Below are 144179 nucleotides of genomic sequence, written 5' to 3' on the forward strand. Positions count from 1 at the left end.
CCGAGAAATAATCCGCAAAGGAAAAAGTTGAATTGTAAGGCTACAAATCAATATCTTGACTGCTAAACACCTGTCAAGCCTTACTTAGCCCTGGAGATTCTGCCTGGCTGTAGGCTAAGCAGCATCCCCTCCTGTTTCTGATATGGTAGCTGAGCACATGAGACTTCTGGGTCAGAGATGAAGACTTGATTACTCTGAACAACAAAAACATATTGTTGACGCCAGTTCCTGCTGTCTTAATTCAGTTCATTGATGTAGAAGACCCCGGCCTCTGTGAATGATCCTATTCCCTAGACGTAGGGCCTTGAACTGTGTAAGAGTGGAGCAACTGAGCTGAACACAGACATGAGCAGGCAAGCGAGCATGCGTGCACTCACTTCTCTCGGCTCTTGTTTGTGGTGTGCTCCGACTAGCTAGCTGCCTCAACGTCCAATGATTTGGCTTCGCTGTAATACTGGACTGTCACCAGGAATTGTGAGCTCAACTAACCCCCTTCTCCTCTAAGTTACTCTTTGTCAGGATCTTTTAATCATAGCAACAGAAATGAAACAAGACTACAAATTGGAGTGTGTCCTGTGGTATGTGTGTGACAGGAACATCCCACAGTGGCCACACAGGCAGTAAACTGTGTCTCAGGAGAGAAGTGTGAGCCTGACATTTCCCACCTCGGTGGTAGGTGGGAGCCTTTTGGTCTGTGGGAGAAGCCACCTCCTTCCTTCAAGGCAGGGTCCTCTCAGCTCCTTCACATGTGAGCCATCCTCACCTGAGAATGTTTGCTCCATCCCAGGCATATCGGAACGGAGAATAGGCATACAAGTCAGTCATATGCTGTTAGTAAATCATAAAGAGATTACTTTAAAATGATTCCTTCCTATACATAGAATTTTGCTACTCATTAAAGACAGCAGCAAATCTGCATACTCACGAGGTAGGTGAGCTTGTTTTCTTTTATGAAGAAGACATTCTCAGCTGGACATTTGATCCTGCGGGATGTAGAGCATCTTCAGTGCTCCTCAGAGTTGATCAACATTTTATCTGATAATTGTCGGTGTTGAGAACACTGCTTCACATAAATACGTAGCTCAAAATGGTGAAAGTATGTTTAGGGCTATTTCAGAAATTGTTGGAAACTGTATTTCCAATTGTAAACCAAAATTTCTTACACTTAAAAATGCATCTTAGATCTTTGTTTTCTGTAATTAAAACACTCTGTCTCTTTAAAAATTTTACATTTATATATGTATATACATACATACATATGTGTGTGTGTCTGTGAGTGTATGTGTTTTGTGTGTGTGTGTGTGTGTGTGTGTGTGTGATGGCACACAGGTGGAGGTCAGAGACAACTTTTGGGAGTCTCTCCTTCCACCATGTGGGCTCTGGGACTGGATTTAATCATATGGGGTGCAGGGGGCAAGGTCACTATTCAGTCACAGCAAGCTGACAAATCTCTATTTTCCCATCTGCAAATGGTAACTGTGTCTTAAAAGGCTGCTAGTTGTGATAGCTTATACGGATTGACACTTTGACAGGACCTAGAGCCACCTAGGAATGGAACCTCTGGGTATGCCCATGACTTTACAGATAAATTAAACCACTGTGGATATGGACTGTACCATTTGATTGACTGGGATCCTGTACTGAATCAAAGAGAGAGCTGAGCACAGCATCCATCCGCCTCTGACTGGCTGCGTCATTCTTCTGCCACATGCCTAAGGTGCTATGATGGACCGCACCCTCACTGTAAGTCAGTATAAACCTTCCCTTCCTTCAGCTGCTGCCTTTAGCAAGTATTTGTTACAGTAAGAACAACAAGCGGCTAGGACTTTGGTAGGCAACTAATACACTGGTAAAGTCAACTAAAAAGCATGTGAAAGTATTTTGTCGTTACAAATATCTGACAGATAAAAATCTATATAAATCATGATCATCCTGAAGGTCAGAAAAGAATTGATTATGAAGTCTGGGCATGGAGTAAGAGCAGAAATTGTCCTCACTTACTGAAGCATGACACCGCCTGCTGCTGGCTTTATCTAACTTTGTTTTCATAACAATCTTACATGAAATATGATAATCTCCACTCAAACTACATATTAATTAATTTAATTAATTAATTAATTTTAGTTGTTTGAGACAGGGTTTCTCTGTGTAGCTTCAGAACCTGTCCTGGCACTTGCTCTATAGACCAGGCTGGCCTTCACCTTATAGAGATCCACCTGCTTCTGCCTGCCAGGTGCTGGAATTAAAAGCGTGTGCCACCAATGCAAGGCTTATTTAAACTATTTTAAGAGGTGTGTGTGTGTGTGTGTGTGTGCGCGCGCGCGCGTGTGCGTGTACACCTGTGTGCAGGTAGCTGCAGAGGCCGGTAGAGGATAATGGGTCAAGCGGAGCTGGAGTTCCCAATGGTTGTAAGCTGCCTTACCTGACTGACGGGACCTGAACTCAGACCCTGCACAAGAACAGCAAGTGCTCTTAGCCATTGAGTTGTCTCTGCAGCTCCAATTATCTCCAGTTTTTAAGATAAGAAGGCTGTCTCAGAGTGCCTAAATTTCTCATAGTCTTTCAAGTGATAAATGGTATGACATTAAAAAAAAAAACTACAAAAAGAATATATAGCAACATGAAAAACATTAATGGAAATGAGCAAAATAAAAAATTGATTTGGGGCATGAAAAATGTATGCGGAGAGAGGAGCAAAGACTGAGAATGAGCCGGGCGGTGGTGGCGCACGCCTTTAATCCCAGCACTTGGGAGGCAGAGGCAGGCGGATCTCTGTGAGTTCGAGACCAGCCTGGTCTACAAGAGCTAGTTCCAGGACAGGCTCCATAACTACAGAGAAACCCTGTCTCGAAAAATCCAAAAAAAAAAAAAAAAAAAGACTGAGAATGAAAGCATGCCATGAATTTGGTGTCAGGTGAATCTACCTTTTTAACACCCTCGTCCCCTGTCCAGCAAGCTGGGGGAATATCATTGCAATAACACTTCTCTGAAAGGATTCTCATTCCACCAGTTTCCTCAGAATCACCCAATGTCCACCCTGCAGCCACAGGCTGTTTGGGGCCCAGGATAACTGTTATGTGCCCTGACACAAAATCTTTGGATCATGTACCTGCAGGACAAGATTGCCCCGTGGCCAGGATGACGTTAGCTGGCAGAATTAGAGAAGAAAGTCCATTTTTTACTGGGGCTGGGGAGATGCCTCAGCAATTAAAGCATTTGCCACACATGTGTGAGGATTGCATTTGGGTTCCCCAGAGCTCATATAAAGGCAGGTTGGGTGTGGTGACCTATAATCCAGACTTAAAAGGCAGAGCAGAACTGTGATTCCCAGGGAAAGCTGGCAACAGTGAGTAGCCATATTATAAGAGATCTGCCTCAGTGAATAAGGTGGAAGAGTGAGTGGAGACCTTGCTGACATTAGCCTGGGACCATCAGCACACACACACACACACACACACACACACACACACAGAGAGACAGACAGACAGACAGAGACAGAGAGAGAGCTGCCTTAACTCATATTACAAAAAGTAGCTGGAGGAAGACCCATTTACCTGTTTTAGCCTTGGGAGGCCTTTCTGGGAGTTCATCTTCTCGGGAGGCCATTAACAACTTGCAAAGCCCACTGACTTCCCAACATCCAGCTTGGCCGCCTCTGTCCCTAACAGCTCAGTAACACACTATTAATTTATTTGGAGGCAGTGTTTTTTTTGTAATTCTGGCTGTCCTGGAGCTGGGTGTGTAGACCTGACTGGCCTCAAACTCATAGAGATCCATCTGCTTGCCTCTGCCGTCCAAGTGCTGGGATAAAAGGCCTGAACCACCAACACCCTTGATGCACTTTTTAAAATTTGAGTTTGGATCTGGAAAGGCAACTCATTGGGTAAAAGCTCTTGGCACCAAGTCTGAATGTCTGAATTCCACAGATATGAGTTCCATCCCTGGGATTCACATGGTGGAAAGAGATAACTGACTTCCTTTACTTGTTCTCTGATCTAATTTCCCTCTCTCTCTCTCTCTCTCTCTCTCTCTCTCTCTCTCTCTCTCTCTCTCTCCTCTCTCTCTCTTTCTCTCTCTCTCTCTCACACACACACCTCACACACAAATTTTAAAATGTAAAAATAATTTAAAGTATGAGAATGGGAAGTGGATGTTGGTGGAGAGTGAAGCGAATATCACCTATGTGGTTTTTGTTTGTTTGTTTGCTTGTCTGGTTTTTGTTTTTCTTTCCCCCAGGAGTAGAGTAGCTGCTGGGTGCTTGCTTGTCGTGAGCAATCCCCCGAGTTCATTCCCAGCACCACAAGACAAAATTAGAGTTTCAGCAACAAAACCTTTGCCTTGAACTTGGAAGAGGGTAGTAGAACTATTAGAAACCGAACGCAGTGAAGCACCGGAAGTTAGGGGTTTGGCAAGCAGGTTGGAAACTGTCCCTCTTCCAGATCTCTGCCAAAAAGCTTCAGTCTGGCGCTTTCTGCTCATAGCGTGGGGAGGGGGGGAGGCGGAGAACGGGCGGGCGATGAACTCCAGTGCTCAAGTATGAACGAGGCGCCAAGCAATGGCCTGGATGGAGTTGAGCTCAGGACTTTCACACACTCCAATATTTGGGACCTTTGCTCCGCACACGGGTAGAATCGAGGCTCCAGAAAAACCACAATGCCTTTGGCTGGGACTTCAATGTCTTAGTATCTAACCGAGCGAACAAGCCCGCAGGAGGGCTGTGCGGAAGAGGTGGTTACAAAATCACGGCAGGATTGTCAGAAACCTTCCCTGAGGCGAGGGGGACCTAGGATTCTCTCCACACAGCAGGAGACAGCTGGGACAGCGTATTGCAGCTACAGCTCCTATTGGTGGCGGCTCCAAACCTCTCCGCCCACTTCAGCGCACACCAGGGGCCCCTGGGTTCCAACCCTTAGTCAGGCGAGGTTTCTCTGAGCTATCCCTGCGCTCAGACTTCGTCTCCAGCCCTCAGCAGCCAGTTACCCTGAAGATCACAAAGGGACCCGGAGAGACTGATACGCTTGGCAAAGCAAACCTAAAGGATCCGACTCATTTTTTTTTTTTTTCTCAACTGGAAAAGAGGGTCCACCGGAAGCCACCAAAAGAAGCGCCAAAGGGAGGGTGCAGTTTGGAAAAAGGACTAGGGTGGCGCGATTTAGACTTCTCTGCACTGCAAAGCACGAAGTGCCCCTCCCATCTCACTACCTACCCACAGTCCATGCAATCACGCGCACATCTGCCCAAGAGCCCAAGTCCCTGAACAATGGAAGTCTCGAACCTCTCAGGCGCCACCCCTGGCATCGCCTTTACCCAGGGACTGGAGAGCTGCAGTGAGAGCCCAAATTCCGGCAGGGACGTGGGGTACACCCCCGGTGGACTCATCTTGCCAGGCCGTGAGCCACCCTTTTCCATCTTCACCGTGCTCGTGGTGACTCTATTGGTGTTGCTGATCGCTGCCACTTTCTTATGGAATCTGCTAGTTCTGGTGACCATCCTGCGCGTCCGCACCTTCCACCGCGTGCCACATAACTTGGTGGCCTCGACAGCGGTCTCGGACGTGCTTGTGGCAGCCCTGGTGATGCCACTGAGCCTGGTAAGCGAGTTGTCAGCTGGGCGACGCTGGCAGCTGGGCAGGAGTCTGTGCCACGTGTGGATCTCCTTCGACGTGTTATGCTGCACGGCCAGCATCTGGAACGTGGCAGCCATCGCCCTGGACCGCTACTGGACCATCACGCGTCACCTACAGTACACGCTGCGCACCCGGCGCCGCGCTTCAGCGCTCATGATCGGGATCACCTGGGCACTGTCTGCGCTCATCGCGCTCGCACCGCTGCTCTTTGGCTGGGGAGAAGCCTATGATGCTCGCCTACAGCGTTGCCAGGTGAGCCAGGAGCCCTCCTATGCTGTCTTCTCCACCTGTGGAGCCTTCTACCTGCCTCTGGCGGTGGTGCTCTTCGTCTACTGGAAGATTTACAAAGCCGCCAAGTTTCGCTTTGGCCGTAGACGGAGGGCTGTGGTGCCATTGCCTGCCACCAAGCAGGTGAGAGGGGCTGACTGTGGATTTGGGGGTAGGGAACCCTGGGAAGAATGGAATTTAGAGAAAGGGAAGAGTGGGATAGAGCTTGGATATTGAAGAATAAAAGGAAAAACTGTTGCATCTGGAACATGGGAGGAGATGGCCATCTGCTCTTTCCAATAGAACATGGGGTGACTTATCGCTTCCGCTTCTAGCGAACCACCTGCGGCATATGCACCTGTGAAAATGGTTTCTTTGCACATTAGGAGTAGTGCTGGAACCTCTAAACCTTAGAAGTTGTGTGTGTGTGTGTGTGTGTGTGTGTGTGTTTAAAAGAAAAGATCCATTGCCACTCTCCCTTGTTATACCAACCCCAGTGTATCCCCTGGAGATCTGGAGATTTGGGAGAGAGAAACTGGGTTGCAGTTCCAGTGCCAGACATCCATTGCTTAATACCCTTGTGCCTCCCTTTTTTCATCTTTAAATAAGTTAGTTATTACTTTTAATTTAGTTTAATTTTTGAAGGCAGGGCTCAGGTATTGCAAGGTGATCTGGAACTTTCTGAGTAGCTGAGGCTCACCTTGAACTTCTGATCTTTCTCCCCTCACTTTCCAAAAGCCGGAATTAGAGGCAAGCACCACCATGCTTGGTTTATATAGTTATCGGAATGAAGCCCACAGCTTTGTTTGTTTGGGGCAAGCATTCTACCTACTGAGCCACATCCCCAGCCTTAGGTCCTACTGTATAAAGCCCCTAGTGAGGACCCCATGAACTGAAGAATGAAAGAAATCTACATAGCCCTGACTCGTGGAAGGTGGCGGAACTGGCAGAGGAAAGGGCGTGTCCACCGTCTGACAGTTTAACTGCAACAGTGGAGCTGCAGATTCAAAGAGAGACCCTGTCTCAAAAAAATATTATGGAGAAAAATTGAGAAAAACGCCTAATGTCACAGAACTCTGGACTACACCCCAACACACCCCCACACCCCCATACATACACACCCACACACACACACACCCCCACACATATATACCCATATATACATACACACAAATACAATGTGTGAACCAGAAAAGGGATCAAAATTAAAGAGAGCCCAAGATAGGAAAGGCAGTTGTAGTTGGTTTTACTTTTAAAAAGTCAGCCCAGGTACTAAGCTACCAGACAAGTGCATGCATTTTTAAAAGCAGATTCTTTTTTTTTGTTTTAATTAAATGGCAGAGAATTTTTTTTTAACACAAAACAGGAAGGTCAAGTCTATAATTGGAAAATGTTGGGAGAGCTTTATTCAGAATTAATGATGTTCTTTGAAAGGTACCTCGGAAACGCCTGGGGTGATTATAGTTTCTCCATCTGATTGCAGGGCGAGGGCTGACTTTTAATAGCTACAGCAATCTAGTTATGCACCTGGGAAAATCACAGTGGACTGGATGCCTGAAAAGCCTTCCAAGCCTGATTTTGCTCTTCGTTTTGGCAGAAGAAACAGTTTTTATTTGCTTGATTAATTTGGGTTTGGTTTGGTTGCATTGTCGGCGATCAAACACAGGTGCTTATACAAGACAGGCAAGGACACTACCACTTGGCGCCGTCCCCAGCCCTTGCTGTCCACCCAGATGCATCCCGTTTAGGAAGGTGATGTGAAGAGGTGACAGGACAGCTGACTGGTCAATAATCTCTCCTCTGATGGGGAGAAAGAGCTCCAGGGGGCAGGGCCAGAATTGTGCTGAGTGACTCTGTAGTGGGAGGGCCCGGGGAAAGCGCCCTCAGCTCTGGGTCTTGACTGCTACAATACACAGCACATGTCTGTCATGGTGAGAATGTGAAGTATCCCCCATAGGCTCATGTGTTTGCGTGCCTGCTTTCAGCTGGGGATGCTGCTTGGGAAGGGTGTGAGATCTTTCAGAGGCACAGCCTTCCTAGAAGAAATGGCTCACCTAGAATGAACCCTGATAGCCCAGCCCTACTTCCCTCCTATGTTCTGCTTCCTGATTGAGAATGCAGTGTGACCAGATACCTCCTACTCTTAATACCATGGCTTACCCACCATGACAGACAGTGTCTGAGAACAGTACGCAAAAATAAAACCTTCCCCCCTTAAGTTGCTTCTTGTGAGATATCTGGTCAGAAAAACTAGAAAAATATTTAATGCCGCAAAATGATTAATTTGTCCTTCCTACTTTCCTCCCTCCAACCCCCTTCCTTTCTTTTTCATTCATTTTGAGACAGGTTCTCTCTATCCAGCATGACTGTCCTGGAACTCTCTCTGTAGACCAGGATGGCCTTGAACTCACAGAGAGCTGCCTGACTCTGCCTCCCAAGAGCTGTGATTAAAGGTGTGCGCCAACACTTCCAGCTGATGGTTAATTTTTAACTGTCAACTTTGATATAACCTAGAATAACATGGCAAGAAAGTATTTTTTATTTCTTAGCCTTTTTTTATTTTTTTAATTGATTTATATTGAGCTCCCTCTGCTCCCCTCCCTGCCTCTCCCTTCCCCCTTCAACCCTCCCCCAAGGTCCCCATGATCCCAATTTACTCAGGAGATCTTGTTTTTTTCCACTTCTCATGTAGATTAGATCTATGTAAGTCTTTCTTACTGTCCTTATTGCTGTCTAAGTTCACTGGGATTGTGGTTTGTGGGCTGGCTTCTTTGCTTTATGTTTAAAAACCACCTATGAGTGAGTACATGTGATAATTGTCTTTCTGGGTCTGGGTTACCTCACTCAAAATAATGTTTTCTAGCTCCACCAATTTTCCTGCAAAATTCAAGATGTCATTTTTTCTGCTGTGTAGTACTCCATTGTGTAAATGTACCACATTTTCCTTACCCATTCTTTGGTCTAGGGGCATTTCGGTTGTTTCCAGGCTTTTGTTATGAACATAGTTGAGCACATGTCCTTGTGGCATGTTTGAGGATTCTTTGGATATACACCCCAAAGTGGTATTGCTGGGTCTTGAGGAAGGTTGTTTCCTAATTTTCTGAGAAATCACCACACTGACATCCAAAGGGGTTGTACCAGCTTGCATTCCCACCAACAATGCAGGAGTGTTCCCTTTTCCCCACAACCTCTCCAGCATAAGTTGTCATCAGTGTTTTTGATTTTGGCCATTCTTACAGGTGTAAGATGGAATCTCAGAGTTGTTTTGATTTGCATTTCTCTGATGACTAAGAATGTTGAGCATTTCCTTAAGTGTCTTTTAGCCATTTTAGATTCATGTGTTGAGAGTTCTCTGTTTAGGTCTGTACTCTCATTTTTTTTGTTGTTGGAGTGTGTGTTCTTTTGGTGACCAATTTCTTGAGTTCTTTGTGTATTTTGGAGATCAGACCTCTGTCTGATATGGAGTTAGTGAAGATCTTTTCCCATTCTGTAGGCTGTCGTTTTTGTCTTGTTGAACATGTCCTTTGCTTTACAGATTTTCAGCTTCAGGAGGTCCCATTTATTAACTGTTTCTCTCAGTACCTGTGCTGCAGGGGATATTTAGGAAGTGGTCTCCTGTGTCAAGTTCGAATGTACTTCCCACTTTCTCTTCTATAAGGTTCAGTGTGGCTGGCTTTATGTTGAGGTCTTTAATCCATTGGACTTGAGTTTTGAGCATGGTGATAGACTTGGGTCTATTTTCATTCTTCTACATGTTGATATCCAGTTATGCCGGTTCCACTTGTTAAATATGCTTTCTTTTTTCCATTTGATATTTTTTGCTCTTTTGTCAAAAAGCAGGTGTTCAAAGGTGTGTGGATTAATATCTGGGTCTTCTATTCTATTTCATTGGTCTTCCCATCGGTTCTTATGGTAATACCAGGTTGTTTTCAGTACTGTAGCTCTGTAGTAGGGTTTGAAGTCAGGAATTGTGATGCCTCCAGAGTTCTTTTATTGTACAGGATTGTTTTGGCTATCCTGGGTTTTTTGATTTTCCATAAGAAGTTGAGTACCATTCTTTCGAGGTCTGTGAAGAATTTTGATGGGGATTGCATTGAATCGGTAGATTGCTTTTGGTAAGATTGCCATTTTTACTATGTTAATTCTGCCTACCCAAGAGCATGGGAGATCTTTCCACTTTCTGGTGTCTTCTTCAATTTCTTTCTTCAAACATTTAAAGTTCTTGTCATACAAGTCTTCCACTTGTTTGGTTAGAGTTACGCCAAGAGATTTTATGCTATTTGTGGCTATTGTGAAGGATGATGTTTCTCTGATTTCTTCCCCAGCCCTTTTATCATCTGTATACAGGAGGGCTACTGGTTTTTTTTTTTTTTTGAGTTAATCTTGTATCCTGCTACATTACTGAAAGTGTTTATGAGTCGTAGAAGTTCCTTAGTAGAATTTTTGGGATCTCTTATGTAAACTATCATATTATCAGCAAACAGTGAGAGTTTGAATTCTTCTTTTCTGATTTGTATCCTCTTGATCTCCTTTTGTTGTCTTATTTCTCTAGCTAAGACCTCAAGAACTATATTGAATAGATATGGAGAGAGTGGACAATCTTGTCTTGTTCCTGATTTCAGTGGAATCGCTGGGAGTTTCTCTCCATTTAGTTCAATATTGGCTGTTAGTTTGCTGTATATTGCCTTTATTATGTTTAGATCTGTTCCTTGTACACCTGCTCTCCCAAGACCTTTATCATGAAGGGATGTTGTATTTTGTCAAAAGCTTTTTTGGCATCTAATGCGATGATCATGTGGTTTTTATTTTTCAGTTTGTTTATATGGTGGATTACATTGACAGATTTCCATATGTTGAACCATCTCTGCATCTCTGGGATGAAGCCGACTTGGTCATGATGAATGAGCAAGAAAGTCTTAACTGAGAAATAGTCTAAATCAGGTTGGCCAGTGACCAAGTCTATGAGGGGTTATCTAAGTCAGCTGATGTGGAAAGACCCACCCACACTTGCTGGCTCCATTCCCTAGATAGGGGGTCCTGTACCATGTAAGGGAGGAGAGCAAGCAAGCACGCACTTCTCTCTCTGCTCAGGACTGTGGGTATGATGTGACTGGCTTCCTCAGACTCCTGTCACTGTCACTTAAGTGACGCACTGTGGTGGACTGGAATCTCAAATCAGACGACACATACCTGGCTTTCTCTCTGAGGTCATTTTGGAGGGGGTGGTGTCAGGGTGTTTTATCACAACAACAGAAACTAAACCAGGATCCACAATATCCCAGTACCTTCCTGACCAAACTACCTCCCGTAGTCCAGAACCGGATGAAATTAAAGCTGAAAACATAAATGCAACCAAACCTCAATGGATGTACTTGCTTACATTTTCCCTTTCTAAGCGCTAACCCCAGTGCGTCCTCAGCCCTTACAGAGCAACCAAATTCTCAGCAGCAAAACAAAATCCACCTAAACAAAAGAATCATGACAAGTGGACCTTACCCAAGAGTTAGAGGGCTGGCGAGATGGCTCAGAGGTTAAAAGCACTGGCTGTTCTTTCAGGTGTCCGGAGTTCAAACCCAGCAACCACGTGGTGGCTCATAACTGTCTATAATGAGATCTGGTGTCCTCTTCTGGCATGCGGGCCGAACACTATATACACAATAAATAAATAAATCTTTAAATAATTAGAAAAACAAACAAACAAAAGAGGGTTTGGCCAACCTGTATATTTCTTGGGCATTTTGCTGCATGACAGGATGGCTTATTTGTATCAAGCCAACTGTGTTCTGCTTTTATTTTCACAAGAGAATGTCCTGATTTGCACAGCTTTTTTTCTACACATGAGAGGCAGCAGAGAAAATTTCCTGTTCTGAGTTGTCAGACATGATAAGCATCCTCTGTTTATGGTTGGGTGATGTTTGGAGATGCATTTTTATTAAGCTTTTTAATACAATCTTTTATCATTTTGTATAGCTATCCCTGTACCCATTCCCCCCCCCCCTCCCACCCCACCCCCATCCACTCCTCAGAAAGGGTAAGGCTTCCATAGGGAGTCAATAAAGTCTGACACTTCACTTCGAGGCAAGACCAAGGCCCTCCCTCCCATATCTAGGCTGAGCAAGGTATCCCTCCAAAGAGAGTGGGCTCCAAGACACCAGATAAATCCTAGTCACACTGCCAGTGGCCCCACAGACTTCCCAAGCCTCACAAATGTCCCCCACCTTCAGTGGGCCTAGTTTGGTCCTATATAGGTTTTCCCACGATCAGTCCAGAATCAATGAGCTCTCACTAGGTCAGGTCAGCAGCTTCTGTGAGTATCACCGTCATGGTCTTGATCCCTTTACTCATATTGTTGGTCCTCCCTCTCTTGGACTAGTCTCCTGGGCCCATGCTTTCAAGGCTACTTCCCACTTTCTATTCAGTGAGGTTCAGTGTGATTTATGTTGAGGTCTTTGTTCTAATTGGACTTAAGTTTTGTGCATGGGGATTGATATGGATCTATTTGCATTCTTCTATGTAGTGCACCACATCAGTCTGCGTTCTGTGCACTACCATATAGTTCGTGTACTAGGCTGGAGCTTGAAACACACAAAGACTCACAGACAGAGACACAGGTCATCCTTGATGCCAAAATCTTTGAAACAGGAATTCCCCCTTTATTGTGTTCAGGGGCAGCTTATATAGGGATTCTTAACTGATAGCCAAGCCCCAGCCAAACCCACCAGAAACCACTCCCCTGCTATCAGGAACTCCTGAGGGTCTTGTGTTCAGAGCAGCTGCAACCATTACAAGTTGTTTACCAGAAATTCAGGACCTGGGGGTTCACAGCTCCCAACACTTCTACATGTTGATATCCAGTTATGCCAGCACCATTTACGGAAGAGGTTTTGTTTTTTCTATTGTATAATTTTAGCTTCTTTGTCAAAAATCAGGTGTTCTTAGGTGTGTAGATTAATATCAGGGTCTTTGATTTGATTCCATTGGCCAACCTATCTGTTTTTATGCCAATACCAAGCTGTTTTTATTACTATAACTCTATAATAGAGCTTGATGTCAGGGATGGTAATGCCTCTGGAAGTTCCTTTATTGTACAGAATTGTTTTGACTATTCTGGGGTTTTTGTTTTCCCATATGAAGGTGAGTATTGTTCTTTCGGGGTCTGTGAAGAATTGTGATGGGATTTTGCTGGGGATTGCATTGAACCTGTAGATTGCTTTTGGTAGGATTGCCATTTTTACTATGTTGATCCTACCTATCAAAGAGCACGGGAGATCTCTCCATTTTCTGATATCTTCCACACTTTCTTTCTTCAGAGACGTAAAGTTCTTGTCGTATAGGTCTTTCACTTCTTTGGTTAGTGTTACCCCAAGATATTTTATGTTATTTGTGGTTATTGTGTATGGTGATGTTTTCTGATTTCTTTCTCAGCCCCTTTATCATTTGTATATAGGAGAGCTATTGATTTTTTTGAGTTGATTTTGTATCCTGCCACATTACTGAAGGTGTTTATTAGCTGTAGGAGTTCCCTTGTCAATTTTTTGATGTTCCTTATGTATACTATCATATCATCTGCAAATAGCAAAAATTTGACTTCTTCCTTTCCAATTTGTATCCCCTTGATCTCCTTTTGTTGTCTTATTGTTCTAGCTAGAACTTGGAGTACTATGTTGAATAGATAGGAAGAGAGTGGACAGCCTTGTCTTGTTACTGATTTTAGTTGTATTACTTTTAGTTTCTGTCAATTCAATTTGATTTTGACTGCCAACTTGCTGTATATTGCTTATATTAGGTTTAGATATGTTCCTTGCATCCCTGATCTCTCCAAGACCTTTATCACAAAGGGGTGTGGAATGCTTTTTCAGCATCTAATTAGATGGTCATATGGTTTTTTTCTTTCAGCTTATTTATATGGTGGATTACATTGATGGATTTTCGTGTGTTGAACCATCCCTGCATCTCTGGGATGAAGCCACCTTGATCATGGTAGATGATTTTTTTTGATGTGTTCTTGAATTCGGTTTGCCAGTATTGTATCGAGTAGGTTTGCATCAATGTTCATGAGGGAGATTGGTCTATAATTCTCTTTCTTAGTTATGTCTTTGTGTGGTTTGGGTACTGTCGCCTCATTAAAAGAGTTTGCCAACGTCCCTTCTGTTTCTATTGTGTGGAATGATTTGAGGAGTATTGGTATTAGCACTTCTTTGAAATTCCAATAGAAGGCTTCATTGAAACCATCTGATCCTGGAAATTTTTTGGTTGAGAGACTTTTGATGACACTTCTATTTCCTTAGGTGTTATACTTCCATTTTAATTGTTTATCTGTTCTTGATTTAATTTTTGTAAGTGGTACCTATCCAGAAAATTGTCCATTTCCTTTAAATTTTCCAGTTTTGTGGAGTATGGGTTTTTGAAGTATGACCTGATGATTCTTTGGATTTCCTCTTTGTCTGTTTTTATGTCCTCTTTTTCATTTCTAATTTTGTTAATTTGCATATTTCCTCTCTGCTTTTTGGTTAGCTTGGATAAGGGTTTGTCTATTTTGTTGATTTTCTCAAAGAACCAACTCTTTGTCTTATTGATTCTTTAATTGCTTTCTTTGTTTCCATTTTATTGATTTCAGTCCTCACTTTGATTATTTCCTGAAGTCTATTCCTTCTCGGTGAGTTTGCTTCTTTTTGTTCTAGAGCTTTCAAGTGTACTGTTAATTAGCTAGTGTGAGATTTCTTCAGGTTTTTTATGTAGGCTCTTACTGCTATGAACTTTCCTCTAAGCACTGCTTTCAAAGTGTCCCATAAATTTGGGTATGTTGTGCATTCATTTTCATTGAATTCTAGGAAGTCTTTAATTTCTTTATTTCTTCCTTGATTCAGGGGTGATTCAGTTGAGCATTGTTCAATTTCCATGAGTTTGTAGGCTTTCTGAAATTAGTGTTTTTGTTGAATCCTAACTTTAAGCTATGGTGATCCGATAAGATACAGGAGGCTATTCCAATTTTTTTTTTTTTTTTTTTTTGGTATCTGCTGAGGTTTGCTTTGTGACTGAGTATGTGGTCAATTTTAGAGAAAGTTCCATGAGGTGCTGAGAAGGTATATTCTTTTGTGTTTGGGTGAAATGTCTTGTAGATGTCTATTAAGTCTATTTGAGTCATGACATCTGTTAGTTCTCTTATTTCTCTGTTAAGTTTCTGTCTGGCAGACCTGTTCATTGGTGAGATTGAGGTGTTGAATTCTCCCACTATTAGTGTGTGGGATTTGATGTGTGATTTACACTTTATGTTTCTCTTACATATGTGGGTGCTCTTGTATTTGGAGCATATATGTTTAGAATTGATACTTTGTCTTGATGGATTTTTTCTGTGATGAGTATGAAGTATCCTTCACCATCTCTTTTGATTGACTTTAGTTTGAAATCTATTTTGTTAGATATTAGGTTAACAACACTTACTTATTTCTTAGGTCCATTTGATTGGAAAAATCTTTTCCCAACCCTTTACTCTGAGGTAATGCTTGTTTTTGAAATGGAGGTGTGTTTCTTGTATTCAGCAGAAGGATGGATCCTGGATTTTTAAAATTCATCTTGTTAACCTGTGTCTTTTTATAGGTGAATTGAGTCCTTTGATATTAAGAGATATTAGTGACCACTAATTTTTTACTCCTGTTATTTTTAGGTGGTAGTGTTTGTGTGTTTCCCTTCTTTTGGGTTTGCCAGTGTGAGGTGTGAGGTTACTTGTTGCCTGTGTTTTCATGGGTGCAGCTAACTTCCTTGGGTTGGACTTTTACTTCTATTACTTTCTGTAAGACTGAATTTGTATATAGGTAGTGTTTACATTTGGTTTTGGTTTTGTCATGGAATATCTTGTTTTCTCCGTCTATGGTGATTGAAAGGTTTTCTGGGTATAGTAGTCTGGGCTTGTGTCAGTGATTTCTTAGTGTCTGCACCATACCTGTCCAGGACTTCTGGTTTTCAGAGTTTCCATTGAGAAGTCAGGTGTAATTCTGATGGGTCTACCTTTATATGTTACTTGGCCTTTTTCCTTAGCAGCTCTTAATATTCTTTCTTCATTCTGCATGTTTAGTGTTTTGATTGTTATATGTCAAGGGGACTTTCTTTTCTGGTCCAGTCTATTTGGTGTTCTGTAAATTTCTTGTACCTTCACAGGCACATCCTTCTTTAGGTTGGGAGTTTTCTTCTATGATTTTGTTGAATAGATTTTCTGTACCTTTGAGATGGAGTTCTTCTCTTTCTATTCCTATTATTCTTAGGTTTGGTCTTTTCATGCTATCCCAGATTTCTTGGATGTTTTGTGTTAAGGATTTGTTGGATTTAATGTTTTCTTTGACAAATGAATCTAATTCTTCTGTTGAATCTTCAGCTCCTGTGATTCTCTCTTCCACCTCTTGCAAACTGTTGGCTATGCTTGCATATGTAGTTTCTGTTTGTTTACTCAGGTTTTCCATTTCCAGAACTCCCTTGGTTTGTGTTTTCTTTATTGCCTCTATTTCAATTTTCAAATCTTGAACGGTTTGAGCTATTCGCTTTGCCTGTTTGATTGTCCCCCCCCCCCTTGGTTTTCTTGGGTTTCTTGAAGAGATTTATTGATTTCTTCCATTTTTTGTTTATCTTTTCCTCCATTTCTTTAAGGGAATTTTTCATTTCCTCTTTAAGGGTCTTTTTCTTTCTTTTAGTTTCATGAAGTTATATTCAAGGCCGTTTTCTTCTGCTTCTTCTGGGTTATAATGTTCAGGTCTTCCTGTTGTAGGACCACTAGGTTCTGGTGGTGCCATATTGGTCTTTTTGTTGTTGACTGTGTTATTACACAGCCGCCTGCCCATCTTTTCCCCAGTGGGTGCAGGTGGGGCCTGTGACTTAAGTGGTTGCTCTTCCTCTGAGTGCAGGCAGGTCTGTGTCTCTAGTGGATGCTGGTAAAGGTCTGGGGCTCCTCTTCAGGGGCAGTCTGGACCAAGGCTCTCTCCAGGGGCAGTCTGGACCAAGGCTCTCTCCAGGGGCAGTCTGAACCAAGGCTCTCTCCAGGGGCAGTCTGGGCCAAGGCTTTGTTTGGGGGCAATTTGAGGCAAGGCTCCTGTGGTCACAGATGTGGTGGAGGATGGTAGTGTGTGTGTGTAAGCTATTTGGGGTCTTCCAGGCTTCTTGGGTGGGGATGTTCCTCCCTGGGCAAGGGACTAGGGAACTGAGCCCTCCAACCAGAAACTCAAACACTTCCCTCACAGGGACAGTCTAGGCCAAGCTCCGGTGGTCACAGATGTGGTGGAGGATGGTAGCAGGTGTGTGGAAGCTGCTGGGGTTTGGAGATGCAGCTTTTCAAACTTGGCATTTGACTGTTGCAGAGCAGACCAAGCCCTTGGGCATTCCAAGTCTTGGCCTGGCATCTTTAATTAGAAATAGTTACTCCAGAGGTTAGAGAGAGGACTCAGTCAATAAATTGCTTTCATTTGAAGTATAGGACCTGTGTTGGACCCCCCAGAATCATGATGAATGGCTAAGAGTAGTTGTGCACACTTGTAATGCCAGAGATAAAGAGGTGTAGATGGGCAAATCCCTGGGACCCGCTGACTGGCCAGTCTAGCCTATTTGGCTAGCTCCAGGCCAGTGGAAAACTTATTCAAAAACCAAAATGTAGCTGGAAGGTCATTTCATGAACCATTTTCACCCTGCCTGCATGTCGGTGATGACCCCTCCTGGAGGTCAGGAATGAAACTTCCTGCTGGTGGTGTCATGCTGATGTTTAAGAAGCTTTAGATTTGCGGACATATTGGATTTCTGGTTTTTGCAGTAGAGCTTCTGGTCCTGTAAAGATCACACAAGATTGATGTGAGGATGAGTTAGCGGTGGTTGGTTCAAGAGGCTAGTGCTCTCCCCAGCATCTTTCCATTTCCCAGTGTACACGATGAGCATGTGTGGGTGTGCTTGTGGATGAAAGTCAGAAGATCACATCAGTTGTTTACCTTGGGGTCCACTTTTTTTCAGACAGGGTCTCTCACTGCCTTGGTGTACACCGAGTATACTAGGCTGGCTGGACAGCTGGACTCTAGGGATCCACCTGTTTCCTCCACCATGCCCTGGGATTACAGATGTGCACCACCATGGCCTGCTTTGTCTTTCTATTTCCTAATGGACAGCATATGAAATGTGAAAATGAGTTATTATGTATAATTGACTCATAGTCCCTTCCCTCCCTCCCTCCGTCCCTTCCTCTCCCCTCTTCTTTCAGTGTTGACCACTGGACGCAGGGCCTCCTGTATGCTATCCAGACTTTACCACTGAGCTACACACCAAACTTTTTTATTTCCTTAGAGGTTGCTGCTAGCAGTTTCTTCCCGTCCAGTGTCCCTCTGTTTGTGTGGTGTCGTTCTCAGGCTGGACAGCCGTGAACACAGAGCTTCTGAGCACACAGTTTGATAGTGCACAGATGGACTCAGATTACTGCTTCCTTGATGGAGCTAGTCTATTTCAAATGAATGATTTAATCAGTAGATCGCCTTTTCTACGTTGCTTCCCCCAAGATCTCTTCAAACTTAACTTACCACATCCATTTTTCAAATTGATTTTATTGAGCTCCACATTTTTCTCTGCTCCCCTCCCTGCCTCTTCCCTCCTTTTCAACCCTCTCCCATCGTCCCCATGCTCCCAATTTATTCAGGAGATCTTGTCTTTTACTACTTCCCATATAGATTAGATCCATGTATGTCTCTCTTAGGGTCCTCATTGTTTTCTAGGTTCTCTGGGATTGTGATTTGTAGGCTGGTTTTCTTTGCTTTATGTTTAAAAACCACTTATGAGTGAGTACATGTGATAATTGTCTTTCTGGGTCTGAGTTACCTCACTGAAATATGATGTTTTGTAGCTCCATCCATTTGCCTGCAAATTTCAAGATGTCATTATTTTTTTTCTGTTGTGTAATACTTCATTGTGTAAATATACCACATTTCCCTCCCCATCAATTTCTTACTTTCTATTCCTCAATGGAAAGACTCAAGTGACTGGAAGGTTCTTTAGATGGGTGGAAAGATGGCTGGGAAAGTACCCACTAACAAGCACTTCCTGAGTGGGAGGGGAAGGGAAAAGAACGGTCACTTTCCTGTTTCCCTCTCCATAAGAGATGACTATGAATTACTGGAATGACTTCCTGAAACAGCTGTTTATCCCTTAGACCTTCTGTGGTACCTGATGCTGCTTGGTGCTACACAATGGCCTAGTTGTCTCCTCCGGTGCCTTGATTTTTCTTTTGATCTTGTTTGTAATTTTCTCCCCTGTCCTCTGAGATGGACAATGGGAAAAGTTGGAACAGCTCATTATAGATGGGGTGGTTCTCTGCTACCTTTTTAGAATACACCTGCAGCGACACCTGAGAGACTCCTGTGTGGGAGAGTGGTGGGGTGTTTCTTAGGCCCTTCCCACCTTTTTGAAACAAGGTTTCTTTGGATACGCATGTCTCCTCCTCCTTGTCACTGGAATCCTAAGCACAATCCATCATTCTTGGTCCTTCCTTTTTTCCTTCCTTCCTTCCTTCCTTCCTTCCTTCCTTCCTTCCTTCCTTCCTTCCTTCCTTCCTTCCTCTTTCTTTGAGACACGGATTTGGGGGCTTCAAATCATCTTCTCTCACTTACAAGACGAGAAATGTACCAAGTGAACTATCCCACTAACCCCCAGAGACTGTTTTACTGCTCCTTCCTAGTCTCTCCTCAGGTGACAGGTGGAGAGGATGCTGGGTGCTTGGGTGTACAACGCCAGAGGAAAAGGCTCTTCTTTTGCCCAGATTTCCATGCATCTGTGTTTAGACTAATATAGTGATTTCCCCAGACAAACAGGTAGGGACTTTAGGAGGATGGAGCAGGAGACAGAATCTGAATGTAGACATGAATAGAATTCTGACTGTAAAGCTACACCACCTGGAACCCTTCCTAGTGTATATTTTTAGCAGAGTACTCCAAGGGAGAAGGGATGGGCAAGTAGATGTGCTGAGAATGGAGTCCAGGACACTTACTCCTGCCGTGGTCCTGATGCTTGCTTCCAGCTGGATCCTGGGCAAGAGCTGGAAACAGTTATTGCTTGGCATCTTCCAAGAAGCAAGAGAGAGGTAGATGCAAACTATTGCATTGTAACACTAAGTCACTGGTTAAGTGGCTATTTCCAGGGGGCAGGTGCTGATGATAGGTAGTTTCTTCACTAAGAAGAGATAGGTCCTTCCTCTCTCTCAGATTCAGACACCACCCAAATTGCTATAAAAGGAGCCATGAGTGAGTTCAGAGGATCATAGGCACATTCTTTTAAGACTAGTAACCTAAGGGTGGACAGAAGAAGCCCCCTCCCTCCCTCCCTCCCTCCCTCCCTCCCTCCCTCCCTCTCTCTCTCTCTCCCTCTCTCTCTCTCTCGTGTGTGTGTGTGTGTGTGTGTGTGTGTGTGAGAGAGATAGAGAGAGAGAGAGAGAGAGAGAGAGAGAGAGAGAGAGAGAGAGAGAATGTGCAGAAAAGGTAGCTAATTATTATGATGTTGTCTGTATGTGGGTGTGTAATGCTAGTTTTCAAGAGTGAGTGCACAGGCATGTGTGTGCTTGTGAATTTGGAAGACAGAGATGGGTGCTGGGTGTCTTCCTTGATTGCTCTCTACCTTATCTTAGGGTTAGTGAGGCAGGGTCTCTCACCCTGCCAGGTTGAGCCAGTCTCGCTAGCCAGCTTGCTCAAGGGATCTGCTGTCTCCATTTCCTTTGCTGCAATTACAGGAGATCTGTCATGCCTGGCCAGAATTTACATGGGTGCTAGGAATCTGAAATCTGGTCCTTACACTTGTGTGGCAAAGTGAGTACTCGCTGAGTCATCTCCCCAGTCTAGTAGCTAATTTGCTATACAGAGCCATTTAGAGTTTGTTTTTTAATCTAGGCAGAGCAGAATTATTACATTACTTATAAGGATCCACTTCCCGTCGTAATTATACAATACGCTACAATGCTAATGTGGACAGACTGTCTCTCCAGAGCAGACTCTGTAAGGACCAGGGTTTTGTCTGCTTCACTGGTGGCTCCAATTCCAGTCCCAGTCTCCAGCATGAATATGGATGGGTGAATGCCCACGGCAGGGGTTATTCTGGGCATGGGCTGTGTATCCAGTGCTCATCTTCCTTGGATCCTTGGTTCAGAGCAGTCTTAGCAGCCTGCTTCACAGGAAGGCAAGCAGGCTTGGAGGGACAGATGAGCTTGCCCAGTCCCAACCACGGGTCTGACACATACATAGTCACACACGACTGTTGTGGGAGTTGCGGGCTGTGTTCCTGCCGCCCCAGCTCCTGGTCGCCTAGCTAGCTTATGCCCCAAAATAACAACACACAAACTGTATTCTTTTAAACACTGCTTGGCCCATTATCTCTAGCCCTTACTGGCTAATTCTCATATCCCGATCAACCCATCTCTAATAATCTGTGTAGCATCAGTCTTACCGGGAAAGATTCAGAATGTCTGACCTAGCGGTTTGCTTCATTGTGTCTGCTCTGGAGAGGAGCGGCATCACGTCTGCCAGGGAAAGGGGAGCATGGCGTCTGAGCTCACTTCCTCTTCCTCCCAGCATTCTGTTCCGTTTACTCCACCCACCTATGTTCTAACCTATGATGGCCAAGCAGTTTCTTTATTATTTAACCAATGACCTTCCTCCATCACACGACACATTTTATATATATAAATAAAAACAATTTTTTTTTTTAAAAAAAGTACTACAGTCAGGCAGTGGTGGCACATGCCTTTAATCCCACTACTTAGGAAATAGAGGCAGGTAGATCTCTGTGAGTTTAAAGCCAGCATGATTTACAGAGCAAGTTCCAGGACAGCCAAGGCTACACAGAGGAAACCCTGTCTCACAAAAACAAATCAAAACAAAAGAAAAGAAACAAAAACAACAACAGAAAAACACTATAAAGTTTTAGTAATCAAGAGTATGTTCTGTTAGCAAAAGAGCATATAAACACAGTGGGTCAGTGGAACATGGAAAAACATGGAGAGCCCAATAATAAACCTACATATATAATAAATATAATATAAATGTATATATATACACACATATATATGTGTGTCTCTGTGTGTGTCTGTGTGTGTGTGTGTCTGAGAGAGAGAGAGAGAGAGAGAGAGAGAGAGAGTTAAAATGTCAATTTGCAACCATTTGGAAAGGGAATTTCAATGAGGGATGACCATTGGGCATTTCTGTGAGTGATTGTCTTTATTCCATTAAATGATATTGGAAGACCCAGCCCACTTTAGGCAGTACCATTCACGAAGTTTGAGTCCTGGGCTGGGTAAGAGATGTTGAGCTAAACAGTAGCAGTCACGTATTCATTCATTTCTCTCTGCTCTTGAGTGTGGATATGATGTGACCAGCTCTGATTTTGTTGTCTTGATTTCCCCACTATGATGGACTGGAACCCAGAAATAAGACTGAAATAAGTCTTTCGTCTTCTAAGTTGTTTTCACCAGAGTATTTTATCAAAGCAATAGAAATGAAATTAGGGCATACAATTGGATGATCTAAGGGGCAGACATCGTAAAATAAACCATGTGTGGAGGTTCTCACCCATTTTGATAAAAAAACAAAAATTGCCCTTTAAAAGGTTTAACAATTTAAACAAATAAAACTCGAGCCTCGTGACCTCACTTCTCCATCAGAACTGAGAATAGCTGGCTTTTCTTCTGTTCAGTGTTTCCCCTTGTTCTGTTGTTTTGATTCCATATTTCCTTTGTTCCAAGGCGAAGGAGGAGCCTCAGGAGGCTGAGATGGTGTTTACAGCACACTGCAGAGCCACAGTGACCTTCCAGACGAGTGGAGACTCGTGGCGGGAGCAGAAGGAGAAGCGAGCAGCCATGATGGTGGGGATCTTGATTGGCGTGTTTGTGCTGTGTTGGATTCCTTTCTTCCTGACGGAGCTCATCAGCCCACTCTGTGCCTGTAGCCTGCCACCCATCTGGAAAAGCATATTCCTGTGGCTTGGGTACTCCAATTCCTTCTTCAACCCCTTGATTTACACAGCCTTTAATAAGAACTACAACAATGCCTTCAAGAACCTCTTCACTAAGCAGAGATAGGAAGGGCTGGGGGACATAAGGGAAGACCAGAGAAGAGCAAGGAGATTTGTGATTCCTGTTTCACTGTGGGCATTCTCTCCACCGCGCACTAATGACACTTCAAAAGTCATACCATTGGGCCTGGAATATGGAATGGTTCTCAGGAAGGACGCAAGTATTTGGCAACACACCCATGCCTTCTACAGAAGGACATGACAGACATTACTAGTGGATTGTGGTACACGTCTGCACTAGGCAGAAACCCCGCCAAACCCTTACAGGTTATACTTTAGGTAGTACTGGAAATTCAATAGATTTGACATGTGACAGAGTTGATTTGCTTTTGTTTTATTTAATTTTCTGCTCTTCAGTGAGGGCCTCTCAGGGCTTTCCTGAGATTGTCTCCTTGACATAGCTTCTGCTTTCCTCTCTCCACCAGAGGAGTTTGCCCTTATCAGCCTCATGCACACCTCCGCAAGGCAATGATTCTTAGCTTGGGAACATATGAACCTCACCTGAAGCTTTGTTAAAAAGTGTTCCATGCAGGTGTCTTCAAGATGGCTCAGTGGATAAAGGCACCTGCCACCAAGCTTGGGGACCTGCTTTTGAGCCTTGAAACCCACATAGTCGCAGGGAAGAGAGAAAGCCAACTATTGCAAGTTGTCCCCGACCTGCACATATGTGCCAGCTGCCCTCTCCCCCTGTGCACACAAAATAAATAATACCTATAATTTGAAGATAGAAAAAGTGTTCGTTAATTCACACAGACCAATTCAGACTCTCAAAAATGTTTGGTGGTCTTCTATTGCGGTGTCTCAGTGGTTTTTCTATTTTGTGTCTGTTGTTATTAATTTGAGACAGGGTCTCCTATATAGTCCTGACTGGGCTAGAACTCATTATGTAGACCAGGCTGGCCTCTAACTGAGATTCACCTGCCTCTGCCTCCTGAGGACTGAGATTAAAGGCGTGCATCTTATCATGCCAAGCTATTACTGTTTTTTTTTTCAATTAGTCCATATGAGATACTGCTGGGTACTTACATAATTCTTCAAAGTTTTGGTTTTTTGAGATTTATTTTTACTGATGTGTGTGTGTGTGTGTGTGTGTGTGTGTGTGTGTGTTTGTACATGTTGGTATCTGCAGTGACCAGAAGAGGGTGTCAGAATCCCTGGAGCTGGAGTTACAGGCAGTTCTAAGTTGCCCCACCTGGATACTGGAAAGCAAACTCTTCCTCTGCAAGAGCAACAAGTGCTTTTAACTGCTGGGCCATCTCTCCAGCTCATTTTTAAAAAAAACTTTTTAGACCAGTTAAATGGGCATTTCTGGGTATGACCCACACAGCAGGTCTCCTTGTAGCTCCTCACATGGCCTGCTGTGACATCTTCTCTATCACAGGGAAGGACAGCTGTTAGAAGCTACTAATGCACCTATGCCTGAAGGCACACATTCATGTGTGTGCATGTGTATGTGTCTGTGTGACTGTGTGTGCATGAGTGAGGATGTGTGTGTCTGCGTGCATTCCTGTGCATGCATGGGTGTGCATGTGTGCATGTTTGTGGTTTGTGTGCGTGTGTATAAGCAATAAAAATACTTCTGAGGTGTTCCTTTCTCGGTCCATTATCAATTGATTTATGGTGCCTACTCCAAGATTGGGTGTGTGAGGCTCACTGTGTACTTACAATCCACACCACAAAGCCTCTATATCATACAAATCCTTTGGGCTGAAAGACACTAAGGGTCATAGTGAGCTGGGGAGCTACAAAAACCTGGGTGCCCCATAGAACAAACTATCACCTTGCTGAGATGCCTGTGGTCTGTGTGGGCCTTTCCAGCTCTTGGTTGTCTTCTTGGGCTTCCTGGAATGAGCAGGGTAAGTTCTCAAGAAAGGGCCAGAGTGAACAAGCCAAAGCCCCCAAAACTTACATTAAGTCTGCTGATGCCCCATGGGCAGGAGCCCAAAGTGGGGACAGAAAAGTGCACACTAGGAGGTAAGAAAAACAGAGCTGGGAAAATGGCTCACGAGGCAAAGTGCTTACTGTGAAATCCAAGGACATAAGTCTGAATTGCCAGAACACAGATGAAGCTGAACACAGAAGTGTGCCTCTGTAATCCCAGGGTTCCTGTGGTGACTGGGAGCAGAGATGGGGATCCCTGGGATTGTGCATCTGTAATCCCAGGGTTCCTGTGGTGACTGGGGGCAGAGACTGGGGGATTTCTGGAAGCTTTCAGGTCAACTAGCCTGGGTTATGAGGCAGTGAGCAAGAGTCTTTGCCCCTAATAACACCCAAGGATGACCTCTGACCTCTACCTACTCTATGACAAGTGCTCACCTGCTCTTCCACACACATCACACACACCAAGATGAAGAGAAGATATTAATGTAAACACAGAAGTAAGTCCAAGTAAGTCTAATAATAAAGAAAGAGTGCGGACTGGGAATGTAGCTCAGTTGGGAGAGTGCTTTTCTATCAACATGAGGTCCTGGGTTTGATACCCACCACCATATAAAACAAGTTTAGTGGAACATGCCTGCTGATCCCACTTAGATGGAGGCAGGCGGATCAGAAGCTCAAGCCATTCTCAACTATATAGGAAGTTTGTGGTGGTTTGAAAGAAAATGGCCCCCTAAGGGAGTGGCACTATTAAGAGGTGTGGCCTTGCTGGAGGAAGTGTGTCCCTGTGGAGGCAGGCTTTGAGATCTTTTATATGCTCAAGCCATACCCAGTCAGATGGTTCACTTCCTGTTGCCTGCTGATCAAGATATAGGACTCTCAGCTCCTGCACCATGTCTACCTGCATGCTTCCATTACCCACCATGATAATAATGGACTAAACCTCTGAAACTGTAAATCACCCCATTAAACTTTTTCCATTAAAAGAAATGCCATGATCAAGGTGTCTCTTCACAGCAGTAGGAACCCTGAGACAAAGTTCAAGCCTGGGCTACATGAGACTTTGTCTCAAATACACACACACACACACACACACACACACACACAGGTTTGGGGAAAGCCTTAAGAAACTTTTGTCTCAGTCATATTCATTATGTTATAGTTATCTTTGTAATTTGGACCCCAGCATCTACCCTGCAGTCAACCATTTCCATTAGAGTTGCTTCCCTCTCAAAACCCTCCCATGGTTCCTCACACAGGTCCTCAAACTCACCTGGGTACGTGTCAAATCAGAGTCTTTTTACTCTTGGGATTGTCAGTTGGTCCCCACGTGACTCTGGCCCTGATTGGTGGCTGAGGCTTCCCCTAACATTTCAGTGTAACAATGCAGCCACCATGAAACCCAGTCCTCCAGGTCCATCTTCCTTGTTTTAACCAGCAGATTGAAGCAGCTGATGTGGTCATGTTCTTGTGTGTTTCTCCCAACCCCAGTCCTTCTGGGAAGACAGATTCTCTTGTCTGCTCTCTTCATGATTGTACCAGTGCTTGACACTGTTGGTTGAATGTATCAGTGAATGATGAAGACCCTCACTGAGCAGAAACATGGAGGCAAATGGTCCCCAGTTTGGTTCAGAAGCTTGTCACACCTCCGGGAATTCTGGCTTTCCATCTTTTTACTGGACCAACCTCAGTATCAAGATGTCTTTGATCAGTCTCAGATGGCTGATGCTACCAAACTGTCTTTTCTTCATCCACCTTGAAGAATAGGAGCTCTTGCCGGGCAGTGGTGGTGCACACCTTTAATCCCAGCACTCGGGAGGCAGAGGCAGGCGGATCTCTGTGAGTTCAAGGCCAGCCTGGTCTACAAGAGCTAGTTCCAGGACAGGAACAAAAAGCTACGGAGAAGCCCTGTCTCGAAAATAAAAAAAAAAAAAAAAAAAAAAAAGTAGGAGCTCTTGATGCCTCTCTTGCTGATGTAGCCAGGAAGCCTTTCTTTGCTAGGGGTATGTTAGCTGTGTCCCACAACATAACACAAATGGTTTGGACATCTGTTTATAAATCAACTGAGCAAGGAAATACAAAATAAAAGACTCTGAGACATCATCTTACAACTGTCAGAATGGTAAAGTCAAAAATACTAATGACAACCTATATTGGAAGGGATGTGGAGTACAGGGAGCACTCCTCCATGGCTGGTGGGAGTGTAAACTTGTACTTTGAAAATCAGTGTGGCAGTTTCTCAGAAAATTGGGAATCAATCTACCTCAAGACCCAGCAATACCACTGTGGGCATATACCCAAAGGATGCCACAAGGACACTTGCTCAACTATGTTTATAGCAACATTATTTATAATAGCCAGAACCTGGAAACAACCTAGATGCTCCTCAACCAAAGAATGGATAAAGAATATGTGGTATGTCTACATTCAGGGGGAAAAACCCAATGACATCATGAAATTTGCAGGCAAATGAATGGAACCAGAAAAATTCATCCTGAGTGAGGTAACCCAGTTCTAGAAAGGCAAACACAGTATGTACTCACTTATAAGTGGATATTAGATGTAAAGTAAAAAATAATCAGGCTACAATTCTCAGCCCCAGAGAAGCTAGGTAACAAGGAGAACTCTAAGAGGGATGCATGGATCTCACTGGGAAGAGGAAATAGATGAGATGTTCTGGGTAAACTAGGGGTGGGATGGAGGGATGGGAACATGAAGGTCAGGATGGTTGAGTTTAGGGTGGTACCAAGGGGGAGTGTGATGAAAGATATCTTGATAGAGGGGCCATTGTGGGGTTAGGGAGAAATCTGATGCTAGGGAAACTCCCAGGAACCCACAGGAATTACCCTAGATAAGACTCCTAGCAATAGTGGAGAGGGTGCCAGAACTGACCTTCCCCTGTAATTAGGATTGGTGACTACTCCTAACTGTCATCATAGAGCCTTCATTCGGTAACTAACGGAAGCAGATGAAGAGATCCACACTCAAGTACTGGGCTGAGCTCTGGGAGTACAGTTGAAGAGATGGTGGAGAAATTATTTGAGCAAGGAGGGTGTCAAGATCATGATGAGGAAACCCACAGAGACAGCTGGCCTGAGCTTGTGGGAGTTCATGGACTCTGGACCGACAGCTAGGGAACTGGCATAGGATAAACCTAGACCCTTTGCACCTGGATGACAGTTGTGTTGCTTTGTTTTTTGTGGGGACCCTAGCAGTGAGTCCAGGACCTGTCCCTGATGCATGAGATGTCTCTTTGGGACCTATTCCCTATCATGGGATGCCTTGCCCGACCTTGATACAAGGGGGAGGAGCTTGGTCCTGCCTCAACTTGATATGCTATGCTTTGCAGACTTCCATGGGAAGTCTTGCCCCTTCTGAATGGAAATGGAGGAGAAGTGAATGGTGGGGGTGTAAACGGAGACTGTGCTTTCATATCCTGGCTACCCAGACCCAAATCACACAGAACTCTAATAATTACAACACTGTTTGGCTGATGACTCAGGTATATTTCTAGCTAGCTCTTACAACTTAAATTAACCAATTTCTATTAATCTGTCTATCACCACGAGGCTGTGGCTTATTGGTAAGGTTCTAGTGTCCTTCTCCTTCAGGAGCTACATGGCATCTGCCTGACTCTGCCTTCTCTATCCATGCATTCAGTTTAGTTTTCCTTCCTGGCTCTATTTTGCTCTGCCATAGGCCAAAGCAGTTTCTTTATTATACAATGGTAATAAAACATATTCATAGCATACAGAGGGGAATCCCACATCATGGGGGTAGAAGGGAGGGAATGGGAGGAGAAGAGGGAGGGGAAACTATTGTTGGTATGTGAAATAAATGAATGAATTAATTAAAAATTATTAAGATGGTAAATTGCTTCATATATATATATATATATATATACTTAATTTGAATAAAAAAGATTTTTTTTCTTTTCAAGAAAAAAAAATCAATTGACCAAGTAGAGGACTTCCCTGCTTTAGAACAAGCAGTACTTGGGTCAGAGATGGTCAGAGGTTAAGAGTCATTGCTGCTCTTGGAAAGGCCTGAGTTCCATTTCTAGCTTGCATGTCAGGAGCTGACAAATGCCTGTTATTCCAGCTCCAGGGATATCTAATATCCTGTCCTGGCCATCATAGGCACCTGCACTCACATGTGTGTGCACGCACGCACACACACACACACACACACTTAAATCGTACTTAACAGGAGTTGTGGCTCCTTCCCTGGGGATTCGATGGTTAATGTTGATTGTCAGCTTGATGGGATTCAGAATCTCCATGAAAATAAAACTCTAGGAATTTTATGTGAGGCCGTTTCTAGATTAGGTCATCAGAGGCGGGCATCCATGAGAATGGACAGCATCAGATTTGGGATCTCAGACCAAATGTGTGAGCTGAGCACAAGCATTATTCCTATGCTTCCTGATGGTGGGCACAATGTGACGAGACACTTCTTAAGTTCCTATTAACATGCATCCCCACCACGATGAACTATGTCCCTTAGAACTGTGGGCCAAAACAAATCCTTCCTTCCTGAAGCTGCTTTTGTCAGCTATCCAATCACAGCTACAAGAGGAAGAACTAATGCCCCAGAGTTGGACAGTTAGCTGCTCTTCTAGTTTGCCTTCTATTGCTGTGACAAAGATGCAGAGCAAAGGCAACTTGGGGGCAAAGGGTTTATTTCTGTTTATACTTCCAGATAACATGCTTAATTTTAGCAAGGGAAAACAGAGCAGGAACTGAAGCAGAAACCACAGAGGAGGAACATTGCCTACTGGTTCCTCTCTAGCATGTATTCAGCTAGTTTTATATATGGACGAGGGCCACTTGCCTAGAGATGGTGCTGCCCATAGTTGGCAGGGCCCTTCCAGATCCATTGAGACCATCTCTTACAGATACGGGCACAAGCCAATCTGAGACAATTCTTCATTTGAAGTTCCCTCTTTCCAGATGACTCTAGGCTTACCATGCAGAGTTGGTAAGGAAGGGGTGGGAAAGAGCACCCACAGAAGGTTCCAGGTGATCTAGGTAGGCACGGCTGCTGGAACTGTTCTGAGGCACTGTCCCTACCTTCTGTACCACAAGTGTCAACAGGCAGGTTATAATGTGATTCTCACGAGACACAGCAACCCGGGAGCAGTTTCAGCTCATTCCCATCCTTGGTAAACATACAAACAAGAGCAGAACCAGATTCCCCAGTCCCCAAAGCTCTTCCAGCAGACACAGCCAGCCCTTCATGTGGTCCAGTGCCTAAGACCCAAGCAAATGAGTCTAGCTGTCTGTATTGGCCAGGATTCTCTAGAGTAACAGAACTTACAGCATGACTCCATGCACACACGTTCTCTCTCTCTCTCTCTCACACACACACACACATACACGATAAGAATAATTTATAGGCAGTGGTTCAACAATGGCTGTCTATGAATCTAGTGGTTGTTTAGTCCATGAGGCTGGATGTCTCAGCTGGTCTTCACTATATATCAGAATCCCAAAGAAGTAACCTCTAATGCCAGTGAAGAAATGCACTTAACAGTGAGAGCAAGCAGACCAAGGACGGGGCATGCTACCTTCTTCTGTGTCTGTTACATAGTCTGCCTGCAGAAAGTATGGTCCAGATTAAAGGTGGACCTTCCCACCTTAAAAATCTGGATTAGAAGTGAATCTTCTCACTTTAAGTAATTTAATTCAGAAAAAAATTCCTTACAGTTGTGCCCAATCATTTGGGTTTTAGTTAAATTCAGATTTGGTCAAGTTGGCATCCAAGAACAGCAGCACACTGCTTGACTCCAGTGATTTGCTTTCGTTAGAAAAACAAATTATCTGAGCACCTTTAATCTCAGCACTCAGGATGCAGAGCCAGCCTAGTCTACAAAGTGAGTTCCAGGACAGCAAGGGTTACGTCGAGAAACCCTGCCTGAAAAACATAATAAACAAACAAAATCAAACATATTGATGGGGGGGGGGTGGTGTAGTTCAGTTGGTAGAATGTTTACTTATGCAAGAAGCCCTGAGTTCAATCCCAGTTCTGCATAAATTGGGTGTTGTCACGGCCCCCCTCGTCCAGCAAGGAGGACGCGCAACACCAGAGCTCTTCTCACTGCAGTTTTATTCAGGACCTTTTGACAATTGTAAAATCTCTCTCTCTCTCTCCCCGGGCAAACCTCTCCCAGCCCTTAAGTAGGCCTGGGCTTCCAATCCTGGATTGCCAGGTGGGCATTGCTCATAGGTCCACGCATATGCAAGCAGCTGACAATCATTGTGTGATAATAGCATAAGTCAGGCCTAGTTGATATTAGTTATCACAGAGAGCACTCGCTTTCGGGATCGCGGAGGGCGGGAGCCAGCACCATCAGGTGCGACTCCACGCAGCTCTCTACATTGCCATCAGGTGTGGCTTCACGCAGCTCGCTACAGTTCCCCCTTTTTGTTTTGTAAAGCTACAGGCAAGAGTAGAGGTCTGATCTGTTAAAAATGGAACATGTGCTAGTGTCCGTCCAGGTGTCATTCACCCAGAGAACACTAGACCTGTCTGGTGTCTTTTTACAGAGGTGGGAGTTAGACACCAACCCACATGCAATCAGACTTGCTCTTCTTGAGGTTGATGTATGCTTACCTCAAGTGCAGTGCACAAGCCTCGCATCCTGTGCTTGCTTCTATCTCTTTTAGCCAAACTTGGGGAGACTGTCCTGCTTCAATGGCCGTGAAGGCCTGAATGATCATAACTGCATTGCGATGCTGTGAAACCCTTATGTGACAAATGCACCACAGGCATACCAGGGAGGCAAGCACCATTAAGCCTGCTAGGGCTCCTACTCCCGCCCACTCCTTCAGATGATCCATGGAGTGATCCAGGAGGATAGTCCTTCTGCCAGGCTGGTATCCATGCGTGTGGAATCTGCAGTCGCAATCGTCATCCGCAGCTTTTCCAGTTGTTTTCGAATTCACCAGACCAATTACCTAAAAGATATCTAGACAATTCTTTAGACAGATTAGCTGCATGGGTTAATGTTTCATACTGAATGCTGGTCACACACAGCCCTGGATGGATAGAAATGTCTGACAGACTAGGGTATGGACTTGCCTCTCAACATACCCCAGCTGCCATACCCCCGTGGCACATTCATTCTTGTCAGCTGAGTGCATGGAAGACACCTTCTCCTCGTGCACCTCTTTGGCTTCCCTAGCAGCTCAGCTGATCCTGCTTCTGCTAAATGACCATATGCTGTATTCTCATGGGTTGTCTGATCTTACACAGGATTTAAAGATAAATGCCCATGACAACAGGCATTGAGATTGCCAGCAGTAGGGTTCCCAATCACCACTAGACCCAACCTCCCATTTGGGCTATGGTATTCTACCAACCCTTTGGCTAAAACAGTACACACAGGTACCTGCTCTTACAATAGGGCAGTCTCTTGATTTCGCTCTGTCGCAGACTCTTCAGCAGCGTGCAGAGCCTAAAACTGCCATTACCTTTTCCTTGCCCTGCAGCTACGCTGTGTTCTCGGGCAGCCCTGTGGGGTCTGTGCTCCAGCTTGTCTCAGCTCTAGCACTTGTTGCGTTTGCTGATACTCTTAGCACTGCTGTGGCATCTGCCAGGCTAGGCACCGACTGCTGAGGCAATGTGCCTTCCACCACAGCCACCTAGCAAAGCTCTGCTCCAGCTCTGCTCCAGCTGCCTTTCTGCCCTAGCTGCATTCGTTCTGGGTCCAGACTGGTGCATGGAGTGGAGCAGAACTCGGGGAAGCAGGCTTGCTGCTCTGAAGGGACCCCACTTAAATTATCTTATAGGGAATTTGGACGTTGTCAATCTCTCTGGCTACTTCCTGCTGAGCGGGGACGTTGCATTCTTACTGCCATTTTCAGCTGCGCTCGGACGCAGGTCATGGCAGCGACTGGGGAGAGGCAGAGACTCTACCTCCCCACCGAGCTGGAAGGTGGAGGCGTGGCAGCACAGCCCTGGTTGTGCTGCACTTCTATGCCCTGAGGCACACGCTGGGAGTGGCCTAGCGTTCTGGCCTTGTTGGTCCTCAAGGCAGGTCCTGGGTGTTTGCAGCTTCACAGACCCTCAGAGCTGCTTGGCCTTGGAGCCGCCTGGAGCTCCTTGGCCTTGGAGCCGCAGCTGCTCACACTCCACTGCAAACTCAGGAGGTCTTGGTAATTCAAACCACATGAATCTAACTCCCTTCCTTAGCATACCTTGTTCAGCGGCAAAATTCAGATCTCTACCAAGCTTGTCCCAGGATGATACATTAAGATTGCCAGAGACGGCAAACCAAGGAGCAATTGTGTCACATTCAGTCAAAAACCTTTCCAATGCGCTCCTTAACAGCTCGTTAAGAGCCAGAAAAATCAGGTGTGATGTTGAAGCACCCATTCTAAAATCCCATTCTTTTATTTTCATTTTAAACCGTCCACTTTGGTCGTGGCTCTCATTTTGATCCGTCTGCTATAGTCGCAGATCTCATTACCCCCACTCTCCCTTCTACTGGCGAGAGCGGAAAACCCGCTTTTTTCGCGGATCCCCAGTCTTTACCTGAGGATTATCCGGTGCACCCCCTGACTGCAGCAAGTTCTGGGCTCCACGGAGAGAGGTTTGGAGGATCCCCGTACGCGGCACCACTTGTCTTGTCCCCGTACGGGCCACCAACTGTCGCGGCCCCCCTCGTCCAGCAAGGATGACGCGACCACCGGAGCTCTTCTCACTGCAGTTTTATTCAGGACCTTTTGACAATTGTAAAATCTCTCTCTCTCTCTCCCCGGGCAAACCTCTCCCAGCCCTTAAGTAGGCCTGGGCTTCCAATCCTGGATTGCCAGGTGGGCATTGCTCATAGGTCCACGCATATGCAAGCAGCTGACAATCATTGTGTGATAATAGCATAAGTCAGGCCTAGTTGATATTAGTTATCACAGAGAGCACTCGCTTTCGGGATCGCGGAGGGCGGGAGCCAGCACCATCAGGTGCGACTCCACGCAGCTCTCTACATTGCCATCAGGTGTGGCTTCACGCAGCTCGCTACAGGGTGTGGAGAAACATACCTGTAATCCCAGCACTGGGAGCTGGAGGCCAGAGGATCAGATGCTCAGGTTCACCCTTGCTATACAGAGTTTGAGCCCAGTGTGGGATACATGAGACCCTGTCTCAACACCATGTGTCTAACCCCGTCCCTAAAAAGGAAGGAAGGAAGGAAGGAAGGAAAGAAGCAGACAGCAGATTAATTGAAGTGTAATCTTCTCCCATGATTTTTTTAAAAAATGAAACCAAATTAAACTTCAAAAACTATTTATTTTTGAGTAGATAATGCATGTACATGGTACAAAATTCCAGAATACAAAAGACAAGCGGTGAAAAGTCATTCCCACCATTTTCTAAGAGACAACCAAGGTTGCCAGCATTCTGTGTCACTTTTCAGGGACAGCCTGGGCACAGGCAAGCAGACGTATCACAAGCATTTATGTGAGTATATGCACACATACATATGCATACACACCTACAACACATGTATTTATCTCTGTTCCAAACACTAGCATTTCATGCATGTTTTCTTCTCCCACTTAACCATGTGGCTTCAAGATCTGTGAACATTTCCTATCAATACAAATCACAGGCCTTTTCTTTTAAATGTCTGCAAAATGCCCCACTGTAGAGATGGGCCATGATTTTTCACCCCTGTTCTGAATTAGTGATAGTTTCCAACTTTGTATTATTACAAACATTGCTTTAATAAAAGTTTCCATACATAAGAAAAGTTCCTAGACGTGGCACTGCTGGTTCAAAAGGCGGTAGACTTGGACTTGTGATAAATGTACTACTCAGTTGTCCTCCATGGAGGCCACAGGTTTGCAGCTCTGCCATCCCTATATGGGATGCTGCTGCCCACGGTTGGACAGTACCACCCATTTTCGTGGATTCCCGTGGTGAAGATGCATCTACCACATCTGAAAGAAGAACAAACTCACCATCCTATCTGACATTGCTGTGCCCTCCCTGCCACAAGGCTGGACATCTTCAAAAGGTGACCTTGGTTAAAGGCTGGAAACTTCTGGAAAACTCTTTCCATTCCGACCTTCAAGGCTGGTGACTAATGAAAGCTCCTCTAATGCTGCTTCTAGAGCCGCCAGCCTGCTTCAACCCGAGCATGGATTAGGTTAAATCTCTATCTTCTCTATGCTGCTTCTAGAACCACCAGCCTGCTTCAACCCGAGTATGGATTAGGTTATATCTATAGCTTACTGTTACAGGATGTTAAGATATAATTTGGGGAGCCAACTTCACCAAGTGGATGTGCTGACTGGGGAACCACAACAAGGCGGGCAAGGTCCCTGCTTCTACTGCCCTCACACATTCCAAAGAGGGAAGATGCAGACCTTACAAAGGACTGGGGGCCGTAAGCAGTGACATGTGTCATTAGGACAGACAACAGGGGTGTGGTGGGTGGACTGTGATATGATCAGGAGGCCAATGTAAAAGGGAACACACAGGTGATCAAAAGCCACTACCCCAAATCAGGGAGAAGACAGAGTCCTCTTCAGGGGGTACATGGGGAAAATATCCACGGAGGGTGAGCTTGGGCCATCTAGGAAACTGACTGATGGGGATACAGATGCGATCCCAAAACCCACTCATGATCTTACAAATCATATTTATTCTGAGAAGATGGAACACATGCATTACTTTTTTGTATGCGTGTGCTCCTATATGTGCACGTGGTATACGTGTGCACGTGCGTGTATGTGCCTGCGCATGTGAAGGCCAGAGGACAACTCAGACGGCTTCTTGATTGCGCTCCACCTTATTTTATGAGACAGGTTTTCTCACTGAACACGAAGCTTACCAATTCAGTTAGTCTGGCTGGTCAGCAAGGCCCAGAGATCCTTCAGTCCCTGCCTCTCTAGTGCTGGGAATACACGAGCATACGGCCAGGCCTGGCTTTTTACATGGATACTGGGGATCCTAACCAAGGTCCTCATGCTTGCAAGGCAAGCGCTTTACTGACTTTTGATGTACAACTTTGGCCTACCGCCACCTGCTGCTAGGGGGAGAGCATGGCAGGCTCTAAGAGGCATCTCATAAGGCTCTTCCTCTGGCCACGTTCAGCTCCAAGAACAGACAGTAGCATTACTCATCACTGCACTGCTCTGTATTAAGGTGTCCTTTCTCTTGGTGACCAACCCCAGCAATGAATACATCATACAACACTTCCCTACAGTATTTCTCAAGGTGTATTTCAATTTAACCACCTGAATCTTCACAAGCAAAGTCATGGCTAGAAGTTACTTCTAGAACGCCCAGTCCCCTTAAACTGACCATCCACCACCTGGAGAACAGGCAGGCTAGAACCACGGGGAGCAGAGGGAATGTGGAATGGACAGGCTGCAGGGCAGGATGGGGTCCCAGATACCCCTTCAGGTGGTGCCTACTATACTCAGGATAGGTAAGAGTCTGCCAAAGTAACAATTCATGGGAATGACACTCTGTGAGGTATGAAGAGGGCTGCTGGATGGCCTGCCCCTTGCTTTGTTCAAGGTTTCGGGAGATCTCCAGGAACATTCTGGAGAGGAAAAGCCCTGCCTGGTGACCCACGCTGGTTTGGTTCCTCTACCAGTCTGTGTCTTCACTGTTCTTGAACCAAGGGCTACAGACCAGAACCCCATTTGCAAGATCAGGCTAACAGGAGCTTATGCCCAGCATGGACTCTGCTTCAGTAGGAAAAACACCACCCCTCTGGATGCAGGTTGGCAGTTGTTCGGTGGTACTATGTGCTGCCCTGTGGTGCAGCATGGGAACATGGAAAAACATGTCCCCACATCCTCCCAGTCTTTTAACTATTACCTTATTCTAGCCCAGCTCACAGCTGCTCTGAGCCTGATTGCTATCAGAGCACCCCTGGGTACTCCATGAGAAGCAAGGAGGAGTGAAGGCAGCTCCTGACCTGACCTGCAGACTGGTCCTAAGAATGCAGGGCACTGGGCACCAGCCCTGTCAACAATCTCACTGCTCTGAGTCTGGTTTCTCTTAAACTGCACACTGGGAAAAAAAAAAGTCACTTACAGACGTTTCTCCACTGTCTTATAATTCTGGTAAAAAGCCAGTAAGCTCAGAACTCAATGCTATAACATGTCTGGGCACAGAATGACACTGCCCTGGTAGGCCCCTCCCTTTCACTAGTCTCCAGGTAGATTCTGAAATGACCAGGCCCCTTGGGGAAACTCCTCAGCCTACTTCATGCTGGAAGGTGCTATCTTATGTTTCAGGATGTCGGAAGCAAATGTAGGATTCTCAGTGCTGGCTTCTGCAGCCTAATTCAAAGAGTGTTCAACCAATCTAGTCAACCCAGAAGGCTTCTAAATACAGGTTAGCCATTGCTCATGTTTTCCCACTAGAACACCAGATGGTAAGACACTACTACTTTAGACACCACATACTTTGAATGTCGGACACATTCTCTGTAGGACAGAGAAATCACGGTAGATCCAAGCCAGGGCTTTCTCCCTGCTGGCTAGCTTTCACAGTGGCAGATGTTGCTGCACGGACAGCTGCGGGGAGGATGTCGTCAACAGTCTTACCCAGCTATGGACTTGCATGCTATAATACCAACCAGCCTGGCAAGATGTGAGCATTGGTGCAATAGTGGAATGGCTGTTAGGGGGGCAGCCAACTGCATTTTGTTTAGATCTGTGGCCTGCTCCTCCGGAAGGAGTTCCACCTGGCACTGCAGAGCTAGCAACACGTATCTCTCACCACCTGTATTAGGTCTTGTGAACTAAAAACTGGGACAAGGTATCTATCAATATCTCCCTCCTAGGAGTGATCAAGCTTTTGATGTTATAACACGATACTGTCATCTACAACGCTTACAGAGTACACAGGGTAAAGAAGCAGAGAGGGAAAAGAACCTCCATGTTTTAAACCACTTTAGAATATTGTATTGGACCACATTCACAGCTATCCCTGGCTGCGGGCAGCCTGTGGCTGAACATGCTTACGGCCATACCAAAGTAACCCCCCGGAAACAATACCAAATAAAGGCTTCCATCTCCAAAACCAATTATGGTTGCTTTAGATCAGGTATTTCATACCTCTCCCAGACACAGGTAGTAGGCTCTAGAGACCTTGAACCTCACCTGTTCCCACTTCCCTCCCTACACCTGAGGTCAAACACTGACATCAGAGTTCTGGGTTGACGATCTTCCTCTCAAGGTAAGGTGATGATCCTCTCTGAACTGGGAGTTCTAACATAGTCAAGATGCTGCCTCCTCCCTCAGAGCATCACTCCACAGCTGAGCCTTTCACAGTGCTCCTGTGACCACCAGGTCCCAGCGGAGGTAGAGGTGCGCACATGGCTCACTGTGAAGTGGGCTGGCATAGGGGGGTGATGCTTTAGGTGCTGCCGCTCCTATCCAGCTCATCACAGCTCAGTGACCCCTAGGGCAGGAATTCATGACGTTCTTAGGCCTGCACGGGAGACAGAGTCTTCTGTAGCCAGGCTGGTTTCCAGTTTGCTGTTCAATCTAGAATAACCTTGACGTCCTGCTCCTCCTGACTCTACTTCCTGGGAGCTAGGATCCCAAGTGTACCTACCATGCCTGGTTTATGTGATGTTAGGGATGGAACCTAGGCAAGTGCTCTACCAACTGCCCCCAGCACCTCTTTCCTCTGAGTCCGTATGACTCCTGCCTTTCTTAACCACATACATTAGGAAACAAAAAATGAACAGTGCTTCTGTGACTGCACAGTGCTCCACCTGCCTCCCATATCTATGCTTCTGTCAAATGGTCCAACCTGCTGTTCAGATCATGTGTGTGCCAAATCTTTGCAGACTAGAGCACAAACCTCACACTGGGGTTTACTGAGCATGACCTAGTTGCTAGGTTCTTGATTGCTGGGGGAGAACTTGGCAATCGCTTTGCTCAGGTCATTTCCAGAGCCTAAAACCAATCCTTCGGGGGCTATTAAAGGCCCTTCCTCCTATTTCAGCTAACATCCTGTTCCTTTTAGATCTAGCCCAAGTATTGTTTCCTGCATGGAGTCCTTGTGCCCCTCTGTACAAATCTGCCGCTCCTCCCTGCTCAGCCCCTGCTATCTTTTCCCATGCCTGTGCTGATGATACTGAACAGCATACACATCTTAGTCTTTACTTAGATCCCGACGTCTGCAGTGCAGGAACATGGGGCATGCCTCAAACAAGGACCCATCCTGATGTGGGAGGCTTCAATGCTAATTGAAGAGTCCTCAGTGGAAGGTGCATTTGCAGTGTTTCCACCAGGTGAGCCTGGTGATTTGCAGGGTTGAAGGACAATACCAACACCCTGACAGCTCTCCTTGACCACAGGTAGCCTGAGGGTTGGACATACACAGCCATGCCAAAGGAAACACTAGAGAAGCATGGCTCCACATGAAGGGTTCCCATCTCTAAAACCCATCACGGTCACTTTATATTATATCAGTCTTCCCACCTAGACAAGTGAACGCCAGTCAACCTGAACCTCTCCTACACCCATGGGCAAATTGCTCAGCATGCCAGCCCAGCCTATAGTCCATATGCACTGTGAGAGGCCAGAACAAAAGGCACAACGGTTGGGGCATAGCCAAAGCCAGCAACATGAATGGGCTGGCTGCTCACTCAGCAGCCTGCGGAAGCATTACAAGGGACAAGCTTTAGGGGTGAAGAGGGTTGTATCTGCTCTCTGTCCCCTGCTAGATGCCAGAAAAGAAAGGGACAATGCTCTGTATTCTGCTACATTTAACCCAGGGCTCATTTTTCAGCAGTTGCTCAATTAATACTTGCTGAACATAATGCTCTTTATTCTCAGGGCCCGTACAAGTCCGGGTACCTTCATAAATGCAGTGTTACTGGAGAAAAAAGTTGAGTGGACAGAGTGAATGAGCACTGCCCATGATTCTTCACAGGGTCCTAGGATGCCACTCAAGCCACGGTGTCACTCTGTCTGAGGCCACCAGCTGCAGCCAAGAGAGATGAAATGAAACAGTAGAAAGAAAACACCCATCCAGAGAGCTGAAATGAATCTTCCTGCATCTCTCCACGGCCACTTTCAGAACCATTTCGGGATCCTGTAGTCTGTACACGCCATTAGAAAAGTACCAACAACATACAGAGGTGGAGCTGGACGCTCAGGAGGCCTTGGCTTTGATCTTGGACAGCAGCAGCTCGTTTTTTCGGCCCTCCTGGGAAAGCAGAGGAAGAGGACAGCAATGAGCGTTAGTCACCGGCACTCACATGGGTCTCCAAAGATACCCCAGCTTTACACGCAGTCTTAACTGCCGTTCCCTTTTTGACACAGTCTCACATTGCCGAAGTTGGTCTTGAACTGGCTACAAAGCCAAAGATGGCCTTGAATCTCTGATCCTCCTGCCTCTACTTCCCGAGTACTAGAATTACAGATGCGCCGGGATCTAAGCCGGTGTTCTGGACTGCCAGGCAAACACTCTACCATGCTGTCTCCCGGCATGACACTGCTTGCTGACCTACTGACCTGTGTCATGACAGGGTGGTGAAACCTCTGGGCTGAAGACAGGAGACCAGGCCGTCATTCCTACAGACAGAACTTTCTAAACTCTCCCAGGGGACAGAAGCAGAAAGCTTATTTGCCAGTCTGCTTGAGAGGAAAGGAGGGGAGAAGGGGCCTTGGAGACTGTACCCTAAAAGCTGAGCAAGGTAGCTTTAGTGTACACACAGCAGGTGAAAGAGAGAGGTTTTAATAGTGAAGATGCCGGGTATTCTTTGCCTTAAGAAGTAAGTGCACAGAAGACACAATGAGAGGCGTTTATGAAAGGAACCAAACACTTTGAGTGCCATCACTGAGGGAAGTCACTGGCCCCACTTCCTGCCAATGGTGTCCAGTGTCCTGAGTTACCAGTTACCCTTCTGGATTCCCTTCTTCTGGCAAATTCTAGAGTTGTCCACCTGACAGTTCAACCCCAGGTCCTTGCCAAAGCATTCTTATGTCTCTAACCAAAAGGAAGCTGAGAGACTGGGGAGATGGCTCAGCGGGCAAGTGTGCCCAATGAGCAAGTAGGAAGACCCGAGTCTGGAAAGATGGGCAGGACCGTGCACACGTCTGTAACCCTGGTGCTGTGGGCATGCAGACAGATGACTGCTGGGTCTTTCTGCCTCCCAGTCTAGCTCTAGACCCAGTGGGAGATCCTGCCTCAAAGGAATATAGTGGACGGATGAGAGAGCAGATGTCTAATAGCCTCTAGTCTCTGCACAGACGAGCATGGACATGCACTTGCACACACACGTGCATCACATATGTGCTCCACACCAGTCATCAGGAGCTTCCTGCGCCTCAGGACGCTAGGCTGCTCGCTGACGTGCTCTCGCTTTCCCTACAGCCGAGCCCTGCTCAGCCTGCAGAGTCCGCCCTGGCCGCAAATCTGCACTCTCTATCGCGAAGCTGACGCTATTACTTTATTATGTCTTATTCACTAGGGCTCCTGTTCATTTGCTTCTTAGCTTCTCATCTGTCTACTTCAGCACAGCACAGCCCCGTAGGGACAGACACCACGTCTGTTTTACAACCTGGCTTATGCCAGAGGCACAGGCAGAGCTGGGAGAACATTTGGAAGGATGAGATTTGTTGCTATGCCCCTAGACAGGTGTACAGTTGCCAAAGATACTCATAAAACAGAGGGTAGGCAAAGTGGAGAAGAATAAGGTGGAAGAAGAGGCAGAATAATCTTTAAAAATAAACAAAAACACTATGAACATAAAATGTTTTCATTTTGCTCGTGTGTATGTGTGTGTGTGCTTGCACACGTGTGTGCATTGCTTATGGAGGTCAGAGGTCAGGCTTAGCTGCTGCTCTTCAGGCATTGTCTACCTTCTTTTTCAAATGATATTTTCTATTTATTTATTTTGTGTGTACGTGTGTGCCTGCCACAGAGATCACAGGGCAACTTGTGAGGTTGGTTCCCTCCTCCCACCATGTGGGCACTGCCTACTGAAGCCAAGTCGCCAAGCTTGGTAGAAAACGTCTTTACTTTCAAAGCCATCTTGCTGGCCCTACCTTACTTTTCTGAGACAGGGTATCTCCCTGGCCTGAAACTCATGGGGTAGACTAGGCTGAGTGGCCAACAAGCCCCAGAGTTCTCCTGCCTCCTCTTCCCCAGCACTGAGATTATAAGTGGGTTCCATACCTGTTTTTTTTTTTTTTTTTTTCTCCCCTGTGAGTTCTGGGGACCAAATTCCAGTTCTCCTGCTTTCATTGCAAGCGCCTCACTGACAGAACTCAGTTCTCGCCAGCCCCCAGCTCTGGATTTTAAGGGTGTATCTTGAGGTGAGGTGAATGAGCACTTGATTTTGGCTATGACCTGTCTGGCCCGCACCACTCACCTCTTTGAACTCTTTTACGGTCTTGAAGTAAAGCCGCTGCTTTTCCAGCAGCTCCAGGTACTGATCATTCAACTGGTCCCTTCTCATTTTGTTCTCCTGTTTCTTCTTTTCCATCTGTTGTAAACATTTCAGAGAATGAATGAATAGTCATTCTGACAGCGACTACCACAGGCATCTGACTAACTTTCGCATCTGTTTCTTCCAAGCCTCCCTTCTAAACATAATTTCTCTGGCTGGCCTGTTTTCTTGAATGATAGATACCATCTGCAGGCTCTATAATCTATTCGGCAACTTAACTGCCGTGGAACATTAGAGGAACAGCATGGAGAGATTCTCAGCCGGGCACGACTTTGTCTTTAGAGGGTATTTATGAGTGTCTGCAAGACGTCTGGGCGTCACGACTGCAAGGAAGGACTTGTCAGCACCACCAGCAAGAAGAAGCTGCTCACTGCCCTTCAGGTCCGCGACTGTGATAAGGAAAAGGATTATCTGGCCCGGAATGTCGGCTGTGTTGTAGGTGAGTAACCCTGATGTATATTGTTGTGTATTTATAATAAAATAGCCCATCACCCTTTCATTTATTGCAACTGCACCATAGGATAAACTACTTACAATTACTTTGACTACGTTATAGGTTGTTTCCCTCTGATCTTATACACAGACACTAGATGCTGACTTCAAGGGATTTTCTAAGGTAGCCAAAAGCTCAGGGAGGCTATGAGTAGAGATTGGAGGACAGCTTGTCTCTCCTTCCATCATGTGCCTATACCCAGTGAGCCACCTAGTTGGCCCCACCTTGTTTTAGAGACAGGGACTATCACTGGCTTGAAACTTGCCAAGTACCCCATCAAGCCCCAGGGACGCTCCTGTCTTCAGGTTCCCAGCTCCACAAATACAAGAATACACTAACACCACTGCATGTGACATTTTCTCAGGGTTCTAGGGACTAAACTCAGGTCCTTTGTTAGTAAGGGAACACCTACAGAGATCCTAAAATTATCAGTGAACAAACAAAGTCTTTGTTCTCACGAGGCACACCCTGGCGACTGGTGCTGTGCCAAACTAAACCAACCAACCAGCCAATCGACCAAGCAAACGCACACTACAGGTTCTCAGCGGCAGCAGTGCTGAGGAAAACGAAATGGAGTGAGATGGTGAGGGTGTGGACTCTGTGATGCACAAAGATTGGGGGCGGGGGGCATTTGCTCTGAGGAGGGACAACTCGGCAGAACCAGGAGTGGTGTGTGCAGTGTTTCCTGAAGCCACCCAGGAGGTGAAGGCAGGAAGACTTTGTGTCCAGAGCAGATGCTGCCTGCAAGTAGCCATGATGGTGTGTGTGCACGCATGTATATGTAGTTATGTGCATGATTATGTGTGCACAGGTCAAGGGATAAACTTGGCTGACAGCCCTCACCTTTTTTCTAAGACAGGTTTCTACCTGGCCTAGGACTGGTTAAGTAGGCTAGGAGGGCTGGTCAGTGAGCCCCAGGGATCCCCATGGCTGTCCCCAGCATCAGAATCATAAGCACATGCCACCACGTCCACTTCCTTTACGCGGAAGGAATTAGGTTTAGGAGTGAAATGTCATGAGATCAGTGAGCGGGGAGGAGGGGGCTGGAGGCGAGAGGCAGGCTGCTAGCAGAGGACAATTCTTATCTGTAGAGCAGGGGAGGGGTAGGATCGCTCATTTAACACAGTCTACGGGGGGTAGTACAGTCCCTGGCATACATAATGTTTACTGCCTGGAAGCTGTGATTCACAGCAGTGTGGAGGCCTGCCCCTCCACAGAGTCTCATGTCTGGTGCAGGCCATGTGGAAGGATGCAGTCAGGAAGGAAAGCCTACACCTAGGACCTCCTCACCACCACAGAGGCTGCGGGCTGTAGAATAAGCTAGCTGACCTTCATTCTGTTTTGTTTAATGCCTTCGACGATTTGTTCCATCTGCCTTAAAAACTGATCCCGGGAAGCAGGGGAGGCCATGGCTCTGAAAGAGAAATCAAGCAGAGGTAGGTCCAGTCCATGGGACTGTTAGAAACGGGGTGGGGACATCTGGATTGTGCCCCAACAGTCAAGGAGGTCTTTGCAGGGCACAGTGGATCCAGAGGGCCACCAAGAATAGCAGGCAGGCAGTACTCCGAACCTCTGACCTGGTAACCGAATGTGAATCCTGTTTCCCATTCTCCCTAAGTTCCTGGGGCGACGGACTGCAGAGGAACAACTCTCTAACTAGATGGAGATGGGTTCTGAGGAAAACCATGCAGTCGAGGAGACCATGCTGTCCTCTAGCTACACAGACAGTCAGTGTGCCCCCTTCAGCAGCAGAATGCACACAGGCAACTTTGGGGGGGGGGGCTTCCCTTCCATGCACTTTTCAGCTTCTTCCTTTCAACTTTTAACCAATCTGTATTTTTCAACATAAAATAAATAAAAATAATAAAAATGCCATTTGCCATGAACGACAACTACATATTAAGGAATTAATTCAGTCTTGTTTTTAAGAATCTGAGGACAGGGAGACGTTAACTAGAACTAGGGGCCATGTTCTGAGTATTCCTAGATCTGAGTTGGGAAGCCTAAGCCATGTCGGAGGCAGCAGGTGGGGCAGTTCCCGCTGTGCCCGCTACACCTTCCTACCACAGCCAGCTCTGTTGAGGGACGGCAACCAGGAGGCTCAGGGCATGGGGCTCACAGCAGTGGGGATTCTCCCAGAGAGTGGCTGGTAGAGCAGAACTGTTGTGGATATCAGGGAGACGGTACAACTGTCTGAGAAGGGAGGGCATCAGGACCCAAAGGCAGGTGCCACACCTGCACCTCCCAGGACTATGGGTGCTGACTTTTCCCCTTCTTTCCCTTGCATGCTGTGGTCCCAAGGATCCAATTCAGGTTCAGGTTTCACGGAGAATGCCTTAGCTCTGCTGTGTTTGAATCAGAAAAGATGTAGAAACCCCTGGTTCTGAGAGAACTTGGTCTTAGAATGTTTGTGGTGTCCTGCCAGGGACCCACAGAGGCTTGGACTAGGAAAAGGAAGCATGCTATTCTGGAAGCAAGTCTTAGGCTACCAGGAAGGTGGGCAGCTAGCTCACCCTGGGTACACTCCAGAGCTGGTGTTACCTGGTAGCCTTGCTATATGATTTACAGAGATGCCCTTGCTACACATATTATTCTACTTTTTGAGATAGAATCTCATGTAGCCTAGGCTGGCCCTGAACACACTTCGTAGTCAAAAATAACCTTAAACTCTTGATTCTCCTAAGCACTGGGATTACAGGCATATTGTATACTAAGAAGTCCCAGCTTATGCGGTACTGGGAACTGAGCACAGGCTTCATGCTCTGTGTAAGAATTCCTCCGCTGAGCTGAATCCCCCAGTTCAGAGGATGTATGCTAACTCACATAATATACCTTCAGGCATCTGTCTTCAGGGTCTGCCCTCCTTGGTTTTTGAGGCAGGCTATCTCAACGGCCTAGAATTCACCAAATAGGCTAGGCTGGCTGGACAGTGGCCCCCAAGAATCTCCCGTCTCCACCCCCTCAGCTCTGGGGTTACAATCACAACACTACACTCGATTTTCCATCTGAGGGTTCTGGGATGGAACTCGGGTACTCGTTATCCACAGTATTCCAGTTTGCGGAGCCTTCCATGAAGGTGTCTGCCCTGAGTGGAGTAGGGAGAGTGAGGGGTCCACGCCCCAGCACCAGGCTGTTCATTCACCACACAGCTCTCCCTCACACTACAGCAAGATCAGGAGAGCAGCCAGGGAGCAGGGGGTGTGGTACTTACTGTGAGAAGTTCTCGTGAATCGAGTTAAGCAGGCTAATCTGGGGAGTGAAAAAGAAACACATAAGTAGGAGCTGGAAGGGTTCCCATAGCACCTCAGTCATTGCTGGGAAGTTTGCCTAGGACTGGGCTAACGCCATTGAAAGGAGCCAAGAGCTGTCAAAGTAACACACGAGAGGAGAAAAGAAAGAGCACCATGTTCTTGCCTGCATAGTTTTCCTCCAGGAACCCATTTCTATCGACTTAAAACTTTCCTTAGGTGCACGACTGCAAGAACGTGGAAGGACAGCTCTTTGAACGGCCCAGTCACCAGCTGGGAGGACTCTAGTGGCAGGGCTCTTCAGACAAACTGCCAGCACAGGTCATTTTTGTCTTCCCAAACATCACTCTATTTTGAGGCTATTGGCCCAGGATGGGCCAGTGGGGCCGGCACAGAGAAGATACTAACCGTCTCCCACAGTCCCACTCCCACCCAACATGGCCGGACACTAGGTGGCCCTGAGAGCTTCCTTTAAGGTCCTGTTCCCATGGAAACTATCTCTGCCCTCATATCTGGATCCTCCATCTGCCCTTGTGAGGCATGCCGGGAAGAGCTCTGCTTTATAAGACAGGGTTTCTCACTGGCCTGAAGCTTATCAAGGAGGTTAGGACAGGGGTGAAGCAGTGATCCCAGGGATCTATCTGTCTCTGCCTCCCCAGTGCTGGGATTACAAGCATATACCATGCCTGCTTTTTTAAAAATGTGGGTTCTGGGGATTGAACGCAGGACCTCATGTGTGGAGGGCAAGCACTTTATGGAAGAAGCCATCTTCTGAGCCTCTCGTCAAGGTGTTTCACACATGATACACAACAGGCGAACATCAGCTTCACTTCACTGCAGGGAACTCCCAGGCAGTATCCTACTTTGCAGTGATAAACCTCTGCACCTGGCCCAGGAAGGGAGTGTCTCTGCTTACACTAAATGCCCCCATCACAGGCTCTAGGTTCATCCGCATTTTCCGGAGCTGTGTGCCGTCAGTGGCTCATCTGAGTTGTTTTCTTTCTATACAGGCTCTCACTCAGGCCAGCACAATGGCTTAGAACAAAGGTGCCTGCTGCCAACCCTGAAGACCCGAGTTCTAGTCTGGAGCCCACATGTGGTAGGGAGAGAGCTAGCTCCTACAAGCTGTCCTCTGAACTACACAATGCACCCCCCTGCAATAAACTTTCAAATGTAATAAAAAGAAAACAAATAATCAAATTAAGGCTCTTACCTCCTTTTCCAGATACACTTTTCTGTCATCCAAAGTGTTATACAAAGTGAAGAACTGCTTGGTTTCCTTGTGCACCGCAGAAACTGCCAAAGAGATCAGCATTCCAGTGTAAGAGCATCAGCCAACCAAAGCATCCCAACCCTGGCAGTGTGTGCCAGGACCTCATGCCCACTTAACCATCATGGCAGCCTATGTCTCTGTGTGCACATGTTTGTACGCAGGTACACGTGCATGCGGAGGCCTGAGGTGAACACTGGGTACCTTCCTCAACCCCTCTTTGCCTTATTTCTGAGGCAAACTCCTTCACTGAACCTGGAGCCCACTTTCTAAGCTGGGCTGGCTGCCCAGCAAGCTTCAGCAACCCGCCTGTCTCCACCTCCCCAGTGTATGTGCCATGCTTGACTTTATGAAGAATGTGTGTGTGTGTGTCCTTTGCCTGCATGCATGTATGTGCACAACATATGTGTGTGCCTGGTGCTCATGGAGGGTGTTGGAGCTCCTGAAACTAGAGTTATGGACATCTGTGACCTGTCATGCGGGTGCTAGGAATTTAGCCTAGGTCCTCTGCAAAAACAAGGACACTGAACTACTCAGCCATCTCACCAGACCTTTTTTTTTTTTTTAAAACAACATACTTCTCAGGACGGAGATCAAACTCAAGTGCTTATGCTTATAAGGCAAGCGCTTTATTAACTGAACAGTCTCCCTAAGATCCTGAGGGTGGCTTTGAGCCTGACATGATGTAGTCACTGGGTCGGCTGAGGGGAGACTGGTCCTGGATTATGAGGAGACTATGATGGTCTAAAGCAACTCCAGTGAGACTCTGTGGAGTACCACTGAAGACCACCTGGAGATGCTGGGGTGGGGATGCTTCATAAGAAACTGGGAAGAGGAAGGGGCTCAGGGGACTGCACACAGCTAACCACCAACACAGCTGGCCAAAGTCAGTTTGGATGCAGGTACACGTGCATGCGGAAGATCATGAACCCCTCTACAGAGTGGACAGTCGGACATCAGGATAGCTCCCTGGGCTGTCCAACAGGCCCGATGATGAGGCAAGGTCCCTCTCAAGGTGGAACTTGTGGACTGTGCTCTCCAATGCTGCACCACACTAAACTTGACAGAACCCCTGCCTCGCATCCCTAATGGGGCCCAACTGTCTGTTTGATCAATGCACCTACTCTGGCGGTAGAGTTCAATAAATCGCTTCTGATACTGTATTAGCTCAGCTCGACTGGGCACTTCGTCAATCTTGCGATGCAAAATCGCTATTTCTCGATTTCTTCTGGCCTAAATGTAAAGACAGGGAGAGAAGACTTGGTGAAAGGATTCCTGGATTTGCTTGTGCCCCCACATGCTGAGCTAGCCACAAAGATACACATTTGGCTAGTGGCTTGGGGTCCTCACGTGGGATTGTAACTGACTTTCCCATTTTCTGACCTGTGCAGAGGCTGCTGACCAGAACCACAGAACCACAGGGCAACTGACCTGAGTACAGGTAGCGACAGGAGAGCCCCAGATGACAGGTGCTACCTGTTGCCCCTCTAAGCTGCACTCTGAATCCCTCAGCCTACTTGGAGGCCCGTAATTGACTTCTCAAACCCTGTCACAGACAGACTGTCCTATCAGCTGTACAGGAGACAGCAGGCTGTTGTGTGGGGACTGTGTCACAGAACCAAGTCACTTAGTTATGTCTGACTCTCAGGACCTGGGCTGAGCACTGCTGTTCTCCTCAGCCTTCGTCCCTCCTTGCCATGGCCCCACCAGTCCTCTGGCCTATTATCTCAGCAGCAGGGACAGACTTCTAATTTCCAAGGAAACACAGTGTCTAAGCAGGAAACCCACTCTTGAAACTTAAGTCCAGTCTATGCATCTCCGGACAGAAGGATGCAGGCCAAGGGTAGGTTCCTCTGTTCATCTCCCCAGGAATATTAGGGTACAACAAATCAATCTTCAAAATTTTTAAAAATTACATTTGTTTCTATCTATCTATCTATCTATCTATCTATCTATCTATCTATCTATCATCTATCTATCATCTATCTATCTATCTATCTATCTATCTATCTATCTATCTATCTATCTATCTATCTATTATACACGTGCCATGGTAGGGGTGGAATTCAGAGGACAATTTGTGGAAGTCCTGTCCTTCCACCATGAGTCCTGGTGATAGAATTTAGGTTGTAAAGGATGGAACATACCCCTAGGTGGAGACATGCCCTTGTCTCCTCCCTGAAGGGTTGGTTAGTCCAGTAGGGCAGGGCAGGGACCAGGCCAAAAGACTATCCCTATGTCAAAGTAACTTTCCTTCCCAGAATTCCTGCTTCCTAATGCGGTCCCTATGAACCACCACCAAGCCTGGCTGGGCCTGCCTGCCTGTCTTCCTGAGTCCAGATTCAGAAGGGCGTAACTATTCCTTTATCTTTCCTCTGTCCTTTTCTTTCAAATGCTTGCAAGAGTCTAACCATATTTTTAAAATGACTAACTAATGAGACTGGGTTTTGTCTTTCTAAAGCTCCTGTACCTTCTGGGTGACTGACTTCCAGGGTTACCTTCATTCTCCTTCCCCCTAAGATCCACAGCCTGCCTGCCTTGGGGTTTTCCTTCTAAACTCTATTTAACAAGTTGCTCTTGAGCTTCTGTTTGAGTTTGTTCTTAATTCTTTTATTAATGAAACCAAGAACTCCAGGAGGAAACCCCCGATGTCCCGAGCATTGTATGATGTCTCTATTGGACTCCCCAGGATTTCCAGCAACACGTCTCTACTGCTAACTTGTTAAAAGGCAGAAGAAATGAAGCCACCCCCAGACCCCGACACAGCATACACGTCACCAAGTTTGGTGGCAAGCGTCTTTACTGTAGGAGCCATCTCACACATGCACGCATGGCACCTTTTCATTGTGCCTTTACTTCTAGAATGTTCTGCGTGTATGTGGGTGCCTATGGATACACTGGCTGTTCAACAGTCAAATCTGCTCAAGCCCTTCACTTTAAAAAACTCTTTTCCTGAGCCACACCAGCCTCTTGCCTTCTTCTCTTTGTATCACTCTGACAGCCAGGCATGCCTGACTAGCCATGACGCCTAGGAAAGACGTAAAGGAGATGCCCGCTGTCCAGCTGTCTGCAAATGGGGCAGGCTCCAGGGCTGCAGCTTTCGTGAGTTGTCGCTTGTGTTAGGCAGGGCTTTTTGAGTAGTCATCCCTGCTCCTTATAAGATACCCCTCGCCATCACTTCTGTAAGTAACCCCAATAAAAACTCACGGCTTCACCAAGGGGACTTTGGCGGGATCATTACTTTGACCTGTAGCAGCGTGTGTCTTGTGTCTAGCTAGGGGAGGTCTCGCCCGACTTTAGTGCCACTTCAGAGTTCTGGGGCACAATGAATGGAGGAGTCTGAGCTGCTAGCGCCTCCAGTCCTGAACTGTTTCCCATATATATGTTTTCTTTTTCTCTTTTTTCCTTTTATTGAAAATATATTCTTTTCTCATACAATATACCCTGATTATAGTTTCGTCTCCCTCTACTCCTCCCTGTTCCTCCCCACCTTTCTGCCCTATGGATCTACTTCCTTTCTCTCATTAGAAAAGAACAGAATAACAACCAAACACGATAAAATAAAATATAATAAGATGAAGCAAAAGCTATCATACCGAAGATGGACATGGCAACCCAATGCCCAGCCTTTGTGAGCTGCCCGTGGTTCCTCTCGCACCCCTCTCTCTTGTTCTTGCTCTACTTGCTCACGAGGGTTTGGTCTTGAGTCTTGCCCACACTTCCACAGCCTTAGTTAGCAACCGCACACTGAGGAACGAGTTCTCCAGCCCAAACGCTTCGGAGTTGGAGCTGATGCAGACCATGCTTCCCACAATGCTACCTGGTGGATTACTGGCCCCTTCACTTTTTCGTGTGTGCATGGTGTATACATGTGGTGTTTGTGCTTGTGCACATATATGCACACGCACATAAAGACCTAAAGTCAATGGCAGGGATCATCCTGTCATTCTTCCACTCTATCCATTGAGGCAGGGTGTCTCGATCACACCCAGAGCTCAGACAGGACGAGTTTTGCTAACCAGCTTGCTCTGGGGATCTTCTGTCTCCCTCTGAAGTGTTATTACAGGTGGGCCACTATGTTCAAATGGGATTTATGTGGCTTCCAGGAATTTGATCTCTGGTCTACACACTTGTAAGGCAAGTACTTTTTAAACCAAGGAGCTGACTTCCAGCGAACCCCACTCCCCACCCAGCAGGGACTTTACTGACACTTGTCTTCAGACTGCCGCCTGAATCCCTTCCCTTTATGCCCATTCTCAATGAGTTTCGTGTGTCTATACCTTTGGGTCAGACACCTGAGCATCAGCCTTGACCCCCTTGCATCCAGGCATCACTAGATTCCATCAGATAGAGCACCTCACCTTCCCCTGGCATCTCCATTCACAGATCTTGCTGCCTCTACCCAGACAAGCCCTCAGCAAGCTACTGGCTTCCTTAAGTTCTCTTCAAGTTTGGCCCCAGCCTTGTCTTAGTAGTTTAGGTGGCACTGCCCACATAAACAGCCTGTACTTTGGCACATATGAGTAGATCTTGGTCTTCAAATAACCAGTTCCCAGAGGGCAGGTCATCTCAGCTCTTGTTATTAGGACCCAATGCAAGGCTGAAAAAGTACGAAGTAGCCACTCAGGGTCTCCAAACAGCATCAGGGCACATATTGTATTAATTCTATGTATCTTTAAATATTTGCACTTGGTCTTGCTGAAGGCTGAGAAGCCATTATTAAATATTTGAAAGGTAGTCATGCATGGCGGTGCATATCTATAACCCCAGCACTTGGGAGATGGAGGCAGGATTATCAGAAGTTTAAGGCCAGCTGTGACGAGACACAGAGTTTAAGGCAGTCTGAGCTAGAAGATTCTCTCTCAAAAACTAAAAAAGAGAATAGTACTCTTGTATCAAGGACATATTCAACCACTCTGAAGTTAACCAAACATCTCACAGAACAGGATGGGAATAACCCCACACAGGCCCTTGAAGCTCCCTGGCCATTCCTCCCAAAGCTTGGCTTTCTCCTCCCAAAGGAAAGAAAAGTGTCCAAACCAACAGGGACACAAGGCCAAGGGTCGTCTGTGGGTTTGAATCCCCGTGAGCCAGGCACTGGCAATATAAAGGGCTTAGAAATACAGTGTCAGCTGTGGCTAGGTTTGGAGCTGGCTCTCCAACCTCCCCACCCCATATGTTACACTACTCTCTCAGATTCCCAGTTATTAAGTAGACCTGAACTTGAATCCTGCCTTGGGGACCTATGCAAGGCTTGCCTTTGGAAAAATAGCATACTTGAAGCATTTTAAAAAACCGATTTAATTTTTTTTTATCATTTTATGTGTATGGGTGTTTTGCCTATATGTGTGTGTATGCCTATGTGCCATGTGGGTCCTCAGAACTGGAGCAGAAGATGTGAGCAGCCACGTGGGTGCTGGGAATTGAACCAGAGTCATCTGAAAGAGCAGCCAGTACTCTTAACTGCTGGGCCATCTCTTCAGCGCCCCCTCCTTATTTTCCTTTTTACTGATATGCAGTTGTGTGTGTTTGTATGGTGTGTGTGCACGTGAGTGTGCGCGCCAGATCCCCTGGAGTTGGAGCTTCAGGTGGTTATGAGGCAACTGATATGGGGTCCTCCACAAGAGCAGTGTTCTTAACTTCTTAACCATCTCTCCGCCCCCCTGAACTCATTTTCTCCATACAGTGTATGAGGCTAACCATGTCTGCTCTGTAAGGTGAAGTTCAACTCCAGAGAGCAATGCTGAAAGCGACAGCCCTGTGAAGTCGCCCGTGACACTGTTGGCAACAGCTCAGACCAGAGCCTGGCCTCTCGAGCTCTCACACACCTTTGCCTCCCACTCAGCCACAGGACACCCCTGTCAGCCAGGCATATCTGTGCATGCTGGTCTTGGACACCCACCTGCAACAAGCGGATCTTGTACAGCTTCTCTTTCTCCATGTTGTACCGTCTGTCCAGGTCCTCCTAAGAGTGATAACAGGCAAGTTATCTAGATTGGAGCTTCCATTCCCTGACGGAGCCTCAAGTTCCTTCTCTCAGATGGCCAAGTTTAATGGCCACCCATGAGACACTTTCACACTGTCTCCTAACACCTTTTCTTCTGTCAGCATCCCGGATGAATTCAATGTTCTTTTCAGAAGGAAAAAAGTATTTATTATTACCGGGGGGGGGGGGAGGGGAGGGGAGCATAAATGTGGAGGTCAGAAGGCAACTCAGTGGAGTTGGTTCTCCCCTTCCACCTTCTGTGGGTTCTGGGGATTGAACTCATGGCATCAGGCTTGCAAGGCAAGTACTGTACTCAGCAGCCCTAAATCCAATGCTCTTAACTGAGTACCTCCTAACGACTCCTGCAGCCCCCGCCCCATAACCAGGAACATCGTCAACAAAAGAAAGACCACACACTACCTTAAGAGTCTTTGTCCTGCCGGGCGGTGGTGGCGCACGCCTTTAATCCCAGCACTTGGGAGGCAGAGGCAGGCGGATCTCTGTGAGTTCGAGACCAGCCTGGTCTACAAGAGCTAGTTCCAGGATAGGCTCCAAAACCACAGAGAAACCCTGTCTCAAAAAACCAAAAAAAAAAAAAGAGTCTTTGTCCTACGCCTCTGGGTTTTCAGCTAACAATGGTTTTCTGATTATGTTTCTGCCTGGACCTGAGGCATCCAAAATGGTAGAACCACTAACCCTACATGTCTGTTTAAACTTGTGTCAATTAAAATAAGGAAAACCTCAGTCCCCCAGTTTCCATAGGCATGCACTGTGTGTGGGAAGACGCTGATGCGAACATTTTCAACATTACACAGAGTTCTCTGGGACAGAGTTAATGCACAGGTGTGGCTCCACATTGAACCTAGACAGGGAAAAGCAGCTGCACAGTCTGTTGTCCCAGAGAAAACTACAGAAGGGGCACGCATGCACACATGAACACTCACAGCACAAGCAGTTTCTTGGACAGGGCTCAGCTAAAGGTGACATCTAACATATAGCTGTAGGAGTCCCATGTCCTAACAGGTTATGAAGAAACACCCTAACAGTCCTGCTTGGAGGAGGGCCCTGCTTCTGACCTGGTCCTCTTTCTTTCTCCTTACATGTGACAAGTATTGTTTTAACTCATAACAAGGTTCAGTAGACTAGAACAGGCTACGGAAAGCCTATACCTTTGAACCATGCCTGACTAGAGTTGTACTGGAATACAGTCATGGATATTCATTTATAATACATGCGACACAATGTCATCACTTACAACATTCATGCTTGGAAAATGTGCAATCAAGTTACCAAAAAAATCCCCTGATAATATTGTAAGTAAGATTAACTGTGTTGAGCTGCACGTCGGATCCCCTGACGCACAGCCAGTTCGGCAGCTGGAGCGGTGGTCTGCTACAATACAGCAGCACAGAAGGCACTTTCCCCTCAGCCCCACTCTCTCGCCCCTCAGTGCTTATGTGGCTGATGCAAGCCTCTTTCACCTCAGGAATGAAAGGTCTCATATGGTACCATGCCCCCGGAGGGCAGCAGCGGAGAAGGTGGCTGTACAGACTAGACAGGAGGCCGGGAAAGCTGTCAGGACAAGAGCAGGAAGGAGGCTGACCCATCTCTCAGGACAATGGTGGGCCACGGAGGAGGAGATACTTACATTGTGAATCATGGTGGAGGTCGTGGCACTCTGTGGCTCTCCACTGGAGGAAGTCTGAAAGGATGAAAACAGGGTCATCACCTCTGCTCAGTGAGCAGCAGAGAGATGCTGAGTGTCTAGGCTTCAGACAGGAGCCGGGAGGGGCGACCATGGAGCTGAAATGACCTCGTTTTTCTGAAGAGTAGTCAGACTGTCTGAGAAACCCAGATTTTAGACTGTTCTCTGACGTTTGTCAGGTACACTCCAACAAGCTCCACTGTAGTGTGGGCTGGATGTTGGTGCCTTCCTCGATCACTCTCTACCTTATTTACTTAAAGAAAAACCATTATATTTATTTATGTATCAAATGTACGTATATTCTCGTTTGTGTGTGTTTACGTCAGAGGACAGCTTGCTGTTCTTCCTCTCTACTGTGGTCATCAGGCTTGTTGGTAAGCACTCTCACCTGATGAACCACCTCGCCTTATTTTCTTGAGCCTCAGTCTCTTCACTGAACCTGGAACTTAAACAGTTTGGCTAACCAGCTGGCCAGCGAGCTTCAGGGGTCCTTCAGTATCCACCGCCTTACTGCCTGGCTCCTACAAGGGTGATGGAATCCAAACTGGAGTCTTTGTGCTTGCACAGCAAACAGCTTATCCTCTGAGCCAGCTCCCCAGTCTCCTGTGGTTCACTTTCCATAGAAGAATCCCTCTGATAGGAGGTAATGAGATAAAAATGTGATCTCTGCCAATTCAGGGGCCAGAGGAACTGACAATGCCGGAGGCTCAGCGCTGGGGAAGTACCGGAGGCCAGCCTGGGCTGCATGCCTACCGCTGCTGTTCACTCCTCCTCTCCCTCACAGAGGTGGGCACCTCTGGCGGAAATGACACCACCGCTCTAAGGCCAGGGTCTCTCTGGCTAGGGGCAGCACTTCTCCATGGTCTAGTGTCCACTGGAGAGTGCTGGGCATGGTGGTGGGGCAGCTGGAAGAGCATCAGCAACATCAGTGCTGGGGGCTTGGGCAGGATGTTTCCTTCCCTGACCTTCCCATTCCCCCTGCTACAAGGGCAGGGCAGGTTCAGTGAGTGGGCTCCAGGGCCATGACCAGCCCACATCTGGGGAGAAGGCAGGCTTTGAATGAAGTGTGGTCAGAAAAATCAAAATCCAAGAGATCCACAGGGTCTGATGGCCCAGGCCGTAACCCCAGCTACTCAAGGCAAAGTGGAGAAAATTTAAAGAGACAGGCTAAGTGGGAAATGGAGCTCAGACATTTGTTATGAAGGGAGGGATCAGAGTTTTCGGACCTTTGGCTGAAGGAATCACTTGAATAAGACCTAAGGAAATTGGTGGGAGTAATCGCAGCACTCAGGAGGCAAAGAAAGGCAGATCTCTGAGTTCAAGGCCAGCCTGTTCTACAGAGCAAGTCCCAGGACTGTTACACAGAGAAAATTCTGTCTTGAGAAAAACCAAACCAAATCAAAAAAATCCAAGAAAATTACAGGAGAAGTTGAGAAATACAATTTGTATTGAGTGTGGTGTGTGTTAAGGTATACTCATGTGACTAGTGCGGTGTGTGTTAAAGTATACTCGTGTGAATAGTGCGGTGTGTGTTAAGGTATACTCGTGTGTTGAGTGTGATATGTGTTAAGGTATACTCGTGTGTAGAGGCTGGAGGAAGGCGTCCAGTGTTCTGCTCTATTTCTCTGCCTTATTCTCTTGAGACAGAGTTGTACACTGGACCTGGAAGTAGGCCGACAGTTAGAAAGCACCACAAATCCCCATCTCCATCTGTTAAATTGGGAGCATAACCCCAGTCCCTGGCATCCATCCCAGCCCCCTGGCCTGGGAGTTGCCTTGCTCTGGACTCTAAATCCCAACATGCCAGGTCTTGACCCCTCCGTGAGGGAGGGTCAGGACCACTCCACAGGGTATTTAAGCGGGCTCACAGAGAAGGAACATGTGGTTCCAGGTTTGCATGTGTTCACCCCTTTTCTGTCTCCCCTGCCATGTTCTCGGCCAGCCGAGAGCACTGCTACTTAATAAAACATGGGCATTTAATTTGATTTAATTTGACCTAATTGGATTTCTTTGCGCTGGCCGTGTTAGGATTTTTTTCCTAACACCATCCACTACAATGATAGGGCTATCCGCTCTTTCAGCCATGTGTGGCCTTTTCTTAAAACAGGAAATATTTATATTTTATGTGTATGAGTGGTTTCACCCACATCGTATGCTGTGCACCACCTAGATCATCAGACACCAGAACTGGAGTTAGAGAAGGCTGAGTCGCTGTGTGCATACTAGGAAGTGAATGCGTGCCCTGCAAGAGCAGCAGGTGCTCTCACCAACCCTGGGGACTGTACATTCAGAGACCCAGCTCAGGAAGTTGGCAGTCCTTTGGGAATATGATTAATGGTTGGTGCTAGGGGCATGGCCATCTACTCCGGCCTTGATATAGCTGTTGCCATCTTTAAACAGAGTAGCAGGGCTGGGCAGCATAAGACCCTCACATGATCAGACCTTTTAACAGCCCATCATGCAGGAAGAGAGAGGCTCATGAGAGCCTCCCCTCCTCAAGCCGTGTGAGAGGTGAGCTACTGACTGAAGTGGGTCTCTCGGCACCGCTGCAGGTCTTTGTGCAGCTGACTGTGACACCCAACCCCCTCTAACTAACCCCAATAAACATACTTTTGGTTCACCAAACTGGATTTAGACAGAAGGAGGGCCTGGCAGTGCCCTTTCTGGCTGGAGTGAATGACTGTCTTCATGTCTCCCCAGGAAGAGTCACGGCACCAAATTGCTACAATCTTCCCAGCCAGAAAGCAGCTGATGGTACCGAGGGTTAACTGAAGCCTTTACCTTGTCGCCTGGTGTTCTCTCAGCTTTCAGGGTCTCAATTTCCTGCTGCAGACGAGCCATCTCCTCCTGGAAAAGCAAGGTGAACCTTTACAAAGCTCAGATAAGCTAATGACTGAAGGTAACCGTTAACTTCATCATATGTGGTTTGTTTTTACGTTTGTGTTTGTGTGCACGTGTGTGGACACATGCATGCAACTGGTGTGTATTTGCATGTGTGCACTCATGCTCATATGTGCACCACAGCAAATGTGTAGAGGTCAGACCTACAGGATAACTTTTTTTTTCTTCCACAGTGAGCATCCCAGGGACTGAGCTCAGGTTGTCAGGCTTGGTGGCAAGCACCATTATCTGCTGAGCCATCTTCCCTGCCCAGTTTAAGTATTCAATGGCGATGTTTCATCTTCACTTTCACTAGTGTGCACCAGGACAAAAGCCAACAGGGAACCAGGCGCTCTGCTCTCACTGGCAAGCTCGTCCCTTCCTGGGAAAGAGCTCTTTCTCCTGGGCTTGCAAGAGCAGAAAGCACCTTCCCCATAGAGTCACCTCCTCAGCCTGAGGCAGCTTACACTGCACTGCCCTGGCTAGCAGGCCCCAGAGCACAGGGGAGGGAAGCCAAGCGCCTGGGCAGAGCTCTGCCTGTCCACCCATGCCACACAGCACTTACCCGGCAGTGTGCCTTAAACTCCTGCTCCTGGCTTTTCAGATTCTCATTCATGGCTACGAGGGCTCTCAGGCTCTGGAGAATGCTGAGGAGGAAAGGCCAAGGGCACAGGGCAGGCCATTACCATCTGCTTTTACAAACTGAGGATAAAGCCACATCAAGACTACAAGGCGCTCCTTCTTACGTTCCTCTGTTTTCCCCAAGGGTGTGACTGGAGAGCCACAAGCGGTCGTGATTTCTGACTATGCATTTGGACCCTCAAGCCTAGGAGGAGACAAAACACCTAGGACAGGACTCTGGAATGTGAAGGTCAATTCTGGAGATGTCAATGAGCTTCAGTGGTACACATTTATTCAGTTGTGCTCAGGGTAAACACTCTGTGTGTGTGTGCGTGCATACATGTGTACATTCATGTGGAGGCCAGGGACAGTCGCAAATGTTCTTCTTCAGGTGCTAGCCCGTTTTGTTTTGTTTTTTTAAACTAAAACCTATTGTATTATATTTATTTAGTATGTGTGAGGAGCATGCTTGTGCAGCAGGTGTGGGAGTCTCCTTCTACCACGTGGCTCCAGGAACTGAACTCAGGTCGTCAGGCTGCACAGTAAGCACTTTGCCCCACAGAGGTATCTCAGCACCTTTTCCTCCTTGTGTTTTGAGACAGGGTCTCTCACTGGCCTGAGACTGGCCAGGTAGTTTAGACTGGCTGACCCAGCAAGTGCCAGGGACCTTGTTTCTACCTCCCTGGCTCTAGGATAACAAGCATGTACCACCATACCCAGCCTTTTCAGATTGGATGAGAGACATCAAACTTAGGTTCTCATGCTTAAAAAGCAAGAACTTTAGCCACTAAGCCCCCAGTTCTGTTTCACTGTTTTTAAAACCAGAACACCACTGCTTAGATCAGAAGGAGAGCTAAGGGAAGGTGGGTGACTCAGTGTGGTCCAAGAATTTCAGCGAGCATCAGGGTGACTGCTGGTCCCTTCTGGATGGTCATGTGACATTATCTGAACAGAAGTGGAGCCCCAGCCCATGACCTCTGGCTATTCTGTCCCTTAATCAGATAAATCAAGCCTCAGACCCTGCAGTCAATTTCGTCAAAGGGCTAATAGCACCTGCGAAACCCCTTACCTTGGGTCGGCTTTGGCTTCTAATTTCTCCAGGGCTGCCTGTTCTTTGTCTAGCTTCTCACCATGATTCTTCAGCTGCAAGAAAGAACAGAGGCATCATTGGCTACAGAGACTTAAAAGAAAAAAAAAAGGTATGCTCCATGACCCAGCCCCATCCCTGGCTCACTTGGTCACTTGGGATAGACGACTGAACCACTGGTTTTGGTTGTGCACTGAGAAAAACAGATGGGTCAGACAGATGGGATGGAGGGGGAGAAGCAGGAGCGAGGTCAGAACCATAATTTGCTAAATGTTGCACTGGCTATGGAAACACTGAGGAAGACTTCACAGTACAGCAGGAGAGGTGGGAAAGCCCAAGGTGGTACAGAGGAGGAGGAGGGGAGGGGAGAGAGGGAGGGAAAGAAAGCGAGAGAAACTATCAGATCAGCACTGTCATGGTAGGGTTAAAGCTTCCCAGCCTCTTGAATGCTATATTCCTGGTTTATGTCAACTTGACACAAACTAGAGTCATCTGAAAGGCCTCAGTTTAGAAAATGCCTCCATAAGACCCAACTGTAAGGCATGTTCTTAATTAGTGATTAATGGGGGAGGACCCAGCCCATTGTGGGTAGGGCCATCCCTGGGCTGCTGGCCCTGGGTTCTATAAGAAAGCAGGCTGAGCAAGTCATGGGAAGTGAGCCAGTAAGCATCATCCTATTGACCCTATGGTCCCTGCATCAGCTCCCGCCTCCAGGTTCCTGCCTGGCTTGTGTTCCTGTCCTGACTTCCTGTGATGATGAGCTGTGAGGTGGAAACTTGAGCTCAACAAACCCTTTCCTCCCTGACTTGCTTTTTGGTCATGGTGTTTTGCTGCAGCAATAGAAACTCTAAAACCAATATTTTACCTTCTTTTGATTTAGCAAATGGAAAAGTCTTTAAGAAAACACAGATTTTAATGCACAGAAATATACTTTTGTGTGTGTCATGTGAGCGAGCACTTGCTAGTGCAAGACGTGTATGTGGAGGTAGAGGCTCAGGTCCCGAAGTTCTTCAATTTTTGCTTCTTCATCCTTATCTTTTAAGACCTGATCTGTCACTGAAAGAAAAAGTCAAGGAACTGCTAGCCTACTCGGCCGGTGAGCCACTGGGATCCATCAGCTTCGTGTTTCAGGGCTGGGCTTACAAGTGCCACCACTATGCCAGGCTGCTATGAGGATAATCAGGTCCTGAACAGAGGTCCTTATGCTCACACAGCGAGCACTTTACCCACTGAGCCATCTCCCCAACCCATCTACTGTTATTGTTTTTACTATATCTTTTACAATGATCTAGAAAATGAGGTCTAACGTCATGAACACAGTGAACTCCCAAGCACCTGAAGAAATATTTACACATGGGCTGATGACATGGCTCACGAGCGGCACTTGCTGCCACTCCTCGAAATCTGAGTTCAGTTCCTGGACTCTGCATGGTTGAAGAGAACCAACTTCCACAAGTTATCCTCTGACCTCCACACATGCGCTGTGGCACGCTTACCAGACCAGCCCCCCTCCACCCCATACATAGACATTTTTCAGAGGAAATGTGCACAAGCATGCAGAATATAATTGCTATGTAACCATAAAAGAGTCCTTTACACTCAGAAGATCCTGGCTGTAATCACCACCCTGGAGTGGGTGGAGAGATGGCGCGTTACAGGAGTTCACATTTTGTGTTTTGCAAATTTCTGAACCATGTGAGCATGTGATGTATTCAAAACAAAACAAAACAAGTTTCAAAGTTTCCTAGCTGAAAATGGCAGTGTCAGATCAAACCCTTCTCACCTCAAGTCTCGAAACAATCCAGGCTATGATGCCGCAACACGGAAGTAGGCTAACTCATGGGACAAGACAGAGGGTTGGCAGATGGGAACAGACAGAAGACAGCTATGGAGAACTAACCAGCGTGGGTGACAAGAATGGCTTGTGGGGCTGAGGCCTGGATCAGAAGAGAGAGGTTGACAAAGCAATGAAGCCTGACTCAGTTACACAGGAGAGCATCTGAGGGCCCCAGATGGCTGGCAAGAGCAAAGAGAACGGGCAGCTCCCCAGCTCTGAGTGTCTGTTGCCACGAGCTGATTTACCACAGAGAAGGCAGCACCCGTCCAGAAAAACAGTGGAAGCGAGCTGCTGTGAGTTCATACTGTCAGCTTGACAGGATCTAGAGCCACCAGAGACAGGCTCTGGGCACACCTGTGACAGATCAGCCAGGGCAGTCTAGCCTCTAGGAAAGTCTACCCGACAAGTGGGAGGCGCCACCTCCTGGGCTGGCGTCTAAACTGCAGAAAAGGAGAACATGAGCTAGGCGCTGGCATTCATCTGTCTGCTTCCTGACTCTGTGTGCTGGGGCCAGCTGCTTCAGGTTCCTGCTGCTTTGCCTTCTCCACCATGAAAGACTGCGTACTTCAGCTGCGAGCCAGACTAAAGCCTTCCCCTCCTTAAGCTACTTCTTGTCATGGGTTCTGTCACAGTAACAAGCCAAGTAGCTGTGGCATGTACATAGCATTGGTGAGAGGAAATTTAAACCAGATGAATGTATAACCAAGAGTCCTCAAACATCTGAAGACAGACAAACATGGTGGATCAGCTTACAAGTGGACCCGACTAAAAAACAACTATAAAGAAATATACACGTTATACCAGGGACCTAGGAAGACAGTATTCATCTAAAAAGGAACTGGGCTTCCATCTAGGGAACTGGATTGCGAACCAGAGAGATTACAGCTGGTAGCCCACGCCACTGATGCGGTAGCCAGTTAGGTTCTGGCTTTCCTGGGGTGGCTGTATGGTTGTCTCCAAGGGTGTCTGTCATTGCTGTCACCACCTGTCTGCCACCTTCCACTTCACTGAAGTGGCAAAAGCAGCCTGCATTCATCACATTAGTCTACCTGGAAGGGCAGGCTTCGTAGAAATGCAGATTAGGTCTGCATCATGAGAGAGCCCGGCATGGCCATGTCTGTCCAGTGCTGCCGGAGGAACGCTGTCTCATCAGCTGCGGTGGCAGGAAGCCAGCCTCACAGTCTGGTCCACAGCAGGGGAGGGGAGTTTCATGGTGGTGCTTGACCCACACCATCAGTTTATCCACACTGCTGTGATCTGACCCGGGAGAGGAAGCTGTGGGCCCTGAGGTCACAGTAAGGAAGGAGGGGACAGATGCTTACCTCTGTCAGTGTCTTCTTCATGTCACTGTACTTGGCCTGGAGGCTGGTGTGATTCGTTTGCAGCTGTGAGAGAGAAAGGACATTTGCTTGAATGGAATCCCTTTCTCAGTCCAGGCAGTGATGGAATCCTCCTTTTACAGTGAGGAGGTAAAGACCAGAAAGACTGAAACATTTAAACTGCAGGACTTTCATTTTATTTTTAAAACAGTTCTATGTTTACTTATTTTGGTGCTAGGGAGTTAACCTGTGGAATAACATGGAGTCTTCCACTGAATTCCACCCACAGACCTCCCCATTCCTAGGATTATAAACTGAAGGCCAGGCTTTCCAAATGGGTCTTGGGGAGTTGAGCTTGGGGTGTCATGCTTGCACCCAGCCCTTTACCAACTGAGCCGTGTCCCCAGCAGGCATGCAGACTTTTATCATCCAAAGACTGTCCCTAAGTCACTCCCTGCCTTCTTTATGGTCTGCTTTCCTAGGAGAATAAATGAAGGTCTTCCAAAACAGTCCCACCTGTCACCAAGACCTATAAATGACCAATAGCTCTCTTAAAAAGATCATTTGGGACTGGTGGAACAGCTTAGGTTGTAAACTGCTGGCCACCAAGTCTGATGACCCAAGTTCAGTCCTCAGGACCCATTTGGTAGATGGGAAGAACTGAACCCAGCCAACTGTCTACTGGCTTCCATGACATATGTGCACTGCTCTCAGAAATAAACGGGAAACAATGGTTTGTTTCTTCCACTCCTGCCATCACCAGCTCACCTACTGCACCGTCTTCTGAAGGTCTGGGACTCCCTGAGCCTGCTGCCCATATCCCACATCATACACACCAACAGGCAGTGGCATGCCACGACCCTGCTGCAGTCCTCTGTGGCTTCCACAGTCCTAACATGGACCTGGAAGGTGCTCCGTTATGGGTCTGCCCACTGCACACCTCACTCAAGACTCCTCAACCATCAGACAGGAAGGAGCTGGCCAACTCTTCCTCCCTTCATCTTTGCTTATGTTGCTTCCTAAGCCTCCACCTGGTCCCTCAACATCTCCACGCAGACCTCTGTAGTAGGAGCTACGGGCAGCGTTCCTGCCACCTAGCTCCCGGCCGCTTGGCTAGCTTATGCCCCAAAATAACAACACACAAACTGTATTCATATAAACACTGCTTGGCCCATTTCTATTAATGTGTGTAGAACCACGAGGTGGTGACTTATCTTGCCTAACCCATATTTAGTAATCTGTGTAGCACCAGTCTTACCGGGAAAGATTCAGCATGTCTGACCTGGTGGCTGTTTCAAAATGCTGGTGTTCTGGTCTGTCCTGCCAGGGCAAACTCTGACTCTTTCAGGCAGGCAATCTGACTACAGAGTGTTTGAGTGTGTTTTCTGAGTGCAGTGCTGCAGCTTGCTTGCTGGCAGGGACCTTGAAACGCCATAGAGTTGTGGCAATAAAAATGGCTACAGCCGGTACCTCCGCCATGAGGTTGGAAAGCTAAGGAGTGGGCTGGATCCAGCTGCCAAAGACACAGCTTTAATCCTACCCATGTTGCTCAGTAAATTAAAGACTCTTGTGGTCACAAAAGAGACATATACAGTAAAAGAAAGATTCAAAGTAGAAGAAAATGTCTAAATGGTTTACTATGTGTTAAAAAAAATCTATGTAGGCTAAAGGTTAAAGTTCTTAAAAGTAAAAAAGAAAGAAAGAAACAGAGTAGTTGGGTGTGGTGGTTCACACCTTTAATCCCAATACTTGGAAGGCAGAGGTAGATTGACCTCGGAGTTCAACTCTGTGACTTCAAGGTGTGGTAGCACACGCCTTTAATCCCAATGGGGAGGCAGAGACTGAAGGATCTCTGAGAGTTCAAGGACAGCCTGGTCTACAGAGTTATTCCAGGACAAAGATATACAGAGAACTTGTCTCAAAAAAAAATCTGTAGTTACAGCCAGCTGTGGGCTGCAAATGTGGGTGCTGGGAACCAGAACTCATGTCCTCTTCAAGAGCAACGAGAGCTCTTGAGAGCTGCCATCTCTCCTGCCTTGCCCTGCATTTTCCGTGACAGGGGTTGATAAACTTTACCTATAAGAGACCAGGCAGTATACAGTTTAGGCTTTGTGTGTTGTTTGGTCCCCACCACAACTACTCAATGCTGTTATAGTAGCTTGAAAGCAGTCACAGAAAAACAGGAGAGCAAATGTGTTTAGCTGTTCCAGTGAAACTTAACTCATGTGGATGGGGAGAGGGCTAGTGAACAAAGTGCCTACCATGCAGTCCTGAAGACTGAAGACTGGGTCACCGGGGTCAATGTGAAAAGCTAGGTGAGCGTGGCAACTTGCCTCTAATTCCAGCACTTAGGAGGCAGAGACAAGGGATATCCCTGGCAATTTAGCTAGCGAGACAAGCCAAGCTGGTTCAGAGAGACCTTGCCTTAGTAAATTAAGTGGACAGTGATTAAGGAAGACACCAACAACAGTCTCTAGCTCCTGCACACCCATCAGGCACAGGTATGTACACTAAGTACCCCCACATACTCGCAAACACCCACACATGCACACATCATCCACATAACTTTACTTACAAAAATGCATGCAGCTAAACAGCACTGAAGGCTGCAGTGTGCCTGAGCCAGTGCCCCCTTTAACCAGTCTACCACAAGGCTCTTCATTCATCTTCTGATTCTTCCCCTTGGAAGAAGTTTCATTAACTCGAGTGGAATTCTAAAAACACTCACCTCTTCTAGATGTTTGGTCTTCTGCAGAATCTGTTTATTCAAGGAAATGACTTTCCGTTGATGCAGCTGGGAGGTTCCTAACTTTTCTGGACTTTCTTCAGCAGACAGCTTGGACTGCTGTGGGAAAACCCAAGGCAGAAAATGAGCTCAGATCCATTCAGGTTGTCCATCCGTACTCAGTATGAGCAAGGCAGTTCTAGGCAGCTGGTCTCACCCAGCCAGGGCATCTACAATGTCCTGCCCAGAACCGAAATCCAGACAGGGAAAGTCTGACGTCATCAAAGTCTGCGTGGGAGCAGGGGAACACATGGGTATAGGCTGCCCAGCTATGGTTACGCTGAAACCATCCAGGCAACAGCATTTGTGGTGGGTCTTAGCGGGGATACGGGATGTCTTAGTGGTTTCTTTATGAAACCATCTGGAAACATCAAGAGTTACAAATTGGAGACAGCTAAGTGGGTAAAAGCATTTGCCACCACACCTGATGAGTTAGACCCCCCAAAACTTCGGCTGGAGACTTCCACGGGTATAGGCTGTCCTCTAATCTCCACATGTGTAAAGTGGCAAATGTGTAAACACATACAATAAATAAATCATGTAATAAAAATGAAAAAAGCTATATATTGATTCACTTTCATTAAAATTTTATAAATACACAGTTGCAAAGTCTAGTCATTTCCGAGCATGTATAATACCAAGCAGCAGGTCCCCCTGCTCAGACCACTCTCAACTATTCCCTACGTCTGTTCTTCTGACTTAAGAGAAGCACAAGAAGGAGAAAGTTGCCAAGAGAGGCCAAGAGGAGTAAACCTCTGGAAATGGACGAGTGAGGAGGGGACAGAGAAGGCCAAGCAGACACAGGGACTGTAAGAACTGGAGGCAGGTAAAGGAGAGATTTCTGGGTAGTGTCACAGGGTGGGTGACTGACATTTTCTAGAAGGGTTAATGACAATTACTAAGAAATGATGCAAAGAAGGAAGCAAGGGCTGAAGAGATGGTTCGGTGGTAAAGGCATGGTGGGCCACTGATTCCCCAGGCTCATCATGGGGAGCAGAACCTATGCCCAGCAGCTGTCCTTTGAGTTACATGTATGCTCCCTGATCCACCACCCCTACCAGTCCCACAAATGAATAAATGTAATTTTTTAAAGGAAGGAAGCAACTTGGTATAGAAAGTTAATAGAAACTTTTGTCTCAGCCTGGTAGGGAGTGGAGGAGCCTGAAGAGATGGCTCAACCATTAAGTACATACTGCTACTGCACAGGACCCTGGTTCAGTTCTCAGCATCTAGATGGTGGCTCATAACTGTTCGTAATGCCTGTTCCAGGGGATCTGATGCCCTCTTCTGGCCATGCAATATGCGGTATACATACATACATACATATGTGTATATACATATATATACACATACATACACACACATATATAGGCACTCATCAAACTTTCCTTTTAGAAAAAAAAAACACGTTGGGGGAAGTCCCAGGGAATAGAAACAGAAAGGTCACCCTGACATAATAGTGATCATTACAAAAGATAGCTTTATTGAATAGTCAGATGCCCAAGCTAATCATGGATTTCCAGCCAAAATGTAGCAAATCTATCGGGTAACTTACTGTCCCTGCATGTTTCATCGGGGCTCATGGGTCTGGAAGTCTGGGAAGTGCGGCACTGGGACAAAGACTGCCAACAGGAGGAGGAGGACCCGGGAGAACCCGCACAGGCATCAGTACTACGGCTAGGGCTTTCCCTGAATTATTCACACCACTGACAGACCATGAATGTTTTCTGTGGGTTTGTTTTGCTGTTTAATGATTCTGGAACTTGGGAACAGTGGGCTGGGTATGTGTGCAGTGAAGAGCCAGGGGTAACATTCTGTATACTGTGGGCTGACAGTCCAGAAGGAAACAGAAGACACTTGGGGCTGGAGCGACAGTATTCCTTCACTGGTATTAAAGCCTACTTTTTGGGCATTCTGATGTATGTTGAAGACCAGCTGATATCCAGCCCAATGGACTGAACAACACTAGATTCTTAGACTTTCCACTGGAAGACAGCCATTGCTGGACTAGCCAGACCCCAGCCTGTAAGTCACTCTGGTGAACATATATAAAGCTTCCCAGCTGGACAGCTTCCTGAAGCACATGACTCAATGGTTAGTAAGGTGGACTGGCACATACATGTATTTGTCATTGCACTTACACTAGAGAAACGTATCAACATGGATCTGGTCCTCAGAACCCTGAATTAATTAATATGAATTAATACTTTATAAATGAAAATTAAAGAAACTGCAGGAAACTGCAGGGATCATAGAGATCACACACACACACACACACACACACACACACACACACACACACTCTGTTCCTCTAAAGAACCTCAATTAATCCACTTGGTAATCTACTCAGTGACTGGATTGCAACAATTGACCCACTGTTTGGGAAAGAACATGGAGGGAGCCCACCAGGACGTCAAGGGAGAAAGGAAAAGATCTCTCTCAATCCACTCTCTCACTGAGAATCACATAAACAGAGAGAAAATGCATGCATACAGGAAGAACCCTGAAGTCTTTTTAAAACCTTGTTATATCTTTACTAGAATATGCTCCAAGAAACAGGGGCTTTCAAAATCTGTTAGTGCTAAGTAAACATACACCTTCTGTGCTTCTGTGGACTCTCTCTTTTCACGTGTTCATGTTTGTGTGGACATGTGCACCTGTGCATGAGGGTCACACACATGTGTGAATGTATGTATATGGATGCCAGGGGCTGGCTTTGGGAGTCTTCAATTATTTCCCAGCTTCTCTTTGGAGACAGGGTTTCTCATTGAACCCGGGGGTCCCTGACTCGGCTAGCTGGGATGACTGGTAGCCCCAGAGACCTTCCGGTCTCCTCTTCCCATAAGGGGATTATGGATGTGTGTAGCTGCATCTCACTTTGTGAATGGATGGTGGGATCTGAACTCATGTCCTTACCCACTGAGCCATCTGTCTAGCCCCTACAGTTTCTTACATTTCTTATAAAGCATTAATTCACATTAATTAACTCTGAGGACCAGCTCCATGTTGACACTGTTCTCTAGTCCACGTGCAGTGACAAATACACGTATGTGCAGGACCACCATTCTAGCCTGTGAGTCTAGACGGGCGCTTCAGGAAGCTGTTTGTCCAGCTGGGACGCTCTTAAACGAAGCAGTTTATTCTGGAGCTATAGTGAAGATAGTTCTCAAGGAGCCAATGGAAGTCTGATGGCTTTTCAAACATACTTTTCATTACACAATCTAAAGCTTTTATTTCTTTCAAATTATCTTCCTAACAGCCAGGAAAACCCAGACTGAAGGCAGAAACGGGTCTCTGGACAAGCGCAGCCCATCTGACAGTGGCCGAGGGACAGTTACAGTGGGAGAGCAGGTGACGAGGACAAAGTTGGTCGGATGCAGAAGACAAGATGGGGCTTTACACCCTACCCTCGATGGGAAGAAGTTCAAGCCCCAGGCATCTTATCAGTCTATTTACAAAATACAGCATCTGCCACAAAGGCCAGCCATCGACAAACACACCCCTGTGCCACCGAGGAGCAGGGGCTGACATGTGGATCTCATTTTGTTCAACAACTGCAGATTAAGAACGTGCCGGTAAAACCACAGTGTGGATTAGGACAGTCTGCTGCAGATCTCATGTTTTCTAATGTGACAGATAGAAACGACACCCAATCTTAGGGGAGACGGCTTTAAATGTCACTTGATGGCATCAGCCTAGTTCAAAATGATAAATACCCAAGAGAAATAAGAAATGATTACTTTACCTAAGACGCTATCCTTTCAGAATTGAATGAGCCTCCCAAGGTTACCTATGTATTAACCTTCATCCCTGTTTTCTCTTTTTTCAGGGCTAGAGATCAAACCCAGGGCACTGCACGTGCTAGGGAAGCGCTCTACCACAGAGCTACATCCCCAGCTCCAACTGTCTTCTGGTTCAGGAAGTATTAGTCCATTCTTCCTACCACAATAGAGACTCTACGATGAGAAAGGGGACCCCTGCACACCACCTCACATGGGGATCTCAGTCCTCCATAGTGATCTAGGGAACTTCAGTCTCTGGCATCTTGTAAGCCTCCAGTTAAATCAAGGAAACAGATGTTAATGTACAGCTCAGTTCCCCTCCTGAAACAAAACTATGGAATTCTGGGAGGCCAAAATGTGAGTGAATGTGGCAATCTAGGAGGCACATGCCTTCACTGAAGGTGGCTTACTTCCTTGAGGTATTTTTCCAAAATCTTGTAATGTCTAGCTCTGATTTTACAGTAGGTTAACAAAGGCCCGCGTTAGTGTAAGAGGAAAATGTATGCAAGGAAATGTTGTAAAGACAGACGATCAGCTTCCTGGAGTTCTGCCATCTAAATCCACAACGCTCCCTGCATGCCTAAAAAACTGCAAGCCAGGAGCTGAGTGTGGTGGTGCACACCTGCAACCCTAGCACTCAGGAGATGGAGGCAGGAAGATCAAGAGTTCAAAATCATCCTCAGAAACAGCGAGTTGATGCCATCCTATGCTCCATGAGACCCTGTCTCAAACAAAACCAGAGTTTTCAGCTTGTTAGGACCCTACAATGGACCAGTGCTGAGGTGTCCCCCAGTGCCTGAGAAGCAAAACTAGATCCTCCCTGGAAGAACAGAGCTGCAGACCTAAGTCTCCAAGAATTTCCCCAGAAAACTTTCAGTGAAATTCGGTGACTCTGAAGTCAAAATTCACAAGCAGGCTGGAGAGAGGGCTAAGTGGGCAAGGAACCTGTCACCAAGCCTGACAATGTGACTTCAATCCCCGGGACCCACACAGCACAAGGAGAGAACAGGCTCCTACAAGTTGTCCTATTGAGCTCCACGTGAGTGCATACATCCACGTGTGTTCACTGTGGCATGCACACCCACCCCTAGCATGTACATTTAATTTGAAAACTCCTCACAAGCACTCTGAGAAGTCAGAGCACTGTGACCCTAAGCCAGCAGGAATAGACAAGAAAACCAGGACTGCTAACACTGAAACACACACACACACACCAGTTCAACTTATCAACTTATGTAGGAGCACCTACAATTCTATACCAGGACATCAGGATGTCAGTGTCTCTCACTGCCTTGCCTGCAGTCCTCTGGGCACACAACAGTGTGGAAGTGATCTTCTGAGGTGTTCCCATGGAATGTGACCATCCACTCTCCCTGGTCCATATTCTGCTTCTTTTTAACATTGTGTGTGCATGTGTGCATGCATGCACATGAGTGGACATATATGCCTGTGTATGGACGCCACAGATTAACTCTGAGTGTCATTCAGGAGCTCTTCACTGTTTTCTCTTTGAATCAGGGTCCCTCACTGGAACCTGGAGTCACTAATCAGCATAGGCTGTCTGTCTAGTCAGGGAGCCCTGGGGGGTCCCCCCAGTTTTTCCTCTCCAGGGTTGAGATTACAAATGTGCCCACCAAACCCATCTTTTTATGTGGACTCGGGTCCTTACGCTTGTGTGACTGAGCCATCTCCAGAGGCCCCGACTTGTCTTTAGAACTAACTGTCTGAGAAGCTCTAATATATAACCCAGAAACAGTGGCCAAGCCACAGAACCAAGGCAGTTAAATAACACAAAGACAGGAGACACAAGCAGGCGGACAAAGCATTAAGATCTTCCTTCTGGCTCCGTCCTATCAGATTTAGTGCACAGATGCCCTGAGGGCCTCTGGGGGCCAGGCACCATGTGCTAATTTCACGACAGCAGCCTGCTCCTGTGGGAAATCGCCGTCCCCAGTACACTGCCAACCACAGAATACAACAAATGGCCTGAAGGGAAACAGTCTGTGGCCAGGCTCCCAGGCAAGACCTTGAGAAAGAAAATGGCAAGCACAGGCAAAGGCCAGGACGAGTGCCAAGTCCCCAGGACCCCAGAGGGGAGCCAGGCGACACAAGGCTCTCTCTTGCATGCTCCAGCAGCAGGGTTGCCGTCACTCACACTCTGGATAGGCGAGTGAACAACAGAACTCCAAAGGCATTCTATTCCAGTCAGTTCACACTGCCATGTGAGCCGAGCAAAATACTGAACATGAGTGACTGCTGAGTGCTCAGCCTTACATGGGACATCGACATCACTCCCTCTGAGAGCACAGGAGGCAAGAGTACAGGAACAGAAAGATGGCAAGGAGTGCCGTGAAACTGTCTCCCAGATCAGCTCAGATGGCTGTGGCTACCGGCACAAGATCTTCATAAGATCAAGCCGGTCAACTCTCCATCCTGGGAAGGGGAGGAGTTCATGGGGCTTCACCTGGAGACCTAGGGAGCTTCTGGCAGTTGATGGCTGCTGGGGGAGAGAGGGACGCTTTCTTCAGTTGTGCAGCCACTGGAAGGTTCTGCCCATGCTCCTCATCTGTGCTTACCCAAGCAGCCTTAGTTAAACTCAGCAGCAGGAAACACACTTACACAGCAGCAAAGCACAAAACAAGATAGGAGGACTTGTTGGGAAGAAGGGTCCAGTGGGAGAGGGGTGGGAACTAGCAAGATACATTATATACCTGCATGGTTTTGTCAAAAATGTAAGTATAATGTATTTTGATGGAGGTGGGTCTTGTATTAATCTGTTGCTTTCATTGGTTAATTAATAAAGAAACTGCCTAGGCCCATTTGATAGGCCAACCCTTAGGTGGGTGGAGTAAACAGAACAGAATGCTGGGAGAAAGAAGCCGAGTGAGGAGTCACCATGATTCTCCCACTCCAGACAGACGCAGGTTAAGATCTTCCCTGGTAAGCCAGCTCATGGTGCTACACAGAATATTAGAAATGGGTTAGATCAATATGTAAGAGCTAGCCAATAAGAGGCTGGAGCTAATGGGCTAGGCAGTGTTTAAAAGAATACAGTTTCCGTGTAATTATTTTGGGGCATAAGCCATGCGGGCGGCTGGGTGCCGGGGATGCAGCCCTGCCGCTCATATTACAGCACTATTTTATTAATTTCTAATATAAAAATCATTGTGTATATGTGTGACTCGCATCTGCAAACCCATGCTTAGCTAGTATAGCAATGGGGAATGATTCTTTCCTTTGTATTTTTGCATATGTACCCTTGGACCAATCCCAGGTCTATTCATCTGCTGAGGCAAAGGCGCTCTCAAGACACAGGCGAGTTTCTGACCACCAGCCAGAACACAGTCCTCAGAATCAAAAGGTCAGGAGTAGTGGGCCTTCTAAGAGCGATTAGGGAAAGAACACCTTCTATAAATACACCTCTTGAGGACCTAAAAACACATTTCCACACAGCAATGAGATGACGATGGGCACAGCACCCGGGCTGGGATGCTGTGCATGTGTGCACATGGATGGAGATCAGAAGACAGCTGTGGGAGCCAGTTTTCTCCTTCCACCACGATTATCAGACTTGGTGGCATGTGCGTTTATTGGATAAGCCATCTCTCTGGCACTGAGATGTTATATTTTAAAAATAGCTACATGAGAATGTTATAAAATGCTCTGTTGTGACACGAAAAACCATTAGCTACCCCTTCTATAGCTTCCGTGGGTCAAGAAGTGGCTCAGTGGTAAAACTTCCTTGCCATACAAACCCAATGAGCTGTGTTCGATCCCCACAGCCCAGTTAAAAGTGGAAAAAGAAAACCAACTCCACAAAGTTGTCCTCTGGCTTTACATGTAGAACATGTACATGTGCCCCCCATCTCTCTCTCATACACACACTAATAATAGTAATAGTAATAATAATAATAGTAATAATAAAAGTTTAAAAAAGTAAGAAACCTCAGCGCCCAGCAGCCTTGAGATGCTGTGTGAGCCCAGGTTGTACCAGGTTCCCTTACTTCTGTGGTCCATTCCCAGCATGCTCACCCTTCCCAAAACAGCACCCAAGGCAGCTGGAGGCATGGTGAGCTTGCCTGAGGAAGCATGTGTCACTGCAGACTCAGGAGTCAGAACCATGGAAGGCACACACAGTTCCACTTCCCCCCAGTGACCTTCCATCTGGCTAAGGAGACAGGTTTTAAAGCAATGGCTCTCAATCTGTGGGTCACCATCCCTTTGGCAAAATTCTACCTCTAAAAATAGTTACATTATGATTCAGAACAGTAGCAAAACTATAGTTATGAAGTAGCAATGAAAATAACTTTATGACTGGGATCACCACAACATGAGGAACTGTATTAAAGGTCACAACATTGGGAAGCCAAGAACCATTGCTCTTAAGGCATTTGGACCAGGAATGCAGAAATAACTGAGCCTTTATAACCTACCCTTTCTTCATCTGAAAAAGGGATCTAATGTACACTTCTTTACCCAGCACCAACACTTGTAGTATTCAGTGACTTGTTCAGCCAAACAATGGAGTGTAGTCCATGCACACATCCACACATCAAGTAAGTACAACGATGGAGGAGGGCCATAAGCAAGAAGACAGCTTGGAAGAATCAAATCATCTTGGGCCAGTGAGATGGTCATTGGGTAAAGGCACTTGTAACCATGCCTGACATGAGGGGAGGAGAGATCCAAGTCGGGAAAGTTGCCTTTGGTCTCCACAAGTAAGCTGTGGCATGCACCTCTGCCCCTCGAGCACACACAAGCACACACAAGCACACAAATTAATAAAGTGTAAAAGAGAAAGAATTAAATGATATTTTAGAGTGAAAACAAATGTTGGGCTCAGGGGATAGTTCAGCACTCAGGGACCACAAAGCCTGTACAACACAGCACAGAGCAAAACAAAAGAAGCTCACTTCAAACAATGTAGAATGCTGACTCCTGAGGTTGTCATTTGATCTCCACATGTGTGCTGTGCACCTACCTATGTGCACACATCATATAGACACGCATAAAAGGAAAGTTGTGAACTAACAGGTTACAAACTCCCTACAAAAGAGGGCATCAGACTGTGTTTCCAGAAGACAGATCTACCTACACAGTCAGACCTACAGAACCCTCGAGGACCCCATCAGGATCCCACAGAGATATTGGCTAAGGCTGACTTAGTTGGCAAGCACAGGGGGTCCACATGGCAGGTGGTAGGTGAGCAGCAGCATTAGGGCTGCCTCTTCCTGCTCTTCCAAGACTAACGGGGTCTCTGGAGCACTGCGACCTCATCTCTAGAAACAGCAGTGTTATTCCTGAAATAACCAATATTGGCAGCGCCAATCAGAGAGGAAACACCAGAGCCCAGTTTCAAGCCAACCCATGGTGCTGAGACAGGAGACAAGGAAGCAGTGGGCTTGAGCTGTGTTTGCAGGCCCTTCCTAGTAGCATCAAACACAGAGCAAAGACCCACACACTCAACGACTCTTCTCCAGAGCACCCAACACAAACCCGAGCATGGTGAGTCCTCCCCCGCTTCCTTTTCCATTCTTCTCCCCCTCCCCCTATTTATCCTCCCCTCCCCTCACTTGCCTTCTTTCCTTCCTTCCTTAATGGTCTAACTTAAGGGCTAGCCTCATGCTTCCCATGCTCCTGCATGTCTCCTGTGTACCACAGAGTCTGAGGTGTGACCTTCCTCACCACTAGCAGCAATAAACCCAACACACCTTACCACAACTGGGGGCCAACTTGGAGGCAGCCAGTCTTTGGCTGGAGGCACTGACAGAGCAATAAGAAGCAAGCAAACTCATGATGGAACCTGAACCAAAGAGAAGTCTAATAAAACACAGGGCGGTTTGTATTTTAAATTAGATAGAAAAGACGAAAGCAGAGTGCAGCTTGTGTCACAGCTAAACAAAGATACTGACAAATAGTATTAAGGTAAGTGAATACAAATGGGAAACCAGGACAGACCTATACATTAGAATCACCGAAATCAATGAAGTAGTAATTCCAATAAGAGATTAGTTGATCAGCACTTGGGAGGCAGATGCAGCAGGCAGATCTCTGTGAGTTCGAGGCCAGCCTGGTCTACAAGAGCTAGTTGATCCATTCTTCCATTGAAGGGCATCTAGGTTGTTTCCAGGTTCTGGCTATTACAAACAATGCTGCTATGAGAGTAATACTCAGCAGTAAAAAAAAATGACTTCTTGAATTTTGCATACAAATGGATGGAAATAGAAAACACTATCCTGAGTGAGATAAGCCAGACCCAAAAAGAGGAACGTGGGATGTACTCACTCATATTTGGTTTCTAGCCATAAATAAAGGACATTGAGCCTATAATTCGTGATCCTAGAGAAACTAAATAAGAAGGTGAACCCAAAGAAAAACATATAGGCATCCTCCTGAATATTAACCTTCATCAGGCGAAGAAGGGAGACAGAGGCCCACATTGGAGCACCGGACAGAAATCTCAAGGTCCAAATCAGGAGCAGAAGGAGAGAGAGCACAAGCAAGGAACTCAGGACCGCGAGGGGTACATGCACACACTGAGACAATGGGGAAATTCTATAGGGAACTCACCAAGGCCAGCTGGCCTGGGTCTGAAAAAGCATGAGATAAAACCGGACTCGCTGAACATAGCGGACAATGAGGACTCCTGAGAACTCAAGAACAATGGCAATGGGTTTTTGATCCTACTGCACGTACTGGCTTGGTTGGAGCCTAGGCAGTTTGGATGCTCACCTTAATAGACCTGGATGGAGGTGGGGGGTCCTTGGACTTCCCACAGGGCAGGGAACCCTGATTGCTCTTAGGGCTGACGAGGGAGGAGGACTTGATTGGGGGAGGGGGAGGGAAATGGGAGGCGGTGGTGGAGAGGAGGCAGAAATCTTTAATAAATAAATAAATAAAGAGCTAGTTGAAGGACAGGTCCTAAAGCTACAAAGAAATCCTGTCTTGAAACCTCCCCACCACTGAGAGAGAGAAAGAGACAGAGAGACAGAGAGAGAGAGAGACAGAGAGAGAGACAGGCAGGCCAGTGAGCTGGTTCAGGAGGTGATGCCTGCAGCCAAGTCTGACAACCTGAAGTCAGTCCCTAGGACTCACAGCGTGGGAGGAGAGGACCAATTCCCACAAGCAATTTTCAACCTCTGGCCTACACATGCATGTCCTACACTAACAAACACACACACGCACAAACACACAGATAGAGACACAGAAACACACACACAAACACAGACACACACAGAGCAGAAACACATCTAGTTGCCCTCCCTGTTAAAGGTTGATAAGGATCATTACAGCAATCTAGGACTGCAAGAGACTCAGCCTTGCCACTCAGGAGAACAAAGACAGGAGACCCAGGCCACTTCTTGGGCAGTGACTTCCTTCCTCTTTCTACAACTATGCGTTGCAGTCTGTTGAGTTTATAGAACCATTACAGTAAGTGGAATGTTTCCTGGCTCAATCTCTGATGACAATCTGATCAGACAGGATCTTTGAGTTCTTGAGAGCTGGACAAGAAAATCCACATTCAGAAGCACACATGTGGATGGATGATGGGAAAACAAAACAGCCCACTCTAGACATGCTACTATTCACTGTCCTGCTCCGAAGTGCCATTGCTTGGAGACCCCATCAGGGACTAGGGAGGCCTCTTCCTCAAGCACACCCTCTTCACAGTCACTACCGAAGGCTAAGTGCAGCGGGCAGAGAGGAACTACTCTATTACCCAAGCATTTGAGACAAGAGAAACAGAATACACTGCTCTGGCAGACAGGACACTTGGAGCACAGCCCAGGGAGGGATGAGGCCCCTAGACCCATCTGGTGCTTGATTGTAATGCAAACTAGATGTGATCTAGACTCCCCTAGGAAGGGTGTCTCAGTGAGGAACTGGCTAGATTAGCTGCTCCTGGGGGCGTGATGGTGAGGGAATTCCCTCATGGGGTTAGTCGAGAGGGGAAAGTATGCAGGCAGCAATTCAGGGGCTAGGACTGGACAGAAGAAAAAGGAGAGAGCTGAATACATTCACGCAGTAGTTGACTGCTCTCTGCTCTTGACTGTGGTATGACCAGTTGCTTCACACTGCTCCCTGCAATGTGGATGGTAACCCGGAACTGTGAGTCTCTTCTCCTCGGAGCTACTCTTGTACAGGATGTTATCACTGCATCAGGAAATGAAACAAGGGAGACCTTACCCAGGCCATGGCTCAGCCACACCAAACTCAGGGGTGCGCAAAATGACTCTTCACTGGGATGGCCAGTTGGCTCAACAGGTAAAGGTGCTTGCTTGCTGCAGGAGCCAGACCTCCCGAGTCCAACCCTGGAACCCCATAAAGGGAGAAAAAGAAAACCTATCCCATAGAGTTGTCCTCTGAGTCCAATATGTATGCTGTGATAATCTGCTTCCCCATACAAATACATTAGTAAATAAAATTAAAACTATTTTAAAATGATTCAATTCTGTATCGCTGAAATATTTAAGGTCCCTCTGCCTCTTCTTAGAATGGGAGAAAAAAAGTAACATTGAAGTACAACTGAGGTTTTGTTCTTTATACACACTTTTTAATAAAGTCGAGAAAAACTTTTGCCGTGGGCTTGGCTGAGTTACAGAGTTTATCTCCGAAACGGCCAAAAGTGCTATTTGTCTGCCACTTGAAAGCCAAGCCTGTGTTACGAGCAGCCTGGCAGGGAAGGAAAGATGATTGCCTGGTCCACAGATGCGACATACTAGATGTGATTGCTATTTCAAGGCACATTTTCCCCCTCCAAACAAAATGAATTTAGCTCATGGGCAAACGCTGGCAGCTATGCATGGTCAAGCCTGGTGCTGGTGCTTCTGATGAATGTGCTTGATGAATTCAGCCAGACTCCATGGTTACAAAGGGAAGGAGCTAGGATGCAGAAGGGTAAGGCTGTAGGTGTGACCTGAGCCCCAGGCTCTGGCAGGCAGCAACCTACCTTTCCTGCATACTCGGACACAATCTGCTTGATCTCAGCAGAGCAGAGACCCACGATCTGGCCCACGGAGCTTGCTGTGAGGCGGCTCTGCAAACAAAGGAGGTTTATTCTCAGGGACGCTTGCCCACCATAGAACTGGGTATGGTTACAAAATACACAGCATTGACCCAGGAAAGGGACTTGTGCTTTGACCACTGACGCATTCACAAGACTCAGAACAGAAGTCAGAGCCACTGCTTCATCTCCTGAGTCACTCGGCTGGCTGTGTTAGTTTTCTTGGCCCCTGGGGACCCCTGGAGCCACCCCTCCATCTCCTGAGTCACATAGTGGCTATGCTAACATCCCCTAACTTGTGTCTTGAATACCCTTACCAAACTTTCTCTTGGGCCCTGGGTATCCCTCTAACTTCCTCCTCCCCCAGGTATCCTTTCTAACTTCCCTTAAGACACTGGTCACCTGGACTAGCTACATGCCCTGGGTACCCTAGGATTCCATCTTCTTCTCCATCCCCATGTCGAGGCCTGGTACTCATAGATGAGAAGTAGAAAAGAAACCATAGGTCCTAAAGTATCTCTTTATTCCCACAGGTCTTTCCTGATCTTCAAATAAACAATCCCATCCAAGGGCATAGCTAATCGTTCTTTCGGAAAGGCCTTGATCTGCAAGAGGGATCCCTGGCAACTCAGGATGTCATCTCCTACATAGCTGGTTTCAGAAGAAGATGGTTTCCCATGGTTACGGAGAAGCAGGACTGACCTTGTTCTTCCTGAGAGGCCAGTTAGCCACCTCTGCAGGGATATATCGCCCCAACGGTTGCCTTAAACTCTCCCTCTTAGAAGGCCCCAAGGACAAGGCTAGGCATTATAAAAATCTTCCTGCAAAAGCAGCAGGGCTCAGGACTGCTGAGGACAGAAGGCTCTGAAGATGGTGTCCCCTGGCCCGGCCTCCATCCCTCCTAGCCTCACCTCCTCACTGGCCATGGTCGTCATCTTGGTCATCAGTGTCTGAATGCGCTGCTGAAAGAGGAAGAGAACAGTGGTGAGCGGTCTGACCGTGCAGACAGAGGCAGGTGCCTGCCCGGGGCTTTGTGGAGGAACCCGAGCTGATGCTTTAATGTGGGCTACTGGTGAGCCTCATAACAGCTCAGGAAAGGGAACTGTGAGGAGAGGAAGGCGGCTGGAGAGAGAGCTGTGGATGGGAGCCCATCTCCCGCCAATGACCCACACGGGGACCTCAGAGGGTCACCACCCGGCACATACCTCCTCAGCTGCTTGAAGCTCATCTTCTTCATGAGCATCCGTTTTCTCTGTGGCCAACAGCCCTGCAGCAAGCGTGGTTTTCTTGTCCTCAGCCTAGAAGGGAAGATGAGGAAAGAGCAGAGCGCCAGAGTTGGAGACTCAGCAGAAATAAGACAAGCATGCAGAGGCACAGTCTATGGAAGAAAACCAGCTGGGGCCCAGCCAAAAAGAGAACAGGTAATCTAGCAGCTTCAGAGCGGGCTAGGCAGGCATGGGCTGGTGAGCTGCCTGCTGGACTTATCCCTGATCTGTAGCTATGGGATGCTTCTGTTGGCAGGCTAGAAATACCAAGATGGACAAGCAGGGGACAGAGGTGGCCAGTGCATCTCCAGGGCCCCTGCCTACCTACAGCCCGGTGCTTGATCAGCAGGACCCGTGCTACCCAGCCTACAACTGCTGCCTCCTCCCATCCCCACTCCAGGTCTTCCTTACCTTCTCCGTTTTGCTCTGGCGACTAAATCCGTATCTCCTGTAAGTCATGAGAAAGAATTACTATTCAGAAATCACAGTCAATTCCAACAAGTGTATTGTTTGACACATGTGCATGTAGAGGCTGGGTAAGCAACACTGGATGTCTCCTCCCTTGGTCCTTTCTAACTCTTTCTGAGACAGTATCTCTCGATGAACTTGGAGCTTACCAGTGTAGCTCGAACGGTTGGCTGGTGAGACCCGGGCTCTCCTGCCTCTGCCTGCCCAGCACTGGGTTTATAGGACCATAACTTGACCCCTAGCTTTCAACCAACATGGGTGCTGGGGACTGAGCACAGGCCCTCATGACTATGTGGCAAGCATTTTACCAACTGAGCGTTCTCTCCAGTGCTTGGCTGGATTCTTCTATGAAAAACGCCGAAGAGGATTTAGGCTACTGAGTGCTGGGAGAAAATATTTCAAATGCCTTACCCAGAAACATAACCCACCAGGCTCTGAATATGGCTGCCATGTTATCTGCTGTACTAACACTATAAACAGAAAGCTAGGATAGTAACCACAGGGGAACTTTTAAGGGCACTCACTGACCTTCGTATCAAGAACTACATCTTGGACCCACACTGCGAGCTGAAAACCTTAAAACATCCCTGCATACAATGTATTTCCTAAGTCCAAATCAGAATCTAGCATACTTTAATGACTTGAAATCACACCGTGTTTTACTTTCAAACACAACCCAAACATAATGTCTGCAATGTGTACTCACTTCACAAAACCTTAAATTTAAAAGGCGCACAGACACATTCCAGCTTAAATTAGTTTATTTTTTGCATAAAACAAAAACTATGATTTTTTTTTTTTAAAGCAAATACAACACAAAAGCAACTCACCCAAAACCAGAAGGTATAGTGCAAACATCGAGGTTCAGATTTTAGTTTGGAAAGGAATAAAATCGCATGCAATCATTTAAGAAAAAACAGATGAAGGCTTTCCTCTGCCCCTACTCGGGACATGCATGGTCTGGGGTCTGTAGCCTCACCTCTCCTGCTCGTCCACCACCCCATCCTAGCTCACTTTAGCAGATACAGGTAGGTCTCCCCTGCTGCCTCCCCATTGTTTCCTCACATATTCCTTCCTCCTCCAAGGCCCTGCTCAGCCTCATGCAAGCAGCTCTTGCTCCATCTACTGTCCACACAAAGCGTTACTCAGTGTGACAACATCTCTCCTCTCACCTGCTCTATGCTCTAAAATATGTCTGCAAAGTTTCCGTGTGTGCAGTGCATGCATACAAAGCCAAGACCTGTCCATCCTGTAAGCTGTCCCCTGCCCCCCATAATAACAATAACAATAAGCACGGCCTTTTCTTGAAAAGCTAGAACAGTAAGCCTAATTTCCTCTTGTTTACCACTATTTCCCAGAGGAAGGGGCCATGAGACACTCAGGGAGGTGCCCGTGAGAAAGAGTTAGTGTCAGCCACACAACAAGACAGGCACACTTTGCCACACACAGGCAGGAAGCACAGGGCACATACTCACATCAAGGGATTGGTCACCCTGGATAGAGAACGTAGGTCATAAGGGAAGATTAATATCCAGTGTTGAGCAAAGTATTCAAAGGGAAGCCTATCCTTGCGTGTTTTTAAAAGTGAGGATGTAAAAGTAAAACCCTTTCTTAAGAACAAAATAATTTTAAGATGTAATAACGCTTATTATTAAAGTTTTCATTTTTCTAGTCAGAGCAATCTTTGCCCCAAACCAGGAGGATTTCTGTAGGGTCCAAGGGAACCGCTATAGGTGCTCTGTGGACTGTTTAAAAGCAGGGCCAGGAAACGCATGCGAGCCCTGTTCTCAGCACCACCAATTCCCCAAGGAGGCCAGAGCCCATGAACAACACCCCTTTTCAGAGAACTAGAAAGGTCGGGCACAGAACACAAACTTCAACCTGAAAGTCATAGCTGCAAACCGTAAACTCAATCAGGCAGCAGCTAGCTGTGTGTGTGTGTGTGTGTGTGTGTGTGTGTGTGTGTGTGTGTGTGTACAGGGTCTCACTACATAGCCTCGGCTAGTCTGAAACCCACTCTGTAGACCAGGCTGGCCTCACTGAGACCCGCCTGCCTCAGCCTCCCGAGTGCTCAGACTATCACCATGCCTCACCATTTCAGCAGCTGTCCAATTTTAACTGAGATTCCCTTCCTCCCTCCATCTCTTCCTTCCTCCTTTAGTCCGATCCTCCTTCCCTTCCTCTCTTCATCCCTCCTCCCTTCCTGAAATGGAGAGACTTTGTTAGGAAAGCAAAGGCATCCCGGGAATGGAGAAGACTAGTGAGTTGGCACAGAAACTCAGAAGGCCTTAATGTTTGCTTTGTTTGTCAGTCCAGGAAGGAGAAGCCAAAGAACAACCTTGCTCCTCAGGACATGGTCCACCCTGGTTTTCAAGGCAGGGTCTCTCATTGGCTTGGAGCTCACCCAGTAGGCTTAGTTCAGGTTGGGTGGCCAGGGAGCCCCAGGATCTTCCTGTCTCTACCTCCTCAGCAATGGGGTAACAAGTGTGTGCCTCCACTCGGGGCTTTTTCTATGTGGTTCTGGGGACTGGACTCAGTTCCTTCTGCTGCAAGGCAAGCACTTCTAACTAAGTGACCACTCCGGTCCCAGCTTGACTCGGAAACAGTGTCACAAAATAGGTGTGGAACAGCACCCTCTCCGTACCTGCCGTACTCCAGAAGCGTGGAGTGGACTCGGGACTCCTCGTCCAGCAGCTCCTCCGCTCCCTGCTGCCGTCTGTACTTGCGACGGGGCTTGTAGGTGTCCTGAGGAGACGAGAAAGGCAAGGCATGGAGGGTGAGAGGCTTCTCAGGACTGTGGCTGGTACCTCTAGTGACTCGGGAAGTAGACCTTTAATACAGAATGGGGACACCTGGTTGGCTCACATCAGGGGCCACAGACACAGAGACTCTAGGTCAGGCTGGCCTGCGAGCCTGTCTATGGGGGACTGTCTGGCTTGCTTTAATCCATGTGGGTCGACTGAGCCTCAAGGTGGGTGTCACCATTCCCTGGGTGGAACCTTAGACTGCATAACAGAGAGAAAGCTGAGCACTACGCGTTTGCCATTCATCCTCTCTGCTCTTGACTGTGCCGTGACTGGCTGCCTTCAGGTCCTGCCTTGAGTGTCCCACAATAATGGACAGTAACCTGGAAGTTCAAGTCAAAGAAACCCTTTCTCTCCTATTTTATTTGGGGGGGTGGTGGTCAGGGTGTTTTTATACAGCAACAGAAAGGGAACTAGAGCACAACGCTCGGGAAAGCTCAGGTGAGAAGCTAAGTTGGGCTGCCTCCACCCCTGCGAGCCAACCGCAAGCTTCCCCTGCCAGGACGGAAGTTCCCTGATGAGACCAGCCCTTGTACTATTTGTGTTCTTCTTTTCTTTCTTTCTCTCCTTCCTTCATTTTGTAGCTGAGGATGGCCTGGAACTTCTGATCCTCCCACCTCCAGCTGCAGAGTGCTGTTACAGACTCACGTACTGCCTGCCACATCTGGCACTTGGGAGTGGAGGGGCCGAGCTCAGGTCATTTTAGCAGCGTTTCCTGAATTCCACACTTTATACTGTGACTGTTAGTCTTAATTGCCAATGCCACGCAATCTAGAGTCGCCTGAGAAGAGACTCTCATAAAGAACTGTTTAGATCAGGTCGGCCTGTGGTCACAGCCATGAGGGATGTCCTTTGAAATCTCACTCTAGCTGAGCACCATTGCATGAACAGAAAAGGCTGCTGAGGACCAAGCGCACATGATGTCAATCTGTGGTCTGTCTGTGCCTGTGGCTTTTAAGGTCCTGCCTTGACCCCCGCAACGATGGACTGCAACCTGGAGTGGCACCCTCAAATAAACTAACTCCCTCTCGCCTTCCGCTAGGGTACTTTATTGTGACAACAGAAAGGAAACTACAGCATGCAGCTTACTTCTTAAGCAAGGAACAATAAAAACAAGCAAACACAGAAACAAAACACCTCATTCTGTTAATGTCGCCAAGTATATTCATATTACAGCTTATCTTTAGCCTTAAAAATTTTTTTTTTTGGTGCAGTGAAAGGAAGGAAGCCATTTTATTTTGAATAGAAAACAAAGGATTCCAGCACTATTCATTGGAAAGTCTAGACTTCTGAACTATGAAGTCCCCCCCCCCACACACACACAGGCACTGGACTCCACAGAACGCATCTCTTCAGTCTTCTTGTTTGATGATCATGCTTCCTGCCTTCACCATTTTGTTTTATCCAAATTCCTGCTTATTCTTATTCTAGCACCAGCCTGTTAAGATCCTTATGCAAACTCTTTGTTTTTTTACAATCATACTAAATTTCTGGATGACTTTAGAAGAGCAGTATCTTAGGTCTGAAGTGATGGCTCAGTAGTTAAGAGCACTGGCTGCTCTTCTAGAGGACCTGAGTTCAACTCCCATCACCTACATGGCAGTTCATAAATGTAACTCCAGTTCCAGGGGATCTGACACCCTCACATAGACATGCATGTGGTAAAACACCAACGCACAGAAAGTAAGAATAAAAAAGAGCAGTGTCTTTATCATGCTGCCTTGTTGTGGAATAAAGGGCTTATGTCTCCTCTGAACTTCCCAACACGGCTTTCCATGGGAACAGGAACTGAATGGCTGACCACGCCAGCCACAAACCAGAACACTATTAGACCCGTGTACACACCAAACATCCTAAAGATCTCTACAGTGAAGGAGACTTCAATTCTTTCAGAATCTAGCACTGGAAATGTAAAATGGTTGTTGTGGTTTGAATGTAAACTGTCCCCCACAAGTGTGAGGGTTTGAACACTCAGGCCCAGCTGAGCTGTTTGGGAAGATTATGGGGCCTTCAGGAGGCACAGTCTTGATGAAAGAAGTAGGTGATGGGGTGTGTTTGAGAGTGGCCCTACTTCCTGTTCTCTCTCTGCTTTGTGTGTGGATGAAATGGGACCGATCTGCTTTCTGGGTGCCGTGACTTCCCCACCATGATGGACTCCATCTCTTTGCAACTGTAAACCAAAATAAACACTTTTATGTCAAAGTTTCCTTCTGTTGAGGGATTTTGTCACAGGGACAAACCCTCTAGTGGGCCACACCTGTAAACAAAGGTGTTCTTAAACTTAACTAACTAAAAGCTGAAGAAGACTAATATGACCTGTAATTTTTTGCTGACTTTAGATTACTAGAGTTTTGGTTTGTTTGTTTGTTTGTTTTTAATTTCCCCCCTTTTATGACCAAGGCTGGCTTCAAACTCCCTGTCTTAAGAAATTCTCTTGCTCCAGCCTCCAGAGCAGTGGGACTACAGGTACATGCCTGGCTCGAGCTGTCTTAGTTATAAACATACAGTATGGTGAATACAGAGCTATTTTATATGGCATACCTTCTGGTTGAATGTGCTCGTATATGCACATGTGCATACATACATACATATATACATGGCATCTACCTTGAACACATGTGTGGGACGATATGCGCATGTGTGTGAACATGACAACATGTGTGAACGTGAACAGAACATGTTCAATAACCACTAGTCTCCTCCCCCTGCTGGCCTCCCTGACTGCTGAGATGGCGGTCAGCAGTCGCTCAGGAAAACCTACCTGGGGCTCTGTAGGTGGACGGGTGGACACTGTGCCAGTACATGACTGTCCCTAGCCAACCCCAAGTTCAGCACTTGGACAGCCCCTTTAAATTAGCACTTTACTCCAGTTAGAACTGTTCCCTTGAGATAATCTAGCTTACTGGGCTTCAGTTTATGTTTCTTTATGAAAAGTTCTGAGTGTCTGTCACACACACATAACCTCAACTTTTATTCACTGTGTGTGTGCTCATGCTTGCGCATGTAGAGGTCAGAGGTCAACTTGAGGGAGTCGGTTCTCTCTATAGGGCTGGAACTCAGGTTTGGCAGCAAGACCTGTTACCCACTAAGCCATCACTGACCCATCTCAGTTTTTGCAGAAAATATCCAGCCTGATGCTTGAGGGCTCTTCTCATACGGTTCTGCCACAAATACCCCCTAGTTTGCCCCAGTGTCCACACAAATATCAAACTATAAATGACACCAACCAGACTTATACAGAAATGAAAACCAGAACGAACCCGACACCGTAACTGCATATAATTTAATTTCTGCCAAGTTCTCCTGTTATAATAGCACTGTATAATTGAGCTTAACTGCTATTCTCCTCAGTTACCACTGAGAGAGCCAACGACTCAAGACAGGAAATTGGATTCCGCTAAAGAAAAGACTTCAAAACAATAGCACAGGGAAACCCAGAGCCAAGAGACAGCTTGCTCTGTAAAGCAACAGCAGGCTGATGTGGCTCCACATGCATCTCACCTTTGACACCACTAGGAGGCAGAGGCAGAGTATACAGTATTATTTTCAATTTAATACTAAAGAAGCAGGGACTGGAGATTCAGCTCAGTTGCTAGAGTGCCTGCTTGGCATTCGTGAGGCCCTGAGTTCTATCCTCAGAACTTTATGAATGGGCTGCGGTAGCACATGCCTATAACTGAGTTGCCCAGGGCAGAGGAAGTGAATCAGAAGTTCAGTGTCGAACCTTATAGAGGAGAAAGTGGGAAGTACACTTGAACGCATTGGCACAGGAGACCACTTCCTGAATATAACCCCAGCAGCACAGACACTGAGAGAAACAATTAACTTTCTGAAACTGAAAAGCTTCTGTAAAACAAAGAACATGGGCAACAAGACAAAACAACAGCCTAACCTCACATCAGACAGAGGTCTGATATCCAAAATATATAAAGAACTCAAGAAATTGGTCACCAAAAGAGCACATAATTCAATAAAGAAAATGGAGTACAGACCTAAACAGAGAACTCTCAACAGAGGAATTTAAAATGGCTGAAAGACACTTAAGGAAATGTTCAACATCCTTAGCCATCAGAGAAATACAAATCAAAACAACTCTGAGATTCCATCTTACACCTGTAAGAATGGCCAAAATCAAAAACACTGATGAAAACTTATGCTGGAGAGGTTGTGGGGAAAAGGGAACACTCCTGAATTGCTGGTGGGAGTGCAAGCTGGTACAACCCCTTTGGATGTCAGTGTGGTGATTTCTCAGAAAATTAGGAAACAACCTTCCTCAAGACCCAGTAATACCACTTTTGGGTATGTTTCCAAAGGATGCTCAATCATGCCACAAGGACATGTGCTCAGCTATGTTCATAGCAGCATTGTTTGTCATAGCCAGAACCTGGAAACAACCTAAATGCCCTTCAACTGAAGAATGGATAAGGAAAATGTGGTACATTTACATAACGGAGTACTACACAGCAGAAAAAATAACAACATCTTGAATTTTGCAGGAAAATGGATAGAGCTAGAAAACATTATTTTGAGTGAGGTAACCCAGACCCAGAAAGACAATTATCACATGTACTCACTCATAGGTGGTTTTTAGACATAAAGCAAAGAAAATCAGCCTTCACAATCCCAGAGAACTTAGACAACAATGAGGATACTAAGAAAGACTTACATAGATCTAATCTACATGGGAAGTAGAAAAAACCCAAGATTTCCTGAGTAAACTGGGAGCTTGGGGACCTTGGGGGAGGGTTGAAGGGGGGAGGGAGAGGCAGGGAAGGGAGCAGAGAAAAATGTAGAGCTCAATAAAAATCAATAATAATAATAAAAAAGATATTCAGTGTCATCCTCAGTTACATAGTGATGCCAAGGGCAGTTCGGGGCAGGGGGGACGGGACATGAGACCCTGTCTCAGTGAAAAAACAGAACAAACAAACCCATAAATGAAATAATTTGTTTAAGATTCTAGGATAGTATTGGGCCTTGGATAGATTCTCCAGGACACCATTAGGATAACATTAACCTAGGTTAGCACTGGGTCTGGGTTGGCAATCGCCTAAGACAGAATTAGCCTACAATAACGTTAGGATGAGTACAGCATTAGCCTACAACAGCACTAGCCCCCAGGTATTAGGGCTTCTAATCTCAAGGCTTTTCTACTAACTGGCACGTGCTAGTTACTCGAGCATCCACAGGCCGCCTCCCCAGCTGATTTTCTCACAAGACTTAGTGTACATGCCTACTGTAAAGAGCTACTGCTAAATCCGTCTTCTGAGAGAAAGGCATCTTCTCCTGTCTCTGCCACTAACGGCCTCTGTGACGGCAAGAGAGGCAGTTCCCTTCAACAGGCCTCAGATAGGTTTCCAGCTGCAGAGTGAGGTGAACTAGATTTTATAGGATATTCCTGTGTCTCATTCACTGTTAACATGATTGTGTCAATCTCGAGTCTGACAGCAACAAACAATACTGTCTGACATATGACTATGTTCACTTTTAAAAAGTTACACAGAGCCAGCCACTGTGTTCAGGGGGTAAAAATCATTCCGCTGAGCCTTAAGAATGTGGTCTAATCGCTGGGACCCACATGGTAGAAGGAGCACCCCACTGCATGTGGGTACCCACACATATATACATATACCATAAAGAAACCAAAACATTTTTTAAAGTTTATACAGAATCAACTTACTCTTTTTTCTTTCTGTACATGTGTGTTTGGGGTGCACATGACTGTGGAGGCTCCAGGGCAGTCCTGGGAGTTCTCCTCTGTCGCTTCCTACCTTGTTCGGTTGTTGTTTTAAATGACATTTTATTTGTTTGTTTACTTAGCATGTGTGCAAATGCCTGGATGCACTCAGATGCAGGCACACGCCGCAGCCTGAGGTGGAGGTCAAAGACAACTGGTGGGGGGCTGTATGAGACAGGGTCTCGCACTTTTACCAAAACGCACAGCAAGGCTGTCTGTCAGCAGCGCCAGGGTCCTCCTGTCCTCGCCTCTGCCAACTGGATGTCAAGCTCATGTCACCACGCCTGCCTTTCCATGTGGGCTCTAGAGAGCACTTCCCATTGAGTCATCTCTCCTGCCAGACTGTTTTGCTATAAACACCTGCCAGGCCAGCACTGTCTTGTCCACAGCTCTGCCCACCATTCTAGTTTTCTGTTAGAGACAAACCTGCAGAGTCTACACTTTTATTACACTATTTATCTTGTGTGCATGGCTGGGGAGGGAACATACATGTGCCATGGTGCACATGAAGAGGTCAGAGGACAAACTGTGGGGTCAGTTCTCTCCTTCCACCACGGTTTCAAGGTATGGGACTCAAGTTCGGGTGGTTAGCTTAGTGTCCTTATCACAGAGCCATCTCACTGGTCCTGAGTTTAAACAACCTGCCCATGGCTAACAAGGCATTAAGAGATAGAGACGAAATGATACCGAATGGGACTCTTCAGGTACTTCTCCCCCTCACTCTGATCATCTCTCCTTGCAAGCTCTGACATTTTGCCTTGGCAAGTGATAAGGACAGGTAAGAAAAGTTAAGGTGACCCTTGAAACAAAAAATGCCTGTGTATCAGATGGCAGCTTTCCTCGCAGGGATGGTTACGGCTGCTTCCATCTGTCACAGAGACACCCCTGGGCCCACATCTGAAATGGCCGGGCAGGGAGATCACCACTGAAGTGTCAAACCTGTGAGCGTTGCCCTTGCAATTGCCAGGGACAACTTCTTCATTGGAATCCAGAGACATAAAGCACCACAACCAATCCTGGGTTCTACATTCAAAGGCTCCAGTGGGTCACAACACACCCAGCTCGAGGGAAACTGCCTCTGCTGACCTTAAATCACTCATTCCCACAGTCCTAACAACTGTTCTAGTTTCCTTCCTGTTGCTGGGATAGAATATGCTGACAAAAAGCGCTTAGGCGAGGGAGGAGTTATAGCTCATAATTCTAGGTTACAGCAGGGATGTCAAGGCAGGTGTGGGACAGCTGGCCACACCACATCCACTGTCAGGGAAAAATGCATGCTGCTCCTCGCTTGCTTGCTGGTCCTCAGCTCGATTTCTCCATGCTTCCATAGTCCAGAAACCCATCTACAGAATGGCGTTGCTCACAGCGGGCTGGGTCTTCCCACAGCAATTAACAATGAAGACAGTTTTCCCATAGGCCAACCTATTCTAGACAAACCTCCATTGAGACTGTCTTCCTAGACGATTCTAGATTGGGTCAAGCCGACCATCACAGCATCTCTAACAGACACAGTCTAGGAGCTGTGGGTAAACATTTCCCAGCTTCCAGGGCACCATAGGTGCTCACAACCTACCCCTTAAACAAACAGCTGTAATTGACGACCACTCTCCTTCTACTTTTTCACATTAAAACAGCAAACAAATCAAATCCCCTGGATACTAAGTGATGGAGATACTGAGACAGAAAGACAGACAGCTCAAAGCCTCTGGATACTAAGTGACAGAGATGCTGAGACAGACAGACAGACAGAAAAACAGATCAAAGTCCCTGGATACTAAGTGACAGAGATGCTGAGACAGACAAACAAATCAAAGCCCCTGGATACTAAGTGATGGAGTGCTGAGACAGACAGACAGACGGTACTCATTTGTACATGCTTTTCCAGACACAGCCCTAACCTCATCTCATGTCCATCTTCTTCATGAGCAGAGCTCTCCAACAGACCATACCTTCTTCTCATGGATCCAGAACAGGTGCTACCTCCAGGCTCCATGAGACTGTACCACACTGTGAAACTAAGTTGGGTATGGTAGTGCACACCTGTAATCCTGGCACTTGGAAAGTTGAAGCAGGAAGGCCACCTCAACGTCAAAGAAATCAAGGGGTCCATGGTAAAACATTGACTTAAAAACAAAATGAGACTTGTTCTTTTCAATGTCATCATTTTGGGGCAACACAAGTTTAAGTCCAAAATTGTTTTTCTGAAAAGATTCCCTAGTAAGCTCACAAAACTGAATAAGCCAGACAAACTCAACTTCTAAATTTACAACATGACCCTCTGTCATCTTCAGTAAACACACATTTGTATTTAAGCTAGATGAATTATTATTATTGGTTTTATTGAGACTGGGTTTCTCTGTGTAATAGCTCTGGTTGTCCTGGAATTCACTTTGTAGACCAGGCTGGCCTTGAAATCACTGAGATCTGCCTGCCTCTGCCTCTGGGATTAAAGGTGTGCACCACTACCACCCAGCTTAATTTGAAAATGTTTAATCTTAGCTCTTCTACAGAGAGATAGACAGTGGCAACAGGAGAATCACCAGAAACTCTCGGGGCCTGTTGTAAACAGCCAAAAACCAACAAAAATACCCTGTCTTAAACAAGGTGAGAGGTGGGAACTAACACCCACACTCGTCCTCTGACTGATGATCGAATCCCTGCAAATGAGATTGAGCAGAATGCTACGACACAATGAAGTCACAAACCAGATGCGCAGTGCACTGGACGCTGCTTCTAGAAGACAGACTTGCGCACCGGGCATAGAGGCTCTGTTCGCTCCACCTCGAGGCCAGAGGCTTTAGTCTCCCACTGTGGCTCAGAGCATCTTCACAAAGCTCCCACCCCCACTGGAAGTGGGATCACGTGTAAGACAAAATACAGCACATATGGTGACCTTCCTGCATAAGCTCAAAGCGACTTTGTCTTCCCAAAGCCATCATGGGAAGGGGCGGGGCAGGGAGGTCCACTCACCACCTCCAGTTCATCATCTGTTCTCTAGAGCTGTTGTTACTTCCATCACTGGTGTAAGAAGGGGGCTGCGCACTCCAGCTGTTCTCCCTTAAAACTGGAACTAAGGACTTGGAGCATGCCAGTGGGTGCCTGTGTCCTGGTGTGAGTGTGTAAAGCCGGCAGGGACACTAACGTACATCCTTAGCTGTCAGTTCCTGGGTGACATGTGACTTCTACAAGGGATATTTGGAGGCCATGCAGTGCTGGGATAGAGGCACATGGGCAAGGGGACTTACTGAGAGGTCAACAACGGTCTTGATGGCCTTCTCTTTTCTCTTTACGAAGTCATCATCCTGCAAGACAGAGCACAGGAATTCAACCAGTTCTACTGAGGACTAAACACACTGGACATACAAATCTCCCTTATCAAACAACTGCCCATCACTGCTGGGCATGAATTAGCACAAAATCGCTTTTCACAGTGTGTGTCTACGTCTATGTGTGTCCATGCATGAGTAGGTGCACGCATGCTGGGGAGGGAGGGGAGAAGAAGCCAAAGCTGCTCTTCCTCAGGTGCTGTCCACCCTCGACGTTCCCAGGGCTGGTATTACAATCTACCTTTTAAAAATGTCTATTCAGGAATGAAATTCAGTACCTCCTGCTTCCAAGGAGCTATCAATCTCCCCAGCCCTCAATTTTCTTATACATGGGAATATATCTCCCCTGGGAAAAAGCCAGGGCCTCTGCAAATAAAACCCACAGAGCCTTACAGTAAGTAAGAGAGAGAGGCCAGGGAGCACAGTGACTCAGACAAACCTTGAAAGCCAGGCCTTGAAAGCATTGAATGTTCCAGCAAGAACCTAAACTCTAAGCCTCAGTTCTTTCATCTGCAAAAGAACAGCATCAGCGCGTTCATGATGGAGCAGTGGTCGGGATGAAGATGGAAGACAGCGATGTGCTGGAGCATTTGACGGGGCTTAGTGATCTCACGGCCGCAGGCACTATGAACTGTGCCCACAGGAAATGCGCTACACAAGCAGTCTCCTGAAAAGCTTTTTTCAAAAACAGAATTGTGGGCCAAGGAGGTGGTTCAGGCAGTAAAGCACCTACCCCAGAGGCATAAAGCCCTGCACTGGCTACATTCCAGCACCCACGTAAAAAGGCCAGGTGAGGTGGCTCTATTTATAAGCAAGGCACTGGGAGGATCAGCCAGTCTAGATGAGTCTATAACCTCTAGGCTCAGGGAAGACCTGCCTCAAAAATAAGAGAGAAAAGAAAACAGAAAAAAAAAAAAGGAGAGGTAGGGAGTGACTGAGGGAGGTACCTGGTGTCACATGTACACGAACATGACCATGTGTATAATAATGCAAGCTTTTGTAATTTAGTAAAAGTTCTGAGTCAAATACTAAACTTGGAAACAACAGAGCTGTAGATTTATCCTCAGTGCCATCCAGAAAGCAGCTCTCATGAAGCACAAGGCTGTTCCGGGGTGCCAAGTGGAGAGTGGGGTGCAGGAGAACCTACCCGCACAGCACCCCAGCACACTCAGGGCACACTCACACCAGCAAGGAGGGAAGAGCACACACAAGCTTGGTCAGGGATGCTACTTGTGCAGTGGGCAGTTAATACCAAGAATTCTGACTGGCCAAACTGCTGAAAATATATGCTTAATGCGTGCTCAGCCCTAAGGGAGACATGTGTGTCAACTGCTGCACAGCTGGAGGATGGGGAGGAGAGCTGCAGAATACGTCACGCAGCTGCTGCATCCACGAAGTCACTGCACCTGTGACCACCTGCACAAGCGCAGTCAATATCCTGGGAGGCAAGCAGTACTAACTAACTAGGTGGGTAACAGAAATAAGGGAGGAGGGCGTGGGCGTGGGATGGGCAAGTGTTAGAGTCTGTCCAGGGTGGGCTGGAAGGAGCTGGAAATAGACAGGATCAAAATACCTTATACATGTATAAAATTAAAGATTAGAAGGAAAACCCCAGCAAACTGGAGCGATGGCTCAGTGCTTACGAGCTCTCACTGCTGTCAGGGGACACAAATCAGCTTCCTAGTATGTGGTCACATGGTTCACAATTTCCTAGTACTCTAGATCCAGGAATATGACTTCTTTAGCTTCCTCGGGCACTTGCACTGACGTAAACACACACACACACACACACACACACACACACACTACAAATAAATCAAAAAGAAAGAAGGAAAGAAAAAAGAAAGACTGAAGACATGTAACAGATGAGAAGAAAGTGCGCAGGTACTGACCTCTGGGAGGCTGTAGGTCTTCTGGAACTGGGAGATAGAATAGGAGCGGATGTAGTCACCCATTTCTTCCTTTGTTTCTATAGCTCGCTTCACCAGCCACTGGGGAAAAAAGAAGTGTGAATGACAGGAACGCGCTCCTACTGCAGTGAAACTGCTGGGCCTGAACTCAAACTGGCATGACTGAACTGACCCGGTGGGGAGAAATCACAAGCACACACTGCTCCACTGGAAGAACAAAGCGCTGGGCATCTGAGAAGCTAAGCCCTGGGGACCTTGTGTGATTAGCTGGAAGTAACTGTGCAGGGTTTGAAATCTACAGCCACATCACCAGACAGGCCTGGTGGGAAGGGCACGTTTCTTGACATTCTTTTTTTCTTGAGACAGGGTATCATGCAGCCCAGGCTGACCTTAGACTCTCTATGTAGTTGAGGATGAACCCAAGTGCTGGGATGACAGGCATGTAGTACCACAATGCTTATGCCTTACTAGGGATGGAATCCAGGGCTTATTCATGCTAAGTAAGAACTCTACCAACCAAACTCCATCCCCACTCTCAGTTCCTTGATATTCCCTCTCTCTCTCTGTCTCTCTCTCTTTCTCTCTCACTCTTCCTCTCTCTCTTTCTCTCTCGATTTATTTACTTGTATTTTACACGTATGGGTACCTTGCCCACATGCATGTCTGTACAGCATGTGGATGCACTGCCTAGATAAACCAGACTCCCCTGCACCCACAGTTGCAGATGGCTGTTGGCTGCCATGAGGGTGTTGGGAATTGACTGGATCCTCTGGGAGAACAGCCAGTGCTCCTAACTGCTGAGACATTTCCCCAACTCCTCAATAGTCTTTTGTTTTTAAAGATTTACTTTATTCTGCCGGGCGGTGGTGGCGCACGCCTTTAATCCCAGAACTTGGGAGGCAGAGGCAGGCGGATCTCTGTGAGTTCGAGACCAGCCTGGTCTACAAGAGCTAGTTCCAGGACAGGCTCCAAAGCCACAGAGAAACCCTGTCTCAAAAAAAAAAAAAAAAAAAAAAAAAAGAAAAAAAAGATTTACTTTATTCTATTTCCGAGTGTATGTGTGCACGGGGGGACACACACATAAGTAAGGGAGCCTGTGGAAGCCCGAAGAGAGCGCAGGATCTCCGCTACCCGGAGACACGATGGCTGGGAACTGGTGATGTGTGCTGGAAACTGGGCTCTGCTCCTCTGGAAGAGCAATGCATGCTCTTAAGAGCTGGGCCATCTGCCCAGCCCCAGGAAAGATATTCTAGAGCAAAGCCCTACAACATGAATAAAGCAACTCGCAATGTTAGAGCTCTTAGTGAACCCTGGAAGCTCAGGGCAGCTGAACTCACAGAGATTCGCCTGCCTCTGCTCCCTGAGTGCTGCAATTAAAGTATGTGCCACACAGCCCAGCTTCAGTGGCCAATCTTAATGCCACTATTTTTTTTTCTGTTTGCTTGCCATGAGATAAAAAGGAGCACAATTGAGAACTCTTGGTGCAACCCCTCTTCCTTCCATTAGATGAAAGAAATTCTTAGGTGGTAGGACATCATGTGCTGAGGACAGAGCCTCAGGCATTGGGATCATTGAATGGAACATCTGAGTTTATAGCATCTTGCGGAGACACTACATTCCTTTGCTACAGCTACAAAGACTTAAAGCTGGGAGTCACACCTGGGAGGCTGCCACATCAGGTGACTGACTGAACAGATGGTTTTATTATTGTTATTGCTATTATTAACACAGCATTTTTTATTGAAAATTTCACATAATGCACCCCAATCACATTTACTTCCCAATCTTCCCAGGAATATCCCCCACGCTTGTCACCTCCCCCAAAACAAAAGAAGAAAAGAATGCTCAGTCTAATTTGTGTTGCCCATATACTCACTGGGGTATGGTCAAACTCCCAAGTACTAGTCCCTTAAAGAAAATTAAGTCCTTCCCACCCCTCTCCCCATCAGAAGCCATCAACTGTGAAGAGCTACACTTCAGCATGCCTATCACAATTTCTAAGAGTTCTCTTCAATGCTTCAAGTCTGGACTGTTTCTTTTGGGGGCGGGGTTGTAACAGAAGCCTTCTGTGTCTCTCGTTCCCAACTGTGAGTCTGCAGTCAGACACCCCTGGAAAAGAAGCTTCCTTGCCCTTTGCAGTCAGTGGGAGCACAGACTATGGACTTCTACATGGTTTCTAGCTGCAGTAAGGGCCACAGACATTAACATGACTTCAGGCAGAAAAAAATACGCCAGATGGACTATTATGGTTCCCAGTCCCATGAGGCTGGGGTCTGGAAGCCCCAGACTTCCTCTTCCTAGTTTCCAGCTCAAAAACTCCTGGAATTAAAACACACACACACACACACACACACACACACACACACACACACACACACATGCTGTTACGTAACATTTCCCTCCAGGACTAAAATATTCCATCCTACAGGAACACTCCTAAATAAGACTGCAAACATCTCAAAACAGCATCAGGAATTTCCCCAAAACTGACCAGATTCACTAGGCCCCTCCTTGCCAGAGTAAGCAACAAAGACTGAGAAACTCTCCCAGACAGAAGGAAGGCAAGCTGTAAAGAAGACTCTCAGACAACCAAAGTTGCAGAGTTCTCTGAGATCAGAGCAGCAGCCTAGAAGCAGCAGAAACCAGGGCAGCTCCCTGGAAGAGGTTGAGACCTGCCTGCAGGCTGCAGGGTGCTCCAGGTTTCCAGGTTTGTAAGCTGTCAGCTATGCTCAGGTGGGCCTTGGCGATGCAGCTATAAGAGAGTCATTTCTGTTCTTGTAACTAATTCCTCACCCATATTCCTGTAAGTCTTATAAAACTCACTGGTTCACCAGGTTGGACTATGGTGGTACCCACACTTTGATCTGTTGTAGGCTCCCTGCCAGAGTTGACAGTCCCCCCTCAAAGAGCCCTCCTACATCCTCAAAGCCATTTGGGGACAGTGGGGTTTACCAACTCACGGGATACTTGACCAGGTCAAGTTGTCTCGACACTGAGATAGCAGGGCACTCCTGTAGGAAGAGGTGAATTCTATAGTTTATGTTTTTTAACTAATTGTATGCAGGGTGCACACACGTATGCCACAGCTCAGACGTGGATGCGGGAGAACAACCTTGTGGGGTCACTTCCTCTCGTCCATCTTTATGTGAGCTCTGGGAATCACACTTAGGCCTCCAGGGTTACACAGTGCTTTACCTACAGTCATTTCAATGACTCAAATTCTGCATGTTCTGCAGCCAGCACATGTAAAGGGCATGCTTAGGAAGCCCAAAATAGGTTAGCTTCATGAAAATAACACGCTGCACAGCACATATACCATGAGACACGTTCCTGTGCTGTGCACACCCCAGGAAGAACGTTCTTCTGTTGTTAATTAGCACCTCTTCTGCTTATTTCACCACAGCACCAGCCCCACCCCAGTGGACCCCACCTGAAATCATGAGAGGGCAGGAAGGGAGAGAATCAGGCTGTACTGGAGCCTTCTCTGTTCCCACCAAGAACCATGGCCCTGGGTCACATGATGTCTGCCCTAGTTTCCTTTCTTGTTGTCGTGCTAAAAAACCCCAACATAAAGCAAAGCAGGAGAGGAAACGTTTATTTCATCCTGCAGTTACAGGCCATGCCCAGCCAAGGCCAGAGAGAAAGGATGCATGCAGGCCTAGCCTCAGCTAACTTTCACTACTCTTACAGACCAAACCAGGAACGGTGCTCACTCCAGGCGGGGTCTTCCCACATCCGTTACAGCAATCACAGACACACCCACAGGCCAAGCTGACCTACAAACCCAGTACAACCCCCTCCCAGTGTGGTTCTAGGTTGTGTCACACTGAAGATGGGAACACAAGAACTAACCATGTAGCCAGGTGTGGTGGCACATGCTGTAAATCCCAGCACTCTGGAGGCAGAGGCAGGCGGATCTCCGTGAGTTTGAGGCCAGTCAGGTCTATAGAGTGAGTTTCAGGACAGCCAGAGATACACAGAGAAACCCTGTCCCCAAAAATAAAAAAACCCAACCAAACTCACCATGCAGCTAAACCCAACCAAACAACAATGAAAAACCAAACTAACCATGCCGCGTTCATCTCAGTTCATCTCTACCTCCTTCTGGATGGCTCACTGGACCCTGGTTCTGACCTTTCGTGTCTGTTTCTATTCCGTGTGAGGAGATGTTCTCTGGGTCACAGAGAGTGCGATGCAGCAGAGAAGGTAAAGAAGGCTACATCTCAGGAGCCCCTCAGAGAACCTGTTCAAGAGTCCCCACTGTCAAAGTTAATGAGGGAACCTCCTAACAAACAGCCACTTTCTACTGTGACTCCCCTACCACCCAAAAAGAGCGTCTACTTTCATAGACTCAGATCCAGTATGGGAGGAAAAGGCGTGTCTTAGTCAGCTGCTCTAGTCTACTTGGCAAGCAGACACCAAATGATCAATGTCCAACACTGCCCTCCTCACATGTATGCACATACACATGTACTAACAAACACATGTGCACTGACAACACACACACACACACACACACTTGAAAAAGAAAAACAGCAACTGATGGGAACATCCAAAGATCGTAGCAGAGGCCAGCGTGAGACTATGGCACATGGAATACCAGCTACCTTTCTAAGAATGATGGCCAGGATACCTGTCAAGTATGCACCAAATCCATCCTGCACGCACTAAACCCAAGGTCCACGCTGGGAGCCAGATGTATTCCAGGAACTCTTAATTCAGTGACAAGAATCCACACAGAAGCCCTCACCTGCACAACAGGGAATATGTGAATAAAATCCATGCCCTGGATCTGGTGGGGCTCCAGCTGGTGAGGACACTTCATCCTTGGGAGAACTGAGACGATCTTTTCTGATAGAGCGCTGTCCAGAAAGGAAAAAAACAGAGTGAGGCCATGCTGAGAGGCTCTGAAGACATCTCTAATGTTCAAGTAGTCCTGCAGAGAAATCTCGGTATCCAGGAAGCATAATTCAGCTGTGTGCATGTACGGTCACAAAACTGAGTCTTCTCACCCTTTCCCTCCCTCCCTCCCTCCCTCCCTCCCTCCCTCCCTCTCTCTTTCTTTCTTTTTTTCTTTCTTTCCTTCTTTTGGCAAGGTCTAATGCAGCCCAGGCTGGCCTCAGACTTGCTAAGTAGACAAGGATGATCCTCTGTCTCCACCTCGGTGCTGGTGTTACAGGCATGTGCCACCATGCCCTATGACACGTGGTGCTGGGGATCATCCACCCAGACTCTACACTCTGCTGGTTCAGGTTCCTGGCTCAGGGTTGGTCTTTATGACCAGTACAGCATCATGCTGTTCTTTAGTGACATCTTCTTCAACCGGAGGGGTGCTCCCTCTAAGTGGGCCACAGAGCTATAGCTTATAGCTATATAATGAACCTTAAAATTCAGCTTCAAATCCGGAGGCTGAGACTTGAACAACACACAGCCAGACTTACGCCTTTGGAGAGGGTTCTCCCTGGCCACTACTCATAGCCAGCTCAATCAGGCAATTCATAAACGCCCGGAGGGAAGGATATAGCAAGTCATTGTGGGTTTTATGAGTCTCTTAAAACTGCCTCCCAGAAACTACAGCCAAGTCCAGACAGTCCCAGCGACAAGTGGAAGTGGCTGCCAGCACTAACCCTGATGGCAGGAGAGACAGGGAAGGAAGCACAAAGGGGAAGGAAGTAAGGAAGATTTCTTAGATACCGTCACCAGCCACCTCTGCTTTGCCAGGGGAATTTGGGCTTCCCGAAAAACTCAGGAGAAGGGGTGTCCTGATGAGCTTGTCAACCTGACACAGCCTGGATCATCTGGGTGGAGAGCCTCAATTGAGGTACTGTCCAGATCAGACTGGCTTGTGTGTAAGCCTGGAGTTGTCTTGTTAGCTCTATAGGAGTGCACAGTCCACAGTGGGCAGCACCATCCCTACGTAGGTTGCTCTGGGGTGTGTAAGAAAGTTAGCTAAGCATGACCCTGGGGGTGAGTGAGCCGGCAGGATTCTGCCACGGATACTATTCTCGTTCCTGCTCGAGATGCTGCCCCAACTTCTTCAAAGATGGACTGTGACCTGTACTCCAAATAATCTCTTTCCTCTCCTAAGCTGCTTTTGATCGTGGTGTCTATCACAGCAACTGAGCAAAATTAATAAAACAAGGGACAAGTATAGATCACCAGGCAAGCTTCCTAGCTTAAGATTTTAGTATGACCACTGCCATTACAGATTACAAATCTGACTTTAAGGGAATTTTCTTTTTAGACAGGATCTTGTCATAGCCCAGGATAGCCTCAAAATTGTAATCCTGCTGCCTCAGCTTCCTGAATGCTTGGATTACAGGTGTGTACCACATACCCAGCCACAGACATGCTGTCTCCTCCTCCACCATATTCGACTGTCCTGGATCTAAACCCCAGCCCTACCACCACCCCTGGGACTTCTGGCTAGTCACCAGCTCGGGTTGACAGACCTACAACAAAACAACCGGTGAGGACCAACCCAGGGAGAAACAACTGGGGCAGAAGATGACTCAGAGGGCAGAGACATCCGTGGTAAACCTGACAACCTGAGATCAGTCTCCAGGACCCACATGGTAGAAGGAGAGGGCCAACTTTCACACGTGTCCAATTCCACATGCAAACCACAGAACACACACACGCACACAGAGTAAAACTCTTCAAATGTGGGAGGGGAAATAATCCTCATCTCACCTGTCCAAAGGCAGGACAAATGGCAAGTCGCACGCACAGCGCTGGGAAGAGGTTCCCTTCACCTAGAACCCTGTCCCCTCAAGTCTCAGTCCCATAGCACCCCCTGCTCATGGCACTCAAACCTGCACACGGTTCCCACCTTGCTCCTCTCCACACTCTTCCTAGCTAGCTGCAACTGCTTGTAGTGCTCTTACCGTGCTCCTCCCCACACTCTCCCCAGCTGTAACTGCTCACAGTGCTCCCACTGTGCTCCTCCCCACACTCTCCCCAGCTGTAACTGCTCACAGTGCTCCCACTGTGCTCCTCCCCACACTCTCCCCAGCTGTAACTGCTCTCAGTGATCCCATTGTGCTCCTCCCCACACCATCCCTCAGCTGGAACTGTTCAGTGATCCCACCGAGCTTCCCAGCTGCAACTGCTCCCAGTGTTCCCACTATGCTCCTCCCCACACTATCTCCCAGCTGCAACTGCTCTCATTGATCCCACCGTGTTCCTCCCCACACTCTCCCCAGCTACAACTGCATATAGTGCTCCCACCATGTTCCTCCCCACATTCTCCCCAGCTGCAAGTGCTCTCAGTGTTCCCATCGTGCTCCTCCCCACACGCTCCCCCAGCTGGAACAACTCAGAGTGCTCCCACCATGCTCCTCCCCACACTCTCCCCCAGCTGAAACTGCTTAGAATGCTCCCACCGTGCTCCTCCCCACACGCTCCCCAGCTGCAACTGCTCTCAGTGTTCCCACCATGCTCCTCCCCACACTCTTCCCCCAGTTGGAGCTGTTCCCAGTGCTTATGCAGCTTCCATATAATTTGACTCCTCCAAGATTGACTTTTTACTTTTTAATTATGTATGTGCATGCCCAGAAAAAGGCATCAGATTCTCTGAAGCTAGAATTGGGCTGTGCTGGCTAGTTTTAAGTCACCTTGACACAAGCTAGTGTCATTTGGGAAGAGGGACCACCAGCTGAGAAAATACAGCCACAAGAATGACCTGTGGGTAAGTCGGTGGTGCATTTTCTTTAATTAGATATTGATGTGGGGGAGGGCCCAGCCCACTGTGTATGGTGCTACCCAGGCTGGTGGTTCTGGGCTGTGTAAGGAAGCAGGCTAAGCAAGCCTTGGTGAGCAAGCCAGTAAGTAGCACCTCTCTCGTTCCTGCCTCCAGGTCCCTGCTTTGGCTTCCTTCTAAGACAGACTGTGACGTGAAACTGAGTGAAATAAACCCTTTCCTCCCAAGCTGCTTCAATCACTAAGGTGCAACACAGAGAGCTGTGAGCTGCCCAGCCTTGGTGCTGAGCACAGAACTCTGACCCTCTGCAAGAGCAGTGTGCATTCTTAACCATGAAGCCATTTCTTCATCCTCGCAGTTTATCTTTATGTAGTCTGAGCAATATTGAGAATGAGCTTTGCTAAGGCAGGGCACATCTCCTGAGTGTTCCCAAAGAGCCCAGAACAATGTCTGACCTGCAGTATTCATATGGTCTCGATGAATGTTTATTGAAAGGATTAACGAAGAGACTCAGCTTTCTCCTTTACACTGGCAAGATGGCTCAGTGGGTTAAGAAACTTGCCACTAGGCCTGACAACCTGAGTTCAATCCCTGGGACCTAAATGATGGAAGGAGAAATTGATGCCCTTAAGCTATCTTCTGATACACACACACACACACACACACACACACACACACATACACACACACTTTTAAGTGCCATTAGGTGAAGAAAATTGTATTTCCTCTTTTTTCTGAGCCCATTCCTGTATTTAGTAATTACCATAACATGAATATACATTTAAGAACCTACCTGCAGATAAATCATAGAAAATTAACCGTTAGCATAAACATTCTGCCCGCTCTTATCATTTCGAAGGTAAAGTTAGGATGGTAGTTGGAGGTGGAAGGCCAAACACAGATGCTAAAATGTCTACTCTAAATACTCAGAAACCAGGAGAAACCACACGACGTTAGTGGGTTAAGAAGCGTGGGTTGGGGAGATGGCTCGGTGAGTAAAAAGAACGTCTTGCAAGCCCAAGGACCTGAGGTGTAATCCTAAAACCCATGGGGAGTCAGGCATGGGCATACACCACTGGAATCCCAGGCCTGGAGAGGTGTAGACATACTGGCCTGTCAACCTAGCCTACTTGGCAAGTTCCAAAAGGTAGACAGTGCTTGAGGAACAAGAGCTCATCCCCAGGCTTGCTCACACAACACACACAAACACACACACACACGTTAAACACAGCTTCACAGCATGAGAAATGAAGAAGGATGAGGATATAAACATGTAAGCACCGTCTCCACCATAAAGCCCCTCCCCCGTCAGACCTTTCTATGGCAAATGCTGGGAACTTACATTTTCTGCCCGATGGTAGAGTTCTCCTGAAAGAGCAGATCCACATCCACGTCGAAGTTGCAGGTGCTGATGCACCACGTCATCCCTCCCACTACCTGCAAGAAGGGAGAGTGCTGCTTCTCACTTCACACAGGCTCAGTGAGTACACAGAACTACAACTGTCTGCTGTGGGTGCATGTGTGTTCATGTGTGTGCACACGCACATGGAGGCCAGATACCAAATTCTGGTATTGATCCTCAGATGCTGCAGACCTTGTTTATCGAGACAGAGTCTCTCACGGGCCTGGACCTTGCCTATTTGATTATGCATGCCGGCCCCAGAGCTCTGCAGATTTTCCTGTCTCCATGTCTCCAGTGCTGGGATGATAAGTGCCCACCACAGCACCCAGATTTTTACACAGATTCTGGGGTTTGAACTTGGGTCATCACGCATATATAACACTTTATTGACAGCTGTCTCCGCAGTCCTCCCAATGATATATCTTTAGAGGGTGTGTCTTCCTTAGCCACCATTCACCAGCCAGCACTGCTCTAAGTCCCGCTGCAGTGGTGGTAACGGCCATGCCTACACTGCGACACTGTGTACTGCAGCAGCTCCTGGCCCTGTGTGGTTTACTGAGCAACAAAGTGCTGCCGTGTCACTGAGAAGCTGACTGTGACCATGAAAAGGTCTATTTGCTTATCGATCCTCTTCCAAGGGAAGGGTCAGACACTATGTGTTCAGAGATTTCTTTTGTATATGTGTTTGTGAAAGATGTGTGTGCGTGTGTGTGTTCGCCTTTTGTGGGCCAGAAAGATATCAGGTGTCCTTTTTTGTTCTATGCCTGAATTTTTTTTTTTTTTTTTTTTTTTGGTTTTTCGAGACAGGGTTTCTCTGACGCTTTGGTGTCCGTCCTGGAACTAGCTCTTATAGACCAGGCTGGCCTCGAACTCCCAGAGATCCGCCTGCCTTTGCCTCCCGAGTGCTGGGATTAAAGGCGTGCGCCACCACTGCCCAGCTCTATGCCTGAAGTTTTTGAGACAGGGTTTCTTGCTGAACTTAGAGCTCACCACATCAGGGGTGTCCTGGGGATCCTCTATCTCCCCAGCGCTGGGAGCCCAACTGCCCACCATCACGGCTAGCTTTTCACACGTGTTCTGGAGACTGAACTCAGACCCTCATGCCTGCACACCTATGAGAGATTTCTTAACCCAGCTTCCGAGTGCCAGATTGAGAGACATTATGAGTTTGACCAACCGGCCATGTGGGTAACAAAGCTGACATTCTCTGGCTCCTTATTTTAAAAAGCTGAAATGTACAATAAAATGCATATTCCCAGGTCCCGAGCCCAGACCTGCCTAAGCGGAAGTTCGATGGAGAAGGCCTGGACATGCTTTTTACCAGCATCCCTTGCAGGTTCTGGTGCAAACAGGAGAAGGGCAACACTCCAGAGCATTGAGCTCAAGCTCCAAAGGTTTCCCTGGCCTACTTGCCATTGGCCCCAGATGTTTGAGGAGCACAGTCTATTCAGTATCATATAACTTAGTCTGTGCCTGATGGTTCACTTGTCACTCTGCTCTGTAACAGGGGACATCTCTGGGCAGAGGGCTACTGTTTATCTCTGTGTGCTCAATACCCCTTCCTCTGTCCTATGCATGGTAACTGTTCACAGTTCTCTTAATTTAAAAGATGCCATCCCGGGGCTGGGGAGATGGCTCAGTGTTAAGAGTGCCTGATGTTCCTACAGAGAACTTGAGTTTGGTTCCCAACACCCACACTGTAACTCCAGCCCCAAGAGATCCAATGCCCTCCGCCAGCCTCATGGGCACCTTGAGGTGTGTACACGCGGACACACTTATACACTTAATTAAAAATCTTAAGATCCTGTCCCATGGTGAAGCTCCCACCTCTAAACACAGCAGCTGCCATCTATAGAATATCTGGCACTGTCTCTAAGTATGCGGTTCAGTATACCTATGAACTCAGGCTATTTTCTATATATGCTTTATTATTTCTATCCACACTGTATGCACCTTAAAAGAGAAACAATTTCGTGTGTGTGAGTACTGTTCATGTGTATGCACGTGTACATACACATACATGCACACATGTAGAGGCCACGGGTCCATTAGTTGACACAGGGTCTCTCATTGTCCTAGAACGTATCAACTTGGCTGGGTTGGTCAGTCAGGGAGCACCAGGGGTTTGCCTGTCTCCACTTTCCCAGTACCGGAATTATAAGTGTGCCACCATGCCTGGGTTCTAGGGATCCAAGTCAGGTCCCCATGCTTTCCAAGTAAGCATTTTACTGACTGACTGAGCCATCTCCCCATCTCCCCAGCCGAGGAAATAGTTCTTTTGCTTATTCACATTTTCTATAGCACTGTACAGAAAAGGAATCCAATTGCATCTGCTAACTTGGAGTTCTCTTTGAATAGAAAGTCCGAGTACATCCATGACGAATCTGGCTTGGGAGGAATGGTACAGAGGAAGTAAAAACACCATCACTTCATCATCCACTACCCTTACACTAACCATGCTATAGAAGAATAGCGAATAGCCTAGTGGTTAGCAAGGCTTTCTCTTACCTTGTCGAAAGGAGACAAGCCTTTAATTCTTGCTCTGAAATACCCAGCTGCAACCAAGAGCTCCAGAATTTCAGTCAATTTGACATTTTGTTCTTCATCTTCTCTCGTTTCCACCTGGAGAATACAGATGCGTATAACTGATAAAGGTCATCTTGACAGAATGGAAACGAAATACATCCTTCTGATGCTATGCTCACATTGCCAAGTGTCTGTTGACTTCAGCTGAATCACTGCGCTATTTTCCCAAAACTCCTAAGATGGCTCAGTGGACAGAGCACTTATCGCATCAGCACGAGGACCAGAGTTCAGATCCTCAGAAGCCATGTAAATGCTGGGCAGGCATGATGACCACCTGTGGTCTCACACTTGGAGGGCAAAGACCACAAACTAGCTCTCAGTAGCTAGACTAGCCCAACTGGTAAGCTCTGGGTTCAACTGAGAGGTCTTGTCTCAGTGAACCAGGCAGAGACGGACTGAGGAAGAAACCTGATGTCAGATGTCAACCTCAGGCCTCCACATGCACTTGCGTATCCAAACATACACATGTACTCACATGAACTCACACACATGGGAACATTCATCCATACATGCATAGACATGTGTAGACACCACACACACATAAATAAAATAGGAATCCTTCTAGCCATCATGTGCCTTGAAGATACTGCCAAGAGGAAGACACTGCATCCCCGAAGTACCACCTCCCACCTCAACTCACGTTCACAGCATTCCCGTAGGCTACCTATGCAAGTGGACGGCTGAGGCCTCTCGTCCACTCACCCCAGAATGCAGAACTATACTTTTACAAGAGATCCAGGGAGACAAGTTTTGGCACAAGACACCGAGTGGGGATTTTTGATTCCAAACTCACTTTACCCATCTGCACTGCAGCAAAATGAGAAGGGGCCACAGGCTGATGCACAGAGAACAAAACCCAGCATTTCTTGAAGCCATAAAAAGAAACCCACACTGGTTAATATGTCCAGTTACTAAACCCAGAACACCAAGGGTCAGAGAGAGATAGTTCAGTGGTTGAGTGAAGAGTTCGTTCTTCTAGAGGACCCAAGTTCAGTTCCCCTAGCCCACACCAGGCAGTTCATAACCACCTGAATTCATCTCCAGGGTATCTGATACCTTCCTCTGGACTTCAAATGGACCCAAAATCACTCACACATAAAGACACACAGACATATATATAAGTAAAAATCAATAAGTCTGTAACCAGGACACCGATGAAGAAGAAACACCATGAGCCCTTAAGCCAGGCCAAATAAACTCTCGAATAAACTTCTAGCTCCCAGAAGCTAGAAGGGTCTAGCTATCTTTCTTTCTTTAATATAGACACAAAGGGGCTTAAAAACCGAATGGCATGAACTAACTGGATTAGTGAGAGCCAGGTGACAAGAATGCTGTTTTGTCTTTCAAGACAGGGTCTCAGGTATCTGAGACTGGCCTTGAACTTGCCCTGCAGTTAAGGACAATGATCTTGAATTTCTGATTCTTCTGCCTCCTCAGTTCTGAGATCGTGGGCATGCACCACCACCCAATTTTTGCTGTGCTGGGGACAGAACCCAGGGCTCAAGCATGCTAAACAAGCACGCACACACGCACGCATGCACGCACGCACGCACACAGAGAGAGAGAGAGAGAGAGAGAGAGAGAGAGAGAGAGAGAGAGAGAGATATTAAGTAGCAAAGAAAAGTTGAAGAATTACAGTGCAGACCCCACTTCGCACAACCCCGGGTAAAACCAGAACAACACATACATGGAATTTTATCCAGTGCCGGCGCTGTGAGAACTGATGAACCCTTCTGCTACTATATACTCACCCGAGCACAGAACACTGCGACTGTGTAAAGAGTAGGATGAAGAAGTAACAGACGGATTTGTGAGGGGCACAGGGAGGCACGATCGGTACAGGAGAATACCAAAGGGTACTAGGCACAGTGTCAAAGAACCAGGCGCATCTCTGCCAAAGCCAACCTTAGAAAGGGGTCCAGGCGCAGCAGGGGTGTTCCCTATTTCTCTCTGGAAACTGGGACTCTTCACTGAGTAAAGCAACTGGAAAAATAACTGGAAATCCGGTAGCCAAGCTCTAACGGTGGCCCAAAGAGGATAGCTGAGCTTTTACTCCGTGCAAGCATAGAAATCCTGTCCCTAGGATGGAACGAGTACTGGCCAAGTACTGGAGTACAACCACATCACACGTGAAAAGGTGGTCCCTCTTTAGTACAAGCAGCAATCTTCCTGTCCAGGCACAGGGCACCACAAGAGAGAGAGGGTGTCCTCAACTCTGGCCACCACCGATGTGCGCAAGGCTCCCAAACTTCCTTCATCCTCCCGGGCCCGGACAGCGGGGGCTCTACAAGCTGAGAGGGGGCATTCCTTCCCGACAAAAGGGACTGAGAGGCTGGTCACCTAGACCCCCGCAGAGGGAGACTTGCGGTCCCAAGGTCACCGCCCTTGGACACCAGGGGCCAGGACAGTCCCACTGAACGTCTGTCTCGTGACTGCTGAGACTCCAGAGCGCAGCCGTCTTGGCCTCGGGAAGCCAGTCTCGCAACGTGAGGGGCTTCTAGACAGCCCGAGACAGAACTCCCGGGGACCTCGTGATGAGTGAGGTTGCATCTGGGTAGGGATCTGGATGTTCCCGGTCCTCAGAAGACCCAGGAATCTTTAAGTTTGCACCCAGCAACACGCTGCATCCTTGCACGCCGGGGGACCAGTCAGTTGTCCCTCCAGGGTATCTAGGGCCCGCCTTGGGGCAGACACCTCTGAACAACGGCATAGTGTCCCTGCCGCCTCCCAAGCCGGTCCCTGCCCGCCGCCCCGGGCTCGGCCCTCTCTCCCCAGCAACCCCAGGGTGTCAGGGACAGAGGTCCTCACCTCGGGGAGCCCCTGGCCCTCCGGCCCTTTGGGTAGCCCCATGATCCGGATGCACTGATGTGGATCGGGAGGGAGCGGGTCCTACAACCGAATTGTGATCCGGGTGGGGTGCAAAGCGGAAACTTCCTTCACAGGAGCAGACACTACCACAGCCGGTCGGAGAACTGTGGCCCCGCTGAGCATGCGCACTAGGGCGGAAGCGCTGTACCACTGCGCCTGCGCAAGGGCAGAAGGAGCGGCTGAGCGGGGCGGGACCCTAAGTAACCGATCCTCCCCTTAGGGGCGGTACTGAGCTGAAGATTACGCCCGGACTACTTTTTCTTTCTTTCTTTCTTTTTATTTATTTTCCTTTTTAAATTTTTTTTCCCTTAAAAACATTTTCTTTCTATTTTTTTTTTTAGTTTTTTTCTTTCCTTCTTTCATTTTCTTGACACAGTGCCTTAGTCAGCCTGGCTTAGCATTTGCTGCCTAGCTAAGCAGGACCTTGGATTTATGATCCTCCTGCTTCCACACCCCACATAATGAGATTATAGGTATATGTCACCATGCCCAACTCTATTTTTTTAAATCAGTTTACAAAGCAGCAGATATTCTTATGGCATTTTCATAATCCTTAGTTTTACTTGAACGCCCATATTGTTTTCTCATTGCCCCATCCTTCCCTTCTTGCAGCCTTACTCCTCCAGTATCCCTCCTTTCAGCTGCCATACCACCTGCGTTCTGTGACCGTTCCCATCGGCTCCCTCAAAGCCTCTTTTGTCCTCTCAAGAACTCTTTGGTTTCTTGGCCTCCAAGGGGCTTCTTAAAAGGCATTCCCCCTGTGTCTTGAGGATTTCTCCCATCCCTGCTCCTCCCCTTCCTTCCCCTCTCTTCCCTCTCCCCTCCCTTCACTTCCCTTTCCTGCAAGTTTTCTCTCCAAGCCTAGCTTTGGAAGCTCTGAGCTCCAGAGTCAATCCCCGCCCAGATGCACTTGGGCGTTCTTTATGTAGCTAAGGCCCAGTTCCAGGCATGTTTAAAACGCTCTTGTGCAAGTTATCAATGCATGGGCGCAGGGACAGACACCCCTAAAAGAGATTATTTAGGTCTGTTGCCTCTGCATTTTATTTCCAGGAAACTTCGGGTGGGTTAATGATCCCCACGCCATACCATCCTGATGTCTGGAGTCTTCCTGGGAGAAGTCCTTTGCAGAATGCAGAGTCCTGCGCTCATGTAAGGTGGGCTGCTACATCACTTTATAATGTACCCTTTGTCTGTCCCAGAGGGTGGCAGCTACATGAAGTGCTGTCTCTTTTCCCACCAGCTCCGTAACGGCTTCTCTGCTTCTTTTCTTTCTTTCTTTCTTTCTTTCTTTCTTTCTTTCTTTCTTTCTTTCTTTCTTTCTTTCTTTCTTTCTTTCTTTCTTTTTCAAGACAGAGGCAGAAGTGATATGAACTCCTTTGCTGTAGGAGATCTGTACTGGCAGGGCTGGGAGGGGGAGAGGACTGTAAAAGCATGTGCTTGCAATTAAAGCGGTTTTATGTTCGCTTCTTCTCTTCCTCCTTATAGCTCGGATACTTGAACTTTTAAGGTTTATTTATTTTATTTTAGGTGTATGGCTGTCTTACTGGCCTGTATGACAGTACACCTTATGCATGATTGGAACTCGCCGAAGTCCAGGGGTATGAGATCCCCTGGAACGTGAGTTTACAGAGAGTTGTGAGCTACCCTGCGGCCACTGGGAATCAAACCTAGGTCCTCTGCTAGAACAGTAAGAGCTCTTAACCTCTGAGCCATCTCTCCAGTTTCTGTGAAGGCTACGCTTGGTGGTCAGCTTGACCACATCCGGAATGAACTACAATCCAGAATGGAGAGCACACCTGTGCGAGACCTTTTGCTTGGTGTGAAGTGCGTGAATCCACTTCTAGTCCAGACCTTTGAGGCAGGATGCCTTTGATCTGGATCAGGAGGTGGGAAGATGTGCCTTTAATATGTGCCATACCTTCCACTGGAAGGACACAGAAGAAGGAAGCTTTTGCTCTTCTCCTGTTTGCCCTTGCCTTGCTAGCGCATCCATTCCTACACTGACATTAGAGCCTACTTCAGGATTCCAGCATATTCTAAAGACCAGCCACACATCCAGCCTGATGGACTGAGCAACTACTGGATTCTTGAACTTTTGGTCCATAGCCAGTCATTGTTGGAGCTGATGAACTGCAGCCCATAAGTCATTCAGAGATTCATTCTATAAGTTGCTACCCCAGAGAATCTGACTAATACAGCTCCTATCCCTGAAGTCTTAAGAACTGATACTAAGTAAATGTTTGTCCTTGGAGAACTTTGCACTTTGTACTTTTGGGGTTTATCCAAACCGAACAGTGGCTTCTCTGGGCCCAGGGCACACAAGTGGTAGGAAAAGCCCTAAGAACGTCATGCCCTGCCTGGAGACAGAGCCTAGTCTGTAAAAGGATTCCTTTGCCAGCATGATGGTCTGAGAATGATCCCCAGAATCTCAGGGGAAATGCCAGAAGTGGTGGCATGCTTGTAATTCCCCTGCTGAGGAGGCAAAGACAGGCCTGGAGTTTTCTGACCAACCATCTTGGCCTTAACAGTGAACTCCAGAAAACTGTGAAGACAAAATTATGAGGATGCTTCTTATGCTTCCAATAAGGGGAGAAATCTGAAGAGGCAAAGGAAAGTGTTAAGAAGAGAATGCCCTGGGTTGCAGATCTTGCTCTCATATGTGAAAACTTGTTTGTAAAATGCCCATTCATAACTCTCAAAAGATCTTAACTTTATAACCTTAAAACTGTCCTTCGCTGACATGGCATGCATTTAGACAGAACTGTAGCCACACAGGGTCGAATATGGACTGCTGACTCTGGACAGGAGAACTTAGACACCTGGTTGTAAAGCAGCCCAGGTCATAGGCCTCAAGAACAGGATGCAGGGATGCTGTGACACAGTACCCTGTCGTAAATGCCTTCACAATGTTTTAAGTAAAAGATAAAATGTGTATGTGTCTATGTGTGGGTGTGCGCACGTGAGTGCAGGAGCTCTTGGAAGCCAGCAGAGGGCACCAAAACCCTTGGGCTAGAGTTACATATAGGTAATTATGCTGTGCTAACTCCTGACAGCCATCTCTCCACCCACCCACCCTTTGCAATGTTAAAAATAAACATGAGCAGCTAACTTTATTATTTAACTATCCCTGTAGAATGATTGCAACACAGCTGGGTTAGCAGTGTTCATTCTCCCTGTCTATCTCTCCGTCTCTACCTGTCTCTCCCCTCAGCAAAGCATGATAGCACTCAAGAAGCTCTGAGCAGCACATACTTAAGAGGGGAAAAGATTTATGAAGACCGTCAGTTAAATACAACATTCTTCACCTCCTGTGACACCAGCTACCCCCAAACATTTCCTAGTAGACTATTTGAAGATTATGATCACCCTTTTCCTAGGCAAAGATTTCTCACAATCCTGAAGATATATCTATCTATATCTATGTCTATCTTTATATCTATATCTATATATCCAGATTCTCCTTGTTGGTTATAGCAAGTGTCCAGGAGGATTGAGATACAAGGGGGATAGAATATATGTTCAGTCTCATGTGCGTGTGTTGAGATCAGAGATCATTAACCTTAGGTATCTTTCCTTGGGCACTTTTCCCTTTGCTCTTTTGAGATGGGCTCTTCCTTTGGCCCAGAGCTCATGTGACTGGGCTGGCTGACCAGAGTCTGAAGGAACAATTGTCTCCACTTCCCCAGTGCTGGGGTTATAAGCATGTGTCACCTCACCCAACTTTTTAAAATTTATTTTATTGTCATTTATGTGTGTTGGTTAGCTTTTTCTTTTCCTTTTCTTTCCTTCCTTCCTCCCACTTTTTTTCTTTCATTTTTTAGTCATATTGACACAAGTTAAAGTATCTGGGAAGAGAGAACCTTAGTTGATAAAAAGGACTTCCCCTGGATTGGTCTGTAGGCAAGTCTATGGGGGCATTTGTTAACTGATAATTGACGTGGAAGGGCCCAGCCTACTGTGGGTAGTGCCACCCCTAGGCCTGTAGTTCTGGGAAAGAATAAGAAATCTACCTCTCTGCAGCGCACTGTGCCACAGTCTGTGCTCAATATGCTACAATACAGTTTGTGAACTTCGGGCAAGGGACTGGAGATTGAAATACACAAACTCACACAGAGACAGACAGACACACGGAAGTCTAATCACTGGTAAAAAGTCCTTTTTAATAGCACCATGGAGGCTTAAATACCCAGCAGTCAAGTGGGCCAACAGGTGAAAACCCCATCCTCTGATCCTCAAGGCACAGCTTTTAGTAACGCCAAACAGAAGGCTCTAGCAGGGAAGAGCAGCTGAAGGCCAGGACTCCAATTGGTCCCAACACCTCTCCTCTATGGCCTTGCTTCAGTTCCTCGTCTTTTCTGTCTTGAGTTCCTGTCATGAGTTCCCTACTCATGAAATAAACCCTTTCCTCCCAAGTTGATTTTGGTCATGGTGTTTATCACAGTAAATAGAAAAGTGAACTGTGACAGTGTGCATGTGTGTGTGTGTATGTGTGTGTGTGTGTCTACCACGTGTGTGGGGGTGTACCGGAAGGCAGAAGAGGAGTTACAGGCAATTATGAGCCTCTTTACATGGGTTGCGGAAGAACACCAAGTACTCCTAACCACTAAACCGTCTCTCCAGGCTGCTTCTTCTCCTCCTTTTCTAAAGTGTTGGTTCTGGGGCTAAAACTCAGTTCTCGGGCATGCAAGGCAAGCACTTTACCCACTGGGCTGTCAATGTGTCTCTTCTTCCTGAAATTTCGTAACCGTGTGTTATCCTTACATGGTAAAGTTTGGATAGTTGTGCAATGTGTGCTCTATATTTGGCATGACTTGATTTGAGGCTAGGGATTGGCTCTGGGACACTGCACAAGCTAAACTAGCACTCTACCACCGAACTTCCTCCCCCAACCTTCTTTTCACTCTTTTGAGACAGTATCTCACTACGTTGCCCAGGATAGTTATGAACTCAGTCTGGAGCTCAAGATAGCCCTGAACTTGCAACTCTCTTGCACCAGACTCCTGAGGAGCTAGCCTGTATGCCGGGCCACTAAGGTTGACGGCATATGACAATTCTACAACACAAAGGTAGAGACATTATAGTACACAGCAGGATGGTTGAAACAAGCGGTTCTCAACCTTTCTAATGCTGCAGCCCTTTAATATTGTTCTTTATGGTGCAGGGACTGACTCCAACCATAAAATTATTTCACCGCTATGTCTAGTTGTAATTCTGCTACAGACATTTACATTATTAATCATAATGTAAGTATATGACATGCAGGATTTCTGAGATGCAACCCCAAAGGTCATGATCCACGGGTTGAGAACTTCTGATTTAAACCCTATGTCCTCTGAAGATAAAATAACCCAACACACACACACGCGCACACACACACACACACACACACGTGCACGCATGCTTGAGTACCTCTAGCAATTCTCTAAAACAAAGGATAATTTTATTAACAGATTTCACTAATTTTCACAACCATACTCTGTTAACATGATTTAAAATGATTTGACAAGGACCCAGCTCCACAGCAATGAATAAAACATATTGGCGAATAACTGCTATATCCCCTAGTGAAAACATTTCAGTATTTTCTGTCTCCTGAGGAAAAAAAGGATACTTAACATTTTATTGGCATTTTCTATTGATGGCAGAGCAAGTGAATGTGTGTGTTTGTAAGAAAGTTTGTGTAAGTTCAGGTGCAAGTGTGTGCACAGTTGCATGTGTGTGCAGGTGTATGTGTATGTATAAGTGTGTATGTAAGTTTGGAGGCCAGGAGTCAACCTCGGGTCTTACTCCCCAGGAAGGAACCCCATGATTCTTTAGACAGAGTCTCTCAGGGCCTGGAGCTGGTCGCTTAGGTTAGGCATGGCTGGTCACTGAGCCCCAGGGAGGCATAGCTGTCTCCAGCTCCCAACAGCTGGGTTTCTAAACACATGGTAATGAACCTGCTTTCCATGTGGGTGATAGGGATTGAACTAGGTCCTCATGCTTGCGCAGCAGGCACCTTGCCAACTGCCAGTTATTTCCCCCGCCTGCAAATGGATTTTTAAGTCTTCACAGGTGATTCCAGGGAATGTCCAATTTGACAAGAATTTGTGCCAGAAGTTCTTGGTGCTGGAGTTATTGTAGCCAACAAACTAGACAAGATAATTACCAAAGGAAATTAAGCATGTAAATTAATAAGATAATGTCTGGTAGAAATAAATGCTATTAAGGGAAAAAAAAACTATTTAATGGGCTAGGAACAGTTGAAGACAGAGTCTTTTTACAGGAAAATGCCAGGATGAAGTTCTCTCATGCTATTTGAGGGAAGGATTGAAGCTTAGGAAGGTGTCATAAAAAACCCCAAAGAAAGCATCTCAGAGAAGGGGCACTGAGGTGCACAGCACACCACTCCCTGTGCCCAGCAGAGCCCCTCTCAGAACACTTTCTTCTCCTGTTGTTATATAAAGCTGATCAGCAACGGCGTCATCAGCAGGGCCTGGAGTGTAATAATCTTGGTGTGGCCCCAGGATAAAGTGACCCACAGCAGACTGGGAACCTGAGTTGTGGGGTCTAAGGGTAGGGTTTCAATAGTAGCTTGCCAAATAGACAAGAACTTCAAATATATCCTTGGGTATGATGCTTGCATTGTGTGTGTGTGTGTGTGTGTGTGTGTGCTATATGTGGTGTATACACTTGTGTGGAGTCAGAAGAGGTCAAAGCCAGTTGTCTTCCTTGGTTGCTCTTTTCTTCTGCTTTTGGGAAAGGGTTTCTCACTGATGGTGGAGGTCATGGATGTAACTGGAGGCTCCTCCCACCCTCCACTTTCCAAATAACCACTCTGAACCTAATATTAACTACCTACTGCTTTCCTGCGGTCTGGACTGGGGTCAGCTCACTCACCCCATAGGTGCTTTACTGGCAGAAACAACTCCCCAGTCCCTGTTGCATTTTGAGGGCTTCTGTACATAACAATGATGAACTAAAAAAAAAAAAAAAAAAAAACAGAGTTCATGTAAAAACCTTTAATAAAGGTCTGGTTAAATATGGCTTTTGCATTTGTGGAACATTCTGTTGTCAGTGAAAGTGTGTGCTTAGGAATGAAAGAAGAGGTTGAGACGGGAGGCTCTATAAATATTAACAATGTGTGCCTTTCAAAAAAAGAAACACATTTAAACACTTAAAAGACAAACCGGCCGGGGGATGTTCATTACTTGTGACACGAAGACTTACAAACAAGGAAAGAAAATTGAATAGAGACATGAGTGTGAGAATTGAATAGAGACATGAGTGTGAGAATTGAATAGAGACATGAGTGTGAGAATTGAATAGAGACATGAGTGTGAGAACTGAATAGAGACATGAGTGTGAGAACTGAATAGAGACATGAGTGTGAGAATTGAATAGAGACATGAGTGTGAGAACTGAATAGAGACATGAGTGTGAGAATTGAATAGAAACATGAGTGTGAGAATTGAATAGAGACATGAGTGTGAGAACTGAATAGAGACATGAGTGTGAGAATTGAATAGAGACATGAGTGTGAGAACTGAATAGAGACATGAGTGTGAGAATTGAATAGAAACATGAGTGTGAGAATTGAATAGAGACATGAGTGTGAGAATTGAATAGAGACATGAGTGTGAGAATTGAATAGAGACATGAGTGTGAGAATTGAATAGAGACATGAGTGTGAGAATTGAATAGAGACATGAGTGTGAGAATTGAATAGAGACATGAGTGTGAGAATTGAATAGAGACATGAGTGTGAGAATTGAATAGAGACATGAGTGTGAGAATTGAATAGAGACATGAGTGTGAGAATTGAATAGAGACATGAGTGTGAGAATTGAATAGAGACATGAGTGTGAGAATTGAATAGAGACATGAGTGTGAGAATTGAATAGAGACATGAGTGTGAGAATTGAATAGAGACATGAGTGTGAGAATTGAATAGAGACATGAGTGTGAGAATTGAATAGAGACATGAGTGTGAGAACTGAATAGAGACATGAGTGTGAGAACTGAATAGAGACATGAGTGTGAGAATTGAATAGAAACATGAGTGTGAGAATTGAATAGAGACATGAGTGTGAGAATTGAATAGAGACATGAGTGTGAGAATTGAATAGAGACATGAGTGTGAGAACTGAATAGAGACATGAGTGTGAGAATTGAATAGAAACATGAGTGTGAGAATTGAATAGAGACATGAGTGTGAGAATTGAATAGAGACATGAGTGTGAGAATTGAATAGAGACATGAGTGTGAGAATTGAATAGAGACATGAGTGTGAGAATTGAATAGAGACATGAGTGTGAGAATTGAATAGAGACATGAGTGTGAGAATTGAATAGAGACATGAGTGTGAGAATTGAATAGAGACATGAGTGTGAGAATTGAATAGAGACATGAGTGTGAGAATTGAATAGAGACATGAGTGTGAGAATTGAATAGAGACATGAGTGTGAGAATTGAATAGAGACATGAGTGTGAGAATTGAATAGAGACATGAGTGTGAGAATTGAATAGAGACATGAGTGTGAGAACTGAATAGAGACATGAGTGTGAGAATTGAATAGAGACATGAGTGTGAGAATTGAATAGAGACATGAGTGTGAGAATTGAATAGAGACATGAGTGTGAGAATTGAATAGAGACATGAGTGTGAGAATTGAATAGAGACATGAGTGTGAGAATTGAATAGAAACATGAGTGTGAGAATTGAATAGAGACATGAGTGTGAGAATTGAATAGAGACATGAGTGTGAGAATTGAATAGAGACATGAGTGTGAGAACTGAATAGAGAATTCCTCAAGGAAATTGTCACCAAACAGATAAGGAAATTTCGGCTTCATTTAGAAAGTCAAAATGAAGTATGCTTCCTGCATTGAAGAAACACTTTAACACTGCTGAAGTAGGTTGGTACTGCTCACTGAATTTCCCTCACAAGTCCAAGAAAGTGAATTGGCAAAGTTCATGGCTCACCAAGCATTCTGTCAGTGACTCAGCCCGTACTCAGGGGGCAGTTGGAGTTTTCACTAGGTTCTCTGATTTGCTGTGATGAGTGAAACTCTCTTAACAAAAGCCACTCAGAGGGTGGAAGGACTTCATTTGGCTTCCAGTCCTTTGCTGAGGTCCTCCCGTCAACCCTACAGCCTGAGTTACCTCTCCAGGACACACGTCATAGAAGAAGAGAACTGGCGAGTGCAGCTTGTCCCCTGACTTCCACATGTGGACTCACACTATAGCATGTGTGATGACACACCCACACACTCAATAAATAAAAGTTTTCAAAAAGACCGGAGGGTTAATGATGGCTAACCCTCATTGGGGGAAGAACTGTCTGAGAGACAGTGAGTGGATGGACAAACTTGGAAGAGCTTATGAATAGGAGGCAAAGAGAAGTCATAAGGTTATGGAGTGCCAAAGGAAGGGAACTTGGATTCTACTAAAGGACCTAGAGAGTCATCAAAGTACCATTTTGGCTCAGTGGCTAAAGGAAGGCTTTTGCCACCAAGCCTGACAAGACCGAGTCAACATCCAGTGCCTACATGGTGGTTGGAGAGAATTATATCCTGCAAATTGTCCTCTGGTCTCTGTGGGCATGCCCAGGCACACACAAAATAAACCAGTAAAATGTAAAAGCTAAAGGATGCAAAGATTAAGTCTCTATCTTAGTTGGGGTTTCTATTATTGCTCAGAGATACCGTGACAGGCAGACACAGTGCTGGAGATGGAGCTGAGAGTTCTTCATCTGGATCCTCAGGAAGCAGGAAGAGAAGGACACTGAGCCTGGCTTAGTCATTTGAAACCCCAAAGGCCACCCCCAGTGACACAATTCCTCTAACAAGGCCACACCATAAGCATTCAAATATGGGTCCATGGGGGCCATTCTTACTCAAACGACAGTCTCCTTTATTATAATCCAGATAACAAGCTAATTGTGAGGGGGATGTTGAAAACACAGGCTTGGTACTCCAAGTCTGTGATGGTTAATCTTAATTGCCAACCTGTCAGGACTTAGAATCAGCTAGGTGGCACACCTTTGATGTGTCTGGAAAGGTGTTTCCAAGAAAACTGAACTCGGGAGGGAAGACCCAAATCGATTGAAGGTGGCACATTTCATGGTCTGGGGTCCCAGATGGAACAAGGAAGAGAGAGACTGAGGACCAGCATTCATCACCCCTCTCTGCTTCCTGACTGCAGACACGATGTGACAGCTGCCACCACGACTCCCCCACCGGAAACTGCGGGTCAGAATGAATCTTCTCCCCTCCTAAGTTGCTTTTCTCATTTTTTCCCCAAAGAAACAGGAAAGAAATAACTAGTACAAAGTCTTAACAGTTACAAATCTCCCCCAGACATAAAGCACTTCCCACATACCCGTGAATTTGTTAGCTTCTCAAGGAAGGAAAAGAGTCTTGTACATCTTAGTTATCCACAGATCTAGAAGTCACCATGGGTTAATGGTGGTAGAAAAGCAAAAGGTGGCCTCATTAGCATAATGTGTATATCGGAGTGGCCACCAGGTGGCAGATGGACAGTCAAGTCTCTCAAAGAAATCCTAAGAAGTTAGCAGAAGACAGACATAACTTCTTTAGTTTTATGTCAGTGGAATTTCCCCAATATTAAACTGGAAATTTACAACTCTCCTAGTACTGTGATCTTTATCTCAAACATCATTAGGTCAGACTGATCTTTTCTTGGGATTGGAAGCCTTGCTGCAAAACGAACAATAAAAAACAAGCAATCCAAGAATAAAGCAAAACCAAAAATCAAATAAGCAAAAAGCCAGGCAGTTGCAGGAACTTGATATTTAAAATAGAATTTGATATAGTTTGGATCTGGAATGTTCCCACACAGGCCCATATATTGAAGGTCTGGTCCCTAGCGTTATGGTGTTGCAGAGTGGTGGTAACTATTAGGAAGTGGTGCCTAGCCCCATATGTGGTGGCACACACCTATGACCCAGCACTTTGGAGACAGAAAGAGGTGGATCTCTGTGAGTTCAAGGCTATCCTCGTCTAAATAAAGAGTTCCAGCCAGTCCGGGCTACACAGTGAGACCCTGTCTTAACAAAACAAAACAACAAAAACAAGACAAGCAAAAAACAAAAAAGTGGGTCCTAGTGGGAGGTTTTAGATCATTGGAATTGTTTTCTTGAAGGATCAGGGGACACTGGTCTCTACATCTTTTGTGTTTTGACTTTGAGATAAATGGCATCCTCTACCGCATGCTCCTGCCATGATGTGCTGCTTTTGCACAGGCCCAGAAGCAGTGGGGGTTAACCTACTGCATGAACTAGAACCCTTAAAGCTATGACTCCCTAGGATGGGCATATAGATTATTTGGAAGGGTGCTGGTCTAGCAAACATGAAGCCCTGTGTGCCATTGCCAGCACTGAGTAAAACTAGGTACACGCCCGTGATGCTGTCCTCAAGGAGTAGAGGAAGGAGGATCAGAAGCTCAGGGTCATCCTTGGCTACATGAGACCCTACCTCAAAACGAAAGAACAAACAGGAAGAGAGAAAAGAGAGAGAGAGAGGAAGGGAGGGAAAGAGAAGGAGAGAGGGAGGGAGGGAGAATGGGAGAGATGGAGAGAAAAAGGGAAAAAGAAGATGAGGCGAGGGGACAGGAAAGAGATACAGGTAAGCATAGGATACAGTTTAGCTTTGCATCCTTGCGCTGGCTCGGTTGACACAACTTGAGGCAGGCTAAGTCATTTGGGAAGGGAGAATCTCAACTTAGAAAATGCCCCCACCAGACTGGGCATTTTTGTGACTGATGACGAGTGCGGACAGACCCATTACACAGGTATGGTGCCAACCCTGAGCTGGTGGTCCTGGATGGTATAAAATCAGGTTGAGCAAGACACGAAGAGCAAGCCCCGTAAGAAGCATTCTTCTGTGATTCTCTACTTTAGATCTTGTCTTGAGTTCCCTCAGTAATGGACTGTGATGTGGAACTCTAAGCTAAATAAACCCCTTCCTTCCCAAGTCACTTATGGTCATTGTGTTATATCATAGCATGGAAAGCCCCAAAACTCAACCCCCATTTGTTCGGAGTGATGCACACCTCCTTTTGTCATATTATGTATGGCAGTCTACTTTTGTCACCGGCACACACTGTGCACACACACCCCTCTCCAAACAATGCACCCAGAAAACCTAGACCCCACATCACTCCCCACCTTCATTGGCCTATATGCTTAGGTGGGGTTCTCCTTCAGTTCCTCTCACTCTGCATGTTTCTCACTCAGTTCTTGGCAGATGCAGGCTCTCTGACTAGCCCTATGACGTCAGCTGAGACCGTTCCCACTTCAGTCCTTTCTTGGTCCTACAGCATCATCCCTAGGGAGCCTTGGGCAATGGGAAGTGTCAGAAATAAAGACCCTCACTTCATAATAATAATAAGCAGTGCACTGGAGACTCGGAGCAGCCAGAGTGAGTCAGTGTATTTTAAGATCCTGAAAATCCGTGCTTGTGGCTAGCGGGGCAGGTACACTAGTTAAGTGCAGAGAACATAACAGTCCCAGAGCAGCCCCCTCCTCCCTGTCCTCTGGGGCCGAGCAATCACCACCATCTAACACAGCAGCTAGGGCTTCTCCTTCCCTTGCCGCTTACACTTGTCCTTTTCTCAACGAAAATCACATGTGGGCTCATCTCTGCATCTTACATTCCGTTTATTATAAAGCTTATCGAATGTATGACTTTGTCACGTCTTCAGGTTGGTAGGCAAGCTTGGCTGTTAGTAATTTTTGGCGGTGTGGCTTGGCTGAGCTTGGGTGAGTAGGGGAATAGCTGGACTAGGAGGCTCTAACTGTGCTTTCTGCTCATGTCTGGACCTAAGCCAGCTCCAGGTACTTTTGAAAATGAGCCATCAGACTTTATTTCCCACAGAAGGACCTACTCTCTCTGCTCCAACTGACTCCCTAATTCTGAAGGGCAGAGATCTAGTCTTCCCCAAGCACCTTGTCTTCATGCTGCCCAGAGTCACGGCAAAGCAGGGGCTGAAGACTGAGATGTTGGTCTTCGCCTTTGCCAGAGATCTACGCGTCTTGAGTGATGACGGGAAACTTAACCTTGCTTGAACACACAAAGCATCTATTTTAAGATTCACGCTCCTACATGTAGCTCCTGGATGTTTCAGTGGATCTATTTTCCATCTCTCCTACTGAATTTAAAAGCATGGCCTGGGCAGATGGCTCAGTCAGTAAAGTGGTATTTAGACAAAGAGAATGACCCTGAGTTTGGATGCCCAGAATCCATGTAAAAGCCAGGGATGCAGTGCATGTCTGTGATCTTGGCCACTGAGGCAGGGAGGCAGAGAGAATCTTAGGGTTTTCTGGCTGCCCAGCCCCATCAGTGAGCTCCAGGTTTAGTAAGAGATCCTGTCTCAAAAAGTAAGGTAGAAAGTGATTGATGAAGACACTCAACATCAGTCGTTGGCTTACGCACACATGTACACCATGTACATAAGCAGCCAGGTATACACACACCTGCACACACATATCTGCACACATGTATACCATGTACATAAGCAGCCAGGTATACACACACCTGCACACACATATGCGCACACAAGAACACGTACATCCAATTTCAGCTAACATTTATTAATTTCTGACCCCCTTTTAAGTTCTTACCTGGTGATGTATCTATAATTAGAATGTCTATAATTAGATAATTATAGCATAATAGACTTTTAAATGAAAAAGTATCCTGACTCACTCTGAGTCTCTAGGCTTTTAACTGATTTATTTTTCTCACTATATAGGAGAGGAGGGCGACATAGTAAAATGAAAGGTCTTATTTTGCTATGAACACATGGTAGGCAAATTCTATGTGGATTTCTAGTACCTTCTTTTGGATTGCAGGGCTATGACTTTCTAGATGCTGAACCTCAACCCAAATTCCAAGGTTTTTAAAACTTCGTTTACACCTCCTGTGGTGCCACATGCCTGTCATTCCAGAGACTGGAAGGCAGAGCCAGGAGTACCACAAACCCAGGGCGAGTGAGAATCTGTCTTCAAACAGAAAAGAAAACCTACTTCAAAGCTTATTTATTATGCTATAATTATATAATTGCAGATAGCCATCAATTATAGATATATTACTAATTAAATAATATAAAAGGGACTCAGAAATTAATGAAATATCTGATATTTTTTAATTAAATGGAAGAGTTGAGAAATAAGGCCATGGAAATGTCCAGGAGGTCAGACATCCTTCGAGAAGACAGAAGGGGAGATTAAAAAAAGGGGGGGGGGTGCTTGTTGAAAAGATGCTTCAAATGCCATGTAAAAGGGATGAAAAAAACCTACTTCAAAGCATAGTGCTATGACATTTCAAAAGATGCTAAGATGCTTCGTGCACAGGCTTAAAATCCCAACACTTAGGAGGCGGAGGCAGGAGGATAGCGAGTTTAAGGCAAGCCTTTATTACACATGGAGTTTGAGGCTGGGATGAACCTGGAAAGGATGTTTGAGTAGTGGGAGAACATGCTTAACATACAAGGCATACTTGTATGAAGATCAAACTATGCTGATATTTTTGTAGAAACAAATAGAAGAACACATGACAAAGCAATAATGGTATTCAGGAAGGAATTTTCTCTCAAAAGCAATGCATGAACATGAAACTGTATGCAACAACAAATTGACACACGTCAGGGAATGCTGAGGAGATGGCTCGGTGAGTAAGAGTACTTCCTATGCAAGCATGAAAACCTGACTTCAACTCCCAAGTACCTATGTAAAAAGCTGGTGTGGCCAATAGCCTTCCTGTAAGAAACAACCCCCCACCTTCACATGGTGAGGGGTGGAGATGGGGTCACTGGGCCTTGCTGACTGTCAATCTAGCTCCAGGTTCAATGAGAGATGTTATCTCAAGGGAATTAGATAGAGAATGATAGCACAGGACACCTGATGTCCTCCTTGGGCCTCAGCACAAGTGTGTGCACCTGCACGTGTATTCATGCATACATTAGACACACACACACATGAGAGAGAGAGAGATCTAAAGAAAAGTTATTTTTTAAACTAAGATTCCTATAATACAGAAAGATTTTAGTTAGCCAATGAATAAAGGAAAAGCAGATTGAAGTATACGAGGTGGATTTGCTGGTTGTCTGCGCAATGATCTTTCTTCCTTGTCGCATTTGCAGCACAACTTATTGAGTGAAAATGTTCTTGAATTACATAATCTGACCAGTAGACATGTAACCAACTTCTGAGCAACTGACTTTAAATGCATGGCTTCTAGGATAGAATCCTTCAAAGGTTCCCTGTGGATACAAAGGTTCCGTGTGGATACAAAGGTTCCGTGTGGATACTGTAAATACATGACTTCCAGGATAGAATCCTTCAAAGGTTCCCTGTGGATACAAAGGTTCCGTGTGGATACAAAGATTCCGTGTGGATACTGTAAATGCATGACTTCCAGGATAGAATCCTTCAAAGGTTCCCTGTGGATACAAAGGTTCCGTGTAGATACAAAGGTTCCATGAGGATATAAAGGTTCCGTGTGGATACTGTAAATACATGACTTCCAGGATAGAATCCTTCAAAGGTTCCATGTGGATACAAAGATTCCGTGTGGATACTGTAAATGCATGACTTCCAGGATAGAATCCTTCAAAGGTTTGGTGTGGATACAGTTTGCTGGCGTCACTCTCTCTGGTTGCAAAGCTCAACTTAGAAAATCTTTTTCCCCATTTCTTCACAAGCTCTTATAGATCTGTATATATTATCGTATGTTCTAGTTTGCTTTTATATTATTGTGATAAGCTTCATGACCAGAGGCAACTTGGGGAGTAAAGGGTTTATTTAGCTTACATGTCCCAACCATGGTCTGTCAGTGAGGGAAGCCAAGGCAGGAACTCAGGTAGGGCAGGAACCTGGAGTCAGGAGCTGAAGCAATGGCCGTGGAGGAACACTGCTCACTCAGAGTGCTTTATTTTATTTTATTATTTTATTTTTTGGGGGTTTTTTCGAGACAGGGTTTCTCTGTGGTTTTGGAGCCTGTCCTGGAACTAGCTCTTGTAGGCCAGGCTGGTCTCGAACTCACAGAGATCCGCCTGCCTCTGCCTCCCGAGTGCTGGGATTAAAGGCATGCGCCACCACCGCCCGGCTCAGCATGCTTTATTATACAGCCCAGGAACACCTGCCCAGACCCACCTGGGTCCTCTCGCATCAATCGTTAATCAAGAAAATGCCCTACAGACTTGTCTAGAGTCAGTCTGATGCAAGTATCTTCTCAGTTTAGGTTTCTCTTTCTGCCATAACACTAGCTGTGTTAACTTGATAAATATCTAACCAGGATGTAACATGAAGGGCCAGGCCTGCTTGATTGGGGTTTCTGTCCTTCCCAGTACCCCACAACTGTTTAGCCCCAAAGAAAATCACACATAGGTCTCCATAAATTATAAGCTGATTGGCCCATTAGCCCTAGCATCTCACTGGCTAACCCTCACATCTTGATTAACCCATTTTTCTGATCTATGTTAGCCATGTGGCTCAGTACCTTTTTTCAGTGGGGCAGATCACATCCTGCAGCTTCTGTGGTCTGGGCAGGAGTGGGAGGAATCAACTTCCTCCTTCCCAGAATTCTCCTGTTCTCATTACATCATTTCTACTTCCTGTCTAGTTTTCCTGCATATATTTCCTGCCTGGCCAATCAGTGTTTATTTATAACATGATTGACAGAATACAGACAATTCTCCTACACCACCAGGACACCCTAAACTCCATATTTTTCCTCTTCTACCTATTTATTTGTTTGTTTGTTTTTATTTTGAGACAGGGTTTCTCTGTATATCTCTGGCTGTCTTGGAACTCATTCTGTACACCAGGCTGGCCTCAAACTCACAGAGATCCTCTGCCTCCCTGAAAGGCATATGCCACCAATGCCCGGTTCCCCTTCTACTTTTATTTATTTATTTATTTATTTATTTATTTATTTATTTATTTATTTAAGATTTCTGCCTCCTCCCTGCCACCGCCTCCCATTTCCCTCCTCCTCCCACGTCAGCCCTAAGAGCAATCAGGGTTCCCTGCCCTGTGGGAAGTCCAAGGACCACCCACCTCCATCCCGGTCTAGTAAGGTGAGCATCCAAACTGCCTAGGCTGGCACAAAGCCAGTACGTGCAGTAGGATCAAAAACCCATTGCCATTGTTCTTGAGTTCTCAGTAGTCCTCATTGTCTGCTATGTTCAGCGAGTCTGGTTTTATCTCATGCTTTTTCAGACCCAGTACAGCTGGCCTTGGTGAGTTCCCGATAGAACATCCCCATTGTCTCAGTGTGTGGGTGCACCCCTCACGGTCCTGAGTTCCTTGCTCGTGCTCTCTCTCCTTCTGCTCCTGATTTGGACCTTGAGATGTCAGTCCGTTGCTCCAATGTGGGTCTCTGTCTCTGTCTCCTTTCATTGCCTGATGAAGGGTTAATATTCAGGAGGATGCTTATATGTTTTTCTTTGGGTTCACTTTTTTATTTAGCTTCTCTAGGATCACGAATTATAGGCTCAATGTTCTTTATTTATGGCTAGAAACCAAATATGAGTGAGTACATCCCATGTTCCTCTTTTTGGGTCTGGCTCACCTCACTCAGGATAGTGTTTTCTATTTCCGTCCATTTGCATGCAAAATTCAAGAAGTCATTGTTTTTTACTGCTGAGTATTACTCTAATATGTATATATTCCATACTTTCTTCATCCATTTTTCCATTGAAGGGCATCTAGGTTGTTTCCAGGTTCTGGGTATTACAAACAATGCTGCTATGAACATAGTTGAGCATATACTTTTGTTGTATGATAGGGCATTTCTTGGGCATATTCCCAAGAGTGGTATTGCTGGGTCCAGGGGTAGGTTGATCCTGAATTTCCTGAGAAACCGCCACACTGTTTTCCAAAGTGGTTGCACAAGTTTGCATTCCCACCAGCAATGGATGAGTGTACCCCTTTCTCCACAACCTCTCCAGCAAAGGCTATCATTGGTGTTTTTTATTTTAGCCATTCTGACAGGTGTAAGATGGTATCTTAAAGTTGTCTTGATTTGCATTTCCCTGATCGCTAAGGAAGTTGAGCATGACCTTAAATGTCTTTTGGCCATTCGAACTTCTTCTGTTGAGAATTCTCTGTTCAGCTCAGTGCCTCATTTTTTTAATTGGGTTGATTAGCCCTTTACGGTCTAGTTTCTTGAGTTCTTTATATATTTTGGAGATCAGACCTTTGTCAGTTGCGGGGTTGGTGTAGATCTGCTCCCAGTCAGTGGGTTGCCTTTTTGTCTTAGTGACAGTGTCCTTTGCTTTACAGAAGCTTCTCAGTCTCAGGAGGTCCCATTTATTCAATGATGCCCTTAATGTCTGTGCTGCTGGGGTTATACGTAGGAAGTGTTCTCCTTTGCCCATGTGTTGTAGAGTACTTCCCACTTTCTCTTCTGTCAGGTTCAGTGTGTTCAAACTGATATTGAGGTCTTTAATCTATTTGGACTTGGGTTTTGAGCATGGTGATAGATATGGATCTATTTTCATTCTTCTACAGATTGACATCCAGTTTTGCCAGCACCATTTGTTGAAGATGCTCTCTTTTTTCCATTGTATACTTTTAGCTCCTTTATCAAAAATCTGGTGTTCATAGGTTTGTGGGTTAAATTCAGGGTCTTCCATTTGATTCCATTGGTCAACTTCTCTGTTTCTACGCCAATACCAAGCTGTTTTCAATACTGTAGCTCTGTAATAGAGTTTGAAGTCAGGGATGGTAATGCCTCCAGACAATCCTTTATTGTATAAGATTGTTTTGGCTATCCTGGGTTTTTTGTTTTTCCATATAAAGTTGATTATTGTCTTTTCCAGATCTGTGAAGAATTTTGATGGGATTTTGATGGGGATTGCGTTGAATCTATAGATTGCTTTTGGTAGAATTGCCATTTTTACTATGTTGATCCTCCCAATCCAAGAGCAAGGGAGATCCTTCCATTTTCTGGTGTACTCATCGATTTATTTCTTCAAAGACTTAAAGTTCTTGTCAAATAGATATTTCACTTCCTTGGTCAGAGTTACCCCAAGATATTTTATACTATTTGTGGCGTTTCTCTGATTTCCCTCTCTGCTTCTTTATCCTTAGTGTATAGGAAGGCAACTGATTTTTTGGAGTTGATCTTGTATCCTGCCACATTCCCAAAGGTGTTTATCAGCTGTAGGAGTTCTTTGGTAGAGTTTTTGGGGTCGCTTATGTATACTATCATATCATCTGCAAATAACAAAAGCTTAACTTCTTCCTTTCCAATACGAATCCCCTTGATCCCCTTATGTTGTCTTATTGCTATTGCTAGAACTTCAAGCACTATATTGAAGAGGTACGAAGAGAGTGGACATCCTTGACGTGCTCCTGATTTTAGTGGGATGGCTTTGAGTTTTTCTCTCTTTAATTTAATGTTAGCTGTCGGCTTGCTGTAAATAGCTTTTATTAAATTTAGGTATGATCCTTTTATCCCTAATCTCTCCAAGACCTTCATCATAAAGGGGTGTTGAATTTTGTCGAATGCTTTTTCAGCATCTAATGAAATGATCATATGTTTTTTTTTCTTTCAGTTTATTTATATGGTGGATTACATTGATAGATTTGTGTATGTTGAACCAGCCCTGCATCTCTGGGATGAAGCCCACTTGATCATAATGGATAATTTTTCTGATGTGTTATTGGATTCGGTTTGCCAGTATTTTATTGAGAATTTTTGCATCGATGTTCATGAGTGAGATAGGCCTGTAATTCTTTTTCTTGGTTGGGTCTTTGTGTGGTTTTGGTATCAGGGTAACTGTAGCTTCATAAAAGGAATTTGACAATGACTCTTCTGTTTCTATATTGTGAAATGCATTAAGAAGTATAGGTATTAGTTCTTCTTGGAAGTTCTGATAGAATTCTACATTGAAACCATCTGGTCCTGGGCTTTTTTTGGAAGGGAGATTTTTGATAACCATTTCTAATTCTTCGCGACTAACCGGTCTATTTAGATTGTTCACTTGTTCTTGGTTAGCTTTGGTATATGGTACTTATCCAAAAAAATGTCCATTTCTTTTGCATTTTCCAGTTTTGTGGCATACAGGCTTTTGTAGTAAGATCTAATGATTCTCTGAATTTCCTCTGTGTCTGTGGTTATGTCCTCCTTTTCATTTCTGATCTTATTTATTTGTGTGTTCTCTCTCTATTGTTTAATTAGTTTGGATAGGGGTTTGTCAATGTTGTTGATTTTCTCCAAGAACCAACTTTTTGTTTCCTTGATTCTTTGAACTGTTTTCTGTATTTCTATTTTGTTGATTTCCACCCTCAGTTTGATTATTTCCAGTCTTCTACTCCTCCTGGGTGCGTCTGCTTCTTTTTTTTCTAGAGTTTTCAGGTGTCCTGTTAAGTCCCCAATGTATGCTTTCTCCGTTTTCTTTAAGTGGGCACTTAGTGCTATGAACTTTCCTCTGAGCACTGCTTTCATCGTGTCCCATAGGTTTGAGTATGTTGTCTCTTTATTTTCATTAAATTCAAGGAAGACTTTAATTTCTTTCTTAATTTCTTCCTTGACCCAGATGTGGTTCAGTAGTTGACTGTTCAGTTTCCATGAGTTTGTCGGCTTTCTGGGGGTAGCATTGTTGTTGCCTTCTAACTTTAATCCATGGTGATCTGATAAGACACAGGTGGACACTGATATTTTTTTGTATCTGTGGAGGTTTCCTTTGTTTCCGAGTATGTGGTCAATTTTCGAGAAGGTTCCATGAGCTGCAGATAAGAAGGTATATTCTTTCCTATTTGGGTGGAGTGTTCTATAGATGTCGGTTAAGTCCATTTGCTTCACTACCTCCAAAAATTCTCTTAATTCTCTATTAGGTTTCTGTCTGATTGACCTGTCCATTGGTGAGAGAGGTGTGTTGAAGTCTCCTATTACTAGTGTGTGTGGTTTGATGTCTGCCTTGAGTTTTAGTAATATTTCTTTTACATAAGTGGGTGCTTTTATATTAGGGGCTTAGATATTCAGGATTGAGACTTCAACCTGATGAATTGTTCCTGTTATGAGTATAAAGTGTCCATCTCGATCTCTTCTGATTGATTTTAGTTTGAAGTCCGTTTTGTTAGAAATTAATATGGCCACACCTGCTTTTTTCTTAGGACCATTTGCTTGAAAAACCTTTTCCCAACCCTTTACTCTGAGTAGATGCCTGTCTTTGTGGTTGAGATGTGTTTCTTGCAAACAGCAGAATGTTGGATCCTGTTTTCCTATCCAATCTTTTAGTCTGTGCCTTTTTATAGGTGAATTGAGACCATTAATATTAAGTGATATTAATGACCAGTAGTTGTTTACTCCGGTTATTCCTATTGTTTTTGGTAGTAGAGTTTGTGTGTCTCCCTTCTTTGAGTCGTGCTGGTGAAAGGTCGCTAGATGCCCAAGTTATTGTAGGCAGTGTTGGCTATGTTGGATTCCTTGTGTTGTGATTTTCCTTCTATTACTTTCTGTAGGGCTGGATTTGTGGCTATGTATTGTTTAAATTTGTTCTTATCCTGGAATGTCTTGTTTTCTCCATTGATGTGAACGATAGCTTGGCTGGGTATAGTAGTTTGGGTTTGCATCCACGGTCTCTTAGTTTCTGCAGTACCTCTATCCAGGACCTTCTGACTTTCATGGTTTCCATAGAGAAGTCAGGTGTAAGTCTGATTGGTTTACCTTTATAAGTAACTTGTCCTTTTTCCTTTGCAGCTATTAATATTCTTTCTTTAATCTGTATATTTTGTGTTTTGATTATAATATGGCGAGGGGATTTTTTTTTGATCCAGTCTGTTTGGTGTTCTGTATGCTTCTTGAATATTCAAAGGAATATCATTCTTTATGTTTGGAAAGTTTTCTTCTATAATTTTGTTAAAAATATTTTCTGGGCCTTTGAGCTGTGACTCTTCTCCTTCTTCTATCCCTATTATTCTTAGGTTTGGTCTTTTTCTTGTGTCCCATGTTTCCTGAATGTTTTGTGATGAGAATTTGTTGGCTTTGCTGTTTTCTTTGATCAGTGCATTTATTTTCTCTATGTTGAGATTCTTTCTTCTGTCTCTTGTATTCTATTGATTATGCTTGTTTCTGTAGTCTCTGCTCGTTGACCTAGATTTTCCATATCCAGCTGGTCCTCAGTTTGTGTTTTCTTCCTTGCTTCGGTTTCAGTTTTCAATTCTTGAACTGTTTCTATTACCTGTTTGATCATTTTTTCTTGGTTTCCCAGGGTATCCTTTACGTATTTACTCATTTCATCAAAGTTTTTGTTATACTTCTCATCCATTTCTATAAGGGTGTTTTTTACATGTTGTTTAAGGGACTCTATTGTTTTCATAAAGTCAATTTTTTCCACTTCTTCTGTTCAAGTCCTTCTGTTGTAAGATCATTAGGTTCTGGTGTTTTCATGTTGTTTTTCAGATTATTGGGTGAATTCTTGCCTTGGCGCCTCCCCATCTCCTCCTATCAATGCTATCTAATGGGTCTTTTAAGTCAGGAACCGGTTTCCCTGCTTTACAAAGTGCCCTTGCTCCGTTTCCTGGCTCCCGCTGTGGGCCAAGATCTCTCTCACCACTCAGAAGGATCTTCAGGACCAGGACCAGGCTCCCCGTTCACCAGGTACCTCGCCAACAAAAGGCCTACCCCTCTGCAGGCCAGCCACCAAAACAGAGAAACTCCCACTGCCCTCTGCCCCGAGCTCCCGACCCAGTGCCCAAACAGGCTATACTGGGTGATCCCATGGCCCCGCAGAAGGGAGGGGGAGTGAAGGAGGGCCCAGGGCACAAGCTTGGATGTGGCAGGAAGAGAGAGGTCGCAGCAGAGGAAGAGCAGCCCCAGCAGAGGGTATCAGCCCTCACAGGCTAACCAGGGGGTGAAGGGGGTCGGGGAATGCTCCTGCTCCATTTCCTGTGTCCCGCATGGGGCCTAGAACACTCTCCCCACTCAGGAGCTTTTTCAGGGACAGGACCAGGCTCCCCGTTTGCCCGTGGACCTCGCCAATAAAAGGCCTGCCACTCTGCAGGCCAGGCCCCAAAAAACCTACTTGATTTAATTGTAGTGGGGAGATCTGCTCTCAGTGTGGGCTTCACTGTTTCATGCCTGGACTATCCCCCATCCGCCGCTTCCCCCCTTCTACTTTTTAAACTACCCTTAAAAAACTTCCTGCACAAAGCAATATATTCATTCTTTTTTTGATCAAAGTACTAACTCAATGTATCTTTTGATTTTTTTTTTAAATCTGTGGTTATTGTTTTTAGTGGTGGTGGGGGCAGTCATGTGTATATGTATTTGAGCCATAATACAGTACAGAGGTCAAGGGGAAAATTTCACAAAACGTTTTCTCCTTTTACAGTAGTTTCTAGATTTAGAATCCCGAACATTCCGCTTGAGTGATAATCACTTTTTTCTAGTGGAACCATGTTCCTGACCCAGTGAGATGGGATTTCAGGAATCCCATGCTGAGCTTGAATTCACCATATAGTTGAAGATGACTTTGAACTTCTGCTGTATCTTCTACTCCTGAGTGGTGAGATTACAGGTGTCTTAGTTACCTTTCTTTTGCTGGGATAAAACACCATGGCCAAGAAAACTTAAAGAAAAAGTGTTTAATTTGGCTTATGTTTTCAGAGTGATGGAACAAAGGAGCAGCAGTTACATCTTGATCCACAACCGAAAGAAAGAAAGAGAGAGAGAGGGAGAGAGAGAGAGAGAGAAAGAGAGAGAAATGGGGATGACATGAGACTTTTGAAACCTCAAGCCTGCTCCCAATGACACACCTCCTCCACTTACGGAGGCGGGGGTATTGTAATTCAAAACACCATAACAGGTGTGTACACTCACTCTTGGTTTATCTGCTACTCGGGATGGAACCCAGGACCTTGTACTTGATAAGCAAGTATGCTACGAATCAAGGTACATCCCCCAACCTAAAGAGGAAGCAAATTATCTATGACCTTCTAAGACACCTCTACCTTCTTTTAGAACATTTAAACTTGATCCTTGCTCACAACTTCCATGACTTTAACACTCACAAGATTCTTCCAGCTTCTTGATGTTAAAACATGCTGACTTCTCTTGGGGGGCTAAACAGCAATCTCAGGTTTTTTTCTTTTTGCATCCCTGTTTTCTTCTCCTACATTTTTAAATTTTTACCATGATGTTTACAATACTGCCCCACAGTTACCTCACCTCACAATACCCTGCTGTGAGATTTATTTTTTTTTTTTTTTTTTTTTTTTTTTTTTTTTTTTATTTATTTATTATGTATACAATATTCTGTCTGTGTGTATGCCTGCAGGCCAGAAGAGGGCACCAGACCTCATTGTAGATGGTTGTGAGCCACCATGTGGTTGCTGGGAATTGAACTCAGGACCTTTGGAAGAGCAGGCAATGCTCTTACCCTCTGAGCCATCTCTCCAGCCCTGCTGTGAGATTTATTATCTGAGCACCACACCTCTTGACTTACAGCCCATTTATTTATCATTGTCTTTGGGCTTCAAGTTTTCCCTTCATGGTCTAGTGCAAGCATGTCTTTCTCTCCTAACCTCTGAAATTAACCATAGATTTTAATTTTGTTATTTTATCCTTTGATTGCATCAGTTAAATGCATGAAAGATGACCTCAGAGACACCAAAATGTGTCAATGTCACATTGAGGAATGAAGTCAGAAGTTTCTTCTTGGATTAATTTGACCAAGAGCAAATCTAAATTTGAAGTCTCCTCTTCTCTCTAAGTCACTGTGTCTTCTGTTCGTCTGTCGTTTGTGATTATTGACCTATCTGTAATCAGTTCTACGTGTCTGCTCTGGGTAGAAGCTGTCTGCTCCTCTGTCGCTATCAAAGGGCCTTGCTCTATACTTATTGAACAGCGCAAAAAGCACACCATGGTAGAAACTTTACAAAAATCTTTAACAGAGTTTCAGAGGGGATTAAGTTACTGACCCCAAATGTCCTCTACACACAGTACCGCAAACAAAGTGTATCTGTACTTCCAACTTACATGGCAGGTGTTGGTTGTATAAGGTTGCCTCCACCCTGTTGGCTGTTTTCAGCAAAGAATTGCTACAACACACACATTCACACATGCATTCCTTTGACTCAGATATATAAACGAGTATTAAAATCATGCATTAGCCTACGCTGTAAAAACCAATGTGGTTTGAAAGGTATTGGCACTATCAGGAGGTGTGGCCTTGTTGGAGGAAGTGTTTCACCATGTGGGCGGGTTTTGAGGTCTCTTTTGCTCAGGCATCTCTCAGTGTTACAGTCAGTCGACTTCCTGTTGACTCTGACTCAAGGTGTAGCACTGTGAGCTCCAGCACCACACCTGCCTGCACACCGCCATGCTCCCCTTCTTGATGATAAGGGACTGAATCTCTGAAACTGTAAGCGAGCCACCTCAATTAAGTGTTTTTATTTATAAGAGTTTCTGTGGTGGTCATGGTGTCTCTTCACAGCAACAAAAAAGCCTAACTAAAGACATCTGATTATATGGGAAACCCAAGGCAAGTAAGGTTGACTGCTACATTATTCTTTAAAGGTAGGTTAAATTTAAACAGACCAATTACACAGTAGGAGACCAGGTTAAGTTTTAAGTGAATTCAAGGTGTATTACTAATTCAGTTGTGAAAGCAAGCTAAAGTTCTGTCTCTGAATGCAAGAGATATTCTCATAACAATGTATCACTACATTTGACAATTTCATGCATGAATATATTTTGAACAGAATCACACCCCATTCTCATCTCTTTTTCCCCTCCCACTCCCTCTAGAATCTTCTTCCCAACACATCTTCCTACTTTCATTTTAAAAAACATAACCCACCGAGTTTGATTAGGATTGCTTGAGTGTCTATGGGTGTGAGGTTATTTACTGAATCACGGACATTTCAGAGGATACACAACTGAAGAAAATAGCTCTTCCTTCCCTCTCTCAATAGGCCCTAAATATTAGTATCTTCTTCACTACTGGGGAGCCCCATGTGCCTGTCTTCCATCCAGCCACTATAGACATCTTACAAATTCTCAAATTCACTTATATTCCCAAGCTATGTGAAACAGTTTATATTCTTTCCTCTGCCTAGAATACTCACATTCTATCTAGCCCATAGACCTTCATCTCAGCCAACTGATGCTGAGCCCATCATCTCTGGACCAGTCCTCATACCACCTTTACCTGTGAAGCATTTCTGGATAACTTTAGCAGAATGAATCCCCAAAGTCACTATGACTACAAAGACGTACATCAGCTGTATCAATTATACCATTTATTATGACATTTAATACAAACCCCTGCCCAGGTACATGAAGAATGACAGTTAATACATCTTCCTGCCCAGGTACATGAAGAATGTTTCAGCTCCGTAACCCTCACAGATGTGGCACACAGTGCTTGGACATGTAGTACCACAAACATTGTCAGATGAGGGGCTGGAGACAGCTTGGTGGGTAAGAGCACTTGCTACACAAGCGTGCAGAGCAAAGTCTAAAGTCTCCGGCACCTGTATAAAACCAGGCATGGATGGAGGGGAAGAGATAAAATGTCAGGCATGGATGGAAAAGGCTCATGAACTTCCACAGCTGGCTGAGAAGCAATTGACAACTGATGCCTACTAGGAGTGAGAGTCAGGTTTTAAAAGTGTGGCCCCTGGGAAGCTGAGCATGCTCCAGTGCCTGGCTCCAGACACCCGTGTGTGTCTGTATGTGTGTGTGTGTCTCTCTGTGTGTGTGTGTGTGTGTGTCTGTGTGTGTGAATAGCACACACTGGACTTAGTGGATTATTTAATAAAAGAAGAACATGAAGTGTGGGGAGTGAATCTTAGAGGAGCTGGTAGGGGAGAAGGAATGGGAGACAAATATGATAAAAATTTAATGAATGAAATTCTTGACGAGTTAAGTAAAATAATGTTTAAAAAATCATTCTCTATTCAAGTAGTTCAGAGACAGAACAACAATAAAAAAAAGTTTGGTATGACCAAGTGCACCTGTTACCCCAGTGTTATGGGGGCCAGAGACAGGAGGATTGCTGGGGCTTGCTGGATGCCAGTCTGGTTCTAGGTTCAGTGAGAGACCCTGCCTCACGGCAGAGTGATATGGCAGGACACCTGATATCTTCCTCTGGTCTTTACATGGATATGTGCACAGATGTGTGCACACTCCATATACATAAACCACACGCATGCATCCACGTTCACACACACACACACACAGAGACAGAGACAGACGGAGAGACAGAGAGCGAAGGGGGAAACACTGTTAGATGAACAGAATTGAGATTCAAGGAGCTATGCCTAGTCACAGTGAAGTCTGGTGTCTTTCAAAAACTAGGAGAAGGCTAAGTAATGCATACCAATTCCCCTAGGAAAACAGGCTCATAATTATTTTTAAAGTTTTCCATTTTATCAAAGGGCCATAGAAACGGCTCCTTTTCAAAGCTCTGCCAAAGTATTATTTTCCTAATTAATTATTATAGAGGGAAAACTATTGCATAAATCAATTTCCAACTTAGCTTGATGGCAATCACTAATGAAATAGATTGGAGATCTGGAGCTTTAAAGAGAGTGTTTTCAGATGAATAATATATTTTATTTGTCAGCAGTCCTCGAGCTCAATTTATGCTGAAATTAACTGAAAATGGATTGCAAATAATTGGCAGTCCCTTGTCACTCCACTTTCCCAAGACCCTGAATAGATAGGATGACGAAAGGTAATTTCGGTTTTTTTTTTCCCTTCGTAATTGCTTCTGGGTAATACCAGAGCCTTTGAAAGAGGGTGCAAGGCTGTGCATGTTGAAAATTGCAAAGAAAATGCAAAGCTCGGTTTGAATACCAAAATTTCTCCAGACACAGCAGACTTCACAGTCCTGAGGCACATGGCAGTCTGGTTTTCTCAAGGTGTCTACAACAAGTGACATTGAATAACATGATTTCGGACTTCACATATGAAAAACATTTTACAGGTCAGTAGTGGTAAGTAGTGTATAATCCAGGACTAATTATCTTGATAGCAACGTCTCTGTGGTGCCCGTGGTCACACGTGTAAATGCAAGTGGAGGCCAGAGGACAGCCTCACTTGCTGCTCATGAGGCAGTAGCCACGTTTTTGTTTTTGTTTTCGTTTGTTTGTTTTATGAGCAAGCTCTTTCATAGAACTCACCAAATAGGCCAGGCTGGCTGCACTGCACAGTGGACTCTGGAGAGCTTCCTGCCTCTGCCTCCCCAATGCTGGGATTGCCAGTGTGACTCAGCCATCACCCAGCTAAACGTAGAGATCTGAGAGGAAGGAGCTCAAGGGTAGTTTCTGCAAGGGATTAAAAACTGGTTTTTAATGTTTTCTTGTTTCTTTGTTATGTTCAAAACACTTCAAGGAAGAGCAGCAGAAACGACCTCATGAGAGGCTAAGAGTCAAGAATCAGAGTTCTCAGTCGCAAGTCTTCTCGGGGAAGTGCGAAAGGCACAGTAATCAGGATGATCCTTGGAGTGAGAAATAATTTGTGACATCCCCACATTTATTCGGGTGCAGAAGTCACTTTGTAAGGCGAACAATCATAGCAAGTCAAGGTGTTTCTCAAAACCACACACTCGACACCCGGCGGCTATTTGTTGTGAGTGATTTCTGCACTGTGTCAAGTAGTAACCTCCTTAATTGTAATTGATTTGGGGGAAAACATGAATAAATGAAATGATGCTAAGCTTGCAGTTTTATTTTTTCTTTTCAAAGTATTATTTCTCCTGTCACTATTATCTGTACACCACCTTCTCTAACCCCCGCACAACCCCTCAACTCTGTGTGCAACTCTGTTATGGTTGGATTCCACTGTTAATGCAAATGTATACTAAGTCCTGTTGGTCCTTCCAGTGAACCTACAAGCGTGAGAATGGTCTCAAACCCCCAAATACAACAACCATGTGGTTAGTAAGTATAACTTAGCATGTCTTACACTTTTACGTGGAGTTGAGTTCGGTGTTTCCATTGAAACAGCTCTGGCCACTTTGTCATTGACAGCTATACTCTCTTCTTTGCTGCCATAGTTACATCCTTGAGCAGAAGGAGGAATCTTATTGGGTGTTTAAGCAGCATGGTTCCTAGCCAGCTCTGTCTGCACACAGTTGTCACCACAGCTGTGCAGTAGACAACACAAGTTCAAGGCCTTTCTGGGCTGCAAAAGAAGTTCAAAGTCTGCCTAAGTGACTTAGCTAGATATTACCTCAAAATAAATGAAAAACGAGGGCTGGGCAGAAAGACAAGCATATGTTCTCTCTCATCAGAGGCTCCTAACTCCAAATCTTCAGATGTGAGTACATAGCCTGGATAGAGAAGCCAGGAAAGCAAAATGGGCTATTGCCAGGACAGGGGGCTTGGGGAGCAATAGGAAGGGCAATAGCGGGGTACAAGTGATCTGGCCAGGGACATGGGAAAGCGGGGACTCTTTAGAGAAGGTAGGTAGGAGGTGAGTGAAGGAGAACAACAGCAGGGCACAGGGGATCCGATGGGATAATGGGAAAGGGGCTTTGGGGGTCCAAATGAGCAGTGGGGCTGATATTTTCCCTCACCACTAGAGGGAGCCAGAATTAGCAACAGTGGGTGGAGAGCTTCAGTCGGGCCTAGATTCCTAAACACGGAGACCATAATGAGGCCATTTATCTTTCCTGTTTCCTGAACAATATGTAGATGCCTCTTATTACCTGAGCCACGCGGAGGCAGGGAAAGAGATTACACTGTAGTCCACAGTCAGTAAAGCTCTTGCCAAACAATCTGCCACAGGGGCATTCTTTCTGTAGAAAAGCTCTTTCCATGTTTTCCTTGGGTCCTGTATAGTTAATTCCTGCCCTCCCTGGTAGGAAGCTGTGCACTCCTAGCCATCATCAGATCTTGCTCTGCTAGTCCTTCCACTTTGAGCCTATGTAACCCATGGGCCTAACTGCTAGTTTTTCAATACGGCACCTGTCTGGTCCTCTCCTGCTGCTATCTATAGAGGATGATTCCCAGGGTTCACAGGATTCTTTCCCGAGCAGAAGGTCAATGACCCTGTTCTAAGGACAGGAGACCTAGAGTGGGTCCAGCTCTTGCAGCAGGGACTTTCAATCTTTCTCCTTATTTTCTGCCTTGAGCCTTCTTTCCCAGCCACCTGTGCCTGGGCGCAGAGAGTATAAAGATTCCAAGAGGCAAATCCCTCTCACTCTGACTCCAAGTGGCCCTGTGCTGCCTGCCTCTCCTCTGTGTGCCTGCCTCCACACACATGCAATTTTTCCATGTGATGATGCTCTATTTTTACCCATGATGCTCCTCTCTCTCGTTCTCATTGTCCCTGCATGGTAAAATATTTTTGTGTGTGGTGTGTGTGGGCACATGTGTGTGTGTGGGTACACAGAGGTGCACCTAGGCATAGAGGCCAGAGATTGACTTCAATAGTTCTCCACCTTACATATTGAGGCAGAAGCTCTACTTTAGCCCACAGTTCACAGATTTAGCTAGAATAAGCTAGCCATCTTGCTCCGGGGATCCCCTGTCTCGCCTCCCACATGCTAGGGAAGGCTACCATATCCACCCAATGTTTATGTGGGTGCTGGGGATCCAAACCCTGGTCCTTACCCTTACACAACTGGCACTAAGTTAAATATTTTCAAAACTGCTTTTCTTCATGTGTCCATTGTGTTTCAGGAGGAAGTAGGGGTCAATATGTATATTCAGCATAACATTTTAGATAATGACTTTAAATAAAGGCGTGTGCGCGTACACACACGTGTGTGTATAAGTGCATTCTGTAATCCACTAACCATCCTTGATTTCCTACAATCAACAAAGTCCTGGCTTCAGGCTATACCAGCCTTTTATAATTTTAGGTCAGTGGATTCTTGTTAAGTGTTGTTGGCCTGCTCCACCTCCCTCCTGCTAAATACTATGTCCTGCGGTAGGCCTCCACCAGCACTCCCTGAAACTGCTCCTCTTCCCATACTCTCCTTTTAAGGGAAATTCTCCAGAGTTTTTTCTTTGGACCTTATACATTCATCAGGGTTTCAGTGGCCATATTAATGGGATGCTTCCCAAATATGTTTCTCTGTTGGTCAATCAGGACTCTTTCTCTCAAAGAGCAGAAAACGGGTTCAAGTTTGTTTAAGAAAGAAAAGTGGGGTTGGGCAGATGGCTCAATGAGGTGCTTTCCTTTGCAAGCATAAAGACCCGAGTTCCATCCCTAGAGCCTATGTAAAATAGTCGGGTGCTGTAACTCATGCTTACGGTCCTGCTGCTAGAGATGTGAAAGCGGATTTGCTCACTGGTCAATCGTCCTAGCCCACTTGGTAAATTCCAGACCAGCGAGAAGCCGTGTCTCAAAGAAAGGCAGGGTCGATAGCTCCTGAGGAGCCGCACCTAAGATTGTCCACTGGTCTTCACAAGCATGCACACATGTGTGCACCTGTGTACACTTGCATTCACACATGCACACATTCAAAGGAGAAGACAAAGGACAGTCAGTGTCTTATTTGTTTGAACTGAAGACATCAGCAGGTGCCCCAAACTCCTTCACTCAGGGTGTGCTTTCCTGTGCATCTCTTGATCTGCTTCCTTCCACATTTACCTGGTTCTCAGGCTTTGTGTCCAGGCGAGCCTTTACTATCACTACGTCTCATTTCTTACCTAGTGTTCTTCAGTCTATTCCCCTTGCTTCCTTGCTGTATTCATCAGTCTGCCTGGCCTAGAAGCTTACGAGGAATCTCCCATAGCTCTCTCCAATATCACTATAGGAGTGCTAGGATTACAGACGTCCACATGACCACGTCTGGCTTTATGTGAGCTCTGAGTATCTGCACCCAGGTCCTTAGGCTTGTGCAGCAAGCTGTTTACCCGTTAAGCCGTCTATCCTGCCTTGAAAGTTTTGTTTGTTCATTTGTTCATTTGCTTGTTTGTTGGAGCTTTAACCTTAGGCCTGTTTTTGGAACATTTTTATCTTGCATTGTGTAACCTGCCCCATACCAGTGAATTAAACCACTGCCATCCTGTTTCCCAGTTTGTTGGAGGGACATCGTGGCAGCATCTCTATCATTAGGCATTTGCAGATGCTCCGTGCTTGGCCCTCTGATATCACCTTTCTAGGGATGCAAGAGCACACAATGTAAATCTACACATGGCTTGGACCATTCTATCTCAAACTCCCCCCAGTTATGACCTCAAATACGGATAATTCACCAGTACTTTTCCTGCTTCTGAGTGTGTGTATGTGTATGTGTGCGCACATGTGTGCTGATGTACATTTGTGCAGATGTATGTAGAGGTCACAGAACAACTTGCCACCCACCTTGTTTTCTGAAACAGCTGCCCACTGACCTGGACCTCGCCAAGTATGCTGTGATAATGGACCAGGAATCCATCTCCCCGGCACTGGGATTATAAGAATGTGGTTTGTTGGCAGATTAAAAAAAAAAAAAAAAAAGATGTGGGTTCTAGGCATGAGGATTAGGTTTTGGGCAAACACTATTAACTGCTGGGCCATCTTTCCAGCCTCCAGTTATTTTTGTTTGTTTGTTGTTACTGTTGCTTGTTTTTGAGGCATTTTCTCATGTAACTCAGGCTGGCTTAGAATTCTAGACAGCTGAGAATGACCTTGAACTCCTGATCTTCAAGCCTCTGTCTCCCAAGTGCTGGGATCACCCATCATCATACCTGGCTTACATGGTGCTGAAGACGAAATTGAGGTCTTTGTGCATGCTGGGTAAACTCCCTGCTAAACCAGGCACATCTCCAGTTCACAAGATGACTTAACACATCCAGGAGGATACATACAAGCTATATGCAAACACTTCAGGGTATTATACAAATAATTGGAGCATCTCCAGGTAAGGACAGTGACCTAGGACCAATTCCTATGTCACAGGGACAGACTACTGTATTCCAGTGTCATTCCATTGCTGGATTCACTTAATTTACTATTAGAAGTCTCCTTTGAAATTAGCAGAACATGGCTGGCCAAGATGGCTTAGGAGGTAAAGGCACTTGCTGCCAACCTTGACAACTGGACTTTGATTTCTGGGACTCATATTTTTTTTTAGCTTTATTTTTATTGATTCTTTGTGGCATTCACATCATACCTCCTGGTCCCACTATCTCCCTCCTCCCCAGAATAAAACAAAATAAAATTTAAGAGGAAAAAAAAGGAGAAAAAGGGGAGACGGGACAACTCTTATCATGGAAGCTATAGTGTGACAGTGAGTCACGCAATAAACCCCTTTATCCATCCATCTTTACTTGCAGGTGTTCATCGCAGAGATCTGGTTGGAGGCCCCTGCTCTCTGCTGCACCATTGATGCTGGGCCCTCACTGGGATTCTTCCTGGGACTCTTATAGTGGGAGGAGAGAACTGACTTCTGCAAGTTGTGGGTGTGCGCACAAATGAATAGGTAAATAAAAATAAAAAGAACGTTAGAAATGACCAGAATATCTTATTTAGTCCGTGACAACGCTAGAAAAAAATTAAGAGAAACATTTTCAGAAGGGGAACACTGTCGATTATAACTTTAAACTCTCCCAAAAGCAAGAGGTTATTTTTGTGTGGGGGACCGGGGGACAAAAAGACATATTCTACTTCCGAACAACAGATGGCGACGTAGCTAAGCAAATGGAAGATGTCGCTCCATGTTAGTGAGATCCTGTCAAGTGTGCGGAAGCCAAGCTATAAACAACACATGGGAAACAATGAATATTTTAATTAGGTGTTAATAACCGAATATTGAATCCTTGTCTTTCCACCTAACTCACAACAGTGTTATAATGGCTAATTAATAAGCGATTGTAAAGGAAATGATTCATTATTTGCTGCAATAATTAGAACAGTTGACATGCTTCTAATCATCAAACGATTCTTAAAAGTAAATGGATGCAGAGCAAGTGAGCTTTCCATTGTCACAGGCACCCCACCGTGCCTGTTTGGGGGTGATTTTTATTACCACTTTACATTGCTTGGGTACCAGCGCGGATTCATTCTGTCATTTCCTTCTAGCCGTGGAATTATAGGTGGGTATTGTCTTAAAAGATAGCCTGCCACATGCACTTGAAATTATGTATATAAGAGGAAACACGAAAGCCTGCTTTTGTGGGGGAACTTTTTGGAAAGATATCAACCACCGAACAAATCAAAACAAAACTCTAGCCCAAAAGAATAAAGCCTCTCCCCAGAGTCTCCATCTCACGCGTCTGATTCTCATATATAAAAATAAAACTAAAAAGCAAGTATATAATGCCAAGCTCCTCCCCCTCATTCCATATTTCAGTCCTCTTTGAACTGCCTCATGTCCTCGGGACATAATGAAATGTCTTTCTCTGGAAGGAAGCCACGCAGATATATTTCAAGACCCCTCCCTCCCTCTCTGCTAGTAGCAGGGCTAATGTAGTTTACTTATTAGATGAGTCACCATGGATACCGATAGACTCAAGCCAAGTCTACCCCACTGAGGGGAATTGGAGAGTTGAGGCAATTAGCCTCATAATTTAAATAAACAAAGTTCCTCTCGTTTTTGTTTCGGTTACCTGATTTTTTTTTTTATCCAAATGAATGTCTAATTTTAGTTTTGAATTATTAGAGGTGGTTCTTGCCTCGGGTCTCTTGTTAAATTAGCTGGCAGAGATCTGGACTCCTCTACCCCAGGCGAATGAGCTTTCTGAGCCTCCTGTTTTAACATTCCCAAGCCTTCTAGCTGGCATCTTGGGAAGCAATGTGAATAACTACAGTACAAGGTGAACCGCCTCTGGAAGAGCACACAGATCTAGAAACGGTTGCCTGGAGAGACCAGATCCTTCCAGTCTGACAAAGGCATCCGTAAGCCCATGTCCTTCCTGACCCTGTGGTCCCCAGCCTGTTGTGCTCAGGCCACATGTTCCTCCGCTGGTCCCACGCCACGTCACAGTCTACAGTGACACTTCCAACTGGGATTTTAGGGCTGGTATGGCTGCCTCTCCCAATTCCATCTTTCTTCTCATAACTCTCCCTTGACAGTGGGAATCCCCTCATCTGGTTCCTGCTGAGATAGAGGCGTCTAAAGCATGGCTATCATTCCCAAGGAACGAGACTTCACAGTTAGCTACTATCCGCATCTAACACCTCCATTATTCAGCACTTCTTGCCTTTATCCTGGATGGCACTAGCTATGGCATGCATCCTGCTAAATATGACCTGTGCTGGCTTTCTTTGTATGTGCAGGTGCTCACGTGTGTGCATTCAGAAGGCAGAGGACAGCCTCCTTTGTTGTTCTTTGGATGCCATTCACCTTGCTGTTTAGAGGCAGGGTCTCTCATTGCTATGGGGCTCTCCAAATAGGCTTGACTGGCTGGTCAGAGAGTCCCAGGGATCTGTCCATCTTTGCCTCCCCAGTGGGATTGCAAGAGCACACTACCATGCTTGTCTGTTTGTTTTGTCTGCTTTGTTTTGCACAGATTCCTGGGATCTAATGTAGGTCCTGCTGCTTGCAAGGCAAGCACTTTAGTGGCCAAATCATTACACCAGTGCTGCCTGCCCTGTTGCTCCTACTATGTGTCTGTGAAGGGAGAGTCTCTCTTTTAGTTTTGGCCACTTCCTGAGATATATCTTGCTCAGTGTGACTCAGCACTATTCACTCATTCACCACTAACCTTTTTTTTTTCAAGATTTTAATTTTTATTTAGTGTGAGGTTAGTTGAGGTATGGTTGCCTGTGTGTGGAGGTCCAAGGACAGCTTGTAGTAGTTGGTTCTCTCCTTCCACCGCATGGGTCCCAGGAATCGAACTCAGGTCCTTGGGCTTTGCAGCAAACACTTATTCACTGAGCTCTTATTGGTCCTCTTATCCTAGCTGGTTTTAGCCCCT

General features: G+C 46.0%; 2 protein-coding genes across 2 annotated transcripts; one reads left to right on the forward strand and one right to left on the reverse strand.

The window, feature by feature from the left end:
- Positions 1-5260: 5260 nt before the first annotated feature.
- LOC130874987 (5-hydroxytryptamine receptor 5B) lies at positions 5261-23414 on the forward strand. The gene is made up of 2 exons (XM_057770580.1): positions 5261-6037; positions 22632-23414. The coding sequence occupies exons 1-2, from the start codon at positions 5261-5263 to the stop codon at positions 22965-22967; spliced, it is 1113 nt and encodes a 370-aa protein (XP_057626563.1). The 3' UTR covers positions 22968-23414.
- Positions 23415-39625: 16211 nt separating this feature from the next.
- Ccdc93 (coiled-coil domain containing 93) lies at positions 39626-108464 on the reverse strand. The gene is made up of 24 exons (XM_057769461.1): positions 108301-108464; positions 105415-105528; positions 102847-102941; positions 98553-98664; positions 93785-93883; positions 91812-91868; positions 82670-82770; positions 79969-80005; positions 79498-79590; positions 79204-79254; positions 78239-78325; positions 65450-65566; positions 62725-62787; positions 59548-59621; positions 58423-58504; positions 57759-57824; positions 54921-54974; positions 53189-53251; positions 48411-48519; positions 47230-47312; positions 45980-46017; positions 44098-44182; positions 42198-42311; positions 39626-40027 (listed from the first exon to the last, which is right to left on the reverse strand). Exons 1-24 carry the CDS (start codon positions 108340-108342, stop codon positions 39974-39976), a joined length of 1890 nt encoding a protein of 629 aa, XP_057625444.1. The 5' UTR covers positions 108343-108464; the 3' UTR covers positions 39626-39973.
- Between the last annotated feature and the right edge of the window lie 35715 nt (positions 108465-144179).

This window comes from Chionomys nivalis, chromosome 5, assembly GCF_950005125.1.
Source record: "Chionomys nivalis chromosome 5, mChiNiv1.1, whole genome shotgun sequence".
NCBI classification, from domain to species: Eukaryota; Metazoa; Chordata; class Mammalia; order Rodentia; family Cricetidae; genus Chionomys; species Chionomys nivalis.

What these genes read in the sequence shown, in the direction of transcription:
- LOC130874987 (XM_057770580.1), top strand. Translation starts at nt 5,261, where the DNA reads ATGGAAGTCTCGAACCTCTCAGGCGCCACCCCTGGCATCGCCTTTACC. An exon ending in CATTGCCTGCCACCAAGCAG is followed by an intron (nt 6,038 to 22,631) that starts GTGAGAGGGGCT and finishes CTTTGTTCCAAG; the next exon opens with GCGAAGGAGGAGCCTCAGGA.
- Ccdc93 (XM_057769461.1), bottom strand. Translation starts at nt 108,342, where the DNA reads ATGGGGCTACCCAAAGGGCCGGAGGGCCAGGGGCTCCCCGAG. An exon ending in AGAGAACACCAGGCGACAAG is followed by an intron (nt 54,975 to 57,758) that starts GTAAAGGCTTCA and finishes TCATCCTTTCAG; the next exon opens with ACTTCCTCCAGTGGAGAGCC. An exon ending in CCGTAAAAGAGTTCAAAGAG is followed by an intron (nt 40,028 to 42,197) that starts GTGAGTGGTGCG and finishes CTGCTTTCCCAG; the next exon opens with GAGGGCCGAAAAAACGAGCT.